This window comes from Phodopus roborovskii, unplaced genomic scaffold, assembly GCF_943737965.1.
Source record: "Phodopus roborovskii unplaced genomic scaffold, PHOROB, whole genome shotgun sequence".
NCBI lineage: Eukaryota > Metazoa > Chordata > Mammalia > Rodentia > Cricetidae > Phodopus > Phodopus roborovskii.
Genome location: NW_026126418.1, coordinates 24,287,454 through 24,421,070, shown reverse-complemented (window position 1 = coordinate 24,421,070; position 133,617 = coordinate 24,287,454). Strand labels below are relative to the sequence as shown.

General features: G+C 38.9%; 2 protein-coding genes across 2 annotated transcripts; both read left to right on the top strand.

Moving 5' to 3' along the window:
• The first annotated feature begins 22,794 nt into the window (after nt 1–22,794).
• Dusp19 (dual specificity phosphatase 19) lies at nt 22,795–34,928 on the top strand. The gene is made up of 4 exons (XM_051184377.1): nt 22,795–23,119; nt 26,381–26,427; nt 29,668–29,820; nt 34,602–34,928. Exons 1-4 carry the CDS (start codon nt 22,897–22,899, stop codon nt 34,839–34,841), a joined length of 663 nt encoding a protein of 220 aa, XP_051040334.1. The 5' UTR covers nt 22,795–22,896; the 3' UTR covers nt 34,842–34,928.
• A 14,474-nt stretch (nt 34,929–49,402) lies between these two features.
• Nup35 (nucleoporin 35) lies at nt 49,403–74,588 on the top strand. The gene is made up of 9 exons (XM_051184376.1): nt 49,403–49,522; nt 52,829–52,999; nt 54,587–54,714; nt 55,595–55,649; nt 68,611–68,752; nt 70,447–70,516; nt 71,610–71,738; nt 72,872–73,036; nt 73,996–74,588. Exons 1-9 carry the CDS (start codon nt 49,483–49,485, stop codon nt 74,071–74,073), a joined length of 978 nt encoding a protein of 325 aa, XP_051040333.1. The 5' UTR covers nt 49,403–49,482; the 3' UTR covers nt 74,074–74,588.
• Nucleotides 74,589–133,617: the final 59,029 nt, after the last annotated feature.

Sequence of the window (133,617 nt, the reverse complement as noted above, 5' to 3'; positions counted from 1 at the left end):
AGGAAATCTACAAAAATGGGTAATAGACTATTTTGGTCCCATTGTTCAGGAACACGTTTATCTTCGAAATGGTTACCATAGAGATGAGCACTCGTTGTGTGACTCTACAGCTGGCAAGTCAGAATCATCTATGCTAAGAAGACATAAATAGCTATATACACACAAATATACAACAACCCGTGCACACTGAAGTTGTGGCTTTCCCATTTTTGTAAAATAATACAATTTAATTCAGTAATGACCTCTGGTGGTAGAAGGGCCAACAAAACCTACACATTTAAAAATGTTTGATGATGCAGTCTGAATCAAATTCTAAGGTTAACAATGTACTTGTAAAATAAGGGTTCAGAGTGGTGGTGCTCATCCATAACACCAGCACTTGGGAGTTGGAGGCAGGCACACCATTCAAGATCATCCTCTGCTACCTAACAGAAGAATAAACAAACAATAAAACACACCATATAAATTAAATACCATGTCATGTTCACTGACTAGATACAATCATGTTGTCTTAGACTTCTGTAGTCTAATAATCTTCTTCAGAAAAGATGTTATCCTAGTCATTTTTAAGCAAGGCACAAGTGTTGACATGTATGATACCCTCATGAGGTTGGCACTGCTTTATGAAGGGAGATGAGAGCACTGTAAGACTCAGGAAGCTCATGAGATCCTCATTTGACCCCCCACTCCCACTCCAAGATTCCAATAATCACTGTTACAGGGACAAAAAGTTGACTAGGATGGACATCTTGGTAGAGTTGCTCAATGAGTTACTATGTCCTGTAAGTAACATTGGTAACTTCACTGATTCACTCAACTGAACTTGGAAAGAATGAATCTTTGTGATCCCTTGGTGCTGTCTCTGTCTATAGTAATAAGGCATTAATGTCTCACCAAAAAAATCCATGTAATGGCATCTGTCTTCAATTCCTATACACATTTTTGTTACTATTTTTTAAATTTAGATTTACTTTTTTTGTGTGTGTATGAGTGTTTTTCCACATGTGTGCTTGATGACCATGGAGGTCAGAAGAGGAAGTCCCAGCCCCAAGAACTGGGGATATGGATGGTCATGAGCTAACCATGTGGGTACAGGGAACTGAACTCAGGTCCTGTCCTCTGCAAGATCAATGAGTGCCTTGGGCCATTTCTTCAGCCTCTAGTAAGTATTTTTTAAACAGTATCTTGTGGGACTGAAAAGATGTACTAGCTACCAGAGGTCCTGAGTTCAATTCCCAGCAACCACATGATAGCTCATAACCATCTGGTGCCCTCTTCTGGCATGTAGACATAAACACTGCATGCATAATAAACATTAAAAAACAAAAACAGTGCCTTGTGAGTCTTCAGTTTTTAAAAGGGTGTTATCAAAATCAAGTTGTTCATGTCCCTTATAACTAAATTAATACTTTAGTTTCTTAGTTGGTCCTCAATACATTTTCTTCAGCTCTTGTAATAATGTTTGATTATGACATTCCCAATGTTCATAAATACTACAAACACAAATAACTGCATGGTTTTGAGGCTTACTCACTCTAGTATGTATATGATTTTAATCTTGACTGTTATCTAAGATACTCATCTGTTGGTGGGTCTGCAAGGGCATTTCCTGGAAGGACGTAGACCTGGTAGCACCCAGCATTTTCTGGCAGTGGTCCAGATGGGAAAGCACTGTTGACTTTTGCTTGCTCACCTCCACTCCTCACTGATGAATGTGTCTAACTTGTTACTATTGCAGTTACCATTACTTCACTGCAGTCAGAACCCAGCTTTCTCATCCTTCAGCATGAACTGAAGACTAATGTCTCTCTAGGAATCTTGCCATTCTTCCTTCAATACCAAAGTGGAACTGCAAGGACATCCTGCCCTGTGAACTGAACAGCTTCCCAAGCATGCAAACAGCTACTGTTAGACAGCCTGTATCCTGTAAGCCAATCTTCCTTTGTAATAATATATGCATCCTTTAAGTTTGTTCTTCTAGGGACCCCTGATTAATACACAATGTAAATATTAATTAAAGCATGTGCCTTTTATACCCAGGATGTGTCCCTGCAAACATGTTTTAAGTTTTACATCTATGATTTTGTTAATAATGGGGATTTTCTTCTCCCATGATTTCTTTTTTATTTTCTGGTTTTCTTTTCCAAAACAAAGTTTATTCTATGTACATGTATGTACATATGCATGAATGTATGTATGTGCAGTACAACTGTTCAGGGACCATGAAGGACACAAAGAAAACATCAGATCTTCTGGAACTGGAGTTACAAAGTGTTGTGAGCTGGTGGTCATATGGGTGCTGGGAATTGAACTCTGCAAGAACAACAAAATGCTCTTAACTTCTGAGCCATTTCTTCAGCTGCTCTGAGTTGGTTTTTATCCCTCTCCTATGGTTGTTGAAAATCAGAATCTCCTTTTCATTTTATCAATTAGAATGTACACTTAAAAATCTTACTAATTTTTCTGAAATTAGAATGCATCTTATAAACAATAATGTCTTAAACATGTGACATTGTTCAACTGGAAATACTTCTTTTATGTCTGTACAAAAAAAATAAGAATATGTCTTAAATTAATGATCTCTAAAGTTCAGTGAAATAAAATTTTCTGTAACTTCCTAGCCTTTGATGAACCACTATGTCACTCCAGAAGTGTACTGGTTGATTTCCAGGTTATAAGAGTTTTGAAGCATAAATGGCTATAATATGGTCCACATAATTAACATATCATTAATTTCAAAAGTAAATTATAAAAATGTCTATTTTTGAGGAAAGAACAGATGAAGAAGAAATTGAAAATTATGCTAAGCCTACTTTTTGTGTATATAAAGTGTATCTCAGAAGACTGGAATTCTGAATTATGTCATAAGCCAAATTTCTCTACATTTTGAAAAGATCTGCTTTTTTAGGCAATGCAAAGTACTTAAATATTATCCCAAATCTCAAATAATTAATATTTGTAGGGAAGACAGAAGGATCTGTTTTATTGCCTCTTTTTACATTATTATGACATAAATAAAGCCATGCAAATAAGACAAAAAAGAAGCACATTGTGGTAATAAAATGTCCCATTAGCAAATTCACTTATGAGGCATTGAATTCACAAAGGCAATTTGCACTCAAACTGGCTTTAATTTAACTAATTTCTAAATGTCTGTGAACAGATCAGGGAGCAGGTGCCAAAACCCTCAGGAGGAGCTTTCCCCCGCGTTCATTTCAGGCTGTGCCTGTGCTTCCCTGGTGCACTGCAGATGGGATCACTAACTTGGGCCAGAAACTGTGATGCAAAGTGAATGGTTCTGACTGCAACATTCATACAAAGATTTTATCCATATAGTCATTCTGAATGAATAAAGATTACATCTTCCCATGGCAGATTTTATTATGCAAAATGTCATGCCAGGGAGTGCAGTAAGATGAAAATTAGTCTTAAAACCTAGCAGACCTTACAGAGAACACAAGATCTGTGGCTTATTAATTCTTTGCATTTTAGTTACTTTGTTGAAATTGAGGTTTTCAGACTGACTAGAGCCAATGCTCAGAAAATGCCCCGTGTACTACTTGGCATAGGCACTCTAAATCTGCCAAGACAGAGAAAGGAAGCCAGACCTGGTGGCACAGGCCTATAATCCCTGGTACCCAGGAGTCTGAGGCACAAGAGCACTAGCTCAAGGCCTTCATGGGCTACATATAATGAGTTTAGAGTCAGCCTGAACAACTTAATGAGACCACTTCTCAAAACAAAACAAAAACCACACTCAAAAATGGGACTGGAATGTGTGGCATGTTCAGGAGTGGAGGAAAGGGGGATCAAGATGGGGAAGAGAATAGAAGAAATTATCTAGAGAGTAGAGAAGTGTTCTTCAGGGTGTGTTCACTTTTCATTTCTTCCTGCTCTTTATTCCCAGGCCCTTGGCCCTCTGTTATGTGACTTCTCCTGAGAAGCTGTAAAGATAGTCATCCAGACAGAGAGGGCACAGGCATGCCACAGAAAGGATTCTATTCATGTCCAGTTCAGTGAGTCATTTAGTTTAGCAGAGTTGCTTACAGGGGGTATGAGTAACGCACAGGCAGTTGCATCCTCAGAACATCCCATCTCATCCACGCCTTATTGATGGCAGCTGCATGCTGGAGATCACCCCACTTCATTGACTCATATATTATTTACTGCTGATATTACTTCAGGGAAATTTTGCCCTGGGAACTCTGACAGCTTTGCAAATCTCCACCCTCCCTTTATGAAAGAATTTTTTTGTTTTGCTTTGGTTTTTGAGACAGGGCCTTTACACAGCCCTGGCTAGTCTGGGACTCACAATATAGATCAGGCTGTCCTTAAACTCACAAAGGTCCTCCTGCCTCTGACTCCTGAGTGCTGGGATTAAAAATGAGTGATACCACACTCAGCTCATGAGGGAAAAGTAATAGGCTTGATCTCATGAGACTTTGATGTAGGTAATTACATTTGGTCTGCTTCAAGATGGGTTTCTTGCCCCTTCTTTTGGCTCTTACATTCTTTCTACTCTTTTCTACAATGGTGTGTGTGTGTGTGTGTGTGTTTGTAATATTTACAGTTATTGTGTATGTCTGAATAGGTATATTGTATAATATTTGCACTTATTGTTTATGTGTGTGTATATTTATGATTTTTTCGGTGCCACAGCACTAGACACTCTGAGCAGTTTGACAACTTGTCTTAGCTATGCTTCCATTGCTGTGAAGAGACACCATGACTAAGGCAACTCTTATAAAAGAAAGTATTTAATTGGGGGTTTTGCTTACAGATTTGGAGTGTTAGTCCATGGTCATCATGGCAGGGATCATGCCAGCACATAGATAGGCAGGGTTCTGGACAAATGGCTGAGAGCTTTACTTACTGATCTGTAGGTAGCAGGAAGAGAGAGACACACATACCTTCTCCAATGAAGCCACACTATTCCAACAAGGCCACACCTCCTAATCCTACCCAAACAGTTCCATTAACCGGGGACCAGGCATTCAAATATATGATCCTATGGTAGCCATTCTCAGGCAAACCACCATACCAGCCCTATGCCTCCATAGTAACCACTGCCCAATACAAAACAGAAACCTCCTTTGACTGGTACTGATAGCAACAGTAACATGCAGATGGCTTTGGGGGCCTATGATTTCCTCAGTCACAGATTTTTGCAGGTCTTATAGTACCAAAGATGAGTTCCTTCCAATGGGGAGGGCCTGTGATCTAATTGGAAGAGTTGTTTTCACTCATAAAAGTTATGTAGTGAACTACAGAGCTATAGTTCTGAAAACAGCCTGGTATTGGCATAAAAATAGACAGGTAGACCAATGGAATTGAATTGAAAACCCTGATATTAACCCACACACCTATGAACACCTGATTTTCAACAAAACAGCTAAAATTATACAATGGGGCAAGGACAGCATCTTCAACAAATGGTGCTGGCACAATTGGATGAGGGTGTGTAGAAGACTGCGGGATAGACCCATGTCTGTAGCTATGCACAATACTTAAGTCCAAATGGATCAAAGACCTCAATACCAATCCAGCCACATTGAACCTCTTAGAAGAGAAAGTAGGAGGTACCCTTAAAGAAATTGGTATAGGAGACCGCTTCCTGAACATAACTCCAGGGGCACAGACACTGAGAGAAACAATTAATAAATGGGACCTCTTCAAACTTAGAAGCTTCTGTAAGGCAAAGGACACAGTCGACAAGACCAAACGGCAGCCCACAGACTGGAAAAAGATTTTCACTAATCCTATATCCGACAAAGGGCTGATCTCCAAAATATACAAAGAACTCAAGAAACTAGTCAACAAAACACCAAATAACCCTATTAAAAAATGGGGTACAGAACTGAAGAAAGAAATCTCAATAGAGGAAATCAAAAAGGCTGAAAGACACTTAAGAAAATGCTCCACATCCCTAGCTATCAGGGAAATGCAAATCAAAACAACTTTGAGATACCATCTTACTCCTGCCAGAATGGCTGAAATTAGAAACAACAATGATGACTCATGTTGGAGAGGATGTGGAGAAAGGGGAACACTCCTCCACTGCTGATGGGAGTGCAAACTCATACAGCCATTTTGGAGATCAGTGGAGCCAGGATGTATCCCTGGTGCACAAAAGGACCTTGCAAACACATCCCCCATGGAGGGATAACTGCTTTAATCTAGAGACAGGAGAGAAGACTACTTCACATGACCTCTCAGACCTACATGACCCCAACTGGATGACATTCCCCTACATATAGAATTCGGGTGGGGAGATGGGAGGGTGGTTAGAGTGCATGTGAGAGGGCAGAGAGGGTAAAAGTGAGGGAAGGAGGGAGGGAGGAAGGGAGGGAGGGAGGGAGGTTGGGAGGGATGGAGGGAGAGGGAACTGGGATCGACATGTAAAATAATAAATTAAATTAAAAAAAATGCTTTGACTCCAAAATTTAAGTTCAAGGACAAGTTACTGGGGAAAAGGATTTCTATTTTTGTTTCAACAGAAAATGAGAAGATGTGGATTCCTTCCAGACTAATGTGGTTTGATCAAGCCAGACCACCTGAAACAGAGTACCAGGTGATCCTACATTCAAAACAGCTGGACAAAGAAGCCTGACAGAGTACAGCCAGGATTTCTGAATCTTCTTCCAATCCGCCATGACAGCGCCCCTTACCAGCAGGAAGTAGTTTGGAAAGAACAATTCCCAAATATTGTCTATAAATGTTTGTTTTAATTTAAATGGACTTGGTTATATAAAATAATAAAAAAAGTTATGTAGTGATTGCACCAGTGAATACATCTTATCTAGCCTATTGTATCATAAAACATAAGCTCCATAGTTGGGAAGAACCACTGGCTTCTCTCAGTTCCTTTTCCTACCCATGCAAGGTGCCTTGTTTTCTCTGTATTCACTATATTCCATATGGCTTTTTTCAATTACATAAGTCACTCAATGGGAAGAATTATATAATGACACCTTTGTACAGAGGGTGGTTAGGACCTCAGAAGGTCTATTGCCATCCATCTCATGAGAGAAAAGCAGGCTTGGGACTTGGCAGTCAAAGTACTTAAATACCAAGGTCCAGTATGCACACCTGAAGCTCCTGGGGAGAGGGAAGAATTCACACCTAGTGTCAAGTCTAGTGATGGGAACTTGGTGATGGTAGATAGCTGGAATGATACAGATCCAGAGCCAAAATTATCTCACAAAGCCTATGAATCCAAATTTCTCACAGTTCTGGCCTCTTGTCTCTACTAATGTCACTAATAATATTTATTAAGTGAAGAAAGCCCAACTCCATTAGAAAAGGAATTAAAGTTATACCATGTTATTATTTGATTTTTTTCTGTTATGTGACTGTCCATTTAATTCCCAAGGTTGGAATCTGGCATAATGCCAAAATAAGAAAGCAAATGAAATTACTAATCACAGACAAAAATTATAATAATTTGGACATTGTCAAGGTTTGCATAAGAATGGGCCCCGTAGGCTCACAAGCAGAGTGGAACTGTTTGAAAGGATTACAAGGATTAGGAGGTGTGGCCTTGTTGGAGAAAGAGTTTCACTTGGGGTGGGCTTTGAGAGTTTATAAGTTCATGTGTGGTAGTTTGAATGTAATTGGCCCCCATAAGCTCGTAGGGAATGGCACTATTGGGAGGGGTGGCCTTTTAAAAGTAGGTGTGGTGCAGGCTTTGAGGTCTCTTTTGCTTAAATTTCACTCAGTGTGACAGTCCACTTCCCCTTGCCTCCAGAATGTAGGAATCTGAGCTACCTTTCCAGCACCATGTCTGCCTGTGCACTGCCATGCTTCTCTGAAACTATGTGTCCCACCCCAGTTAAAAGTTTCCTTGTAAGAGTTGTCATGATCATGGTGTTTCTTCACAGCCCTAGAACCCCTAAGACACTGTACTAGGCCTAGTCTTCTTCCCTCCTGTGTCTATAGGATGTAGCTCCCAGCTACTGTTCCAGTACCTACCTGCATGCTACCATGCTCTCCATCATAATGACAGTGGACACACTTCTGAAACTATAAACAAGCCCCCAATTAAATGTTGTTGTTTTGTTTTTTGTTTTCTGTTTTTTTTTTTTCATACAAGTTGCCTTGGTTCAGAGACCCACAACTAAACATTAGGTGGATCTTGGGGAATACTGCAGTAGTGTGGAAGGAAGGATTGTAGAACCCAGTGGTGTCAAGGGCACCATAAGAAAACCCACAGAACCAACTCACCTGAGTTCATAGGGGTTCCCTGACCATGAACACCAGGGACTAACCTAAGCCCTCTGCATATATGTTACAGTTGTATATCTTGGTCTTCATGGAGGACTCCTAACAGTGAAAGCAGGGGCTATCCCTGACAGTTTTGCTAGCTTTTGTAACCCATTCCTCCTACCAGATTGCCTCATCCAGTCTTAATAGAAGAGGATGTACTGAGTCCCACTGTAAGTTGATATACCATGGCTGGTTCATATCCATGGGAAGCCTGCCTGTATCTGAAGAGAAATGGTGGAGGAACAGTAGGTGCAGTGTGGTGGGGGTGGGAGGGGGTGGGAAGAACTGGGAAGGGGGGAGGGGAAACTTTGATTGGGATGTAAAAACAAACAAAAAAGAGTTGTCTTGGTAATGGTGTGCCTTCACAGCAATAGAACAGTGACTAAAATAGATAAGAAAGACCAATCTTTGTAAAAATCAAAACCTCCACATAAAGATATAGTTACAAAATCATCCCCCAATAAACTTAATTAAAAATAATGAATTATTTTAAATATTCCAAGTACTGAATGAAATATTTCATAGTATACAGCCAAGGGTGACATAAACAGTTAGGAATGATTGCGATAGTTAATCTTATCAACTTGAGAAATTTAGGTTCACCATAGATACAACTTCTAGACATATTTGTGAGGGATTTATTAATTAGGTTAAGTGAAATGGCAAGTCCCATCCTAAATGTGGGTGGTACTATACTAACATTTGTCCTTCATGTGCACAAAATGTGACAATAATACATCAGGGGAGCCTTGAATTGAAGAGAAAAAGCCACCCCTACGTTAAAGGTGACTACAACTCAGAGTGCCTGGTACCCAAAGGGACCAGTAGATGATGAAAGATCTCATGAATCACAGCTACAGATGGTTGTGTGACACCATGTGGGTGCTGAGGATTGAGCCTGGATCCTTTGCAAGAACAGCTAGTGCTCATAATGACTGCACCATCTCTCCAGGCCCGTGGTCTAACATCCTTGTGACTACCAGTTAAAACCTATAGCAGATAACCAGCTCCAACACCCACTAGCTAAGGCTCTTATTAGAAATCATCTAAAGCTGATGGTGGAAAGTCCCCCAGTTGGCTGTAACCCATCTCCTTGATGACCTCACCAATGTGCCTAGGAAATAACTTGACTTATGATTTTCATTTGTTTTATAACTTTAAAGTTTTCAAAAAAACCACTTTAGCATGGCCCATATCATTCAAGATAACTTCAGTCTGTTTGGGGGCCATTGTCACTCACGTCTAAAAATAAACATTCCTTTAACTCCCTTTTTCCCTTTGAGGTGAGTCCTGTGTTTGTATAAAACAAACACACACACACACACACACACACACACACACACACACACACACACAAGTCTAAAAAGATACTCATCACTTGTATCAGTTTCTCTGTCAACAAAAGTAATGGGGCCAGCAATATGGCTCAGTGGGAATGTGCTGCACAAGCCTGGAGATGGATTTCAACCAGGAGAACTAATTTAAAGGTGCAAGGAGAGAACGGATTATACAATGTCTTCTGACTCTCACACATAAGCCATTGCATGAACAGATACCTGCTGATGGGAGATGTCATTCTGTAAATATGTTTCTCTCACACACATAATAATAATGATGATGATGATGATGATGATGATGATTTTTCAATTGATCAGAAAGTGGGAGAAAACAATTTTAAAAACTAATAGTGAGTACAGAAGTGTAGGTTGAGATTTTCTTTGCTTATCTCACTCCCACTGGACCAGTTTTCCTCTGCCCACTGGGTCTCACAGATGCTTAAGGAATAACCACTCTGAAGCTTAGTATCAGTTACAATTGTTTAGCTAATGACTTAGGCTTCTTACTGAGTAGCTCTCTCTTAATTATTTAACCAATTATTATTAATTTGAGCATCTTCATGTGGTCTTATCTTACCAGAGAATGCTCAGGCGTTCTACCTCTCTGGTGGCTATATGCATCACTTTGATACCACCTACTACCTTTCTTTGTCCCTGTTTGGATTTCCCACCTGGATAAATCTTGCCTGTCCATTGGCCAAAACAGCTTTATTCATCAACCAATAAGATAAACACATATCCCCTGCATAGAGAAGGACATCTCCCATCACAGCAGAACAGTGTTGGTCAGGGCATCTGCTTCTTTTAGCCCTTCCTAAACCATGTTGTTTCCTTAAAGCTATCTGGGCTCCTCATTGGCCATACTTTGCCACTGAAATGACCTCACACTGGATAACCATTCTATCAACTTTTTGGCTCCAGTTTTACCCAACCATACTTGACCAACGTTACAACTTGCACCTGCAGACAGAATTTCTCCAAGTGTGATATGCAGTATATTTCCTAGAGGTATATCCATCTTCATAATGCATTCTTACAGGAGACCGTTTGGGTGAATGGTCTACCAACAGATCAAGCTTAACCTTCTTATTTGATCTGCTTTGACTCCTTATAGACCCACAACAGCCCATTGCCCCTGGTGCTTTCAGAGGTCACCATGATTTCATCTCACCCCTGTGTGATCATTGCCTATAAGAAGCCCTTGTTATACCATTAGGAAGTGCCTTGGGTGGTCCTCTCCCTTTGTAACACAGTACAGTGGGAAGCATTGTTCTCTCCTCACGTTCACACCTTCATCAAAACTGCTTACAAGTGCAGCATCTAGCTTTTTGTAAAAATTTCCTCTAAGAAATCTGGCTAGACACAAATCTTACCACCATTACCTTGAATAACTCAAACAGCCCCTTTGTCTGTCCTTTACACCCCCACAGCCAAGAGAGATGGCAAGCCAGTGACTATTCCTATCTTCATTGTTGCCTGCTTTTTCTTCCAAATCAGAACCTAGCATGGAGGATACCTCCTATATGCTTATTTCACATTTTAATCCCCCCATTACATAGGCTCATTACCTCTGAGTAGACAGTTCAGACTCAGCCAAATGTTTTACTTCTCATAGTGGGGCCTGTAAAGTTAGGAGTCACATTATCCCACCACATAGATGAAGATGGCTACATCAGAATTTCCACTATGATGGTCTCTCTCATTTTTGATTCTGGAAGCCCTGTTTGGGGTGTCAAATGTTTCATTTCTTCTCCTGGGGAGACCTAAAAAAATTAAATATCTGATCACTTCAGACAGAAATAGCACTGAGTCTATTTGAGTCCCTTTTGATGAATCAGTGAATTTACTGGGATTAGTTACAGAAGTGTGAGAGACTCTAACAGAAGTGTGAGAGACTCCAACAGTTTAAGTGTGATAGACTGTTGCACCACTGGACTCCCAGTCTTGTGGAAGACTCAGGAAAAGCTGCATAGCTGGGGAGTTCCACCCACAGTCAGTGACCTCATCATACAGTTTCAGGGAAGGGAGGAGCCTCGTGAGTCTCCACCCTACACAAGGGAGTGTTACTATCCTGACCTCATCCTAATCTTCATGTGATTGTGCTCTCATTAAAGTTAGAATGACCACGTGCAACCCAGAGGTTAAATGACACTCCTGAAGGGGAGTTCCCCTCTCCCAGGATGACCCCTTGTTGATCATGGTGGAACACAGGCAATGCCGCCCCATGGGTGAAATGCCTCCTTTTCTCTCTGGCCTGGTTCTCATGACATTTTGTTTCCTTCTCTCCAGCAAGCACTACAGGACCATGAATGGTGCTTCTGCCAGCACCTCTGTTCCCAGGCTAGCTTTGAGAACAGTTTTACCCTTAAAATGCTTTCCATACACTATAATATGCATTATATATATTGAATCGAGGGATCTGAGAACATAAGTAATATGACATTTGGCAAATTGGTTTATTTTTCTAGACCTTAGTTCCTCTCCTGAAAATGATGCATTAAACTTGATAATGTTGAAAGATGAGTGTATTGATGTCTGTCCTTGTTAGACTGATCTGTCAACTTGACAAAAACCTAGATCTTCAGAGAAGGATGTCTCAAATGAGACATCTCCCAGATCAGATTGGCCTGTGAACAGTTCTGTGTATGATACAGTATTACCAAGAATTATTGTAGCTATCAAAATGTAAGAAATAATTCTATATGACTTTACAACTTGCATTCTTAAGTAATTCACTGCTGTTTTAAATCAACCTTGTTACTAAAGCTTAACAAACAAACCCTAACCCTGTAACCAAAGGGGCTCCATTAATTTCCAGGTTAAGTGAGGTTCTTCTATAAGTACATTGTGTCTACCTCACTGAGTTATCTGGCAGCTTACAAGGGATGTGCTGGTACCATGCTGGACATACCTGTTTTATTGAGGGTGGCTCTAAATCTAAATCTAAAAATCTAATCTAAATCTAATAGACTCAGTATTCATCTTAATGGCATTTCTTGGCATATGACAAAACAGACTACACAATTTCAAAAAAACTAATTTGTTTTAGTTTTTTTTTTTTGGTTTGTAGTCTTTTGTCTCTCATTCTCTGACCTCTCCTCACACCTCTCCTTTGCCCAGGCCTCCCCATTTTTCTGATGCCTGAATGTGACCATAATAGGGACTTCTCTGCCAGTCTTCTGCACCAAATCTTCTCATTCAGTTCAGTAGCTTTAATGGTATCTTTAAGTGCCAAAAGGCACATTTTTCAGAAGATACCTTGATACCCATGAATAGTTGCCCACTGGAATCAATACTCAAATGACAGTTTTAATATGTATAGTGTCCCAGTTATAGTTTATATTGCTGTGACAAAACACCATGTCAAAAAAAAAAAAAACTAGTTGGGAAGAAAAGGGTTTATTTGGCTTACCCTGACACATCACTGTTCATAGTTGAAGAAAGCAGGAACACAAACAGGGCAGGAACCTGGAGGCAGGAACTGATGCAGAGGCCATGGAGGAGTGCTGCTTACTGGCTTGCTCCCTTTGCCTGCTTTTGATTGTTTTTTGTTTTCAGGGGTTTTTTTTTTCTTTAATTTTTTAATTTTACATATTGATCCCAGTTCCCTCTCCCTCCCATCCTCCCATGCACTGCCACAGACACCTGAAAGCCCCATCCCATCACCCATCCACTCCACAGGGAGGGTGAGGCCTTTCAGGAGGGATTAACAAAATGTCTTTTGGGGTAGGACCTAGGCTAAGGGAGTATCCCTCGATGGGGAATGGGCTCCCTAAGTCCGTTTGTACACTAGGGATATATCCTGGTTCTATTGTCAGAGGTCCCATAAACTGCCCAGGCCTCCTTACTGAGACCCACATTCAGGGATTCTGGGTCAGTCCTATGCTGATTTCCCAGCTATCAATCTGGGGTCCATGAGCTCTCACTTGTTCAGGTCAGCTGTTTCTGTGGGTTTCCCCAGCCTGGTCTTGACCTCTTTGCTCATTATTTCTCCCTCTCTGCAACTGGATTCCAGGAGTGCAGCTCAGTGTTTAGCTGTGGGTGTCTGCTTCTGCTTCCATCAGCTACTTAATGAAGTCTCTAGAATGGCATATAAGGTAGTCATCAATCTCATTATTGGGGAAAAGCATTTAAGGTAGCCTCTCCACTATTGCTTGGATTGTTAGTTGGGGTTATCCTTCTAGATCTCTGGCATTTCCCTAGTGCCAGATTTCTCTTTAAACCTATAATGACTCCCTCTATTATGGTATCTCTTCTTGTTTTCCTCTATTTTTTCCCCCAACTCAATCTTCTTTCTCCCTCATGTTCTGCTCTTCCCTCCTTTATCTACCTTCTCTTTCTCCTAACTCCTTTCCCCCTCCCAAACTACCCAATTTGCTCAGAAGATCTTGTTCCTTTCCCTTTCTGTGGGGGACCATATATGTCTCTCTTAGGGTCCTCCTTGTTTCCTATCTCCTCTGGCAATGTGGATTATGGACTGGTGATCCTTTGCTCTATGTCTAAAATCCATATATGAGTGAATACATACCATGTTTGTCTTTTTGTGACTGGGTCACCTCATTTAGGATGGTTTCTTCTAGTTCCATCCATTTGCCAGAGAATTTCAAGATTCCATTGTTTTTGGGTTTTTTTGTTTGTTTGTTTGTTTGTTTTTTCCACTGAGTAGTACTCCATTGTGTAAATGTACCACATTTTCTTTTTCCTTTCTTCAGTTGAGGGATATCTAAGTTGCTCCAGGTTCTGGCTATTACAAATAATGCTACTATGAACATAGTTGAACAGATGTCTTTGTTGGATGAATGTGCATCTTTTGGGTATATGGCTAAGAGTGGAACAGCTGGATATTGTGGTAGACTGATTACATTTTCCTGAGGAGCCACCATATTGATTTCCAGAGTGGCTGTACAAGTTTGCACTCAGGGGTGAGTTTGCTTCTCTTTGTTCTAGAACTTTCAGTTGTGCTCTCAATTCTCTAATGTGACTATTCTCCAGTTTCTTCATGTGGTCACTTAGTGCTATGAACTTTCCTCTTAGCACTGCTTTCAAAGTGTCCCATAAGTTTGGTTATGTTGTGTCTTCATTCTCATTGATTTCAAGGAAGTCTTTAATTTTTTTCTTTATTTCTTCCTTGACCCAGGAACGGTGCAATTGCATGTTGTTCAGTTTCCATGAATTTGTTGGGTTTCTGCAATTTGTGTTGTTGTTGTATTCTAGCTTTAAAACATGGTGGTCTGATAAGATACAGGGAGTTATTCCAATTATTTTTGCACCTGTTGAGGTTTGTTATGTTGATGAGTATGTGGTTGATTTTAGAGAAGGATCCATGAGGAACTGATGTTTGGATGGAATGTTCTATAGATATCTGTTAAACCCAACTGGGTCATAACTTCTCTTAGTTCTTTTGTTTCTTTGTTAAGTTTCTGTCTGGTTGTCCTGTCTAGTGGTGAGAGTGAGGTGTTGAAGTCTCCCACTATAAGTGTGTGAAGTTTTATGTGAAATTTGAATTTTAGTAATGTTTCTTTTATGAATGTGAGTACCTTTGTATTTGGGGCATAGATGTTCAGAACTGGGACTTTGTCCTGATGGATTTTTCCTGTGATGAATATAAAATGACCTTCCTCATCTCTTTTGATTGATTTTAGTTTGAAGTCTAATTTGTTTGATATTAGGATATCTACACCTGCTTGTCTCTTGGGTCCAATTGATTGGAAAATCTTTTCCCAACTCTTAACACTGAGGTAACATCTGTCTTTGAAATTGAGGTGTGTTTCTTGTATCCAGCAGAAGGATGGATTCTGTCTTCGTATTCATTTTGTTAGCCTGTGTCTTTTTATAGGTAAGTTAAGATCATTAATATTGAGGGAAATTAAGGACCATTTATTGTTAATTCTTGTCTGTTTTGGATTTGTTGTTGTTGGTGGTATTTTAAGTAGATTTACCCTGATTTTCCTTTTGGCTTCTGGTAAATTGGAAGTATCTATTGCCTATGTTTTTGTGAGGGTAGCTAACTTCCTTGGGTGGGAGTTTTCCTTCCAGAACTTTCTGCATGGCTGGATTTGTGGATATGTATTGTGTAAATCTGGTTTTGTCACAGAATATCTTGTGTTCTCCATCTATAGTGATGGAGAGTTTTGCTGGGTATCTGTGGTCTCTTACTGTTTGTAGAACATTTATCCAGGACCTGCTGGCTTTCAGATTTTCCATGGAAAAGTCAGGTGTAATTCTGATATGTCTGCCTTTATGTTACTTGACCTTTTTCTTTTGCCGCTCTTACTATTCTTTCTTTATTCTGTATGCTCAGTGTTTTGAATATTATGTGGATAGGGGACCTTTTTATGGGGAGGGTACAGTCTGGTGTTCTGTAAGCTTCTGTACTTTCATTGGCATGTCTTTCTTCAGATTGGGAATGTTTTCTTCTTTGATTTTTGTTTGATATGTTTTCTGCACCTTCTGGGCTTCTTCACCTTCTTCTATACCTATTATTTTAGGTTTGGTCTTTTCACAATGTTCCACATTTTCTGGATGTTTTTTGTTAAGGGTTTGTTGGGTTTTAGATTTTCTTTGGCCAATGAATCTATTTCCTCCAGTTTATCTTCAGCACCAGAGAGTCTCTCTTCCATCTCTTGTATTCTGTTGGTTATGCTTGCATCTGTAGTTCCTGATCATTTATCCAGCTTTTATCTTTCCAGCATGCCCTCAGTTTGTGTTTTCTTTATTGTCTCTATTTCAATTTTCAGGTCTTGAACTGTTTGAATTGTTTCCTTTATCTGTTTGATTGTTTTTTCGTGGCTTTCCTTGCTTTCTTAAGAGATTTGTTGAATTCTTGCATTTTTTTTTTTTTTTGGTTCATCTTTTCCTCTATTTCTTCTAACGTTTTGTTTGTTTGGTTTTTTTTTTTTTTCTTCCATCTCTTTAAGGGATTTTCTCATATCCTCTTTGAAGGTCTCTATCATTTTCATGAAGTTGCTGTTAAGGTCATTTTCTTCTGCTTCATCTAAGTTAGTATGTTCTGGTCTTGTTGGTGTGGGTACCTACATTCTGGTGGTGTCATATTGGTCTTTCTACTGTTGAATGTGTTCTTGTACTGCAGTCTTCCCATCCCTTCTTCCAGTGGGTGCAGGTGGGGTCTCTCTCTCTCTTCTCCCCTCACGGTGGTTATAGATGGGTCAGGACTTTGATGTCAATAACTCTAAATGGTCCAAACTTTCTTGGAATTCTCACACAGAATGCCAAGACTCAACCAGAAGATGGGGGGGGCAAAGCTGAGATGGGGCCGGCTCCTGGTAGTCTTGCACCCCAGGGCAGGTCCACTCAAGCAGAGAGTGTAGTCAAGATGCAGAACTGACCCAGGAAGTTCCAAGAAAAGGATGGGGGGAGGTTGGACCTGAGGTGGTTCTAGACTCACCTCAAGTAGAGTTATAGGGGATTCAAGATTGGGGTGAGGGCAGGCTCCGGATAGTCCTGGCAGGGTTGGGCAGGTCCACAAGAGCAGAGCTGACTCAGGAAGTTCCAAGGAGGGGGGGGGGGTGGGTATTGGACCTGAGCTGACCAAACACTCACCTCAAGCAGAGGGCATAGGAGGGCCAAGACTGAGAGGAGGGCGGGCTCCGGATGGTCAGGCATATCAGGGTGGGTCCAGTCAAGCAGATTTGTGGGGGAGTCAAGATGTAGAGCAGACCCAGTAAGTTCCAAGGAAAGGATGGGGTGGAGTTGAACATGATCTGACCCCACACTCACCTCAAGTAGATGTTGTAGGGATGCCAAGCCCTTTGCCTGCTTTAAAAATTTTTTTTTATTTTGTTCTCGTACAATACATCCAAACTGAAATCTCCCTCCTCCCCTCTTTTTGACCCCTCTCCCCAAGATCCACTGCTCCTCCATGTCCCTTCAAAAAGAACACTCAGTCTGCTTTCTTATAGAACCCAGACCCACCAACCCAGGGATGATGCCACCCACAATAGTCTGGGCCCTCCTCCGTCAATCACTAATTAAGAAAATGTGATACAGCTAGATCTTATGAAGGCTTTTCTCAGTTACATTTTCCTGCTTTATAACTCCAGTTTGTATGTCAAATTGACATAAGACTAGACAGAATACCTAATATATCACAAACTGTTTCTTATTTCTTTATTAATAAATGGAAAATGTATTACTCAGTTTCTCATGCTAATGATTTGGAATTATCCTAATATTCTTTGATCCTATTAGCAATTCTTTGTGGCTTGATTCTCATATACCAACTATTCCTAGTTGTAATGTTTTGATTTATGATATTTTTGCCTTATAATGATGCAAAAGTGATAATTGTCTGTGCAAAATGTACTTTGAAGTTTTATCTTTGCCTAGACTAGCAATGTAGTTTACTAGGCTTTCTTGCAATGCTGGGCAGAGGCAGTAAAAACTAACATACCATTGGGAGGAGAGCAAACAAACAACGTTCTACTAAGGGTGTGTGACTATGCTCACATATGCAATAGGTTCAGTGTATCAAATGTATTTCCAACCTAACAATATTTCAACAGAAATGGATTTTTGGGAATATAGTTTAATCTTAAGTTGAAGAACATATGTAGAATATGCCTTATACTTCTGTTTCTGCTACCATTCTAGCCTAAGCAAGTGTCATCTTGCTTTCTGACTATGGCAGTGGCCTCCTCACAAATTTTGTTAATCCTGTCTTTTTTCCTCTACAGAATAAGTAACATATTGCTTGTCAACTCACTTTCATTTGAAGCATATTGAAGCATAGTTTAGTATTCAATTTTTAAAAGTACTTTTGGGGTGGCTGGAGATGGCTCAGTGGTTAAGAGCACTGACTGCTCTACAGGAGAACTAAGGTTCAATTCCCAGCATCCACAGGGCATTGACTTGTAACTACAGTTCCCAGGGATTTGATACCCTATTCAACAGGCACTATAAGCATGCTGTGTACAGATAGATAAAATACCCATGCACATAAAATTAAAAAAAATCTTTTTTTAAAGTACTCTTGGGATCAGTATGCATAGAAGGGGAAAGGAAGCAAGACTGGGCAGACAGAAGTCAAGTGATTATATAGATGTTTTGACAGCCTAGTCCAACCACATCCTGTCCTTTAGAGTTGTGACCTTTTAAAACTATTTATTTATTATGTATACAGTGGTCTTCCTGAATGTATACCTGAATACTAGAAGAGGGACCAGGTCTCACTACAGATGGTTGTGAGCCACCATGTGGTTGCTAGGAATTGAACTCAGGACCTCTGTAAGAGCAGCTAGTGCTCTTAACCTCTGAGCCATCTCTCCAGCCCTTATACTTGTGACCTTTTAGACTTGTACAAAATTAGACAAAGATGAACAGGCCTCTAGGTTCTTACATTAATCATTCATGGATGGCATCCACTCTAGAAGGGTATGACCTCAGATAATAGTGGAATTTTGATAAGGTTAGTCAATGACTTTTGGGGCAACAAACTCTATGGCATGGTCTTTGTCTGCCTACGTGACAATTTATAAGCTGAGAGAAGGGTCTCTCGCTCTCTTCTTCATGAGCTCTCCTTTGGTGATTGGAGCAGAGTAGGTGGCTTGCTGTTGGTGTTCTTGACCCCTGGGCAGAACAACTGGATGAAGGCAGCTGGGTCAGCGGTGGTGTTGAACTTGTTCTGTATCAATGAGTGTTTTTTTTTTTTTTTTTTTTTTTTTTTTATCAATGAGTGTTTACTCCTATTTTATATCTAAATAAATTCTTGAGAACCTTTACCAGACTCTCATGGATTCACTCTACAGATGGTAGCCTTTGGAAGCTGGGGTAGCCCTTGAAGAAATTGTTATCTTATTGGTCAGCAATATCCTCAGCAGTAGAAACAACAGGAATTTGCTCGTGGCATCTGATTAACACAGCATAGGGCCCATTATACCAGTGGTCTCACTAGTGACTTCCCATCTCACTAAGAATACAGCACAAAGTTCTTAATATCTTTCTGTCCTTATCACCTCCAACATTTTTTTTTAAACTAACTCACTAAAGCCATATAAGCCACCTGGTAATATCTTGAACCTCTACACCCATCTCTCCTACTTCTCAGCATTCCCCTCCTGTCTAGACACTTGCTGAAGTACACGACACAGACATTAAATGCATGACATTTCCTGTGACTCTCTTACCCAGATACCTCTAAGGCTGGCTTCTGCACATTACTCAAGTCTCTATTTCAAAGCTTATTTTATTGGATAGGCCTTCTCTCTCCAACCTGTAGCAAACAGCACACAGTTCTTTCACCATGTTGTGCAGCATTTAAATAGTAAATAGTAATCCTCCATGGTACACACACACACACACACACACACACACCCCTACCTGCCTGCTTGCTCGCTCCACTTGAATACATCTCCATGAAACAGCAGAATTTTTTATGCCCCCTAATAATCGTAACAAACATAACAGTACCTTATGGCAATGATTACAATAATCTTTTTCTTACATTCTAAGAGACTGGATATTTTGCTGGACCTCATAGGCAGAGTTAATACACTTTGAGGCCACTTAAGACTTATGACTGCTATCTTACCATGTACTCAGCCTGCTTGTTTAAACTATTTTTAAGAAAACAGTATGAAAAAATCCACCAGCTAATGCATACTTGTAATCTAAAATTATGAACTCTTCTATGCCCCAGTCTATAAAAATGTATGTGTATCATTTGCTGAAAGCAGCTAACACAGAAGTTAAAAAGCAGTATTCTAAAGTGGATATCCACCATAAATGTCGAATAAGCATTTGGATATTGACAGTAAACAATGGTATTTATAGTACTGTTTGTTGCCTGGGTCACTTGGAGCCATGTTTAAACACTTGTAAAACTCTGTTAAAGATTTCTATAAGGTATGTCGTTCTTTCCCCTATGTGCTGCTTTCTGTGGCGTTCAAAAAGATAGACACACAGTTTGAGCACACAGACACACAAACAATAGATACACACACAGATTAGACACACACACACACACACACACACACACACACACACACAGTCAGACAACAGATAGACTCACAGGGACAGACACACAGTCAGACAACACAGATCTAGACACTGGTTCAGGGATATATACAGACACAAATAACAGATACAGATACAGGGGACAGCCTCCAGGCAAGCACAGATTCAGACAGGACAGAACACACAGGAAACAGGAAGCAGAGAATTCAAGTCTGGGCTCACTCTTGGTTAAATGACCCTAAGGGAAAATGCTTTTCATTTCTTCTTTTAATGTGACATGGATGCGTTACTGGTGTTTAATCCATGCCACACCTAGCGCATAGTTGGTGTTCAATTAATGCTTGTTAATTCAGTTACTGCTACTTTGAGGGGCAGAGCAGCATTCTATAGTAAAGAAGAAAGAAGCTGGGTGGTGATAGCACACACCTTTAATTCCAGCACTCAGGAGGCAGAGGGAGGTAGGTCTCTGTGAGTTTGGGGCCAGCCTCATCTACAGAGTGAGTTCCAGGACAGCCAGGGCTGTTACACAGAGAAACACTGTCTCGAAAAACAAAACAAAACAAAAAGAAACAAACAGCAACAACAAAAACCAAACAAAAGAAAAACAAACAAAAAAACCTGAGGCACTGGACTTGAATGCTCTCAGGTATTATTTGTGGTTCAAAATTTAGTTGTGAAATGCTCTCCCTGCATCCAAGTTTCCCCAGTTGTAAACTGTGGGTTTATATAAATATATATTACATAATATATGCATTCATATACATATATGTATATGTCTAAGTAAAATGACATTTCTAAATTATTGTTATGTGTCTATTGCACACTAAGTGTGTGAAAGTTGTTAGCAGAGTGCAGTGTGCAGTGAGTGCTCGTTGTTAGATAAACACATGCATTGACTTATGGTTAGAGTTGTTTTTGATGAGCCTGTGGTTCACTAAATGATACAAAGAATTTACAGTTCACTCTGGAGTTCCCACTAGGTATTGTGAGCAGATAAATCCATTTAAAGGAAAAAAATTGGTTCCTCTCATAGGCTGCCATAACAAAAACTATAAACTGTGCAGTATAAGCATGAGAAATTTACCTGTTGTGGTTTGGAGGTCAAGAAATAGAAAATGGAGGTGGTGGCCTCTGAAAGGTTCCTGGTGTGTTCCCACTTCCAGGTTTCTCGACAGCCACTTCCCCCAACGTCCTTTATCTTCCTTTCCCTGGTACAGGGCAAGGGAAGGAAGAGTTCTCTTCCCTGTTCATGAAGTCATTAATATATTTTAATATAAGACTATTTACCCTTCCAGAAGTCCTATCTCCAAATATAAGCACACTTGAGCCTATAATTGCAACTCATTTTGAAGGGACACAAAACTCAGCCCATAAACTTTCTTTAATGTCAGAAAGTTTCAAAAGCAACAAAAATGTTTGTATGTAATGCTGGTGAATACATTTTCAAAGTCTTAACTTTATACATCGCATTCAAATTATCTGTAAAAAATGCCTTTTAGTAAGAGTTAATAGGAAAATTTCAGTTGAAGAAATCTTGCAGTTTCCTTTGCAAAAAATCATCTTTCCCGGGCATCATTCTGCTCATATGTTTGGCAAATCTGTTTCTATAGTTGATTTTCCCCAACTATGTCTCCAATTGCTGCCATGCTTTCTGTATATAAGGCGTGGAAAGTCAGAATACACAAATTTTAAGCTTTGCTAATCTTTAGGAACATATTTAAAAAGGACCTTTTATTTACACTGAATTTCAGTTGGAGCCACACTAATATGGTTTTTATCTAGTGGTTTTATTTAGTTAATGTTCCTCCCAGGGGGAACAGCAGAGAGAAAAATGGGAAGACAAAAGAGCGGCCGGGGCTGGGCCTGGAGGCGACTGGGGCACCTCTAGGCCAGGTGAGCCACAGGAGGCTCGGGGCAGGGTGGGAGAGTTCGTGCTTTAGCAGCTATCTCCATCGTCATTTCCAGAAAACACTACCCTTGGAGAGCCAGGAGGTACCAGCTCTCTCCAAGTGAATCTCAGAAATGATCACCCCTCGTCGAAAGTAAAGCCAGAATCAAACACCAAAGACAAGCCCCGACAGAGAAACGTCTGAACGGACCCGGAAGACACAGAACTCCCGTCAGCAAATGAGAAGCGGTATTCAATCGGTCCCGTTTCTTAGCCGCCAATCAGATCTCGCCTTACAACGGCGCTGGAGACAGCAGGGCTGGGCTGCTCTCTGTCAGAGGTGCGATTGTCACCCCGCAGGCCAGCTCCTGTAAGTGACTCGCAGTAAGTGCAGTGTTTCTTTGTGTTTGCCGCTTTTCCTCCTCTGCTCATGTAATGCACTCCCTGAACCAAGAAATCAAAGCATTCTCCCGGAATAATCTCAGGAAGCAGTGCACCAGGGTGACCACGCTAACTGGAAAGAAAATTATAGAAAGCTGGAAAGATGCCACTGTTCATGTTGTGGAAGCAGAGCCCAGCGGTGGGGGTGGTTATGGCTATGTGCAGGACCTTAGCTTGGACCTGCAAGTTGGCGTTATTAAGCCCTGGTTGCTTCTGGGTGAGTAGACTGACTTGCCACTGGATTCTTTTGCCATTAGCCTCCTCTGTGCATAATAACCCTTGTGCACAATAATATTGTCAGCTATCCTAATGAAAACTTTCTAAGGTTAGGAACAAAATAGGGACATTCCTGCCACCATGGCATTTATCACTTTGACACCTGATTATTGAATTTTAGAAGAAATGTTCCCTTTATTTGCTAAGTTTCTCAGGAGGATAACAGGGCGTTATGTCTTCTTGTGTTATAAAAAGACTGTGTCCTTAAAAAAAAATAATGCAAAAACGAAGTGATTCCATGGTGGGGTTGAAAGGACATTGAAAGTGTGCTTTCTACATTACTCATGGTGTTTGTCTTTGGTGTGTTGAAAACAAGTCTTCTATTATACAGCTGTGAGACTGATGGTCTCATATCTTGTAATATGGAAATACTGAATTTGTATACAAGCGCCATCCATAAAGAGTAAGAGAAGAAAGCATGTTATCTTGTTGATCTGGTATGGTGTTCTTTAGAAATCAGCATAGGTCTGCATTAATTTACATTTATGAATGAGAAACTAACACTTGGACACAGAACCAGGAGTTACACATACCCACAATAGGAAGTGTTCATAGCATATAATTCTTATAAAGATCTCCAAGAAGGGATTGTTTCCATGTTACAAATGGGGACTGGGCTTTAAGATTGGGTAAGTAATTTGCACAGGTAACAGACTCAATAAATAGCAGAGTTAGGCATCAAGTACAAGTCTGACTGGCTCTTACCCTCTATCATTATATTCTGTTGTTTGCAGTTAGACTTACATTAGGTAGTGCAGTTCTTTTATTCTCTCTAGACCTCCAAAAATAATCTGCTCAAAATATTTTTAGTTGATTTATTTTATGTACATGTATTGTGTGTATGTATACATGTCCACCATGTGCAAATGTGGTAATCTCAGAAACCAGAAGAGGTTATCAGATTCCCTCGAAATGGAGTTATAGATGGTTGTGCTGAGAATCAAAACCAGGTCCCTGGCAAGAACAACAAGTGCTCTCACCCACTGGTCCATCTTGCCAGCCCCCAAACCATCTGCTTTAAATGAAGAAGCATCCTATAAGGTTGTTCTGGTCTTGACAAAACTCAAACAGTGTAAATTATTGTTATACCATGTATCTTAAGAATTGTCATAAACACTATCTTTAAATTGATTGAATGGATAAGGCCAGATAGTTTTTGCAGTTCAGAGAAAAATATTATAACTTAAGTGAATTAATTGGCTGAGTATGATGGTTCAGATCTTGTTTTCAGATCTTGTTCACTGTATCCAAGAATGATAATATTTATATGAGTACTTTTCAGTATTTGACCTCCTGAAGCTTTTTCTGACCTCCATAGTCATTCAGACACTCTGTCTTTGTCCTTTGTCTCTGTCTCTTCCTCCCCCCTTCTCACCCGTTCTCTCTCTCTCTCTTTCTCTCTCTCTCTCTCTTACACACAATAAATAAAAATAAAGTAAAATGTAAGTGGATAAATAAATACATTAAATTAGCTGCAATGATAGCTGTTTCAGAAGCCAAGGCAGGATGATAACTAGTTCAAAGCCTGCCTGGGCTACAGAGTGAGGGCAGCTTGAGCAGCATAATGAGACAGCAATAGAGTACTTGCCTCAACACCATAAACACACAGTGTTTATGTCAATGCTGTTATAATTTGGAAGTCATTTAGAACATACACCAACTGTTTCTAAAATAAAATTAACCTGACCCATCTGTTTCAGGTTTAGAGTTGAGAGGGGAAAAAGAGAAGGAAAGAAAGAGGGAGGGAAGGAGAGAGAGAGAGAGAGAGAGAGAGAGAGAGAGATTGATTACCAAGGCAGTTAGTGTGCTTGCAGTGAAAGTATGAAAAGGGAAGAATTTCATTTAAGCCATGTTGTAGTTTTTACTATTTTAAAATACAAGCAGAAATAACAAAATAACTAGTTAAAAGATGGTGTGTTCACTAAACTATTAAATTAAAATGAACTTATCTGAACACGATCCCCAAACCCAACATGATTATAGTTAAAAACTGAGAATTATGTTTTAGTCATGAAGTATTTCAAACTGGCAGAAAGTTACAGAAAGAAGAGAAAACAGACCATTTCTGAACCCACCATCTATATTTACAAAATGCCCATATTTTGGAAGTCCAGTTTCCAAGTAGGAAGAAGCAGAATGTGTGTTTAGTAAGGAACCTCTCAGCTTGGATCCACTGTGTACTTGTGGGTCCTGCAATCATGTGAGGAAAGCTGACTGAGTCCTCAGATATGGATGGGGAGGGGGAAATGTTGTTTATGGAAATGGAACCACAGGAAAGTAAAATTCTTGAACTCCATTATAAATGTCCTGTTTGATCATTTGTGAAACTTGCTCTGTGCCAACTGGCCATTCTCAGATTAGAATTTGAGTATAAACATTTCCCTGTGTGGGAGAGTAGAGAGCTGTCTTTAGCAGAGAGAGACTGTGAAAGGCACACACCAGTGGTATACAGTGTGTGGGTGGGAGCCCGTGGACCTCAAAGCTACTGAGTGTTCCCTCTCCAGCTGGCCTGAACTTAATGCTGTGGGTGTCTGACTTTCTTAATACCCCCTTTTCTCTTATAAAAGAAAGAGGTGTTTGTTGTAAATAATAAAATTCATATAACAAAAAAATCACCTATAACCCCTGCATTTAATGTTTTGTTCCATGTACTTCCTGTTTTTAAGTATATACATACATTTTTTTAAATTGTATATTTCACACCATGCCTGGATTACATGTGGGTTTTAGGGATCTGACTCAGGTTCTGTGTTAGAAAGTACTTTACCCACTGAGTTATCTTCCAAGCCCTTGTAGCATGGTTTTATTTCCTTACATACTGAGAATATGTGTCCCATGCCTTACCCATTTTATTTCTGGTGGTACATATTGCTGTACAGGTTTCACTATGTAATTGTACCATCTTTTATTTATCTCAGCACCTATGTTGGACTTGGAGTTGTTTGGCTTGCTGGTTTTGTTTTTCTGTGTTATATGTTGAACATCTTTAGAGGTAATCACCAAAACATCTATAATTTAGTATAAATTATTCAAAATAGGGAAGTCCATAGATAGATAGAGGAAAGATAAATTTTCATGGTGAATATTACCAAATTTCCCTTCCAAAAATTGAACTGACATCCTCCCACATTGATTGCCCCCAGTGTTATGAAAATTCAGAGTGATTGTATTTGTGTTGAAAATAGATGATTTATTTCCTCAGGGTCGCAGGATGCTGCTCATGATCTGGAGCTCCTGAGAAAACACAAGGTAAATGAAGTAAGCAGATGTTTCATGTCTGACACTACATACAAGAAGACGTCCATTCTTCCATTACCTGTGAAAAATTGTATTGCCCTAATTTTGCATAATTCAGTTTAATTTGTATCACTTGGGCTGTTGTTTTAACAGTATTGCCAAAATAATTGCACCTGCTTTAAATATACAGATCTGTAGTCCAACTTTACAGTTTCACGTTCTTCTCAGATTCCTTCACTCAACCTCATGAACTTGACCCTGAGAGCACACCTTCCCTACCTCTGCTTAGGCAGTTCTGTATGGGACAGGCTTTCCCTCATGTCTGCTTGTCAAAGTTCCACCCATTCTTGAGTGCCAGTGCATATACCAGCCTCCCCTAGCATTGCTTCTTACTAACTCCCTGACACTTGTGGATCAGATGATGAGCTGTCAGTTACTGCTCTAGCATGGTCCCTGGCTGGCTACTGCCATGCTTCCTGCCATGATAATCATGAACTAACCTTCTGAAACTGCAAGCAAGCCTCCAGTTAAATGCTTTCTTTTAAGAGTTGCCTTGGTCGCTTCAAGGCAGTAGAGCAGCAAATAAGAAATTGGTAAGCCGTATTTCAGAAGGCTGAGAAGTAGAGGGGCAATGAGGAAGTGGTGGCAAGAGAAGAGGCGATGGATGGATGGAGCTTAGAAAGTGTCGAGTATGTTTTAAGGCCAATTTGAGGGTGGGGGTGAACAGAAAATTAAGGAAAGTCACTACAGAAATGTTCAGAAGTAGCAGTGTGGTTCCAGGCACACATACCAGGAAGGAAGCTCTAAAGGATGCAGTAATGTATCGTTTATTGAAATCAGGCAGAAAGAAAGGAGGGTTTCTGGCATAGGTAAAATGGTGAGAGCTGATGGGGAGATGTGCAGGTTGCTATGCGACAGTTTTAGATAAGAGCATCTTCTCTAAAAGAATCAAACAAGGCATCGGGGTAGGGTACCCCGAGTGAGCTGATTTCTCTGAGAGTTCAACATTTCACTGGGGCCTCATGGCAACCAACAATGGCACAGATGTTAGGCCAAGAGAATAGCTACATACAACTGCCCCCACACATGGGGTTGGGGGTGGGGTTGTGGCAAGTGGCACACTGATTAATCTCTTCCTCCCATTGGGGTCTACTTGGTTACTCTCTTAGCTCTCACCACTTATGTTATTACCACCAAGACTTTGAGAAGATAAAGACTTTATTCTTTTTATGTTTGTCATCTACAGCTCTGAGGAAAGAATTGATTGAATTATGAATAAAGAACATTATGTGACAGTGGTAAACAAAAATGTTATGTGATAAATACTTGCAGTTAGTTCCCAAAGGAAAATAACAAATAATGAACTCCTTAGCTAGTCTGACAGCATCGCTTGTTACTTTGCTGATCCATATTTAATCTGGCTTCTGTTAATCCCATATCACTTACCAGGAGCCTTCTCACATCAATAGTTAACAAAGCTAGAGAAAGTTCCAGTCTCATTTCCACTATTAAATTAGTATTATTTAGGGTAAATACAAAGTCCTCAGTGAATGATTCTTACTATCACTTATAAAGAGCAACCTGTCCCAAGACCATCAACGAACAGTTCTCTCACTGAGTGGTAGAGGCAGGCTTTCTTTTTTTTTTTTTTTTTTGGCTGAACCACGTAGATTTTGTTTCAAAATTTTAAAGATGGACTTCAATATTGTCTATATATTATTTAGACCTTTTTTGTATAATATGGTCACATTTAATAAGATTTCTTTACTTTTTTTTAGTTTTTTTAAAATTATTTATTTATTTATTTTATATAACCAAGTCCATTTAAATGAAAACAAACATTTATAGACAATATTTGGGAATTTGGGCATTGTTCTTTCCAAACTACTTCCTGCTGGTAAGGGGCCCTGTCATGGGGGATTGGAAGAAGATTCAGAAATCCTGGCTGTAATCTGTCAGGCTGCTTTGTCCAGCTGTTCTGAATGTAGGATCACCTGGTACTCTGTTTCAGGTGCTCTGGCTTGATCAAACCACATTAGTCTGGAAGGAATCCACATCTTTTCATTTTCTGTTGAAACAAAAATAGAAATCCTTTTCCCCAGTAACTTGTCCTTGAACTTAAATTTTGGAGTCAAAGCATTTTTTTTAATTTAATTTATTATTTTACATGTCGATCCCAGTTCCCTCTCCCTCCATCCCTTCCTCCCTCCCTCCCTCCCTCTTTCCCTCCCTTTTACCCTCTCTGCCCTCTCACATGCACTTTAACCACCCTCCACTCCCATCCCCCCACCCCAATTCCATATATAGGGGAATGCCATCCAGTTGGGGTCATGTAGGTCTGACAGGTCATGTGAAGTAGGGACTAGGGCTTCTCTCCTGTCTCTAGATTAAGGCAGTTATCCCTCCATGGGGGATGTGTTTGCAAAGTCCTTTTGTGCACCAGGGATACATCCTGGCTCCACTGTCTGAGGTCCCTTAGACTGCTCAGTCCTTCTGGCTGAGACCCATATTCAGGAGGGGCTGAGTCAGTCCCATGCTGGGTTCCCAGCTATCATTCTGGTGGCCCTTAGCTCCTTCTTGTTCAGGTAAGCTGTCTGTATGTGTTTCTGCAGCCTGGTCTTGTCCACTCCATCTGCATCTGAGTTCTACTTCGACTCAGTGTTTATGTATGGGTGTTTGATTCTGTTTCCAACAGGCATTAGTTGAGGGCTCCATGGATAAGTCCCAAGGCCATCTACGAACAGTTCTCTCACTGAGTGGTAGAGGCAGGCTTTCTTTAAAAAAAAAAAAAAAAAAAAAAAAAAAAAGCCTTTCCTGGGTCCTTTCATAAGCCACACCACACATAGGCACCTGTGGTTCACTGCAATAGAAAACCAAACTAAACCAAATAAACAAACAAACAAAACCACTGAAGTTTTTGTGTGAGTATTCTGCTAAGTAATTTCTGCTAAGGTCATTATTCACCATTGTTCACTCAGTTCTTATGATAGTAAGTTCAACCTGGCCTGTATTTCCATGGTATTTCTAGTGCAGGGAGGGAGGTGATCTCTAAGGAGTAGGAATACAACAGAAGGGCCATGAATGCATTATAAAAGAGCGTGGTTGTTGTGGGATGAGGCAGAAGAGATGTATCATTCAGTGAGTTGTTAGAATTTTCATTATTCTTATTCCAGAAGTTAACATTGCATTCTGTTTTTAGATCATCTAAATCACAGAACTTAAAAATTATCTTTTTTTTTTCTTTTCTCTAAGGTGACTCATATTCTCAATGTTGCATATGGAGTTGAAAATGCTTTCCTCAGTGAGTTTACATATAAGACCATTTCTATATTGGATGTGCCTGAAACCAATATCCTGACTTATTTTCCAGAATGTTTTGAGTTTATTGAGCAAGCAAAACTGAAGGTGAGTTTTGTTTTGATACAGTTCTTCAGGAGTAGAAATTGGAAAACAGGAAACCATCACCCTCTCTCTGTATATTGTAATGAATTTGTAAAGAACCATTGTGAAAATTTCCATCCACTAATACTCATGAAATCCTTCAGGTTTTTGGTGCTCTGATTGCTTTTTTCCTTAGTGAGGAATTTACTTTTCATACTTATTTAGTTTTGTTTCTTCTGAGTTCTTACCAGGAAACACTAGGAGATAAACTCCCTCCATTACTGAGTTTTCCTGTGCAAATATGTAGCTGACTATTCTCTGAGGCTGTACCAGCTCCTACATCCTGAGTGATTTGTAAGAGACCAGATGGACCAAAGGGTACAGTCTGCTCTAGTCTTGTCAGTGGATTCATGATGATGAATATTCATTCATTTGAATGACTGAGGCAGAGATTTCATAGCTGTGTAATTAAAATTTTACTTATTTCTTCATGACTCAGGGTCTCATGGAGCTTAGGTGAAGCCTCGAACTTGCTATGTAGCCAAGGATGATCTTTAACTTTTTATTTTCCTGCCTCTGCTACCCTTGCTCTGGACTTACAGGTGTGCATTACCATAGAACCTGGGGCTTTGTTTTTGCTAAGCAAGTACTCTCTCAGCTGAGCTATATCTCTGACTTGCATTTTGTACCATAGAATTTTAAGGCAGAATGCAAATTGCTGTACTGAGATTAAATGAAATCCTAATTAGAAACTATCTTCTGGTTTTGAGACTTTAGAATACCAACATAAGATAGTACTTTCTATTTTTTGTTTATTTTGTTTTGTTTTGTTTTGTTTTGGAGACAGGGTTTCTTTATAGCTTTGGAGCCTGGCCTGGGACTCAGTAGACCAGGCTGGCTTTGAACTCACAGAGATCCACCTGTCTCTGCCTCCTGAGTGTTGAGATTAAAGGCATACACCACCACTGCCTGGCTTGCATCACCATGTTCGGTCTACAAGATATTATTTCAACATTAACTTCGATCTATGCCAACATCCTGACAGGCAGGACTTCTGGAATGGCTATTACCTAAAGTTGTATCTTGAAATGGTGGTTTTTGTCAATAAGTAATTCTGTTTTACGTTTTAATTGTAGTTAAGTTTGTAGTTTTCAAATTAATTCCTCTAGTTATTATATATAATGGACTACATATACATTTTTGATACAGAAGCATATCAGAGAATTCACTTATAGACTTGTTTATAGCAGTGATATCAGATCTCCAAGAAGGGTGGTGGGTGTGGCTTATACAATAATCTCTTCCCCCAAGAACTACTCAGGAGTCCCATGGGAACTCTGCAACTAGGAGTATATCCCTTCCAGAGTCCTACCATCTCCTAACCTCACAACATGAATCCAAGCTTCAAAACCATAAGCTTCTAGGGGAACATGCTCAACCTGTGTCCAAACCACAGCACCATGTCTGGGCAGTCATGAGTGCTGTCTCAGTGACCTGGGCTACAGAAGCTTGCTATAAGACATCGGCATGAGGAGGTTACATGTGAATCTTGCTTCACTGATTGTCAGAGTCTGACTATCTCCCCCCCCCAAAAAAAATGGATGCATTTCATTATTTTATTTTACTTTATTTTTAATATTTATTTTTTTTCTTTGAGAATTTTACACATGGATACAATGTATTTTAATCATACACTAATCCCTCCCACATCCCCTTCTCAAATTCATGTTCTCTTTCTTTTTACTTTTTTAAATAACTCACTGAGTTTAATTAGTGCTACCCATATACACATGGGCATGGGGCATCTACTGGAGCGTGGTCAACCTACCAGAGACCACACTTATAAAGAAAACTGACTCTTCCCTACCCTAGCACCTGTTGACTGTCAATAGCTCCTCACTCAGGGGTAAGACATTCGCAAGAATGTTATGGAGGCTGGAAGGTCAGTTTAGTCATTAAGAGTACTTTTTCCTGCAGAGGATTCAGATTCATTTCCCAGTACCCACATGGCAACTCATAACAATCTGTACATCTATAACTAGAGTTCCAGGGAATCTATCTTAGTTAGGATTTCTATTGTTGTGACAAAACAACATGACACCTCCCCCCCCCAAATAAAGCAGATTGGGAAGGAAAGGGTTTATTTGGCTTACACTTCCATATCTGTTCATCAAAGGAAGTCAGAACAAGAACTCAAACAGGGCAGGATCCTAGAGACAGGAGCGGATACAAAGGCTATGGAGGGGTGCTGGGTACTGCTTACTGACTTGCTCATCATGGCTTGCTCAGCCTGCTTTCTTATAGAATTCAGGACCACCATCCCAGGAATGGCACAACCCACAATGGGCTAGGCCCTCCTCCATCAATCACTAATTAAGACAATTCCTTACAGCTGGATATTATGGAGGTATTTTCTCAATTGAGGTTACCTCCTTTCAGACAGTTCAAGTTGACATAAGACTAGCCAGCACACACTCTAATACCTTATTCTGACTTCTGAGGGTACTGCATAGACAAGGCGAACATACATACACATAAAAGGAAAAGCAGTTATACAAAATAGTGAAAGAAAAATATTAACATTTTAAAACAGGTAAAATTAAGATCTGGAGATTTGTTTTGAACTAAGTAATATATATTAGTAGTTTTCAAGTTGTGGTAATATAATTTTTAAACACTTTAAGTCTAAAAAATTTAACTGATAGGTGGTGACTCAAATCTTTAATCCCAGCACTTAGAGACAGAAACAAATGGATCTCTATGAGTTCAAAGTCAGCCTGATTTACAGAGCAAGCTCCAGGATAGCCATGGCTACACAGAAAAAAAGGAAAAAAAAAAAAAAAAAAAAAAACTGTCTCTAAAAGCAAAACAAAACAAGCTGTTGGTACAAAATGAAAAAAAAAAAAAAAAAAAAAAAAGGTTGAGGCAGGAAGACTGAGAAGTACCAGATGAGTTTAGAACCACCCTGGGCTACTTAGTGAGAACCTATCTTAAAACAAAAAGTTAAGGGGGGGTGGAAATAAAGTGCTTCTCTGGTGTGTGAAGAGCTATAGATTTAATTATTTGTACTGCAAAATGCAGAAGAAACAAAATGAGAGAGGCTGGAGAGATGGCCCACCATTTAAGAGCACTCACTCCTGGAGGACCCAAGTTAGTTTCCAGTACCAGGGCAGCTCACACTGTAACTCCAGCTCCAGGGGATGGGACGCCTTCTTCTGGTCTCCATGGGCACCTACACTCATGTGCATAAACCCACACACATACACAACCCTGCCCACATATATACTTTTTAAAAATAAAAATTTTCTTATTTAATTTATTATTTTACATGTCCATCCCAGTTCACTCTCCCTCCCTCCTTCCCTCCCTTCTTCCCTCCCTTTTACCCTCTCTACCCTCTCACATGCACCCTAACCACCCTCCCCTCCCATCCCCCCACCCCAATTCCATATGTAGGGGAATGCCATCCAGTTGGGGTCATGTAGATCTGACAGGTCATGTGAAGTAGGGACTAGGGCTTCTCTCCTGTCTCTAGATTAAGGCAGTTATCCCTCCATGGGGGATGTGTTTGCAAGGTCCTTTTGTGCACCAAGGATACATCCTGGCTCCACTGTCTGAGGTCCCTTAGACTGCTCAGTCCTTCTGGCTGAGACCCACATTCAGGGAGCCCTGAGTTAGTCCCCTGCTGGCTTCCCAGTTTTTTTAAAAAGTGGGAAAATTTCCTCATGTATAGCTGTATATAGTGAATATTATTTTCCTTTCCTTGCGTAGAAACAAAGCTCAAAAATAAATCATAGGCACCTGTAAGAAAGCAGACTTGATGTGAGATATTTCAAAATATTTTTTGTTGCCAATCATTCTTGAAAAGAGATACAATTGCAGATTCGATAGAGTGGATCAAGAGAGTAATTTTATCACAGATACAAAGATATGAAGGAGCTGCCTTGGAAACCTAAAATAGTCAAATGGCCCATAACATCAGTAACATAATGTGTGTTGGGGTGCAGGGGTGGGGGGAAGGGGCTAGGATTTCTAGTAATATGGTCCCCTCCTGACCCTTTCCTGTGTTGCACCAGATGAAGAATGGAGAAAAGAAGTTGCTGAAGTGTTTAATTCTGTGGTGTGTGCTCCATTCAGTACAGACCATTAACTTTTTAAGAGCCTGCAATAGGCCAAGGTGTATCACTGTTGATCCATCTGATCTATTGAATTCATAATTAATGCAATATTGCCCAAACCAGCATCCATGCTGCATTGTGTCCATTTCACTTGTAAAGTATCATTTACGAGTTACCTGAGAAGTTTTTCATGTGTTGACTTCTCTGCTGGTATATCATTACGTTTTCCATTTCAGGATGTTATAAGTTGTTCATTCCATCATTTACTAACTGGTCAGTTAAGAATATTTTTAATCTACTTCCTTACAGAATAATAGTCCCAACAGCATCATTTTTTTCCTTGCCAATGATTTTGTACATAGATATCTTAGCCATGGACACCAGTTATTTATATATATGTGCTGGAAAGTTGCTAAGTTTTTGTGTGTATTTGGCTAGACCACTGGGTCCTGTAAAAAATGCCTTTTGAGAATTCCATCCACATTATCAGAAAGTATTTCAGTCCTGGGGAAGAGCAGGTGTTAGATTATTTTTTTCTCCCTCTTCTTTGGCAGTGATATTTATTCTGTGGAATAAACAGACAAGATGAATTATTCACTTTATAGTTTTGAGTCTGCTAAGAATGTGCAATTGATTTAATTACCTTTCTCAGGTGAATAACGTGAATTTCATTTGCTGTCATTTCAGGATGGTGTGGTTCTCGTGCACTGTAATGCAGGGGTTTCTAGGGCTGCTGCAATTGTCATCGGCTTCCTGATGAGTTCTGAAGAAATTGAATTCACCAATGCTTTGTCACTGGTGAAAGACGCAAGGCCATCCATATGTCCGAATCCTGGCTTCATAGAACAGCTTCGCACCTACCAAGTGGGCAAAGAGAACAATGGAGTTGGCCAAGTGCCCTTAGTGGAAAGGGGCCATGGTCCCTGATCTGTCCTCTGTCAGAGACAGACAGATAGTTTCTGCGTCTGTTCTGTTTTGGAGAGAAAACTTGTAAACCTCCTCTTTCCTTTTTGTCTTTTACCAGTGAAAATGGAAGTTACTTTTATCTCCCTGAATTAGTATATTAATACATTTTTAAGTTTTACCTTCTCTTTGTTATTGCAACCTCTGGTTAAGTATTTATTTGGGTTACTAAGAGACAAGAGTGTATTATCAAATCACTAAATCACTGATATGTGTAGGAGAAATTTTAAACCTAAATATCTTTTTTAGAGATAGAAAAGCAGTCAACGAGGCCTTTTAATTTACTCTTTTCCCACACATGATTTCATGAACAAAAATCTTTTGTTGTGGTAGGTTTACTAAGTGAAGGCTTACCATTTCAAAAGGAAGTAAAAAAAATTTTTACAAAGAATATTTTTAAAGTTAGAACATAATATCTCTAGCCTCCCCCAAAGAGTACCAGAATCAAAAGGCTTATATTAACATCTATGTAATGGTTATAAATTCTTTAAATCCTCTTAAGAAAACCAAATTTTCATTTTGGCTTTTAAATTTGGTCCTATTAGAAGCATTTTTTGTTGTTCTTTAATGGATTGCATAGATGCATTATATTATAATTTTATGATTTTTTAATTAGGTGTTATCACTTACACTCTGTTCTTTTTAACTTGGGTCTAAGTGTTCTATTTATGAGTCACCTGCCATATATTTTTGTCTCCTGGGATCCCTAAAAACTGCCTTATAGTGAGAGATAATTTTTAAAGATGAGATGTAATCTTAAGATTGATTTATTTTATATTTCAGTATTCTGCTAGAAAAATTTTTTTAGGAAAGGTAGAGTTATAAAACTATAAAAATTTTAAATATTGTTAGGATGCTTAACATTATGCAATTTTTCTCCTGGAAGAACACTTTTTTCTTTAATGCTTCCCTGTTAATGAAACTGAAGTATGTTCATTATAAATTTGCTTTATGGCTTTGAGTTTGTGGCAGGAGATTGCAGATCAAGTGGTAGAGTCCACGCTCAATTTGCAAGAAGGCCCTGACTAACATCATAAGCAACACACACACACACACACACACACACACACACACACACACACACACAGAGAGAGAGAGAGAGAGAGAGAGAGATCTTTTAAATTTTTTATGTAAGGACATACTGCAAATTTTAACTTTATCTAGTTATGAGGGAATTCTTTTATGCCTTTTGAGTGGCATTTGTGATAAGTTTTAAAACATAAGTGGGAGTTAACTGAGGGTGAGTGGGTTGTAGCAGATTTTTCAGAATTGAGTCAGGAATATATGTAAAAGCCAAAGACTGAGGAGGAGCATGAAACACTGGAGTAATGGAAGGAAGTGAGAGATGTGGGAGCAGTGAGGAGGAGGGCATGAATGTGGACAGATCAAGTGAGATCAAGATCAAGTGAGACCTGGTAGAGAGCTTTGGGACGTTTGTCTTTCAGAGTAGTGGATTCAAGGTTATAAAGATTAAAAGGTTGAAATCACAACTTGCTTAGAATGTTATGCTATTTTACTTTCATTTTATGTAAATAGGTATTTTATCTGTGTACCATGTGCATGCTATGTGTATAGGTATTTTATCTGTGTCCATGTGCATGCAGTGTTCATGGAGGCCAGAAGAGGGCATTGGATCTGTGGGACTAGAATTTCAAACAGCTGTGAGCTGCTCTATGTGGGTGCTAAGAACTGAACCCAGGTCTTCTGCAAGAGCAGCCAGCTCTTTTAACCACTGAACCATTTCTCTGGCTTTAAAAATGATACTTCATTTATTTGAGACAGGATCTACCAGCTGAGCCATACCCCTGTCTTCAGAATGTTGTTGTAAATGGCCAGTCTGCTTGTATTGCCTAGAGTGAGTTGGAAGCAAAAGCAAGGCAAGTAAGGAGGGTAGGTCCAAGGTTCAAGAAGTGAAACTAGATTTAGTTGATGCAGTCAAGATGGGAAGAAGTGGCAGCTGAAGAGATGGCCCATGGTTAAGAGAACCTACTGCTCTGTCAGAGGACCAGAGTTTGGTTCCCAGAACAAATATCAGGTAACTCACAAAAGTCTGTTAACTGCAGCTCCAGCTCCAAGACACATGACACCTTTGGCTACTGCAGGTGCCTGCATACACATGCACACAGCCACATATAAACACACACCTACATATAATCAAAATAATATAAGTGAATCTTATAAAAAGGAAATAAATGGGTACTTTGAAAATGTATTTAGCAACTAGGTCTTATAAGCCTTGGCATTGAATTTTGTTGAAGAGAGGAGTTTTCAAAAAAAGAAAAGAGGAATTTTCAGAATCATCCTAAGGTTTCCAGCTTTAATAATTAGAGAACTGGAGATGCCATTCTTTGGGATAAATATTCATTCCTAAGTTGCCGTTTTATATTTAATTTGAAGTATCCTCAAGATATCCAAGTCAAATGGGTATGCAAGAGGGTAACTTGATGAGACATTTGGTTACTAGTGTGAATTTGCAGTAGGAATGGATAGCATCACACAATGAGAGTTTAGAGTGAAACTAAGGGTATAAAACGGGTTTGGAAGTACAACCACATTTTAAGACTGGATGAAGGATGAGTCAAGAAAAGAAATATGGTCAGAGAGAGAAGAGAGCAACCAGAGCACACTAACTAAGGAAAGCATCAACGTGCATGGTAAATAAGAACAAATGATGCTAAGAAATTCCATACAATAAATATGTACTGAGGGCAACTGGCCTTAGCATCATGGAAGTTATTGTTGACCTTGGAAAGATCGGTTTGATAGAGTAAGTGAGAGAAGCCAGATTCGTTTATTAAATATTATGTGATATGTTGAATATTTTGGGGTGAATAAACCAGTGTATTCCATAAAAGGTTGACACTATACTTTCTACAATTTAGATGAATAGAATAAATTCTAAAATTACTAGTGCTCCATAATTATTAACTATTTGAAGTCCAGAATTGAACCAGTCTTCAAGAAAATACCTGTTCATTAAATAAAAAGAATTACCAGGCAAAGAATAATTGCTTTAAGCTGGGCACTGGTGGTGCAGGCCCTCAATCCCAGCACTTGGAAGGCAGTGGCAAGTGGATCTCTGTGAGTTCGAAGCCAGCCTTATCTACAGGGCGAGTTCCAGGACAGGATCCAAAAACAGTACAGAGAAACCCTGTCTGCAAAAACCAATAGTAATAATAATAATGATAATAATAATAATAGCAGTAATAATAATAATAATCTTTAAAAATTAAAAAAGAATTAATTGCTTTATTGATTTTTCACATAGGTGGAGACAAAAATGTGTGATTTTTGGATAACTTACTATTTGGGCTTGTTTATCTTGTTTGTTTTTTGTTTTTTTGAAACAAGGTTTCTCCTAGCTGCCCTGAAACTCTGTAGACCAGACTGGCTTCAAACTCACAGGAATTTGCCTGCTTCCTCCTACTAAGTGCTGGGATTAAAGGCATTTGCCACTACTGTCCAGCTGGGTTTGTTTATTTTTTAAAAAAAAATTTTTTAGAGAAAAATCCCAAACACAATTATAGAAACTAGCACACTTGTCACCAGCATTCTTGTTTACTGTCAGTCCTCTACTCCCTCCTGAACATGTCATCTCAAGGTAAATTGCAAACACGATTCTTTCAAGAATCGAGACCACCCTCCATCCCTGAAAATTGTCTCTTTTGCCTGCTGTAACTTCCCTAGATCATTATAATATCTAATTAAACCTAACTAGTATTTGAATACAGGATAAGGAGACAAATTTGCACACGAAAGTTACTTAAGTTTGGAAATTTCTCTTCATTTTCAAAAGACAGAAGGAGACATTTAGCTGGTTAAAAATGAACAGGAAAATCAGCCAAGCTCATGTTGCATTTGATGTCTAGCTGTGTCTTTTCTGTCAGTTTTTCTCTATAATGACTTCATCAGCAAGCCCTCATGTTTCTGTGTGTTGTCATATATTTAAAGACGTTTAGAGATACTGCTGCTGTTACTGTTTGTAGTGCTCAACAAATGCAGGACCTACTGTAGGCGTGTATTTTTGTTGAGATGTTTCTTATACTTTAAATCCTGAAGCTGTTTTGGAGATCATTTGACCTGGCCTCCTGGGAAGTCATGTGGGTCCTTTATGTGACGTCACAGTCTAAGTGAATGACAGCTCATGATATATCTGCTGCTGAAGGCAGAGATGACAAGCACAGGCATGATGTTTCCTCCCTTTGCTCTCTGTCTGAAGAAGATAAATTCCATCTTTTTTCTAAAGTCTTACAAAAGGTGGATATCTTTTTACTTTGACTTTTAACTTTAAAATTATTTTTAATTATGTGCATGTGTGTGGGGCAGGGGTAACTGTAAATGCCTCTGGCCTCAGATTCCCCTGGAGCTTGAACTGTAGGTGGCTGAAATCTGCCTGGTGTGGGTGCTGGGAACTGAACTCTGGTCTTTTAGAAGAGTAGTACATGTTCTTAACCACTGAGCCATCTCTCTAGCCTCTACTTGATTTTTGTTGTTTTGTTTTGTTTTTTGAGACAGGTTTTTCTGTGTAACAGCCCTAGCTGTCTTTGAATTAGCTCTGTAGACCAGGCTGGCCTTAAACTCACAAAGATTCACCTTCCTCTGCCTCCCAAATGCTGGGATTAAAGGCATTTGCCACTGCCTGGCTGTTTGATTTTTAAAAACTACAATTTTACAGAATAGACAAAGTTATCTTAAGAGTGCTCAATTGGTTTTATATTTGTATATAGCTATGTTAATAGAGATTTAACTAAGTTGATGAATTACTAGTATATATGATAGATATACAAATGTTTGTGGCTGTATCAACTGAATAAATGTAAAGTCCAAGATATTATTTATTTCTGAATTTTCAAAATTTGTTTGAGTTTAGAAGAAAAGTTCAAATATATCCAACCATGAATTAATTTTCAGATTGAATTCTCCATAGACCAAGATTCTGACCTGTATTTCCTGTACTGTTAAGTGGGCAAGAGCCTTGAGTTGGTCTAGCTTGAACTTTTCCTTTATTTTTCCATAACTAGATCAGTATTCTTGTGTTACTCAGACTTGTGTACCATGCTTTGAGGAAAGTGTTCTCCATCTAAGCTTAAAAATCAACAGAGTACAAAAGAGCACATTGATGAGATCTCATGTTCTGGGTAAATTAGAAATTCAGAATAGACAAGGGGGAAGCCCACGTGACATTTCATTCAACAGGTTCAGAGGAGAAAATCGAGAGACAGGCTTATCTAGTGAACACAGGCTTGTGGCAAATACAAAACACCTCCAGTGACAAAAAAAAGCATACAAAAACTGAACAGGTGTTTCTCATAGGAGATAATTCAAGTTTTGAAGCTCATTATATAACAAAAACAATGAAAAGAACTAAAAACAAGCCTTTGTTTGTGATAAAAAGCACTTCTGATAGAACTATGAAAAAAATTTCAAACACACAAAATTGCATCTAATGAGCTGTGTCAGATAATTAGTCTTCGTTCAATATTTATCTTAACCTGTAATTAATTTGTTCATATAATTACTAATAAAATAAAAAGAAAGAAAAGAAAATGGTCCTTATGCTCCAGAAAACCCATGTTGTGAGATTAAAAATAAAACCTTTGAACCGAACATCTTCTCTCAATTTGTTGTAGTCGTTGTGCACAGTGGATGTTCTGAAATAGGATGACCAATGCTGGAATGTCAGGGATGTCTCAGATGAAAGGTGTGGGCCTACAGCTGAATGAAGGCCCTGATCCCTGTAGCTTGGGATAGAAAGTGAAGGTATGCTAGGCAGGCAGACTGTTGGAAGCAAGCCTCATAATGTGAAGACCTGTTCAGAAGAGGGTGAGGGTGTGAAAAGTAGACCAGTAAAGAACTCATTGGAAATTAGGGCAAATCTTTGAAACTGGTATTTCTAACCTACTTAATCTTCAGACTGAGCTTTTTGTTCTCCACCCAGGCATGCAGTAAGTAGTGAAAGCTTTGAGTTCATGATTTTGGGGCTGTAACGTGAATAATAAAAACCCAGAGACAGATATTGGGGTTCAAGCTGAGGGTCAGATAAGCAAAGCAGCCAGCCACTAGCTCTTACCTCTAGCTTAGACTGAAAGGGTGACTGAAAGGCTAGCTCCATGATTCCTCAGACTGCAATCCTAGTCTGCCACCTCTCCTCAATGTGACTGGAGGATAAATCTTCATATAAGGCCTTTTCTTTGCCTTTTCCTTTTATAATTCTCTAGTGCTGGGAGTAAAGGTGTGTGATCCTAAGTGCTGAGATCACCTTTGTGTGAGCTGTTTCTCTTTAGGACTAGATGAACTTTTTTTTTGTAGCTCAGTGTGGTCTTGAACTAACAGAGATCCATCTGATTGCCTTTTGAGTCCTGGGATTAAAGGTGTGTGCCACTGCCTGGCTCTGTAGCTAGTTAGTATGGCTGCTGGGATTAAAGGTGTGTATTACTATTGCCTGGTTCTATGGCTTGTAGGTACTTTGCTTTTTGTGCCCTCAGGTAAGATTTAATAAATCATAAATAGCATATTACCACATAGGACAGTATGTTTGTGTGTATGAGTGTAGGTGTACATTCCATGGCACACATGTGGAAGTAAGAGAATAGTCTTGTGTCTTGGTGTTCACCTTCCACCTTGTTTGAGATAAGAATCTCATGTTAAACTTCTGGGGATTTTCTGATCTCTGCTTCCCATCTCACTGTAAGAGTGCTGGGATTCCTGGGTCTGGGAATCCAAACTGAGGTCCCTTGGCTTGCATGACAGGGGCTTTACCCACAGAGTCCATTCCCTCTTCCCAATTAATTGCTTCCAAGGTGCCTACTGAAATATCTAAATATGTACCTCTACTATCCGACTCTGAGATATTCATTCACATTTTCCTTTCCTTGCTACCCAGATGAGAATGTATGTATGTGTGTGTGTGTGTGTGTGTGTGTGTGTGTGTGTGTGTGTGTATATATATATATATATATATATATATATATATATATATATATATATCAAAGGGTATTAGGATATTATTAGTTGTAAAATGTGTTGCACATAGGAGTCTTGTTAAAGCTGAAGAAAGGAGGTTCCTGTTGGTAAAGGAATCCAGGGAGATTTTTGTTTTCTTTGGGTGCTACAGATTAAACCCAGACTGAACTATATTCTTATCCTGCAGAGAAGGTTTTTGAACATCCAGATAGTATGTATAGAGAGGGGAGGTTTGGCTAGTGCAGTGATGGGCTCAGTGAAAGAGTCTGAAGGGGAGGGGGAGAAGACTTGGCTGCAATTGTCTAGAAACTGAGGCAGAAAAAAGACGACTTGATACCCTAACACATGATGGCAGAAAAGGGAGAGATCAGTGAAGCAAAGATGACTGGGCACACATTAGACATCATGATGTTGTTTCTATTTTATAAAAAATGAAATCTAGATATTAAGTACAAATCTGATTTACAAGGACTTTAAGTAGGCACACAGGTTGACAGGTTGTCACACAAGAATCTGGAAAGTGGCATTTGGCTTTGCAGATACTGGGCACATAGTATTGGAAATTATTTACAGAGTATAAAAACTGATATAGACTTCAAGGGGTATGACTGAGAGTTTGAAGGGGAGGAAAAAGGCTTGACCAACAAAAGTATTTCCAGGCTATAAATAAATAGCTGTTGAAAAGAAAGGCAAAGGATAGAAAGTTATGAGACTTAGAAGTATAGCATTAAAAGAACAAAGGGTTGCATCCTTGCCTGCACACCAGTGGAGTGACTTCTAAGATGCAGCACACTGCATCTTCATGTCTTGATCAGGAAAGAGCCAGTTGGAGGGGTAAAGACTGAAACGCACGACGAGAAATAAAACGACTTTTCTCCAAGGAAAACAGTTTAAACTACAATGAAAACCGCAATTAAAATAAAAGGTATATGAACTCATCTATAAGCCATTCTCTTTCTTCCTCTTCTGTTCATTTTGTTTTGTGACAGGATTTTTCTGTGTAACAGCTCTGGTTGTTCTGGAACTCTCTTTGTAGACCAGGGTAGCCTAGAACTCACAGAGATCCTCCTGAATGCTGGGATTTAATGGCATTGGCCACTACCTCTTGGCTTATGAAACCTTCTTAAACCCTTCAGTTTACAACCCTCTTTCCTACTGTCTGCTGCTGAATTTGTTGAATATCTTTTCCAGCTTTTGCCTTTATTTAAGCCTCTCTCCTCTCCACACCCTACTTCTGTATATACAAAATGATGTTGTATAGCTATATCTCACTTTTGCATTATTATTATTGAGACAGGGTTTCTCTATTTAACCCTGGCTTTCCTGGAAATTGCTTTGTAGACCAGGCTGGCCTCCATCAGAGATTTGCTTGCGTCTGCCTCCCAAGTGCTGGGATTAAAGTCTTGGCCCACCAACACCCAACTTTTCTTTTTTTTTTATTTACTTATTTTTATATAAAGTTTTATTTAAATTAGAAACAACCTTATTTTACATATCAATCCCAGTTTCCTCTGCCTCCCATCTCCCATGGCTCCACCAACCCCCTATCCCTTCCCTTCCATCCACTCCCCAAGGAGGGTAAGGCCTTCCATGGGGGATCATCAAAGTCTGTCAAATCATTTGGGGCATGGCCTGTGTATCTAGACTGAGAGAGTTTCCCACCATAGGGAATGGGCTACCAAAGTCCATTTGTGCACTAGGGATAAATACTGGTTCTACTTCTGGAGGCTCCATAGACTCCTCAGGCCTCCTAACTGACACCCATGTTCAGGAGACCTGGTTCAATCCTTTGCTGGTTCCCCAGCTGTCAGAATGGGGTCTGTGGGCTGCTACTTTCTCAGGTCAGCTGTTCCTGTGGGTTTTTCCAGCCTGGTCTTGATACCTTTGCTCATCACTCTTCCCTCTCCACAACTGGATTTCAGTTTGGCTCAGTGCTTAGCTGTGGGTCTCTGCTTCTGCTTCCATCAGCTACTGGATAAAGGCTCTAGGATGAGATTTAAGGTAGTCCTCAATCTCATTATAGGGGAAGGGCATTTAAGTAGCTTCTACACTATGCTTAGATTGTTAGTTGGGGCCATCCTTGTGGATCTCTGAACATTTCTCTAGTGCCAGACTTCTCTTTAAACCTATAATGTCTCCCTCTATTAGGGTGTCTCTTTTCTTGCTCTCCTCTATTCTTTCCCCTGACTGGATCTTCCTGATCCCTCATGTTCTCCTCCCTCTCCTTTCTCCCCTTCCCCCCCCATGCTCCCAATTTGTTCAGGAACTCTTGTCCCTTTCCCCTTTTCTGGGGGACCATATAGATCACTTAAGTGATTCAGGGTCAGTACACACATATCAAATGCATTTCATTTTTTTAATTTTTAATTTTATGTATTATTATATATGTGCACATATACTCTCATGTATCACACTATATATGTGCTGATTAGAAGATAACTTTTGGGAGTTGTTCCTCTACTTCTACTGTAATTCAGGGCTGTCAGGTTTGCATATTGACTCTCTGAGCCATCCTGTTGGACCTCTTCTTTCTATTCTTTGTGTGTGTGCTCCTCTGCATGCAAGTGTGTAGGAAAACCAGAGGAAAACTTAGGTGTTTTTCCTCAGGAGCTGTCTACCTTCTTTTTATGGACAGAATGTCTCACTGGCCTGGAGTAGACAAGCAGGCTAGGTTAACTGACCAGTGGGTTCCAAAGTTCCAAAATTTTCTTTTCTCAAGTGCTGTATTTTTTTTTTTCTTTCCATCTGTGTGGATTTGCTTCTTTCTGGCATTTGTTTTTTTTTTTTTTAAATTTATTTTATATAACAAAATCCATTTAAATGAAAACAAACATTAATAGACAATATTTGGGAATTTGGGCATTGTTCTTTCCAAACTACTTCCTGCTGGTAAGGGGCCCTGTCATGGGGGATTCGACGAAGATTCAAAAAATCCTGGCTGTAGTCGGTGAGGCTGCTTTGTCCAGCTGTTCTGAATGTAGGATCACCTCTTACTCTGTTTCAGGTGGTCTGGTTTAATCAAACCACATTAGTCTGGAAGGAATCCACATCTTTTCATTTTCTGTGGAAACAAAAATAGAAATCCTTTTCCCCAGTAACTTGTCCTTGAACTTAAATTTTGGAGTCAAAGCATTTTTTTTTAAATTTAATTTATTATTTTACATGTCGATCCCAGTTCCCTCACTCCGTCCCTCCCTCCTTCCCTGTCTCCCTCCTTCCCTCTCTCCCTCCTTCCCTCCCTTTTACCCTCTCTGCCCTCTCACATGCACTCTAACCACCCTCCACTCCCATCCCCCCACCCCAATTCCATATGTAGGGGAATGCCATCCAGTTGGGGTCATGTAGATCTGACAGGTCATGTGAAGTAGGGACTAGGGCTTCTCTCCTGTCTCTAGGTTAAGGCAGTATCCCTCCATGGGGGATGTGTTTGCAAAGTCCTTTTGTGCACCAAGGATACATCCTGGCTCCACTGTCTGAGGTCCCTTAGACTGATCAGTCCTTCTGGCTGAGACCCATATTCAGGGGGGCCTGAGTCAGTCCCATGCTGGCTTCCCAGCTCTCAGTCTGGTGGCCCTTAGCTCCTCCTTGTTCAGGTAAGCTGTCTCTATGTGTTTCTGCAGCCTGGTCTTGTCCTCCCCATCTGCATCTGAGTTCTAGTTTGACTCAATGTTTATGTATGGGTGTTTGATTCTGTTTCCAACAGGCATTAGTTGAGGGCTCCATGGATAAGTTAGTTGTTGATCTCACTCTCTGGGAAAGGGCATTTATGATAGCCTTTCTACGGAAGCTCAAATTGTTAGTTGGCGGCAGTCTTGTAGTTCTCTAGACCTTTTTTTGTGTTCAATTTTATCTTCAAACCAATATTGGCTCCCTCTTTTATGTTCTCTCTCTCTCTCTCTCTCTCTCTCTCTCTCTCTCTCTCTCTCTCTCTCTCTCTCTCTTTCCTGTCTTCTATTCCTAACCAGGCTCAATCTTCCCGGTCGCACATGTTTTCCTTTCCTCCCCCTCATTTTCTCCTACTTCTCTCTCCATTCGCTGCCCCCCCCAACTTCCCCTGAGGTCTGGGGGACTTGTCCCTTCCCAGTTCTGTGAGGGACTTTATATGAATCTCTTAGAATACACCTTGTATCCTAGTTCCTCTGGTGGTATGAATTATAGGCTGGTGATCCTTTGATCTAGGTCTAAAATCCATATATGAGTGAGTACATACTATGTTCCTCTTTTTGTGACTGGGTTACCTCATTCAGGATGGTTTCTTCAAGTGCCATCCACTTGCCCGCAAATTTCAAGATACCATTATTTTTTTCTGCAGAGTAGTATTCCATTGTGTAGATGTGCCACATCTTCATTAACCATTCTTCAATTGAGGGACATCTAGGTTGCTTCCAGGTTCTTGCTATTACAAATAGTGCTGCTATGAACATAGTTGAACAGATGTCTTTGTTGCATGGATGTGGATCATTTGGGTATATGCCTAAGAGGGGGATTGCTGGGTCCTGTGGTAAACCAATTCCCATTTTCCTGAGGAACCGCCATACTGATCTCCAAAATGGCTGTATGAGTTTGCACTCCCACCAGCAGTGGAGGAGTGTTCCCCTTTCTCCACATCCTCTCCAACATAAGTCATCATTGGTGTTTCTAATTTCAGCCATTCTGGCAGGAGTAAGATGGTATCTCACAGTTGTTTTGATTTGCATTTCCCTGATAGCTAGGGATGTGGAGCATTTTCTTAAGTGTCTTTCAGCCTTTTTGATTTCCTCTATTGAGATTTCTTTCTTCAGTTCTGTACCCCATTTTTTTAATAGGGTTATTTGGTGTTTTGTTGACTAGTTTCTTGAGTTCTTTGTATATTTTGGAGATCAGCCCTTTGCTGGATATAGGATTGGTGAAAATCTTTTCCCAGTCTGTGGGCTGCTGTTTGGTCTTGTCCACTGTGTCCTTTGCCTTACAGAAGCTTCTAAGTTTGAAGAGGTCCCATTTATTAATTGTTTCTCTCAGTGTCTGTGCCCCTGGAGTTATGTTCAGGAAGTGGTCTCTTATACCAATATGTTCAAGGGTACCTCCTGCTTTCTCTTCTAAGAGGTTTAATGTGGCTGGATTGACGTTGAGGTCTTTGATCCATTTGGACTTGAGTTTTGTGCATGGCGACAGACATGGGTCTATCTGCAGTCTTCTACACACCCTCATCCAATTGTGCCAGCACCATTTGTTGAAGATGCTGTCCTTGCCCCATTGTATAATTTTAGCTGTTTTGTTGAAAATCAGGTGTTCATAGGTGTGTGGGTTAATATCAGGATTTTCAATTCGATTCCATTGGTCTGTCTATTTTTATGCCAATACCAGGCTGTTTTCAGAACTATAGCTCTGTGGTAGAGCTTAAAGTCAGGAATGATGATGCCTCCTGAAGTTCTTTTATTGTATAGGGTTGTTTTGGCTATCCTGGGTCTTTTGTTTTTCCATATAAAGTTGATTATTATCCTTTCAAGGTCAGTGAAGTATTGTGGTGGGATTTTAATGGGGATTGTATTGAATCTGTAGATTGCTTTTGGCAAGATTGCCATTTTTACTATGTGTATCCTACCTATCCAAGAGCATGGGAGATCTTTCCATTTTCTGGCATCTTCTTTAATTTCTTTCTTTAGAGCCACAAAGTTCTTATTATATGAGGTTAAGTTGTAGACCTTTTGATATTTTTATTTCAGCTCATACTCATTTTAAAATTTATATTTATTTATTTATTTCAACTCTTCTTTTTCTCCTCCTCCTCCTTTCTTCTTTTTTTCAGGGTCTATGTAGCCATTGCTGTCCTGGAACTTACTATGTACAGACCATAATAGCTTTTAACTCAGAGATCTACTTGTGTCTACCTCCGGAGAACTAGGATTAAAGGCATGAATCATTACACTGGAGCATTTTTTTTTAATAAATTGAACCTGCAAATAGTTTTAAATTTTGAATTGTAATGCTGGGCAGTGGTGGCCTTTAATTCCAGCATTTAGGAGGCAGAGGCAGGTGGATCTCTGTGAGTTCAAGGCCAGCTTGTTCTACGGAGCAAGTTCCAGGACAACTAGGACTGTTACACAGAGAAACCCTGTCACAAAAACAACAACAAAAAAGATTAATTCAAGGAATCTATCATTTAATGTTGGAATTGCTATTATGGGGATGTGATAGCCAGTCCCAACCTGATCACACTGTGTTATTGCTTGCTCAGGAAGAAACTGTTTTATCCCAGCCATTAGTGACTCTTTGCCCAGGATGGTCAGACCTGGGTAATAATTTATACATGGTTCCCCAGTGATGACTAAGAAACTTCACACAGTATCAGGCACCCTTCAAGGGCCCTTGACCTTTTTCTTGAAATGACTGTGAGTTCCTAGTCATCTGGAGATGCTACTACTGTGAAGTAATTAACTGCTTGCTCTCAATTTTGTAAACCTTCTTGTCACTGTGGGACTGGGATGAGGCAGTTTCTTTATCACTGTTGTAACAGGAAAGAGAAACAACTGAGAGAATAAAGCAGTTTTCTCACCCAGCTGTGGATTCCGTAAAGCACAAAGTAATTGTAATGTCCACCCTTATAAACCCCTCCTTCAGCCCCATTTGGCCATGGTTTTTCACTTTAAAGTTGGCATCCTTCTGCTAACAGTAAGAAGAATAAATCCATTTAATCTAAATGTGAATTAGTCTAAGTCTTTGGTCTTTCCTAGTGGATTTGATCACAATATTATCATTTCATTCCAGTAACAAAAGCCCTCCCAGATTTAGGATTTGAGAAAGTATGGAAAGAAATAGCAAAAGATATGTTATTTTGGAAAGGTTGGGAAATGCTCATTGCATATCACAGATTACAAAACATAAAGCACATTTTTTAAATTAAGTTTGCAAACAGAGAAACTTAACATTTTAACATATACATCCTATGTAGACGTGTGCCATTAATACATGAATGTACCCTAAGGGAAAAAACAACAGGGCGAAGAGGGGAGGGCAGGAATGTCATGGGCACAATGGCCTTCATTTATATATTCCTTATCTATATTCTTTTGTATGTATTAACACACGATAAACTAATTTAATTTAATATTAAATTGTGCCTACATAACACAACATTTGATAGGAATTACATCTAGTTGTGCAGATACTTTGAGAAATGAATGTCCTATATCAAGTGCAGAAATCAAGTTGTTGAGAAAAAAAGGAATATACAGTTTCATTAAGCCTACTTTTCCAGGTGTTAGGAAAGTTGATGGAAGACAGTGACAAAACTTACACCAATTATCAGGTGACATTGGGGAAACTCACACTAATTATCAAGTGAGCAAAGGAAATTGTTTCTATGAAGCACAAACACCAGCCTATCAGGAAGCCTGAGGCGTGACCAAAGCCATTCTCTTGGAAGGAGTGGTCTCCCACTGGCCCATTCACTCATTGGTAGTAAAACCTTTTCCTAGCTAGACTCATAATCCCAGGCAAAGAAGTCTGCCCTCTTCCAAAATGGCGGATGCACCCACAGCCTCCGCAGAGAGCATGGTCGGAAGTTACGCAACCCAGAAGGCTGCGCGGCCTTAACCGTGAGGGGAGTTTCCGCCATTTTTGAAAATTGGGAAGCTTCTTGCCGGAGTGGTGTCGGCCGTTTGCAATGGCAGCGTTTGCTGTGGATCCCCAGGCGCCCACGCTGGGTGAGTGAACCGCAGCCTCCCTAATGGCACAGCTAGCGCTCTGTGGACCCGGAGGCGGCCGTCTAGTACCTCGGAGGGAGAGGGAAGCGCGGTGGCAGGTGACATCGCGGTAGCCCTGCACCGCGCCAGCCCCGGTGTGGTCCCTGCCCCGCACCCCTAAAGCATGCACGTGGGTGGGCGGTGACCCCCCCCCCCCCGGGGCGCTGTGTTCACCCGCTGCCGCCGAGCCGCCTAGGTTTCTGGGTCCTTTGCAAAAGGGATTTGTGTATGAGAGTATGACCTAGAAACAACCTGGCTCCCCTCTCCTCCCACGCCCTTTGCTTGGGAATGTGGATCTCTTCTGTTGGAGGACTAGTGGGTCTTATTTGTTTGGGGGAAATTTCCGAATATGCCGTCTTTGGAAGAAAAAAGAAGCCTAGTACATTAACGTGTTGATTCCCCACCCCCTCCGAGTTTTGTGAGCAATGACAACGGTTATATTTTACAGTAGAAAACAAAAGCAACGAGTCTACAGTTGCGTAGCCTTATCACAGTATTAGTTTGTAACTTTCTGAGCTTGGAAAAGGGAGCGAACATGGCATATGTTGTGCAGAATTAGCTTTGTAGATTCAAATGGTGTGTAATGCTTGCCACGTTTTGGGTAAAAAGTGTCTTTTAAGATTAGCTACGAATTGGATTTCGTTTTCAGAGTGTCATAAAAACTGCACTTATAAAGTTAATGTTGTAGATACACAGTTACATTAAAAACTTGTGCCCAGATGTCGACCTGTGTATTTTTCATAACTTCATTAGCGAGTCCAGGTATTTCTGTTCAACAGTGACATTTTGGAGCGCATGTTTGTTGGGTTAGTAAGTATTGTGAACAAGCACATCCTTGTAAATTGCTTAGCCAAGACTCTTCTTCCATTCCCTGATATTAATTGTTCAGCTTCACATGTTGAACATTTTCCAGGTATCTGCTGGTTTGACATTCTCCCAGGCCCGTCTCACTACACACTGCTCCCTGAGTAAAACAGTGCGGTACTTAATATTTAGTGGCAGAGATTGAGAAGTGGCATTTAAAGCATTCAGGATGTAATCATTAAGCTTTCTTTTTCTTTTCTTCCTTTCTTTTCTTTTTGAGACAGGGTTTCTCAGTATAGCCTTGGCTGTCCTGGAACTCTGTAGACCAGGCTGGCCTTGAACTCACATAGATCTGCCTGCCTCTGCCTTCCGAGTGCTGGAATTAAAGGCGTGGGCCACCACCTCCCGGCATCATTAAGTTTTTAAGTCTAGCCGTGAAGGAAGGGATGGTTAATGACAGTCTAGTTTCTTTATCACGATGTGTTTTTTTCTGACCTAACTAGATTTCTCTGTATATAATGTGCACCTGTATGTATGTTTGTGTGCCCGGGGACTGAGTTTAGGCTTAGTGGCAAGGGCTTTTACCCACTGAACCACCTCACCAGCCCTTGACCTAATAATTACACTTGTCATAATTTCCCTTCCCCTTTGTAGATAGATGATGGAATGTATTTTGTGTTGTTACAGAAAACCTTGTATTTTGTTACTGTAGTCTTCTAAATATCTGTTCAGAATATACCTTTTTTTTGTGACTTCTGGTTTGAGTTTGATGTTCTTTTGAAATATATAGGATCACTGTGTAATTAGTACTTCATAAAAGAATTGCAATATAGCCTTTTTTGATTTTGTTTTTTCAAGACAGGCAGGGTTTCTCTGTGTAGCTTTGAAGCCTGTTCTGGAACTCACTCAGTAGACCAGACTGGCTTCAAACTCACAGAGATCCACCTGCCTCTGCCTCCTGAGTGCTGGGATTAAAGGCATTTGCCATCACCCACAGATCTAGCTATTTTTTACACGTTATTTTGATACTTATTTTACCCTTCTGAATTGCTTTGGGGTTTCCCTCTTTTTTAAACTTTCATTGTTAATGTCTAGGTCTGCAAAAATGAGAAAGGGTGAAGAATAAGTAATTGAAAGCCTTTGAATAGCAGAAAACAAGTATTTAGGAGTTAAACCACATAACTATTAATGTCAAACACTAGACTTGTTTGGTATAATAAATCATACAAATGTTTACTGTCTAAGCCAGAAAATTAAGTGTTCATCAGCAGAAATGCAAATTGTACAAGCTTTACTAAGGTTTTGGTATTGTAAGACACTGGTGGACTAATTAATATGAAGTACTTACTGAATATTAGCTATTGGGTCACATGTTATGCTTATTATTCTAATAAAAATCTATGAGTGGATTCTGCATGACTCATGTCCATTTTGCTAAGAGAACCTGAATCCACATCTCTTTGTAGTCTGTGCTTTTCTTATGGCTTAATTTTACTCTGAAATTCAGTTGTAATTTCCTTATTTTCATAATGGGAATAATCATAGCAGCCATTTGAGAAAGATAATTTTTTTTTAAGATATGTGTTTGCTTTTATTTTATGTGCATGGGTATTTTACCTGCATTTATGTCTATGTACTACCTGTACCTACTATCTAAAGAAGCCACAAGTGGGCATCAGCTTTCATGGAACTGGAATTTTGTGAGCCACCATGTGGGTGGCTGGGAATCAAACATGGGTCCTCTGGAAATAACCAGTGCTTTTAACCAGTGAGGCCTCTGTTCAACCCTAGAAGATTAATTTAAAGTTGATGATTGTGAAGTGTTCTCTTAGAATGGCTCCATGCTAGTGAAACTTTTACTGATTATAGTTCTCCAAATAATTTTTCTAATAAATGGTAAATGATCTGAAAATAAGTTAAAAGGCAAATTATAACATTATTAATGTTGTGATGTGCATGATCTCCTTTTTATCACGGAAATAATTCAATCTTTTATGTTAGGGAAAAAGAGACTAAACCCATTGTTTCTGATTTGTTAAGAGTTGTATATAATTGGTATATACTCCTTGTTTTTGATTACACAGTAGAAACTAGAAAAGATTATTCTGCTTGTATTAGAGATTTCTTTTAAAATAATAAGCCAATGATTTCAAAGAGTGCTTTTATCGTTGAAATAATATAAACAGGAACATCTTCCAGAGGTTAACATTGTGGGTGTAGCATGGGCAAAGCCCTGGGCTAGATCTCTGGCATGAGGGAATGAGGGAAAGGTTAGTATTGTGGATACAAGACTGTTGTACATTTTTGAAAGACTCCTTAGTAGCTTTAAAGATAAATTCAACTATAGTTCATAATTTTTTTGGTTAATTATTCAATTTTATTATAAATTGTTGTATCTATTTGTTAGATATAACAGAAATGGCTTTATTTTATTCTTTGTTTTGTTTTTTTTTTTAAATTTAGGATCTGAACCAATGATGCTGGGTTCACCGACATCTCCAAAGACAGGTGTTAATGCCCAGTTCTTACCTGGATTTTTAATGGGGGATTTGCCAGCTCCTGTGACTCCACAACCTCGATCAATTAGTGGCCCTTCAGTAGGAGTAATGGAAATGAGATCACCTTTGCTAGCAGGTGGGATAATTGCTTATAGTACTGTTATGGTAATCAGTATGCATAGTAGAATTTCAGAGAAGTAATGGTGCAGCATTCTCCCTCCCCAACACATTATTATTTTTTAAATACTTTTATTATAAAGTTATGCCTTAGCCCAGCCTTCTAGCGAACTTCTATAATCCCAGCACCCCCAGGAGGCTGATGCAGGAGGACTGTGAGTTCAAGGCCAATGTGAGTCACACAGGGAATTTCAGTCAAGCTGGGACCTTAAAAGCCTGTCTAAAAAGCCATAAATATAGCCAAGCAAGGTGGAGAAAGCCTATAATCCAGCATTTGGGAACTAGAGGCAGTAGGATTAGTAGTTCAGTCTTCCTCCACATAGTGATTTGGAGGTTAGTTGGAGCCACAGGCCACCTGTATAAAACCAATAAAGCAACTACCACAGAACTCCATGAAAAATGAAGCTATACTTTGTTTTTTCTAGCGTCTTGACTAAGTGGTGAGCTAGGTTGAATGCTAATCATTTTATATTTACATCATTAAAAAAAAATCAGTTTGAGCCTCAGGAGACAGAGGCAAGTGGGTCTCTAAGTTTGAGACTAGCCTGGTTCTACCCAGCTAGTTTCAGGACAGCCAAGTCTACAAATACACAACAAAGAAACCCTGTCTCAAAAACAATAGCAACAACAACAACAAAATACTTTGAAAAACTAGCTAGGAATAGTTCCATTTTTCAAACAATAGTTATTTCAGAAGAAGAATCTGAAGCTAAGTAATAATTGGACAGTACTTGCTCTTTAGTGACAATGTAAAGCTGGACCCAGCTCAGACTCTTTCCGTAGACTGGGCTCTGCATGGCTAGAAGACCGTAGAAGCTTTTGTATTTGTTTAAAGGCCAGGGTTGCTTCATTGTTTACATTGACTATGTCACAAAAGTTGGTTCTTTTCTATGTTATTGTTAAAAATGTTTCTACTATAAGAATTGTAAATAGGGTCTGTTTAATTTGATAGTCAAATTTCTTACTGGGGTGTTTTAATTATTCATATATATATAAATATAAATGGGGTTGTTTAATACATACTTTCAAGGAAGAAATGACATAATATTTTATTTGTTTTGAGATTGGTCTTTAATATATTGTCAGTGCTGGCCTTGGCCTTGTAATCCAGGTGATCTGCCCAACTCATCCTGGATAGGACCAAGGGCATATATCACTACTATATGTAGCTGTGGGATTAATCACACTATATATTAAAATGTTACTCATAGACTAGAGAAAGCAACATTTCATGTATTTTTTAAAAACCAAAATTTCCAGTAGTACTTTACTCTGAAACCGTTTTATTCAAAGAGCAGTCTGCTGCTAACTAACATTGTGACATCACTTGGGAGCTTGTTACCGGTGTAGTCACTGGTTCTATTTGTGCCTTTATAAATTGGAGTCTGACATCAAACAAGAGCCCCAGGTGACTGTTACACATTTAAATGTGGAATAGCTGTAGGAAACAAGAGTTTGTTATTTCACAACCACAGATTAATACTTAGAAGAAAGATGAATGGTTAGTTTGCTTTTTTACTGGACTGTGTTTTTTTGTATATCCTAGGGGGTTCACCACCACAGCCAGTTGTACCTGCTCATAAAGATAAAAGTGGAGCTCCACCTGTTAGAAGTATATATGATGACATTTCCAGTCCAGGACTTGGATCAACACCTTTGACATCAAGAAGACAGGTGATACATGAATTCTCGTGCTCCATAAGTAGTCATTTTGTGTGTTTGTGTGCTTACACAGTGAGGTCAGTTACTAGAAAGTTTTCCCTGATGTCTATTCTGGAGTAAACACGAGCATAGAATAAGCAAGTAGATGTACAAGCTGCCTGACACGAGTGATGGGAACTAAACTCAGGTCCTCTGGAAGAACAGCAAGTGCTTTTAACCACTGAGCCATTTCTCCAGCACCTATAAAAAAGGGTTTTTAAATCCTTAAAATATTCCCTATGTAAGGATGCTTAATGATACATTTCCTCTTTGTAAGATTATACTGATAGTGTTAAATATAAGTTATTATTTGAATATTTTTCTATATGAATTTGGTGATTTGAAGATTTGAAGAAATTCCCATTATACTTATTAGTTTGTGAGTATTGTACATTGGGAAATAAACCCAAATAGTTATCATGTTACTATTAATTCCTAGTTTTTTTAAAATCCAATATAATGTCTTTTAAACTATGTTTTTATTTATTTATTTTGTTTGTGTATGTTTGTTGTGGGCAAGTAAGTGTCAAGGTGTACTGTGGAGGCCAAAAGTAGCCTGTAGGATAGGTCCTCGCTTGTCATCGTGTGGATTCTGGGGCTTGAACTCAGGTGTTAAGCTTGGCAGCAAGAGCATTTAACACCAAGCCATCTCACAGCCCTGTGTCTCTTATTTTAAAATGTATACTAAAAGACCCAAAGAAATTTGATCTTTCCATGTTTGGGTTCATACTGGTCAGACAGATAAAAAGTAAGTACCTTTATAGTAATTTAGTTTCTGTTGAAGGCTTTTTAGTAAATTACTGTGTTTGTGCGTAGTTAGAACTTTTTTTTTAATTTTTATTTTTTCATGTAGACAAACATTTCAGTGATGCAGAGTCCTCTTGTTGGAGTTACAACACCAGTGACTGGTGAGTACTCTTACTCAAACTCTGTTCTCTGGTGATTGCCAACAGTCTGACTCTTTAGATTTGAGATTCTCTGACTTCCTCTAGGAAGTACTTCAATGCTTTGCAGAGGTTGCTTTCTAAATTTATAGATAGAATAGTCTAACAAAAAGGATTAAGAATTTAAGAATGCATACTTAGTATACTTTTGAAATATTTCCTGAGTTATTAAAAACTGTATAAAATAGTTGTTGCAACTGGAAAGAATACTCAGAACAAACAATACAGGTGTTTTGAGGGTATTGGCACCAAGCTGTAATCTAACAGCCCCTGATGATGATAATCCCTAGTTTTTCTTTAACAACATTTTAATTACTATCAGTATCATCCTTAGAACATGGTCCTTTGTACATATTTATTATTCCCACTGAATGTATTTAGCTGCTTAGTAACAAGCTGTGTGAAACAGAACACTGTAGATAATCCTCAAATAGACAACATTGGTTACAGGATTTATGTTTATGAAGTGCATTACAAGCTAATGCATTTTGTATAGAGGAAAGGTATGAGTAGGAACTTTTTTTTCTTTCTTTCTTTTTTTTTTTTTTGAGTAGTTCAGGCTAGTCTTCCTCCTCCAGCCCTCCTGTCTCAGGCTTTTGGGTGTAGGATTATAGGCATACTACCTTTTCTGGCTGGGCTTGGAGTTTTATAGATTAGTGATTTAGTTTTCTATTGTTATTTTACTAGTTACCCTAAACTGAATAATAGCTTGAGCCATACTGTGTGTTGTGGTGCAGTTCTGAAGGTCAAGAGCATGCCATAGTTCTTATTAGATTAAATGAGGGCATTGGAAAAGCTCTGTTCATGTAGAGAGGCTTCTGAGAAAACACTTTTCACCTTTTCTGTTTCTAGAGATCGCTCACATTTCTGACTGATGGTCTCCTTCTTCCATTTTTAATGTTAGGAACTTTATATTTCTGACTATTCTTTTTGTTATTTTGAGACAGGGTCTCACTATGTAGTCCTGGCTGTCCTGAAACTTACTATGTAGACCAGGCTGGCCTCAAACTCATAGAGATCCACCTTTGTCTCCCAAATTATAGTATTAAAGATATATGCCTCCACACTGACCATTCTTGTAGTTACATCTCCAGACATTTATTTAGTATCTTTGTGAATGTATCACCCTCCTGAATAATTCAAAATAATGTTTGTTGTAAAACCAGTGATTAGCAGACTCAATTTTATCTGCAACTGTAATCCCCTTTTGCCAAATACTACAAAAGATAGTCTGAATATTGTGGGGATTAATTTATGGACATCCTTGATTGGGGGCATTATTTTACACAGGTAAGAAAAAATAAAATTTTGTTCAAAAACCTGGAGTGGGCGAGAAAAAGGTGTTTTAGAGAGAGGGAAGGGAACAGCGAATACAGAGTGTATCTGGGGTTTTTGTGGAAGAACAGGAGACAGGTGTGACTGAAGAGGACCCAGTGAAAGAGAGGCTGCTTAAAAGTCTCTGAAATTAGAGAGGCACTCCATGATCAGGGTTACAGGGCTTTGCAGAGCACCATAATAGCGATCTGAGTTCAGTAAGCTTGTAAAACAGTGAGAATTAGACTGGTCCTATGATGAGAATAGTTTCAGGTTTTGAGTAAAGTGGGAACAGGGAGACAGAAATTTTTGGAGACTTCTAGAGTAATCCAAGAGCAAGATGGTTGTGTAGATACATAAGGATAACAAAAGGAAATGGAATATAAGAAGCAAGAATAATGACATGGAGGTATATTTACCATCAGTTGACTTCTGGGATAGATACCCTGCTGCTTTTACTTTGAATTTAAGGAATTTGTTGTGTATTAGAAGCCTTAATGAGGCACAAGTAAAAAGGAATAGTTTTTGAAAAGATCTAGCCGATATACAGACTCAGGCATGACTAATAGTAAGCAAGATGCAGAAAAGAAAGTTGATGAGAAACTTGAAAAAAGGTAGACTTCACTTGGAGCTATTTCTTAGTTCTTATATTAGGGTTAAAGAATGTTGCATTCTTGCTTAACTCCTAAAACTTTTAGTTTCTGAAATTGCAACTTTGATGAAGTGATGTTGTGTGCTATCCTGGCATGAGATTTACTGTGTGCTTGCTTATGCTTCATTATTGTGTCACTTGTGATGATTTGAATGAGAATGGCCCCTAACAGCCCTCGTGTTTGAATACCTAGTGTTCTGTTGGTGGAATTGTATAGGGAGGATTAGGTTTTCAAAAGGCTCATACCATCTCCCTGGGCTCTCTGCCTCTTGCTTTTGGATAGGATGTCAGTTCTCAGCTGCTGCTCCACCTGCCTGCCATCCAGTCTTTATCCCACCACCATAGACTCTAAAACCCCTGTAGCTATAAGCCCAATTGAACTCTTCTAAGTTTCCTTGGTTATGGTGCATATTACAGTAATAAAGTAACCAGTGCACTTCTCTTGCAAAAAATGTTTAGAGTCCTCCTGAATTATGGTGGGTACTCTATCTTTATATTCATAATTGTGTCTTTGGAGTCTCTTTTACTGAATGAGCATCCACAGACTTCAGGTTTTAGGACATAGTTTTCCCAGAGGACTATTACTTAGCTAACCACATGTACTTACATTACTAAGTTTTGAATTTCAGTTTTCAAATTTTGCTGGTTTTTCTTGAGTTAATTTATGATATATCTACACTCTTGTCTGAATGGGTTCATTTCAGTTTAGAGATGATAGTCTTATCATTGAAGAAAGTTGGGGTAGGAAGTCAAGTAGAAACCATGAGAAATGCTGCCTGCTAGCTTGTTTGCAGACCCATGTTCAACCAGCTTTCTTATATATTCCAGGATACCCACATCATTTAATAATCAAGGAAATCCCCTATAGGAATGGCCACAGGCCAATCTGATCTGGTCAGTTCCTCACTTGAGACCTCAGGTGACTCTACATTAAGTTGACAGTTATCACTAACTTGTACAAAATTGCCTTTTTTTTACTCATTAGTCTACTTTTTTTTTTCTTTTCTCTATCTTAATTTTGTTAGTGCTGGAGATTGAACCTGGGGCCTTGAGTATCCTAAGCAAAGTGTTCTACCCGTATTCCATCTGCAGTTCTTGTTAATCTAATTTTCTCTGTGCTACTTGCTCTCTTAAGCAAACATTCTGTTTCTATGATACAAACTTATCTTTTTTTTTTTTTTAAATAAAATAACCAGCTACAAGCACTTTTTTTTTGTTGTTACTTGTTTTAAGCTGAGAACATCACTCTCCTGGCAGTTCACTGGTTTAGAGTGTGGAAAACTATTATCCTAGGATTTGCCTTTTTCTAGTTGTGTATCTTCCTTTTTTTTTTTTTTTTTTGATGAAGCATGTATTTATGTATTTGAGTAGTTTTATCATAAAGCTCGAAGAATACGTAAAACACAAATGCTTCTATGTAATCTTTATATTTGAGATTGGAATTTCAGAGACAGAGTTCTTTTGTCTTCTACCTTCCAGTGTTCTATGGAAGTTATCTGCCATGACAACTCATGACTGTTGGGAGGAAAATTTATGATTTCTACATGGTTTGTGTTCTCAGTTTTACAGTGTGCTTTGCTTTGAGATTTTCTTCTGTTTTTTTTTCTCAGGAGTTGATGGATCCTTTAAATAAGGCGTTCTTGAGGAACTTCCAGTCTGGATCTTAGGTGCTTGCTTTCCTTTGCTTCCTCTTTTTGGGGAATTCCTTTTGTTTGTATTTGGATCCCTTGGAGTAATTCTGTTTTTCTCTTTATTACCATGCACATTTGAATGCCACCTTTTCAGAATTCCTCAATGCGTCTTTCTTTATGACATCTTAATTTCCATGGTTTTTTTTTTTGTTGTTGTTTGTTTTGAATGAACTTAGAAATGTAACATCCTTTTCTTTCTTTATGTCTTAGCAGCTGAGGTTAATAGTACTCTTTTTAATTCCTATACTGTTCCCCCCCCCCTTTTTGTACTTATTTCCTCTTTTGTCATTGTTGATAAAATGTATTTATTGAACATGACATGAAAAAGCTAGCTGCATGGAATCTTTTGCATAGGTAAGGGTCCGTCCACATTTGTTGGAATTTGGGGCAAGATTAACAGAAGCTCTCTTGTTTCTTACTATGCTGCACTGTAAGAGAATTGGATAATATGCTGAATATTTTGGGCAGAGCTAATTGGAGGCTAATGTCAGTGAATGTAGGTTTTTCCCCCCTTTTAATTTTTTTCTCAAAGAAAAGTTAACAGACATCAAAGTTGCCTGGCTGGTGTTCTGAGTACATTTTCATTACATAGATTTTCACTTTACCCTCTTATTATTGTCTCTTTTATGAGGGGGCTCATTGATTTGGTTTTTTGAGACAGTTTTTCTGTGTAACAATCCTGGCAGCCCTGAAACTAGCTCTAGACCAGGTTGACCTCCAACTCATAGAAATCTGCCTGCCTCTGCCTCTGGGATTAAAGGTGTGTGACACCATGCCACCATTGACTGGGTTTAGCTTTTTCTTCAGAGATAAAAATCTTTGGTCTCACAGGATTGGGAGCCAGGGTATTCTGGGAAGACAGAACTTCATTTGAGAAAATTCCTCCATTAGATTGACCTGTAGGTAAGTCTGTGGGGGCATTTTCTTGATTAATGATTGATTGATTTGGGAGGGTCCAACTTACGTAGAGCACACCTGAGCAGGTAGCCCAGGGTTCTCTAAGTAAGCAGGCTGCAGAAGCCAAGGGGAGCAGGAGGAGGCCCAGTACTACATTCCTTGTTATATGTGCCTCAGGTTAGTTTTCCTTGGTTTTAAAAAGGGGCCTTACACAGCTGAGCCATCTCCCCAGCCTCTCACATGTTGTGTTTTAAACATTTTAGAAATCATTTTAGAAATAGATTTTCCCTACTGCATTTATCTGTGACGAGAAAGACTTAACTGTTGTTTTAGTTTCTACCTGTTGCTTGACAGAATACCGTGATAAAGCAAGGTAAGGGAGAAAGGGTTGTTTGATTGACAGTTCAGGTTACAGTCTATCATTGTGGGGGAAGTCAAGGCAGCAGTAGGCCCTTGGCAGCTATACATCCATGCTAAAGAGACTTTCTAGAATGATTGTTATTAGGTCTGAGAGACTCAAAGGAATCGAGGTGTTCCTTTCACTGTTTCATTAGGTATTTTGTCCATTGTCCAGGGTACATCTGGATACAGTGAGTGTGTCAGACCATACACTGTAAGGAAAGCACCCACCATTCATCTTCACTTCACACACAGGCTGTGACTATCATATCCTTAGATGGGTTGGATAGAAATTTGGGGGTTACCAAAATAAGCCTAAGTTTTGATAATTTATGTGAAAGGCTCTCAGAAACCATTGCAAGTGCTATTGTGATCTGTCTGGAATGACCCTGAGTTACCTCATTTGTATAAGCTATCAGGGTCAATCTGAGGTGCCTACCATGACACTTGTATTGTTGGGGAATTTCCTGGGTGTAGGTTATTTTTTCCTAGGAACCAAACAGAGGCTGGCCCTGTGGTACATTGAACTGAGGCAAAACTCTATTACACATCTGTGCTCCTTGTTTTCTTGGTAAGAAGGTGACATGACCAAGAACTCCTCTTCCAATGTTCACTTATCATGTCCTTTTGAAATTTCCTATAATTTTTTTCTTTTATTTTCATTATTTTGAAATAATTGGATCTGTTCTTTACCTGAAAGATAATAAGCACTTTTGCCCTCTCTTTAATCTGATTTTATGAAGGATGTTTGGATAGTGATTTACCAAGGGAGTCCAATCTGATGTGGTTTGATAGGCACATTGTATTTTCATCTTACAAAGCATAGAGCATTGGTACCAGAAGTTTAACTTAAAGGAAGTGAAAGCAGTGGAGCAATTAAATATTAAATTGGTGGGGAGCAATTTTACTAAACTTATGTAAATACTTTTTTATTAGTATAAGTAATTACATTTTTTAGATTAGTTGACAAGGCAAAAATTAGATTGCTTATTCATTTGAGACTTAATTTTGATTTGTCTTTTTAAAGGTCATAATGGTTGTCTCAAGTTGAGCCTTAATTTAATTTCTTGTTTGAAGGTTATTAAGTGATTAAAGCATAACTAAACTGCATCTTAATGGTTATACGGGGCATAAAAAATTGAATTGGCTTCAGGTTTTATACTAATGTACCTTTTATTGTCTTTGACTTACTAAAGGCATATCTTTGTAAAAAATTAATTAGATTTTAAAGGGATGGTTTATTAGGTTTATTTATTTAGGTTTAAGACATTATTGTGTAGCCCTGACTGACCTGTAATTTGCTATTTATACCAGGCTGGCCTTGAACTCAGAGATCCTCTTGCTTTTGACTCCCAAGTGTTGGGATTAACGAGGTGACACTATGCCTGGCAAGATTTATTTTTAATTATGTGTGTCTGTGTGAATGTACATGTAAAGACAGTGCCTATTGAGTTTTGAAAAGGGCGTTGGATCCCCTTAAGCTGCTATTACAGTCAGTTGTGCACTGCCTGACATGGGTGCTAGGAAACTTAGGTCATTGTAAGGAGTAAGGTTTTTTCCTCCCGCTGCCAGTCTTGTCCCACCGCCACGCCAGCCCCAAATAACACACAGAGACTCTATATTTGATATTATGCTGTTGGCCAGTTACTTGTTTCTTATTGGCTAGCTCTGTCTTAAGTATTAACTCATTTCTATGTATATTCACGTGGTCTTACCGAGAGTGGAGGAATGGCGGTTCTGTTCTCTCCAGACTCTCCATCTTGACTCCTCCTTACTCCTTCCTCTTTCCTTCTTATCTCCTAGTCCCTCCTATCTTCCTTTCCTATTGGCCAACAGTGCTTTATTCATTAACCAGTATGAGAAACATATATACATAATGGCACCTCCCATCATCTCCTCTTTTCTGTCTAAATAAAAAGAAGGGTTTTAACCTTAACATAGCAAAATATATAACACAACAGTTATCAAGAATCATAGTTAACAATATTTTAGTCCATTAACATTTAGCAAGATTAAAAGAAACTATTTTATCATCTATCCTATATTTGTGAGTCTAAAGTCCTATATGTAACTTATCTTTAATCCAGTAACTAAGGAAAACTATAACTATCTGTCTTCAACTCCTTCAAAGACCACAGAAGGATAGTATACAAACTCTAGAAATGACAGAGACATCTTGCCTTGTCAGTCACCTGAAGTTCTTCTGTAAACTTCCATCTTCAGCCCATAGGCTATACTGTGTCTGGCAGACTCTTCAGCAAAGCAGAAAACTTTAAAATGTCTTCTTGTATTGGCAATTTGTTAGTCACTTTTCTCTGTGTCTTGCAGACTCTCTGGCAGACTCTTCCATGAAGCAGGAACCTTGTAGCAATGTCCATCTTGTATCAGCAGTCACTTTTCTGTGGGTCCTGCATGTCCAGTTTATACAGTATAAAGTCAGACAGTCCAGACAAGAGCAGTATCTTGTCCAAGTGGCTAGTCTTGCCATATTGGAAGTAAACTCCATAATGCGTTTCTTCGATGTCCATCTTCCTTTCTGATGCAGGTGGTGTTGCCAGGAGCATTTATGTCTCACTGTCAAGAAAAACTCTAAACCATTTTAAATGCCATATTCTGTAGGTCTTTGAAAGATTTGAAGAATGCCTGCCTATCTATCTCAAATACATCTCTGCATATCTGTAAAACCTAACTAATACTATTAATTTTGACTATTATAGGTAACTAGCTATAATTTGTACTAAGTTATACATTATATTTAAATGAGCTATATAAACACAATTCCTAAATAAGAGGAGAAATATACATATCACAAAATTGACCTTAAATTGTACTAATAAATGAAAATCCATTCCAAAACAAAGTATTCATATCTATACCATAACCCCCCTTTTACCTTTGAAAAGAATTAGCTGTGATCATTAACCACTTATAAACCAACCCCATTTAAATGAAAACAAACATTTATACACAATATTTGGGAATTTGGGCGTTGTTCTTTCCAAACTACTTCCTGCTAATAAGGGGGCGCTGTAATGGGGATCCTAAGAAGACGCAGAAATCCTGGCTGTAGTCTGTAAGGCTGCTTTGTCCAGCTGTTTTGAATGTAGGATCACCTGGTATTCTGTTTCAGGGGGTCTGGCTTGATGAAACCACATTAGTCTGGAAGGAATCCACAGCTTTTCATTTTCTGTGGAAACAAAAATAGAAATCCTTTTCCCCAGTAACTTGTCCTTAGACTTAAATTTTTGAGTCAAAACATTTTTAAAATATATAAATTGAATTAATTCAGCAGCATTTGTTTTAACAGTTGTTGTTTCCTCAGCAGTCAAACAATACAAAGACAATATAATACCATATAGTATCCAAATTCTCTCCATCTGTGGCTTTTTTATTATTCTGTTTCTTTTCTATTTTTTGAGACAGGGTTTGTCTGTGTAACTCTTATCTCTCCTGGAATTTACTCTGCATACCAGATTAACTTTGAAATCACAGAGATCTGCTTGCCTCTGTCTCCCAAGTGCTGGGATTAAAGGCGTGTGCCACCACACCCAGCTGTTCTCTGTATTTTTAAAACCATTTTTTCCCTCTCTCTCCCTTTAGCTTTTACTTAATGTGAATCTGTCTTTACTGTAAATCTTTATCTTTTTTTGGCCATGAGTCTTTTATCTGGTAAACAACATTGCTAAAATGGAAGTCATTGTTGTTTCTGCCGAGGTTTATCAAGGATGGCGGTTGCTATTTTACCACCAGCAGTGAGAACTGTGCTTACTGCCTTGGTCTGCACTGCCATCCAGCCCCATGCTGCCGGCTTGGAGATGTGGTTACTGCCATTGCAAGGTCTCGTTCACACCAATAAATTCTTAGCAGTGCTTCTTAAAAGCCTTGCGGTTTTTTGCCGCTTATGCTGAGTCAGGAACCTTCCCTCAAAGGAGCCGTGGAAATAATCTGCTTGTCTCTCACAAAGTAGAGTCCAACCGAGAAAAATGCTGCTACCAAGAAACCTTGCTTGTCTGTGTTCTTTTGTTTCTAAAACCCTTTTTTAAGCTTCTGTTAAATTTTAAGTGGAAGTTCTTATTAGCCACGTGGGTGCCATATGTAAGGAGTAGGGTTTTTCTGCCCACTGTCGCTGGTCTTGTTCCGCCGCCACTCCAGCCCCAATTAACACACAGAGACTCTATTTGATATAAATGCTGTTGGCCAGTTACTAGTTTCTTATCGCCTAGCTCTGTCTTAATTATTAACTCATTTCTGCTGATCTATGTATTTTCATGTGGTCTTACCAGCTAGAGGCGTCTATTGGTTCTGCCTTCTCCAGACTCTCCATCTTGACTCCTACTTACTACTTCCTCTTTCCTCCTTGTCTCCTAGTCCCTCCTATCTTCCTTTCCTATTGGCCAACAGTGCTTTATTCATTAACCAGTATGAGAAACATATATACATAATGACATCTCCCATCAGGTCATCTGTGAGATAACTCTCCAGTCCCTGGGATGTTCTATTTTAAATTTCTCATTTTAAAAATAGATTTTACCTATTAAATCTGCCTGTGATGACAAAGAGACTTGGTGTATTATAAGATATTTTAGTTTCTCTTCCTGTTGTATTGATTAAAAAAAAAATACTCTGACAAAAGCAACTTGGGTTTACAGTTCCATACTACAGCCTGTCATTGTGTAGAAATCAAGGCAGCAGGAACTTGAAGCATCTAGTCACATTATCCACACTAAAGAGCAAAGAACTGTGAATTAATGCATTCATATTTATGCTTAGTCTAATTTCTCCATTTTTATAATCCTGCATCCCAGCCAGGAGATGGCCCCACCCACAGAAGTCAGGTCTTTCCACTTAAGTTATACAGCCAACAACATCCATTGCAAGCATCCCTATAGGCCAAGCTGCTGTAGCCAGTTCCTCATTGAGATTCTCTACCTGATTCTACCTGTGTCAAGTGGACAGTCAAAACTAAGGTTAGCAGCATATATGTAGCTAGTATACTTTTAGTTTGTTTATTTGTATTGTTGCTTTCTCTCCATTTATATTGTGTGTGTGTGTATGTATGTATGTATGTATGTATGTATGTATGTATGTATGTATGTATACATGCATGCATGCCATCCATGGCATACACCTTGAGGTCAGAGGACATACTGTAGAAGTTGAGTCTTCCACTATGAGGATCTCAGGGATGGAATTCTAGTCATCTGTCTAGGTTAAAGTGCCTTTACTTCCTGCTGAGTCATCAGACTGGCCCATTTGAAGAAATTTTTAATAAGCTTAGTGGATCTGGTGTGATCTAACCTTTTCCTAAAGTAAAGGCTACATTAATAGGTTAGATTAAATGGCTTCTTTGGCCCATGTTATATAGCATATTTTATAGAATTGAGATGTTTGAAATTTTAGGTGATCTTTTTTTTTTTTTTTTTTTTTTCAGTTAGAAGAAACTAGTTTTTAAACTAGTTTTAAACTAGTTTTTATTGGATAGTTTTAATTTGCTTTTTTGTTGTTCGGACTTTAGAAGTGTGTTATACTACTAAAACTGTGGGGACTTTTGATGTAGACAAAAAACATTTCATATCACCAGATGACTTGGAAACATTGGGGCAGAGGTGGGATGTTACTGTTTGGATCTGCAACGTCCCCTACAGATTTGTTGTTTTGAATGCTCTTTTCCCAGCTTGTGGTACTGTTTTGAAAGCTATGGAGCCCTTAGGAGGTAGGGTCTACTGGTGAAAGTAGTTGAGTAGATTCATTGCTTGGCCTCCAGTTCCAGCCTGCTCATGTTTCCTGGTCTGCAGCAATGTGAACATTTACTCTACCTCACACTTCCATTGTCATTAACAGCTGTTCCACTTTGTGTTTTCTATTGTGATGGCCTCAAATCCTCTGGAAACCACGAGCCCCAACCCCCTTTCCTCCTATGAGTTGTATCTGTTAGGTACTTGGTCATCAATGTGCATAAGGAAATAATATACATTGAATGTAATTACTGTGGGATAGAGTGGGCTGTGATGGTTAGGAAACAGAGTTACCGATCACTGGGTACAAAGTGTGATGTTAAGACTTAACTCAGTGCAATTTGTTCATTTATTAGCTAAAAGAGTTCTTTGTGTTCTCATTTAAAAATGGAAAGTTAAGGCAAAACTTTTAAATACATGTTCATTTAAAAGTAAACTTTTGGGGCTTGGGATGTGGTATACTTAATAGTAAACCCATTTTATTTAATCAATATTTTTGAAAAGAATTTTTTTTTCTAAAGTAAGTAGTTTTCATGATAAGGACTGGTGAAGTTTTATGTTTTTAACAGTCAGTGTCTGGCTTAATAAGACACAGCTGCATTTTTATAAGCTGCTTCTCATTCCATCCAACACATGACAAAGTCCTGGACAAGTCATGTGTACTCACTGGGGCTAGAATGAAAGGCAAATGAAACTTTGCATTATCTATCATTAGAGGTAATTTGGTCTAGCCTGAGCCTGAGAGGATCTTGCTGGGGCCTAAGGTCTCTGGATTACACTTGTGTACTGTGGTAAATACAAATTTAACTGTATTACTGTGGAAGAGCTATGCTTCTGATTGCCTGTTGGAATGGGAATTCCAACTGCCTTCTACATGGTTTCCTTTCTTGTTAACTTCCTGTTTTCTGCTCTTACAGGGAGTAAAATCACACATTTGAGGAATGACTTGATATGTCCTTAATGGGATTCTATATTCTTATTTCACATATTTCACTCTTGTTTATTGTTGTTACTATTGCTCATAGTTTTCTATTTTATTTTATTTTTTCCAGCTTCTTCTAAGGTACAAGCCAAAGCCCTTATGGTTGCTTCTTATAAGTAAGGGCTTCTTCATGAGCCTGATATTCTCAGTCTTCCTTGCTTTTATTCAACACCAGCCCTGGCCTTCTGGGGGCCCTGCACTAGTCATTGTTTTCTCCTAGTCACCACTCTTGATCATTGCTGTGGTTTGTTTGCATTGTGTTCCTTCTGCCTAATTCTGTCTTCTCCTGTGTCCCCTCTCTTTGCTAATTGTAGTTGATTGTCTAGGATTATATGCATTTTAACATTAAATGTCTGTTTGTCTTTGTTCTACATATTAGACTCCATTAGGGATGCTTGTACTTTGTTTCATATTTTTAAGATTTATACTGCAGTGCCAGTAACATCAAGAGTGTTGTTCCATATGTGTGAAGTGATTTCCTGAATTAAATAAATCACTTCTGTGTTCATTTTTCAGAAGTATGTAGTCTTGACAAGACCTTTGAGATGAAATAAGTTTATATTATAGTAGGTTTGGTGGCAGCCAGGCAGTGGTGGCATACGCCGTTGAGCTTGAGGTCAGCCTGGTCTACAGAGTGAGTTCCAGGACAGCCAGAGCTGTTACACAGAGAAACCCTGTTTCAAAAAACTAAGAAAGAAAAGAGAGAGGGTGGGGAGAGGGACAGAAGGAAGGAAGGAAGGAAGGAAGGAAGGAAGGAAGGAAGGAAGGAAGGAAAGGTTTGGTGGCATACATCTTTAACCCTAGCAGATACAAGAGAATCATGTGATTTAAACAACCAAGGATTGCAGTGTAGCTCAGTGACAGTGCAGTTGCCTCACTTTTGTGACACTCTTGGTTTTATCCCCAAGAGTTTATATGGGGGTTTTATATGGGGTGTTGGGGAGAAGGAGCTTCTGTTGTTTTCTTTTGGGAATTTGCACATGTTTAAGTTGTGTATGATGTGACATTAGTACTTAATTTTAGAATAACCAAATGCAGAATCATTTGTGATGGCGTGTAAGTGTAATCTGAACACAGAAGGCTGATGCAGAAGGATTGCAAGTTTGAAGCCAGACTATATAGTGAAATCCCATCTCAAGGACAAAATGATAAATTATCCCAATTATTTTTGATTGTCATGACAGTATGAAATAGCCACTAGCCACAATTATATTTGTTTATATTGGTAACTAACTTCCTAAATTTATCAATATAGGACAAAGCATGTTTAGTCCAGCAAATATTGGTCAGCCACGAAAGACGACACTATCTCCTGCCCAACTGGATCCTTTTTATACTCAAGGAGATTCTCTGACTTCAGAAGATCACCTCGATGACACTTGGGTGACTGTATTTGGGTAAGAATAGGGACCTTTTAAAAAAATTACCTCACCCCCATATTTGATCATGTTGTTGAACAGTGCAGAAGCTTTGAAAGACTTGATAGCAAACATGGATACACCTACTGCTAGAGTTTACAACTATGAACAGTTGGCAGCATTTACCTTGATTGGCTTATTTATCAGTTCTTTTCTATGGCTGATGTGTTATGAGTTGGAGATGTGTGAATACCCTCCACATCCTGGTTATAATTAGCTAGAACTTAACTTTTATATCATAATGACCATTTGTGTATACTCTTCCCAAATTATTTCCTAGTTGTTGCAGGCAAGGCTGTCCCTTTATATTTAGGATCCCCTTTCCTTCTGTGCTTTAGTCATCTCAGCTTACTAGAGCTGGTAGCTGAGATCCATTTATGTTCTGTGCCACAAAGGTGGCACACTCCAGTCAGTCTCTAGTAGAAAAAAACATGGTGACACTCCTAGATAGAAACGTGATGACATTCCTAGATGCAGCAGAATAACCTTTGTTGGCATAATAGTTTAAGCACCTTAGAGATACCAGTATATCTTTCACTTGCACAGATGAGGAAAATGGACTATAGACAGAAAAGTGTTTTTTTCAGAGGTCACAACTCATTAAATAGTACATACAGATTAGTTCTCAAAGTGTGGTTGCCTTAATTATATTGGACCTTATTATGTTTATTATGGGAGTAAAATATTAAAGGTAACACATAGGTCTCCTTGAAGGAAGAATAAATAGTGGACAATAAATGTTTATTGGGTTTTTGTGCATTTAATTTATTTTAACATTTAAAAATTCAACAGGTGTATAAGAGTTCATGGTGAAAAGTCTTATATCCTGTTTTTGTCCCCAACTGTAATTGGCCTTTCCCTTTAAGACATGGTGATCACTGTTTTGAAGACCTTTTTTGCCTGTTGCTGACTGCTTTACTGGGAAGCAGGACAACTGCATTCCCTTGTTTCAAATTGGAAACCTTGCAAAGCCCCATGGCCCTGGCATTTGAGCTGGCTATTTGATTTTGCTTTTCCAGTGTTTAAAATTTTCGATTTTTTTTTCTTCCCCCTCATAAAGTAGGAGCAGTGTTGAGCATGCATGTCTATCTATTTCTTAGTCTGCTTTTCAGGTTCTGGAGTATTAGTGTGACTTTGAAGATTTCCAGTAGTTAGAAAAGGTATCTGAGTTATTTCCATTGTTTTAAAAAATATTTAAGATTTTTATAATGCTGTATATTATTACATTTATGTTTTAAATATTTCATATGTGTTTAATGAAGCATATTTTTTTTAAAGGAGACATTTTATTTTGATCATTTAAGGGAAGTATTTCTCAGATACATTATATGCTCTCTCTTTGCTTGTTTAACATTTTTGTTAACTTGGGGTCATAATAACAAAAAAATAAAACATCCATTATCTTGGGTGAGCATCTTAGGAGTAGAATATTGGATTTTACTAAAAGTGACCATAGAGCTAACTGTTGAATAGCTCTGGTAATAAGCTATGGTAGTGGGACTTAAGAGATTTTTAGAGATGGGCTCGGAGAATGGAGACTAGCTGAGTCAAAAGTAATTTTAAGGTATGGCCTTTGAGTGACTGATATACTATGGAGGAAGTGTGATTTGCTAGTTTGCTTTTGTATTGATAATGGAAATTGACGGTTTTGTCTGGGCAATTTTTCCCCCCAGGTTTCCACAAGCATCTGCTTCTTATATATTATTACAGTTTGCACAATATGGGAATATCTTAAAGCATGTGGTAAGACTTGCTAATATTTTTTTCCTTCAATTAAGATCTTGTTATGGAAACAAACGTTATAAATTGAAGAACATTACTTCTGAATTTTGTCCTTTTTCTAAATTTAAGTTTAGTTTTTATTTTCAAAGAATATATGCTAGGGAGACTAGAAGACCCAAACTTTTGTAGTGTTTGCTAAGAAGGAATAGAGTCGAGTGAGAGAGAGTTCCAGGGCCCATCCACTCTCCCTTTCTTAAATAGATCACAGCCTCCTATATTAATAATACATCTCATACTATGTTAATGTTTTTCTCTTAAGCTTTATTGGGAACAGAGGAAGCTGGGGTAGAACTGCTGGGGTTGCTTTAAGAGTTCTTTATCCTACAACAGCCTTCAGAGACCATATGTAGGTCATACCCCGTTTGCATTTCTGTTATTTCAGTTCTATACAAAGTCATGTTCACTAGTGTTGTAATTTAAGAAAAACAGTGCATGAGAGAGATGCTATGCAACAGGGTTCAAGCAGAGGGCTTTTTTTATTAGGGGAAGGGATCATAAAAAGGGAAAAGGGAATGGGGGGAGACCAGTCTCTGGAGACAGGAGCAGCAGGAAAAAGGAGAAAGGAAGGAGAGGGAGAAAGAAAGGGAGAGGGAGAGAGTGGAACAGAGAGAGGGAGAGAAAGAAAGAGGAGGATGGGAGGTAGGCGGGGCCATTTTAATAGGGAACATAGTGAATTTGCACAGGTGGTGCTCTTAGTGGCTACAGCTGAGGGTGTATCCTGTCAGAACTCCAAGGACAGGCCAGTACAGATGCCTGAATACTAACACTAAGTATAACTTTTTAGAATTTCATGATAGTTGCTAATACAACTTTCCTATAGGAGAAAATTCTTTTGAGAGTTCCTTTTACTTTTAGGGAATATTTGCCACATGTTCTATTTTACAGAGTTGAGATCTGAATAGGGATTATTGAAGCTGTTTCCATAGGATCTTTCTGAATCCTAATATGCAATTTTTTTACTGGGTACCAAATAAAAAAAATGAAAGTTTTGTCCTTGTGTTTGTATGTTGGGTATGTGTTTTGTTTTCTTAAGAAATAACTTCATTCTTTGCAGATGTCTAACACAGGCAACTGGATGCATATTCGTTACCAGTCTAAATTGCAAGCCCGGAAAGCCTTAAGCAAAGATGGGAGAATATTTGGAGAGTCCATCATGATTGGCGTCAAGCCATGTATAGATAAAGTAAGTTGTGTGATTTAAGGAAAATGACTTAGTCTGTATGAGAGCACAGATACGTATTGACATTAGTGTTTGTTCCCTAGCTTCACTGTACTTCTTTTTGTTAGTTTGTAAAATGGTGTCTGTGGTAGTGTGGTACTGCAGTAGGCCAAAAGTAATTATAAGGTATTAGAGATAATCTGCCTACACACTTATTTTTCAAAAAAAAAAAAAGAAAAAGAAAAGGTCTGAGGAGCTTAAGGAGCCTGTGTAAAGCTATTAAAGTGAGGCCTGGAGTTTAGACTCTGGACTACTAACCTACTCTGCCTCCTGCTCAGAGCTGCATCAGGGTCAGTAAACTCTAATGACTGGTACTGTGTCCTCACAGACACTTGCTTCACATAGATGCTAACTGGTAGTTAGCCATAAATAATAGCTAAAGCTTTCTGATACTCATTTCTGTTTCAGAGTCTTTACAGCTCATTTTATTTGTACTTTTTCAACATTAGTGAGTAGAACTTAAACTTTTCATTGTAGCTTAAAACAATCGTTTGAACATAGTTGAAATAAGGGTATGCAACCTGAATGTACATACTGGGCACTTTGCTACCAGTACACACAGAAAGGGAATAAAGCAGATGGTGTTTCTGTTGTAGACTCCTTAAGGGAAGCCTGAATAGGAAGGGGGACTCAAAGTCCGAAGCTACTTAGTACCCAGGACCCCCACAGTCCTCTCTTCCCTCAGGTTAGCTGATGGCATAACAGTAATTGCACAGTTGCATGAATTAGGGTTTTCTTTTGTTTTGCTCTTGCTGACTGCCATAGGGTCTGCCCTGAGATGCTTCAAAAAAGAGATTTCATGCATGTATATCACATAATTTGGTCCTCTTCATTACCATTCTCTCTGGAACTATGTTTCTTCCCAAACTTCCATTTTGCTCAGATTCTTGTTCATAGGGATTATAATTAGATTGAGGCTGTTTGATGTGGCTGAGGGTTAGGTCTCAAATTCTAGCTCAGAAACATACTGTCTTCTCAAAGCTAAATTTATTTGAAAACTTTATGATCAAATCTGGTAGCCTTTTTTAGTAAGGTTTTCTGTGAAATATTACATAGTATAAGATGATGGTGTATCCTGTGTTTCTTTGTTTTTCCAGAGTGTCATGGAAAACAGTGACAGGGGAGCCTTGCCATCTCCATCTCTAGCCTTTACACCACCAATCAAGACCTTAGGTACTCCAACACAGCCCGGAAGCACTCCTAGGGTTTCTACCATGAGGCCTCTTGCCACAGCATACAAGGCTTCCACTAGTGACTACCAGGTATTTAGGGTTAGGTGGAGGCAGAGTGTGTGTGTGTGTGTGTGTGTATTTACAGTTAAGTATTTTCTGGTGATTGTCTTTGATGAAACTTTCAAACTTCTACATTTCCCATGTTAAAGCTAAAGCCTTCACCAGTTTGAAAGTTGTCTTGAACATTGAATTATTTTCTTTGTTTGGGCTGGGAATATAGCTCAGTGGTAGGGTGCTTATCCAACATGTGCACAGGTGTTGGGATTGATCTCCCATATTGCAAAGCAGAAGAAAACATTTCTTAAAATATCTTGAAAGGAGTCCCTCCCCCCCCCCCCCAGTTACAGTTGGATACACACCAGAACACCTATATTGTACAATTGCTGGCATGAGAAAATATTAAACCTTATTAAGTTGATTATGAAAGTCATTAAATTAACTAACCCCCCCAAAAAAAACCCTTGCTGTGTAATAGTAACAGTTATCAAGAGATGACCAATTTTTAATATCAGAGATGAAAAAGTTGTCATTTAAAAAAAATGTAGAGCAATTCATTCCATTCTCTGAAGAATGGTATGGAATTATGATGCTTACTTTGTTGTACTTGTTAATCAGGGTCCTGGATTTTGGCACAAGTCCTGATTACCTGCATGAGTGCGTGCTAGTCAGATGGGTGGTTCAATTTTGTGTTGGAATTGCCTGAAGTTTGGAGTCATTTAGAATTGGAGTTTTTTGTTATTTAAAAACATAACAAAATATGTATTTTAAATTCCTTGTTTCTGGGAAGCTTTGGCTTTTTAGTCTGTTTTCTAGTTGGAAATGTTTGTTAAAAAATCCAAATTTTAGTGTCAAACTTAATTAGTTAAATGCTGTAAGGTAATTTTGTTGTTCGTATTTTAAATTAGACATCACTGTAGAATTGAATGCCACTAAAGAAATGTAACCTAACACATTTTCCTCTTTCTTCTTTGTTGTGTGTGCTTTAATAGGTCATTTCTGACAGACAAACACCAAAAAAAGATGAAAGTCTTGTGTCCAGAGCGATGGAGTACATGTTCGGCTGGTAGCACAGTGAGAGCTGGACTGAGCCAGTCAGTGAAGGACTGCCTGCTTTCTTGGGTTAGTTATATAACCAAATATGGCAGTGATGGATAGCTGTCCCAGATGTGTCTTTTACAACTTTTTGTTTAGGAAGCAGCCCATCTGTAGCTTGCACTTTAAAAGATGGCTGAGTATACACCTGGAGAAAAGATTGTCCAGACAGCATCTTATGCTCTCTGGTACAGTGCATGCTTAGCACCGTGTTCTCAGCATTGGCTGCAGTAAATTACGTGATTGAGTTTGAAGTGAATCTTGTTAGCTTTCGTGAGAAGATGGATGAATTTCATGGAGAGCCACAACTGCTTCACCAAACACGGTGATTATAATTAGCAATTTGAATTATGGTCTTTAATTCAAATGGTATTTAATATCTTGATTATCTTTGTATATGTCTTGTGGATTGTCATCTTTTATGTTCTTTTTAAAAAACCACCCACTACTAATGTTTCTTAATAAAGTTTGTCAATTTTCATGTGCTGAATATTTGTTTGGGAGGTTGATTTATTGTTATAAAAAGGTTTTTTGTTGTTGTTTGTTCTTCAAGACAGAGTTTCTCTGTCCTGGAACTTACTCTGTAGACCAAGCTGGTCTCAAACTCACAGAGATCCTAATGCCTCTTCTTCCCAAATTCTGGGATTAAAGGCATGCACCACTACGCCTGGCCAAAGTTTTAAGGGTTCACTGAATTAATAGAAAACATGTTATTAACTTATACCTAGAGTCCACTTTTATTACCATTATGTTTTGTTCTACTTGATTTGTCCCTCCTTTTATTTTGTTTGGAGCACTTCTCGGATTTCAGTTAGTTTAATCCACATACTTGGATACATCAAAAAAATTTTTATAGAGTTGTGAAGTTTGTTAATATGCAAAATATAGATCAGTTAAAAATTTTGTATTTTTCTCCAAAATATGTATTCTTGTGCTTTATTCAATAGTGTCTTATACACTGTAGAGTTAAACACTTCCCTCACCACTCAACACAACCGGCCCTGGTGAAGCAGCTATGAGAATTGTGAGTTGTTCTCATAGTATAGTACCTGTATTTGGTCAGTTGCTTTCTGTTGTTGTTGTTCAACTTGTACCTCAGTTTTTCCATGTCTTAGCCATTAGTTCTAGAGAGAGTTAATCACATTTTGCTTGTGATTAGTAATAGGGGTATATTCTATAACTAGAAGAGGCATTTAATTGTAGTTGTCACACTTTGAATGGTGCTTCCCTTGGTCACTGGATACAGCTATAAGCCTCACACCTTTGGAACGTCCCATGAAGTCTTTGGTTAAATATTTAAAATCCATGTATTGCTGATACTATACTGTAGCAGTTGTCTGGAGACAGCTGTCATCACTATTGTATTTACATTTTGGAATTATTTTATGTAGAAGAGCCTTTTCTCCACTAGAGTTTGGTTGCAGTAGTGTACATTCATACAGTAATAACAATCCATGCCTTTTACACTTTTCAGAATAATGTCTTTGTGCCTTGGCAGATGCTAGTGACATCATTAGTGTCTTATGAACTTGTGTAGTACACACACACACACACACACACACACACACACACACACCCCAGAGAGTGGGAGGGAGGGAGGAAAGAAAATCACTGTATGCTTGTAGCTTTGAAAAGAAAAAAGTTTCATTCTACTACTGTCCCTTGTTTTTGTTCAAATTCAGATTACCTTCTTTGGCTGGTAAGGTCTTTAGCAAAGGGCTCTTGTAAGAAAAGAAGTTTTTAATTAAAAAATATAGGACATGCATCAAGCTAATATTTTTCTTTTAATACAATTTAGCTTTCCTTTTTTTTAAAAAAAAATAAAAGACTTAAGTAATTGACAATTTCATAGATACTTATAATGCATTCTAATCATGCTAACCACTGTTCTCTCTACTCCTATCCCCTTCTTCACCCTAATTGTCTTTCCCACCTGTTTCTGTTTTTAAAATTCACTGAGTTTAAAGGGCTTCCCATTTAGGCAAGGTTGTGGGCCTATCTGCTGGAACATAAGGGACTCAGTAGCGGCTATCTGCACCACTGAAGTGAAAAATACCCCTTTCTCCACAGCCATCTATAATCAGTAGTATACTGTGGAGGCACCGGACCCTCTAGGCTTTCTGCCATCTGACTTGAAGGTTGATAGGTCCAGTCCTGAGCAGGCCCAGCTGCTGCGGGTTCATGATTCTCACAGCACTTTCCCGTTATTCAGCTCTTTGTCTTTCCATTTCCTCTTCTGTGATGGCCCCTGAGCCATGGACGGCATGATACACAAGTTCCTTTTAGTGCTGGATGTCTATCAGTTACTCTGCATTCACTGCTGCTGGCTGTAAAAAGGCTCTGTCAAGGCTTAGTGTTCTTTGGGCCATCAGTCTAGCTCCATCTACACACCTCTGCATCTAAGATTCAAGGACATTGCAGAAGAAGGGATAGAGTGATTATAGACTCAGAGGACCATAAAGTCTCCAAGATTGTGTCTTTTAGATATTACAGGGGAGCTTCCTAATCATGGCTGTATTGAGATGTTCACCTGTGGTACAGACCACCCCCATTGGGGGTGGGGACAGGGCCGGACGTTACCTGGGGGAACTAAGTCTGAGGAAGGGGCTCCTGGAGCTCTCTTGCTTGCTGCATGGGGACAGAAGAACATCCGGAGGCATCCTTGGGACCAGGAACCTGCTGGTGTTCATCTGCCTATGTTGTAAGTTATTTCTCCCTGAATAAACGTCTATTTGGTCTATTTGTTTCTCCTGATCCTTATGAAACCTCAATACATGGCTGCTTAACCAATATTTAAACAATGACAACACTAGACATGGCAGTGTGGATGGGTGAAATCTTAAAAGGTCCCACACCTAGTTGGGATGCTTCAGTGCTATATATAAGCAATTAACAACCGCTGAGAGATAGTGTTCCAGAATGAGCTCCCTAATTGATTATGTAATACTAATTAGTGACCCATAAACATACACGTATGTGTAAAACTAAGTGGACTCAGCAGGTTGTACTTGTTTATTTATTTGTAACAATAATAAAGAGGCCATGGATCTGAGAGGGAGTGTGAGAGCATGGGAATAGTTGGACAAAGGAGAGGAAATTACTGAAATAAATTTGATTTTTAAATTTGTGCTGGGCTGTGGTACAACTCTGTTGTCTTAAAATGTTATAAGGAATTCTTTGAAAGTACTAAAAAATAATTTAAAAACCAGATGATTCTGTAAAATAAAAACTTCATGCAGAAGATTGAATATTATCATTGGTCATATTTGTTAGTTGTGAATATTTAGACGTTAAAATTTGTTTAATGCTTCATGTATCTTGGTGTTAATATATATATAGTGGAGGCTGAGGTATGCACATGATTTTAGGATAGTTTCAGTTGCTCAGGGAGCATGAATAGCCTTTTAGATACAGCAAATGGGGAGGAACCAGATAACAGAGTTCCTGGGCAGGGGCACTAAACGTTTCTCTAAGAGAAACAAATTTCTTAGGGACCTTTGGGTCATGTCTTAAATCACTAGGTTATTTGCTGATTAATCTGTGGAACGTGTGTAAATGTAAACTATCTGTCTTTTCTGGCTGCTGCTTAGGCACTAACCACTTCCAGGAATAGCTTTGAAATGCATCCACGTGAAGTTTTAAGTTTTTTTCTTAGAAACACTTCTCAAGTGCAGGTGTGCCTCCACCTTGTGGTGACTAGCTAGAAGTGTCCAGATAGCTGCTGGAGAACGTGAGGTGAAAATGCCTGAGCTTTCGGAAACACTGAAATACTTTTTACATCTGTGTACCTTTTTGCCATTTGTGAGTCTTGGTTTTAATTTTATAATATGTACTTGGTTTTAATATAAAGGATCAAAAATATACTGGTGCAAAAATGAGCAGGATAAATAAATTTTTTTCAAAATTTTCCTTTGATCAGAATAAAAGAATTGAAATACAGAGCCCCTGTTTTAAAAAGCAGAATTAAGGAGGAGTTATAATTTAGTGTTGCAGGAAGATCTGTTGAAGGCCAATACAGCTTCTTCAGTTGTCATAGTTGATTGTTTCAATCCATGATTAGCTGCCCAGTTGCCTTAAATTTGTGGTGAAGCAGGATATCATGGTAGAAAAGTGTGGAGAAGGAAAGCTGCTCAACTAGGTATAATGGCTGGGGAGTGGGAGGCACATGTGGTTGAGGATAAGAGGCATCATACTATGTTGGGATGCCATCAAATTATATGATGAATTAATTCCCTGGAGAGGACAAAAACCCTGATAGTCTAAACCCATCATGTGGCAACCAAGCTTTTAACACATTGACCTTTGGGGCCATATACAGACCATGGTGATGTCCATGGGCATCTGTACTTGGAGCAAACAAACATCATAGGTGTTCCTATTAGCATCACACAGTATACTTTGCAAAGTGAAGACTGTGCATGTTTTTCTTAGACAAGCAGTATATGGAACAAAGCTATTAAGATCAGTCTTCTATATCTGTATGAATTAGGAGTGTAGGAAAAAAAGTGAACATTAACCTATTCATGAAATTATCAAGACTTGGACAAAGGCAGTCAAAAGCATAATGGAACATGATTGGTAGGTATGAAACATCAAATATTCTAAGTTGTCCTGGGAATAATAGAGTTTGATTCAAGTCTGGTTTGCCTAACATTAAAGCCAGGTAGAAGAAATGGGAACTTAAATATAAACAACTGTAATTGTCACACATTCATCACCAATTTGCAAATTGATAAATGTTTTACAAAGTTTATGTGTTCATTATGAAACAAAGTGCAAAATTCTAGTAGAAAAATCCAGCAATGTAGTACAACATAACTGAGATATGGTGAACTAATTAAATTACTCTTGGTATAGAATTAAAAACCCATGTGCCTATTATAAGATGGGAACGTCACTCTTACCATTTTGTCTAACCTCCTGTGTATTTGTAATTTATCCTCAAAGAGCCATGTTCTGATGACTCTAACACATTGCCTTCACAATCATGGTTAAGGAGTTAATTTACTAAACATTGAAAGAGATAATCAATAAACATTTTTGTTGTATTAAGTATGTCAACTTTCAATCTTCCAAGAAGCTATAACTTCATAAAATATCTTAACACGTTTGACACATTCTCAGTAAGATTGCAGAATTAATAAGCTTAACAGTCTTGACTGATAGACCTATGTATGCTAATATGAATTGAGGTTTTCTTCTCCCAAGAGATAAAAGGTTGTTATGGGTTAAATGACAGTGAGCAAAACACAAACCATGCCAGTCTGGCCTTCAGTCTAGAGACATGACCTTTAAGGGAGAATGCATAAATAGCCTAAACATAGTCAGTCGGTAAATATTTTGGATTTGTAGTTTAGATAGCAGTAAAGCATGTTTATTGACTTGTCTATTTGAAAAATTTGTGCCTTTTAAATAATACCTCAATAAAGAATTACAAAGATGGTAATGCCACCCAAACTAGGGGGTGCTAAAACAATCACAATGAAATACTGGCTTGAAAAGTCACCCTTGTAATACCATGCCAGTGGAAGTTATATTTCCAATACATCTCTAAGTACATGGGCAAATAGAAAGCACAGATTACCGTTATTACTATTTGTGTGGAGTGGATCAGATCTTAAGACTCATTCCATTGCAATTCCATTGTAAGTAATCCTCAATTCTAATAATGCAAGTTTATCGTTATTTAGAATCCCACCCAGAGTATCATATATTTTCTTCAACAATATAACGAAGACTCCTCTATCCATTCGGGTTAAGTAGCTGGGTGTAGTAGCTAAATGAAAAAAGTAGGATGCCTTGCTCTGGAAGGCCCTGCCAGGAAAATGAAGCAGCCTGCTTCTTCTGGCTCCTAAATGTGTGTGTGTGTGGGGGGAAATAGTCAGACATAGACTTCTGACTTCTCTGAGGCAGTAAGCAGCCAAGACAACACCACATAGATGAATGAGCTTTGATCCCCATTTTCCATCTGGAATGCTCCTGTGAGGCAGCTGTTTAGGGTATCTCTGTCAATGAGAGGTGATTTTTGTGGCAAAGGTGGGTAAAGGTACTTAAAAAATATGAGCGTTACTGGTTCTCTTGTGTCAGGAAGGGACTGATTTTCTGCAGGATTGAATGGGGCTGAATACTCACTGTGAGTCACTTACTGACTCAGGATAATTCACACAGTAGGTCTGTTAAAGAGTGGAAGCAATGAGGGTTTGGAAGGTAAATGTATCAGGAGCAAGGGTCATGAACTGTGTCCTCAGAAAACATGACTGTTTCTCAGACTAACAATTTGGTACACCCATAAGTCATATCCAGCACCCCACTGTGAGATTAGCACAGAGGTGGCAGGCTACATGACAGGGATCAAACCAACCCTTTAGTTCTTCCAGCTTCCCCTTTGCCCAGAGGCCAGCTTGAGAAGAGGAGGAGAACAGCCACATTTCTGAGTTGGTTGAATATCCCCCAGTTTAGAGGTTGTTCCAGCTGGAACTATTAATTGGCAGTTTTATAGTATTCTTGTCCGCCCACATCTCTCCAAACAGAGTGAAGTGTTAAAAAGAAATTAGGTTATAAAAAGACTTTCTTTGCATATTTCAGAAATAATACAAATTTGAGAATTTGCCAAATTTGCCAGTTTTACTTTTTACTCCCTCTCAGCTTATCAGGGTTTGTTTTCTCCTGAGGGAATTAAGGTAAGCAGAAGAGAACTTCCACAGGTTTCTGGTCTACATCTGCTCACCCACAGCCTTACATGTGTGCTGTAATGATTCCTCTCAGTTGTCAGCATGCTTGGATCAAGACACACTTGGGGCATTAATGTCTGTGAGGGCTTTTTCAGACAAGGCTCACTGAATGGAGAAAGACACACTGTAATATGTTTAGCATGATCCCATGATTTAGTGTCTCAGACTGAATGAAACAAGGAAAAGAAGAAAACTCCAACTGAGCACTGGTATTCCCCTCCCCTGTGGTTTCTATTCTGTCAGCCACATGCCACAGTGCCTTTCCCACCATGATTGTCTGCATCCCATCAGAGTGTGAACCAAAGTAAGTCTCTCCCTTATTGCTCTGTAGAAGGTATCTGTCACAGTGAGAGGGGAAAAAAACCTGTCTTCACTCCTGTGACTGTAGAGGACTTGTCTGCTCTCCCTTCTGGGGCAACTCTTGTAATAGGCACTATTCCTGCCCACTATAATAATCCTTACCTTTATTTTGAGTCATTAGTTTTTTTCCCTCCTAAGGGTGGTCCATCATAAATTGTAAGGTGCTACATCTCAGTGAAAACAAGAACAATATATCCTCTAACATAAATTTATCTTTCTTTAATTAAATATCTATTTAGTGTATATCAAAATCTCACAGAAAATGTCTCCCTCCAGTGCTCATAAAACTCATGACAAGCTCTCACTGCGGTCATTCCACTGATGGTGGTCTTATGAAGGAAGATGAATGATGTCTTCTATGTTGCTGATTGCAAGAGGTAATGCTTTATTTTCCCTAGCTTAGGCCATCATAAGCATTTGCCACAGGAGATGCTCCCTTTCTTATACCTTCCTGCTACCTTGTACACTGATGGCTGTGGATGTGAGGATGCACACCTATAGTCTCAGTGCTTAGGAGCAAATGGCAGGAGCACTTCAGCCCCAGGTTTGAAGACCAGCCTAGATGACACAGAAAGACCCTGTTTCAAAACAGAGAGCAAAACAGTACATGGAATTGAAATAAACATCTTTAAATTATTTCAGAGGACTAAATAATTTCTGTTTTCTTGCCAATCAACTTTTTAAAACATAAAGTGTTCATGAAAATGAGACTACTGGATATTCAAATTCCAGTTTTACATTTAAGGAGAGTCTGTATATTGTTTAGATCCCTAGATTGTTGATTTTGAGGTTCCTGTTATGTTTCTCAGTACCACTCATCTAGCCTTTATGTTTCAATAAAAGTAAACTGACTGCATGTTCCTTTGCATGTAGACTTGAATATACCAATAAACAGCATATAGATACATACTTCAGTAACTTAAGCTGAGGTAGAACTGTCCCTCATGCTGAGAGTTTAATAAGCTATTGATCTCAGATTGCATTTTCTTTATAATTGAATTTTGTTCCCAAATAAAAGATGTTCATTTTCAGGTTGTGTTTAGTGAAATAAAAAATGGAGTATGTCATCAGTTTATTGTGTACTCAGAGGAGTATTAAGCCTCTCATAAAGTTAAGTATGGAATATTAAAAAGGAACTGTATCATCTTGGAGGATATTTATTCCTCAAAGTGTTTAATTGTAAATATCAACTGTTATAAAAATTCTATATTATCATATCCACCAATCAGAATATATATGAAATGGTAGAATTTTTCATTATGAATGACAACTAATCAAAACTATGATGCATTTACACAGATTATCCTATTTCTGGGAACAAAAACCAAGATTAAAGAAAATGGGTCAGAGGACTTAAAACCAGTACAGAAAGGTCTTTAGGAAGCAGTCTGTTGTAACTCTGTGCTTTTCCTTCTTCTGTTAGGCCTTCCTTTCATTCTTTTCATTACAGCAATACAGAAATTTGAGTATGTTAAGAGCAACAGATCACTTTTGCATGATCTTTATTATTGTCCAGTTGCAATACATCTGCAACTCCTTAGATGCCAATCACAGGGCTCTACCAGCAGGAGACAGCCTCACTGTTCAGACGGTCTGGTTTCACACCCAGAAGTATGTGCTGGGTATGAAGTTTCTGTTGCAGGAAAGCAGTTGGTTAATTTCTGATTCTTTTACTATATAGTCCCTCAGTAGAAGAAGAGAGAGATAGGGGGGTACCTGGTGTTGGTTACCTTTGTATGGCTGTGTTCACAATAACTCAGACTACCAGGGGAGGAAAGGCTTAGTTTGGTTCATGGTTTCAGAGGTCAGGTCCATGATTGCTTGTTTGCATATGATTGAGGAAAATACCTCAATGGGAGCTTGTGCCAGAGGACAGATGTTCATGTCACAGTAGACTATGAACCAGACATGACAGATCCAAGCTTAGCCTTCAATGGCCTGTGCCTAGTGGCCTGCAAAACTCCTCCACCTAGTAAAGGTTCTACAACTTCCTGAAACAGTACCACCAGCTGTTAGGCAAGCCTGTATGTGTTACAGGAGGCCTGGGAGGCATTTCAGATTCAAACCATATGCTACAGTGAAATTAAATGCAATGCACTGGTTCCCAATTTGAGGGCTCTGGAAAATGTCCCCCTGTTTCTTGTCCTAACTCTTTGAAATGTAGCACAATTGTATTTGCATGCTGTGAAGGTTGAGTGTTGTGATGTTTACACAGTGAAGGACATTGCTTCAAAATGTGGGTGAATGTAAGCACAGAAGCACTGAGTCTTTCCTTAAGATGACTGTAGTAGACACTACAGTGCCTGGTGCCATTTTCTTGTTTCTCTTTTGGTGTATACTTTTCATTGCTGTGACAGATACTTGATGGGAATGAAGAGGAAAGATTAGTTTTGGCTGATGGTTTCAGAACTTTGCATCTGTTGCTAGCCAGCTTTATAGTTTCTGGGCCATGCTGAGGCAGAGTATTATGTCAGGAACAATATAGAGGAGCCAAGTTGCTCATCACCATGGCCAAGCTACAGACAGAAAGAATGTAGGCAGGAACAAATTACTGTCTCCCGCCCCACTATTGCACACCTTCATTCAACTAGATGCCACCTCCTAAAGGTCTACAAACCTTTCACATGTACCTGGGAATCAAGACACACACACATACACACACACACACACACACACACACACACACACACACACACACACATATATACATACACACACACACACACACCTCTTAAGGGCACACTTTATGTTTTCATCTCAATTTGTTATCATTTACTTTAATTCAACTTTAATTCACTAGGGGTGTGCACAAGTAAAAGTTGTGATTAAACATATTTAGTTAAATTGGAAAACCATGGGCAATCAGTTTTTTAGGCAGTTGCTCCAAAAATGAAGGCCAGAAAATGTACAAAAATGGAAAAATTACAAATACTTTCCTAAGGAATGGAGTAAGGAAAGTGTCACTGCTTCTTTGGAGTAGTGACTTTCAGTTGGCATCGAGGGTATAGACTTGGTTTCTTAAATTCCTTACTCTGGAGAAACAGCCTCACTGTGAGGACATTCATGCAGCCCCCTGGAGACACCTGCTTATGTTGGCAAGGAACTGAGGCCTCTGGTAACAGCTGCACAGCTTAGACACTCTGGCTTGAGATGACCACAGCCCTAGCTGACAGCTGGATTGTAGCCTCCTGAGATACTTGAGTCACAGCCCAGCTTAGTTGCTTCCACACTTTTAGATTAAGAGTCAGAAGTAATGAATGTTTATTGTTCAAAGGTGCCATTGTGTGGGGAACTTAGGTCATTTATATATCCTTTATTCTAACAGCAGCTACATGGATGGTTTAAAAATATCTCACAACATGAGATCTCAGTTTTGACAGCTGTCTGATGGCCCCGCAATTCCTTCAGATCAAGATGAAAAGTCTCCAGTGGCCTCTATGATCTGACCTCCTTTTGTTTCCTTGCTGACCTCATTGGTCCTCTCTGTCCCTCACATACTCAGCTCCAGCCATGCTCTTTGGTGTCCTTCATATATCCCAAGAATGTTCCCATCTTTGTTTGGGTGGCTTCTGCCAGCTGAAAAGTCCAGATACCTACTTACCCAACACCATAACTTCTTTAAAGACTATTCAAATATGTCTGCTTCTATGAGGTAAACTTTGATCACCCTCCTTGTCCTAGCTCTAGGGCTCCTTATGACTTGTATTCTGCTGTAGCACACTAATTGTATCACATAATTTACTTTTAAAAGATCCTCTTATGTAATACTTGTTTAGTTTTCCTCTCCAAAATAGCAGAAATCTTTACCCATTTTTTATTGATATATCACAAGTATCTAAAGTAGTGCATGAATACAGTAGATGTTTACTAAATATTTGTTGTCTGATTTCCTCATTTCTAAAATCTTTAGACGTTTACCTCTCAATTACAGATGCTTACTCTGTTCCAGGGTTGAATCTTAAGGCTTTCCACAATCAACTTGATGCTTTTAAAGAATGTTTACAAACAGCCAAAGACAGATACCGTTTTCTTTTGTTTAAAAAAAATATGTATGTGCATGTGCTTGCATGTGTGTTTATGTTTGTGCCATAAATGTTATGTATGCACATGAAGCCCAGAGCTTAATAACACTGTGAGTCATTTTCAGGAATGTTATCCTCTTTTTTTTGAGACAGGGCTTCTGGGCTTGGAGCTCACTAATTCAGCTATGCTGACTAGCTACTAGTGCTAGTTTTATGCTAACTTGACACAAGTTAGATCCATTTGAGAAACAGGAACCTCAATTGAGAAAATGCCCCTAGAAGATTGGCCTGTGGGACATTTCCTTGATTGTTATAGGAAGTCCCAGGTTACTGTGGATGGTGCCACCCCTGGGCTAGTGGCCCTAGGTGCTGTAAGAAATGAGACTGAGCAAGCCCTGAGCAGCAAGCCATGAGGAGTAAGCCAGTAAACAGCACTTCTCCATGTCCTCTTTATTGGCTCTCAACTTCAGGTTCCTGCCCTGCTGGAATTCCTGTTCTGATTTCTCTCCATGATGAGCTGTTACCTGAAATGTAAGATGAAATAAATTTTTTCCTCTACAAATTGTTGTGTTATGGTGTTTTTTTTCACAGTATAAAATCCTAAGACACTGTGATTATAAGCTAGTGCCACCATATCCAACATTTTCATGATGGTTCTGGGGATCAGACCTAGGTCTTCATACATGAGAGGCAAGTTCTTTACAAACATAGCTGTCTCCCCTGACCAATAGATAGTATTTTCTTTCTTTTAAAAAATCTTTTATTTTATACGTATGGATGTTTTGTTCATTTGTGTGTCTGTCTGTCATGGATGTGCAGGGTCTGTGCAATCCAGAAGAGGGCATTGTGTCCCTTGATGGCTCACTGTGTAAAACATACTTGTTGCTTCAACCTGATGACCTGACTTCTGTCTCTGGAACCCACATACAGGTGGGAGGAGAGAACAGATGCCACAAAGTTGTCCGCTGATTTTCATATGTGAATATACATACAGTAATAATAAATAAACTCTCAAAATGAAAGAAAACCATGTACAATGTAAAGAGAAAGTTAACACTAATTTTTATGAAACATTTACAGCAGAAGGAAGGGATGGAGTTACAGAGGTCATACAGCCATTACTTTCCTTTAGAGTATAGGATAGAATCATATTGTAAACTTGTGTATGGTCTCTAGTTTTTTCCCTAAGGAAAGAGGTAATGAGAGCATAGGTTGTAGCAAAAGGCAGACTTACTGTTGCTCTCTTCTTGTCACCTATATCAGAATCCCAGAAGTTTGGCTTCTGATTGCATAATTGTTTCTAGAAAGTCTTTTGTTTCTGAGTACATTTTGAATTTACTGTTCCTCCATCTTTTATATTCCGGAGACCTTTCTGTACAGTTGACCACAGTGTCCTCCATTTTTTTTTTCAGTAGAATCTTTAGGAAGCTAGTGTCTTCTATGTGCACATCCCTTGCTCTTGCTCTCTCTTCAGCCTATTGCAAATTGACTTTGGATCTTAACATTTTACTGTACTGTTTCATGCTCAGATTTTTCAAAGAAAAAGTGTACATGATTTGTTTTTAAACTTTTCACATAAATATTTTTAATGTTTGATTATTACAGAGTACACAATTTTTGCGTTTTTCATTTAGTACTAGCCAAAGAGAGAAAGTGAGCCTGCCAGTCAAGGTGGATGAAGTAAGACATAATATTATTTAAGTCAATAAAAATTTTCAAAATGAAAGTATTTTTATGTCAGTTGAAATATTACCACCAGTTGCAAGTTTTGAATGTATGCTAGATGTTTTCTCTTTTTTGTTTCAAGGAGAGATTTTGATAGTGGGTGGCCTGTCTTTCTGTCTTTGGCTTTCACTTAGTCCATTGAGTACACACTCAATGAAGTTTTGTTCAGCTAGAGACTTTCCTATAGAAAAAGGTTTTCATGGACACTTTCTCCATTAGTCCTCAAATAGTTTTGGGGCAATATTCATTTTCCCTTCTTTCCATTATACACAAAAACTGAAGCTCGATGAAGAAGATAAATTACTGTATGTATGTGCTCAAATCTAAGCTTCTTGACTCCTGTTTAGGGCAACAGTTATCTGGGCACAATACTTTTTCTTAAGTAACAGTGTAGCTATAGTAGCTCTTCTGTCTTACAGCTGTTTCCCCTTCCTATGTAATAAGGTCCTACACTTCCAATAATTTAAAGTTATTCTTATGCCTTGTCAAAATGTTATTCATTTAATTTTGGTGTTGAATTTATTACTTTATATTGTAAAGTTTTCAAATTAATGTGACAATAAAAGAGGGTTTATTTTGGTTTACAGTTTCAAAAGGTCTAATTCACATTTTCTTGGCTCCAAACACTTGCTTAGAACATTCTGGAGGTGGGAGTCTGTGATAGGGGAGTGATGTTTTTTTAATGGCCAAATAGAAAACAGAAAGCAAGACAGGAAGCAGTCAGAGACAATATGTCTCCAAGTACCCCAATGACTTACTGTTGTAATTTTAAAAAAGTGGCACATGAGAGAAAGACATCATTTGACAGAGTTCAAGTGGAGGGTTTCTTTTTTTTTTTTAATTAAGGGAAAGGGATCATAAAGAGGGGAAAGGTGAGGGGGGAGACCAGTTTCTGGGGACAGGAGCAGCAGGAGACAGGAAACAGAGGCAGAGAGAGGGAGGGAGGGAGAGACAGGGGGGTTGGGAGGTGGGCAGGGTCCTTTTAAAAGGGAACATAGTGAATAGGTACAAGTGGTGCTCTTAGTGGCTGCAGCTGAGGGCACATCCTGTCAGGACTCCAAGGGCAGGTCAGTACAAATCCTAAATACTAACACTTCCTCCAGTTTAGCCTCATTAAGTGTTCAGAATCGTTAAGAATAGCCTATCATCTGAGGGCCTGGATATACCACTCCTCTGCATATTCCCAAAGGACACATCCTACTCCACAGACACTTGCTCAGCTATTTTCATTGACACTGTATTCACAATAGCTAGGAAATGGAAATAACCTAAATGTTCTTCAACTGGTAGATGACTAATGAAAATGTGGTACATATACACCATAGAATACTACTAAGCTGTAAAGAAAAATAAAACCATGACAGTTTTAGGTAAGTGAATGAAAATATTATATTAAGTGAGGTAACTAAGACTTAGAAAGACAAACATTATGTGTTGTTTATCATCTGTGGTTCCTAATTCCAAATCTTTAGATATGAGAATATAACCTGGAGCAACTGTAGAAACAAGAGAAGTAAAAAGGAACCATTGCTGGGCTGGGGGTGGGGGCAATAGGGAAGTAGCAGGATAGAAGTGATTAGAAGGGGGAATTGTTAAAACAGGCAAGGACTTAAATTCAGGAGGTGGAAGGGAGAACAATATAGAATGAGAGGAAGGAAGGAGGGTAAAATGACAGAAAGGATGTCTGAAAAAGTCATTAGGACTTATACTCACTCAGGTGATCTATTCACCTGAAATTACACATAATGCATATAAACCTTTATGTATCATATATAGTTTAAATGAAAACTATCCATTTAGGCTGACAATGCTCTCCCTAAGAGCCATAGAGATTTAACAACCTCCCCCCGCCAGCAAAAGTCATGATAAACTTATTTTCAAGTTGCTTGTCAGGTTTGTCTAAGAGACTCCCAAAACATTATAGGCTATTGCTATTGTCCTTGGTTACCTTCCAGAGGTGAAGAGTATGTCCTTATTTCTGAGGACACTATGTACTTCTGACAAATGGCCTGGAGGTCCCTGAACTAAAACTGAATGCTGAATGCTTTCTCTCTAAGGACAAGCTTTCATGGTACCAGTAGGTGCTATGCAAGCATTCAAGGGAGGGAAGCAACAGAGAGCCCTACTCAGCTATAAGCAATAACAATGACAAATGTGACCCTAAGAGTACAAAAAGTGGCATGTATATTTTGGCAGTAACAAAAGCTTTCTAACTGGAGTTAAGGCTCACTCAAGAGGGGAAACATGTTTAGTGCCAGAAACTTATCTCACTACTCAGGGCTAATGAGGTTGTGAATCTTCAAAGAGAGCCTACAACTACTTTACAAAACTAGTATAATTCTTAACTGCATTCTAAATATTTATCTTTATACACACAGAGAACTGTAGCTCTAACCTTTCAACAACAACAACAACAACAAAAACCCTTTTGGTAACAGAGATTATTACAGGAAACCTCAACTGATCAAAATACAGAGATTATGTGGTAACTAGTGTTAATCCTACTGAATGAGAGGAAAGACCATTACCCAGACTCTTTGGTAAGCTTTATTATTTGACAGCGGCCATCTCCCTAAGGTGGGGTTTGAAAATACAGCCTTAAACATCAGAAAAGGTGGGATTTACCTCAGACTAGGGGGTTTTCAAGGGTTATGGGATTTCCTGAGGAATTTCAGTTAGGTAAGAACTTGGTTGAGTATTTCAAAGTTATTTGGCAGAACATCTTATCAAGGTACATACAAGGTGTGAGTCAAACTCTGGAAGGTGGGGAGCATGTCAGATTCCAGAAACAGGCTAAAGCATGATCAACTTCAATTTTGCAGTCAACAGAAATGAACTTGTTCTGGCCTTATAGCAAAATGGCTTCCATCCTTAAGATAGAGTCATGCTGGTCCTTCACTAGCCCCCAGGTGATACATTTATAACAATTCCTACACCTGAGGCTCAGTGCTCCATGTGGAAGAGGAGCCAGAAAGACTGTAAGAATCAGAGGACCAGGAAGTTTGCTGTGAGATTTTTGTTTCAGCAATGTCAAGGCAGTCTCAACAACATGACTACCTAAACAAGACCTTAACAGGAACAACACCAACAAACATAATAACACGAAAGGAGAATTCTCTGGGGCCCCACTCCCAGACAAGGAACTGGAGACAACTAAGTAATTTTTTCTGGGTGAAATAGACTTCTCCAGGCATGCAATCCTTAGTTAGTTACACAATACCAAGTGATTAACCCTCAGTTAATATACATACAACTAGCATTATGTGTTTTTTTATGTTCTGAGCAAGTTGTATTATATATATGCAGACACACACACAAACACACACACACGTATTTCAACAATTAAAGAAACAGAGGTCATGAATGTGAGAGCTAGAGAAGGATGGGTTAGAGGGAGGAAAAGGAAGGGTGAACATGTTGTAATTATATTTTAATTAAAAATAAGAATTATTAAAAAATAAAACAAAAACAAATTAGAAAATAAACTGGTTCTTTTCTCTGCTAAGTGTTAGCTAGTATTGTCTGTATTGCAGGACATTTAAAAGGACATTTTGAGGTATATTATAAAAAGTTGAGTTCAAACAATAGTTTGAAATGTGAATGTTACAACACAGAAAAACTTCAATAAATGACTATAAGGTATTTGTTGAAATTCACAAGATAAAAGATTTTCAGCTCTGCTTACTATTGGTACATACTTTCTGTACATAAGAAGTCTGTGAGTACTTAAATGACTTAATTATTAAAGGCAAGTGTGATGAAATGCATGGCATTTATGTGAAAATAGAGACTTTTCAACCCACTAATTCTTTGAAATTTCTGTAAGGACAAATTCAAGTACAGAATAGGGCTTAAGATTTAGTAAGAATTACGGACTTTTCAGTCCTTTAATCCCTCTGTAATAACTATATTCATCATTTAACAAGTTTAAAGAGAGTAATAAAAATGTTAATGTTGACTCTTGCCAGAGTTTGTGACTACAAGCTTAATTATATATGGTAAATAATTATGGCTGCAAAGAGCTACTTGATTTAGGGATTGAAATGCAATGAAATGCTTTGACTGAGCTCGTAATCACAAGGGAAGTAATATGAGTCACACTTCAAAAACTAACACTTCCTTTATGACCTTTTCCAAGATATGGTTCAAAACACAAGGCTGCCTTTTCTTCTGTCACATATCTTCTCATCCTGAAGCAGATTATTTTTGGATTGATCCTACTTTTGCAAAGGAGTTATACCTAGAGCCCTAAATATATTAACCCTCAAGCTGTTTGTGCTACTTTATTAAGTGCAGATATCTGAGTAAACTCAATAGAGATCCTCAAAGTGAATGAACAAGGCTTGAGGTAACTGAGTTTGTATAACTATTAAAAACAAATTCAATGTAATTGGACAGGTAAATCATACAAGTGAACTAGATTTATACTGAGAAGATATACATTAGTATAAATGAGTTTTGTCTATGTTCTGACAAAATTCACAGCTGTGAATTTTGAGAACCACCATTCCATGTGCTTCCAAATAACAGCTAAGATAAGGCGGATGCTCCATAGTCAATTCCATTTATAGATGAGGACACTCGGGGAAGTGTGGCTGAGAGCAACAAATGGTGCGCACTGCCTGGCACCTGTGAGATGCTGAGTTGGAGTCCCATCCCTGTGTGAGAGTTACTCATCAGGATTCCTGCTCCTTTCCCACAGTCATTCCGCCACCCTGTGCTGCACTTGACCATTTCCTGGTATTTTCTTCTTTCTCCTTTTGATTGTTTCTATTTATATCTGAATGGCTGTACATTTCATACTCTTACATTTAGTGAATGTCAGGCATGAATCTGAAGTCTTGAGCTGATTTGTGATGGAATTTCAGCATCTATTTCTTTCCTTTGAGCTTTAGTTTTGGGATTTCAGAACACGGTTTATATACAATGGGATTATTATAGACTGCTGCGGGAACCAGTGCTTGCAGCATTTATTAGCACTTACAATAGTTCTTTCTAATCTCCTGAGTGATTTCCTGTGTTCACTCTTGTCCCCTCTATTTTGTTCACAGAACCCCTACTTTGTAATGTAAATTGAATCATCACTTCCTTTCCAAACATTTTTGAAGCTTCCAATTGTACTTAGAGTAAAATCCAAATAAGTCCATCCTGTTCACCTCTTTAGCTGATCCGAGTGTGTGTGTGTGTGTGTGTGTGTGTGTTTACCCCTCGTTCTCATGGCATATGGGCACAGCTACTCGCCTGTTTTATCTTTAACTCCTTGGTTCCTCTGCAAACTTGTGTCTTCTCCAGAGGCATTCTTCACCTTCTTGGCTAATGTTCTTCCTGCTATTCCCTCTTGATGCTCAGTTCTTGTCTTTATAATTCCTAATTCCAGTTCACCACATGTATTCACTTCATTCATTTCTAAATCTTTTCAATCTACAGACACTTAAGTTCATTGAAACTAACAATGCTGCCTGTGTTCACCCAAAGACTCTTATCGCTTAAAGAGTCCTGAATCTTATAGATGTTTAGAAAATATTTCAGTGAGGGAAACTGATACACAAATCTAAATAAGAGATTTACAAAGGACCAGCAGGAAGGCTCAGGGATACAGGCTACTACAACCCAGTCTTGTGATCTGAATTCAATCCCTGAGACACACATGATGGAAGCAAAGACTTGACTCCTGCGAGTTGTTCTCTATCTGCTGTGCACATGTGCTTATCCACATAAAAGAAACAATAACAATATATATATATATATATATATATATATATATATATATATATATATAAAATCTTGTAGGATCTAAATTTGAAGTGTGTGAAGGCAGGTTAAAGGAAGTCTACAATTACCCAGATAAAGAATGAACATTAACAGGTATTTATTTGGGGAGCACTGACACAATGATGGTAAATAACCACCATGGTCTTCCTGTTCCTGGAGATGCAGCATCTGCCCTTCAGGATGCTCTGACCACAACCCAAGAGAGCACAAGCCAGCCCCCTAAAGTGTGGCCACTGACCCAAGTCCACTGGAGGAAGAAAAAAATGCCACCACAGGTGAATGCAAGATCTTAAAGGGAGGAAGCAGAGACTATATATATCCTTAAAGGCTGAACTTTATGTCATTGAAATGAAAATTGTTACAGTAAGCAAATGGTTTCTGCTTGTACAAAAATCACTAGTGATAGTGAAGGGGATTGAAAACTCTCATCTCAAAATATGCCACTTGGATTTAAGGATCACTCAGAGCTGAAGGGCAGAAACAGAAAGCATGGTCTTTGTTGTCCTTCTCCACATTTGGAGAGGGAAATGACCATTTTCACCTTAAGAAAAGGCCAGCACTGAGATGATTTGTCAGCCTTTCATTCATCCCCTTTCCCTTAGAGTTTCTTCTCAACTTCTGCCTCATTTTTAATTTAAATTTGAAACAATTTGTTTTATATGTCAATCCAAGTTTTGTCACCCTCCTATCCTCTCCATTCCCCTCACCAACTAACTCATCCATCCCCTTTCTGCTCCCCAGGGAGAAGACTTCCATGGGGAGTCTTCAAAGTCTGTCATATCATTTGGCGCAGGGCCTAGGCCCTCCCCCATGTGTCTAGGCTGAGGGAATATCCCTCTTTGTGGAATGGGCTCCCAAAGTCCATTTGTGCACTAGGGATAAATACTGATCCATTACCAGAGGCCCCAGTCCTCCTAACTAACACCCACATTCAGGGAGTCTGGGTCAGTCCTATGCTGGTTTCCCACCTATCAGACTGGAGTCCATGAGCTTCCCCTTGTTCAGGTCAGCAGTTTCTTTGGGTTTCTCCAGCTTTGTCTTGACCCCTTTGCTCATCATTCCTTCCTCTATGCAACTGGATTCTAGGAGTTTGGCTCTGTTTAGCTGTGGGTATCTGCTTCTGCTTTCATCGGCTACTAGATGAAGGCTCTAGGATGGCATATAAGGTAGTCATCAATCTCATTATCATGGAAGGGCATTTAAGGTAGTCTCTCCACTATGCTTAGTTGTTAGTTGGGTTCATCCTTGTAGATTCTGGGCATTTCCCTAGTGCCAGATTTCTCTTTAAACCTATAATGGCTCCCTCTATTATGGTATCTCTTTTCTTGCTCTCCTCTATTCTTTCACTGACTCAATCTTCCTGCTCCCTCATACCCACCTCTCCCCTCCTCTGCTCCTAACTCCCTCTCCTCTCTCTCAATTTGCTTGGAAGATCTTGTCTCTTTCCCCTTCTCCAGGGGACCCTGTATGTCTCTGTTAGGGTCCTCCTTGCTTCCTAGCTTTTTTGGCAGTATGGATTGTAGGCTGGGAATCCTTTGCTCTATGACTAAAAGCCATGTATGTTCACTCATCCCTTTAACCCTACCCTATGTTATATACTTTCTATTTGTCATGGCACTTCCTTAATATAGTATTGGCTTTTGCTAACATGGCATGTAGTCACTGGGCCTAACTACTTGTTCATTTCTTATGGAGTTTCATCTACACAAAATATTAAAATATTTGTATCAAATAAAGCATCTTTTTCCTGTTACTCTCTTTTGTCAGTTTAGTTCATATATCTTAGCTACTGAATGAATGTAATGAGTTTTTACTTCTGAATAATGACATGGAGACTTTTTATTAATTATGGAAGCTCAGCTTATTAGTTAGGCTTATTGCTAACTAGTTCTTATAGCTTAAATTAACCCATTCATATTAATTTACGTCCTATCACATGGTGTTGCCTCTCTTTCATCTTGTACCTCCTGTTTCCTCTGTGTCTCCTGGCATAACTCCCATGCTCCTAGATTTCTCCTCCTCTTCCTTTTTCTCCCTAGAAATCTCACCTAAAGTTCCTGTTTAGCTAGTGGCCATTCGGCTTTTCATTACACCAATCACAGCAATACATCTTCACACACTATACAAACATCCCACTACAGTGGAACCTGAAAGGGTAGAAGAAGCATTTTATTCTTCCTTGCTTTCATTCACAGTCTTAGCCAAGAGACTGCTTATGAACTATCTCAATGAGCAAATAAGGACTTGTCAGAGCCATAACTGAGGCTTTTGTCTAGAAGGTGCTAAGAGCTAATCAATTTATTTCTTCTGTGTTACTTAGACTTATTTTCCAGGACCTCCAAGATTTTTACTTTTTACCTTTGCCTAATGGGCACATTTCTAACAATTTCTAACAATCTAATTTAAATTTAAATGAACAGAAATCACCTAATGGCTCACACACTAAATAAGCCAGATTACAACACATGTATCATTCATTATAGGAAGTCTATTGCACAGCACTGTCTTCAGTTGTTCAAAAAAGATTTTATTTGAATCATGATTACATAATTTTTTCTTTTTGAGCTCAGGGGCAATAGGCTTTATAGTCACCCGAGATCAATTACTGTAGCAACACTCTGCACTTCACTGTCACTTACTTTTGAAGACAATGAAAACAGTAAACTACTGACTCTCTTATAAACCCTGTGAAGCAGGAGTTGCTTAGCCAGAAGTTCTCAACTTGTGGGTTGGGTCACCTTTGGGGTGGTTGAATGACCTTTTCATAGGAGGCAAATATCAGATATCATGCATATCAGATATTTTATGTTATGACAACAGCAGCAAGATTACAATTATGAAGTAGCAACAAAATAATATTATGGTTGGGGGTCACCACAACATGAGGAACTGTATTAAAGGGGCAAAGCATTGTGAAGGCTGAGAACCATTGGGCTAAATAGAAACGGGAGGCAGCATTAACACAGTGTTCAGGGGAAGGGCAGTCAGTGCTGTTGTACCAGGGCTGAACTGAAGGGTCCTCTTTAATGCAAGGTTACTACTTTTATTTCCTCCATGCCATCCTTGACCTCCAGGGAAAAGGTGGTCTCCTCTATGAGACAGGAAAATTATTTTGGCAAGACTGTACATTTTATGAGATGGACCTAGAAATTGTGTGAGTGATGATGGTAGTTACCACAGTGCTGTTCTTAGCAATGTGTCTAAATTATATCAAAATGGCAACATTTTTGCTTTTGCCAGGCTCTCCTAAAGAAAAAACATAGTCGATGTTAAAGTCTGTAAGTCCATGGTATTTTGTCTATCAAAACCTCAATAAACGACAAGCTAGGTAGTTGAGCAATTTCAAGGGTTAAATGACACAAACAGTTCAATGATTTAGGGAACGTTTAAACAGTTCAATAGTACTTTTCCTCTTGCAACTTCTAAAATGACTATTTAAGGGAATGCATTTTACCATAATGATTTTTGCAAAGTGGTGCCATTTTGGACATTGGCTTATTTTCCTTTTTGTAAAACAACTTGGTCACACAAAAAAAATGCTATTAAAAATGACATTTCAATGTTACACTTACAGGCAATGTCAATGACACATTTGACAATTTTCTTGACATAACAATTTTAGGGCAGAGGCTATCATGTGACTTGCATTTGACTAACTGGGTTATTTCAAAAGACATGTCTCCAAATTTAGAATTATTTTTTCTTTGATTTAGTATGTTACTGAATTTCTTAGTTATGTTTAACATTTTCATTCAATTAATCTTTAAGGACACAAAAGAAACAAACAGTATTTATTTTTTAAACATAACCATTTTATATATTAATTCTTTGAGAATTTCATGTATGCTTTCAATGTAGTTTGATCATATTTATTCCTATTTCCCAATTCTAACTTCTCCTAGATCACTCTCACATCTTCTTTGCAACTTCAGGTCCATTTTTTAAAAAACAAAACAAAATAAAACAGACCGAGTCTAATTAGTGCTACCAGCAACATTTCTATATTATCAATAATGAACTATATAAAAGACAAATCAAGAAAATAATATTATTGACAATAGTCACATTAATCTCCAAAAATGTATCCAACCATGGATGTGAAAATGTATACTAGAAGCCCGGGGAGAGAAATGAAAGAGGACCAACCACATGAGAACAGATACAATTCTTGTAGGCTAGAAGAACTAACACTGTATAAAGGTTCACACCACCCAGTAAACCTAAAATTTATTGTAAGACTATCAAAACTTGAATGGCATTCCTCATGGAAACAAACAATATCCCAAAATATTTATGCACCTGTAAAAGGCTATGGATTTCAAGGCAAGACAACCTTGAAATGAAGATAGAATATAGGAACATCACATCAGCTGACCTTAATTATATCACAAAGCCACATCACTCCAAACAACATGACACTGGTAAAAGAAAAAAAAAAAATCAGACAAGGAATGCCAGTGGAGGTTCCAGACAGAAACCCATCCATTCAGTCAAATGACTTTCAAACAAAAATGGCCAGAACACTTAGGGAAAGAATGGTTGCTTCAAAAAAGAAATGCATAACCAATCAAAATGCAGAGTTGTGAGGCCCAGTCCCAATGGATACATCTACAAAATACTCCCACACCCAAGGTTTAGGGAGCATTGCAGAAGAGGGGTAGAAAGATTCTAAGAGACAGTGGACCAGAGAGTTTGCTGTGATATGGTGTCTCCTAGTAACAACAGAATAGATACCCATAACATCACCACAACATGACTGCCAAAACATGAGCCAAACAAGGACAACAGCAATAGACATGGTAATGTGGATGCGGTAAAGCCCAAGAGGTCTCAGCCCTACCCAAAGAATTCCAGGCAGCTAAGGAAAGCTGAGAGAGAGAGAGACAGAGAGAGAGAGGTCTTTTGTAAGCAAGAGCACACCAACCAGCCACCCAATAACAAATGGTCAGCCATGAAAACATCACATGCAGGCAATATCATACAGACTGAGCAGGTTATATTAAGAAATGTGTGTGTGTGTGTGTGTGTGTGTGTGTGTGTGTGTGTACATAACAATGATTCATGAAAAGAGGCCACAAGTTTGAAAGAGAATTAAGTGAGGGTATATGAGAGGGTTTGGAGGGAAGAAAGGGGAAAATGGCGTAATTATATTATAATCTCAAAAAATAAAAGGAATAATTTGAAAATGTATTGGGAAACAGTTCATTCACAAGAGTGAAACTAGGCCTCATTCCTCTCCATAGACAAAGACCAATTGAAAAGCAAAAGGTGGAATGTAACAAGTTTGAACTGAGTCTTGTGAGTCTCCACCTTGCCTCCACCTTCTTCAAGACCATCTTTGGTGTTCTAGTTCTCTCAGATTTCCATGTACATTTTAAAGTCATTTTTTTCTAGTTGCTATAAATAATCAAGCCGAGGAACTCTTTAATGAAGATTTCACAGTAAAAGGTCAAATTTAATTGAGAAATCCAAGTTTACAGTTTTGCATAGGACACTTTCTCAACTTGACAGCTGCCTTTTGTGTTAGATACACTTGGATACTCTGATGACTCTACTCAAGACTGAGAAGACCAATTGATGCAAGGGTGTGGAAGAGGAGCTTAGCTCAGTTGTAAGGAAAGAAACTGTTTGCTTCCCTCTATCTCACTACATCACTGACCTCACCACCATAGCAATTTGTACTTTACAGACAATAATATTGAGGTTAATGGTGTTAGCTCCTGAGTTCCCTATCACTGGAGACATTCAAGCAACAAGTTAAACTCTTGTTGGGTCCTCAAGAAAGGATGTGGAAATAGACCCAGGCTAGAAGATTTCTATGTGCTTTTCCTGACTCCACATGTATACAGATTCAAGTATCAATCTTTTCTGTTACAAAGACATGAATATCATTGTATTTGTGGGAAGCTGTCTTTGCGGAGCCAGCCGACTTGCCCACGGTTCGTACCTGAGAAGGGGGGTGTGGACTCAATCCAATGACAGGGCCTTGAAAGAGTTCTGTATTGTTATTTTATTTATTTATTATTTGTTATTATTTCCCAAGATGCCACAGAGTTGAACTTGGTAATTGCTCAACCTTATGAATGCACCAGTTAAGGCACATATACCTATTAAGAGTCAAAAGTCAAATTCTGAGGTTCATTCTGTCATTTAGTTTTTCTACCTAAAAATCTTTATTATTTCAACAGTTGTTGATTTCTCATTTAGAATTATTCTCACAAACCAATTCTACTGAATCCTGTCACATTTCACTGAGTTTTCTTAGAGTCATTGTTTCATTCCTTCTCAGGCATTTCATAGATATTTGGTTGGGGTTAGTCTATTCCTGGATAAATTCAATTATACTTTGGAGGTGTTATGTTTCCTTGATTTTTTTTTCATGTTTCCAGAGTCCTTACCCTGACTTCCACATGTATGAGAGAATGGTAACCTCTTCCACTTTTATGACTGGCTTTTACATGGGGAGTTTACTGTAGGTAGATCATAGGATGCTCTAGAGTTCTGAAAAGGTTCACGACAATGGTTCTGGATGGATTGACAGGGTAGTGTCACTGGTAATCATTATCAGTGGTGTATGCAAACATCTCTGTGGCCTAAACAGATGGTAGTTTGTGAGTCAAGTCATGGTTTTGGTGAGGCTGGGATCACTGAGTGAGCTGATTCTCAGGCCTTGATGAGAATGCAGCAAATGCACGAAGCCTACTTGGGACATGTCCCTAGGTGTTGGAGGTCATGCAGCAAGTGTGGCAGGGCAATTGGAGCAGTATTTCTAGGATGGATGTGCTGATGACCTCTTGTGGAGGTGAGGACAAAGCTTCTTGTTTGTGTACATAGTCTAAATAAGAAAGAGGACTACTCAGTATCTCCTGAGGCTTCAGCCTGTCCCACCCTCCCTCACTATGCCTGTATCTTGCTGAGAAGGTGTTTTCTGTGATATGATTTTTATTTTCAAGTGTAGTCTAATTGAAAAATAGTCAAAAGCCCTCAAATTTCAAAGATTAGTTAAAAGGTTCCAACAATAGTATGGGTGTTATTAAGTATGGGTGGTATTTGTTTGCTTTCTAAATAATTGCTGTTTATTGCTAATAGAAACTGACACTTTTTTTTCTGCCTGTGAAAATTGAGTGTCTTGTATTGAGATGAAACACATCACAATTTTTCTATTAAATTTAATGGAAATTCTTTTTCTTTTCATTTAAAAGCTCTTTATTTAACAGCAGGGTTTTCAGGTACTAATAAAGTCGTTCAACAAAGAAGAAATATACTTTAAAAAAACAAACATTGAGTCAAATAATGACTAGCAAGTTCCATCTAGAAGATCTCACAGTTCTGAGAGTTTCAACAATTTTCCTGTTGTTTCTTGTCTAACTTTCATGCAGGTGACATTAACCTTTCCCTTCTGTTCTATCTGCCACTACCCATCAGCTTCAACAAGAAGGACAAGGAAGGGCTAATAGTACACTTTGACCCTTAATGGTTTGTCTCCAGTTCAGTCCTGTTTCTGAAAAACTCAGGTGGTTGAGGTTCTGTTCTTTTCCCATTTTAAACTAGTCATCACATAGCTTTATTTTCTGCTGTAGAATATGTATTTAGTTAGTACCAAGGTTGGCCTTGAAGTTATTTATTTTATTTATTTATTTTGGGTTTTTCGAGACAGGGCTTCTCTGTCTCTGGAACTAGCTCTGCAGACTAGGCTGGTCTCAAACTCACGGAGACCCACCTACCTCTGCCTCCCCAGTGCTGGGATTAAAGGTGTGTGCCACCAATACCTGGCGAAGCTATTTATTTTTATTTTTTATTGTTTTATGTTTAATATTTATTATATTTATTTTATTATTGTATTTGTATTTTTCCTGCATGTATGCTTAAGTACCATGTATATGAAGTACCCTTGGGGGTCAGAAGTCTGTGGGCCTTTATGTGTGTTCTACAATTAAGCCTATATCCTCTGGAAGATCAGCTAATGTTCTTAATTGCAAAAACATTACTCCAATCCCTTGAAGCTATATTTAAAACCAATCTTTAATAATTGAATGAGACTCAAATTCTTTAGAAAAAATAAATGCTTTTTCTCATCTCATTTATTTCTTAACATTTTATATTTTTTAAGGAACATAAATCAATAGTATAAAACACTATGTAAGTATATAGGTATATATCATTTATAAAACAAATATTAAAAGTCATAACTAAATATGCATGTATATACTTTTCTTTCTAAATTTTTTTGGACATTAAATATTGCGCTTAAAAATTCTATTTAATACCTCTGTTATATTGGGCCTAGCTCTGTATATCTGAGTTTCTTTGGGAACTAAATGATGTAGATGATCTTTATTTGTGTATGAAATGTGGTTTGTTTCTTCATATGTATCTTTACTTGTATGTTCAAGAAAATTGTTTTGATTATTCTTGATAGTTAAAGCTAGCTCAAACTTATTGCCATTCCTGCCTCTGCCTTCCTAGTAATGTGATTATAGGTTCATACTGCCATGTGCAACAAGGAATAGAAATTTATTAACCAGTCCTAATGGCCATTTTTTTGTGGCTATTTATTGCCATCTATAATGCAGTACTCAAGGAGAGGAGGAAAAAAATAAGATTATCTCATATATATATATATATATATATATATGTATGTATATAATGTGTATACACACACACACGTGCATGGATGTGTGTATTAATGTATAACAAGATACACTTTGGCTTGGTGGGGGATGTCCTATATGCTGTGAATATATTTTTCTTTTATTGGTTGATGAATAAAGCTGTTTCAGCCAATAAACAGGCAGGACATAGCCATGCAGGAAGTATAGGTAGGCCTACCAGATTAGGAGAATTCTGGGAAGAGGAGTGGAGAGAGGAGCGGCCAGGGAGATACCATGTAGCTACTTGGAAGGTAGGACAGTCCAGCATTCTCTAGTAAGATAAGGCCATGTAGGAATACATATATTAATAGTTATGGGTTAATAATTTAGAGAGAGCTAGCCAGTAAGAAGCCTAAGCCATTGGCCAAACAGTTTATAATTAGTATAAGCCTCAGTGTGTTTATTTGGGGCTAAACAGCTGTGGGACCAGGCAGAACAGAACCCCTGTCTACAGCGGTTTCCTGGCTGAATTGCAGTTCCTTGGTAAAATGTGAATTATTATTAATTTCATCCAAAATTACTTTAATCAACAATCCTAACCCATAATGCTATAGGAAATTGGCCTATATGGTGATTTAGAGAGTTATATCATCTTCCTTCTACCTGGATATCACACACACACACACATACACACATCTGTATATCATCTTTATATAGTGATATAATAGGCATTAATGATATCACATGATTAACTCACATTAAAATATGAATGGGCTTATTTGAACATTTGGTGATTTGCAAATCCAGTGGTAAAATATTCACCAATTCATATCATAATATATGTGCCACCACCAGGCTTAGTATCATCTATGGAATACAGACGGAGTGGATTTATTATAATGCTAAAGGACTCTAGAACCTTTTGACTGGCAAATGAGCAATGACTTCCGGTTAGAGTCACCTTAATAAAAGAGTCCTTTGAAGTTTGGAATCCAGTCATTTGCTTATCCACCTTAGCTATGAGATCCTAACTGACATCCTTTCTTCATATGAAGTTGCTTCATCTATACTATGGTGTAGTGTGGCCACTGTTGGTCATCAAGGCCAAATCCCTTAGGTAACTTTTTGCAGCATTTATACAGGCACATGGTACTTCATTTTGCACTTGCGTGTTGTGGAGATGCCTTTTTACTAAACTTCACTAACAACCTCTGCTAGCATTACCTATCTTCCTTACCTTTCTCAGCTTTCACACAACTGAAGAGAGTAGAGTCTTGCTCTAGATTAGGTTTTGGTTTGAGGGAATGTTGTGTCAGATTTTATTTTCTACCCAGAGCACTAAAGCTTTCTCTGTGTTAACACAAGGTTGTTATGTGTTCGTCTCATTCATTTGTTTACTGGACTAGAACTCTTAATTCCCTTCAAGAACTTTTCCTTTACGTTCATCATTTGCTAGCTTGTATAGAGGCCAAGCTTTCAGCCTACCACAGCTTTTCACATGCTTGCCTCACGGTGCTCAATCATTTTTAGCTTTTGATTTTAATTGAGGAATAAGTTATTTTCCTTTTCACTTGAACACTTAGAGGTTGTTGTAGTGTTATTAATTGGCTTAATTTCAATGTCATCATGTATTCAAGAACAGAGAGGCCCAAGGGGAGGGAAAGACATGGAGAAATGATCCATTGGATGAGTAGTCAAATCACACACATTTTCCAATTGAACACACAGCATTATGTATGTACAGTTCATGGTTCCCTAAAACAACTATAATGTTAGTATCAAAGACCACTAATCACAGACCACCAAAAAGATAGAATTGGAAATGAATCAAAATATTCCAAGTGTTAGAAAAATATGACATAAAACCATGAATTTGGAAACATGGTGCCAATAGACTTCCTTGACACAGGGTTGCCACAAACCTTCAATTTCTAAACAAAATATCAAAATACCTTATACTACCTGTGTGGTGCAATATAATGAGGGACTGCAGAACCAAGTGTACCTGAAATTATTATTTCCACTTTACACATTAGAAAACTAAAGTTCAGTGTGTTACTGACTTGCTCAAGGTCACAAAATAATTGGCAGGGTCAGCTGTCAATACATATCTGTCTGATACATTAATTTTTTATTTTAATATTTTCCACTTATTTTGGAATTTCATGTGTGCATACAATGTATTTCTGATTTTTTTTCCCCCCGAGGCAGGGTTTCTCTATGGTTTTTGAGGATTCTGATTTTTTTTGTAAAAACACCTTACCATTTCCATTTTTTATAGATTATTGAAAAGGTACCTTTAAAAAAAGATTTATTTTCATTTTATGTGTTTGTGGTACATGCTTCCTTGTCTCTATGTGCACTATGTCTATACATGTGCCTATGGTGGCCAGAAGAGGGAGCCCTTGGAGCTAAGTTACAGGTGATTGTGAGCCCTATTTTGAGCCAATATGGGTGCAGGATCCCATACCCAGTCCTCTGCCTGAGTAGATATTGTCCTTAACCACTGAGCCATTTCTTCAGCCCCTGAAAAGAAATCTTTAAACCAGCTTTTAATGCATCATATATTTTTGTATGACACAATATACAGTTCACTTTATAAGGCACTAATCTAAAACTGCAGCCTGGAAAGGCTTGGCCTTGTTTTTGTGACTGCTTGGATCCACACTAATTCACCTAAACGATCTTCCACACCAAGTGCAGAATGATGAAAAGAGATGTGGAAAGAGATGAAATGGCTTCCCCAGAGACATGTGATGAGGACTCTGAGTTTGTTGTCCTTGCTTCCAATAGATGTCCTGTCCCTGCAAGAAAATACTGGAGATGCTGAAGAACTGCAAAAGCTGATACAAGTTCTAGATAATTTAGTAGAGCAACCACAAGACATACACTGTTACATGCCTCCTGTATTCAGCCTTCATGGACCTTCTTGGCCACTCCATCAAGCTTTCCTAATGGCACAGTCCCTTGAAACTTACACAAATGATGCTAGGTTTATATTTTCTTTTATTTAATATATATTCAATAATATTTAATAAATATTAAAAAATAATAATTTATGTAGTCTGTTTCCCAGGGTAGACATTAAACTTGTAAAGGATCTGAGTCAGAGAAGTCTTTTTGGACTTAATCACATGTCACTGAGATACCCAGTAACTGCTGTGTAATTTTCAGATGTACAGGAGTTCACTCATCCTCTTTGAGTGTATATATATATACATATACATACATACACACACACACACAAACAAACAGAATATGACTGGATTGAGGAAATTAAAAAAAAGGCTTGACAGAAGCTTAAGGGGATTCTTTCTAAAATGCTATTGCATTTGTTCCGACAGTCCTGTTAATTGAAAAATCTAGAGTGGTGATAAGGAAAGCCTTCTAAATGCTTTTTGATTCAGGCGAAGTCAGTGAGGGGAACCTTTTGTAAAAACTCCTGGGAAGGTTAAAACAAGATGGATGGCTAAAATGAAGAACAATCTAAAACCTCTCTAATTTGACTTTAGCAATGCTTTAAACTGTGTTTAATGGCTTTTGGTCGCTCAAGGGATGATGAACAGGGTCCTTATCAGGATAGCAGGTTTATGCATTGCATAGTCTCCTCCTGAATACTCGCTGTTTTCTGCCCTCGAAACACCCGTTTACTGAAGCGTGATCCTAATTAGTTTTATCAATAAAAAAATCCCAGAGGCAGATTTTGGGGTTAAAGAGGAAAGGTCAGAGAAGCAGAGCCGCAGCCACCAGACTTCTTAACTCTCGTGATCCTCAGACTGGAAAAACAAAACAAAACGAGATCCTCTCTCGTCTAGTCTTCGCACTTCCTCTCTCCGCCCAGTCTTCTCACTTCCTGTCTGTACAGATCTCCAGACCTAACTAGGGTTAGCTTAGCACTCTAATCTCCAGACAAGTTTTATTTGTCAGAACACACACACACACACACACACACACACACACACACACACACACACACACACACACACACACACACAAAACAAAAACAAAAACAACAAAAAACAAAACAAAACAAAAAAAAAACACACCATCACACACTATTCTTTTTTTTTTTTACTCCCCCCCCCCCCTTGAGGAAAGGGTTTATTTCATCTTGCAACTTGTAAAACACATTTATCACTAAGGGACAACAGGGCTGGAACTCAAGGCAGGAACAGAAGCAGAACTGGCTTGCTCCTCATAGCTTCCTCAGCCTGCTTTCTTTTGTAATTCTGGACTACCTGCCCAGGGATGCCACTGCCAGCAGTGACTATGCCCCTTCTCTCAGTCAGAGATCAAGGGAATTGGCAAACTTGTCTATGGACTAATCTCATGGAGGGATTTTCTCAATTTAGAAATTTAAAGATTTTAGCTTATGTCAAGTTGATATGAAATTAACTAAAAACACAAGCACTCCCAAACAGGAGATTTTCTTTATAGCTTCTGGGTTTTTTTCCCCCTTTAATTTAAATTAGGAACAAGCTTGTTTTACATGTCAATCCCAGTTTCCTCTCCTCCCTTCCCCTGTCTCTCTCCCAAACCCCATCCCCATCCCCTTTCTGCTCCCCAGGGAGGGTGAGGCCTTCCATGGGGAGTCTTCAAAGTCTGTCATATCATTTGGAGCAGGACCTAGGCCTCCCCATGTGTCTAGGCTGAGGGAGTATCCCTCTTTGTGGAATGGGCTTCTACAGTCCATTCATACATTAGGGATAAATACTGATCCACTACCAGAGGCCCCATAGATTGTCCAGTCCTCCCAACTAACACCCACGTTCAGGAGGTCTGGGTCAGTCCTATCAGATTGGGGTCAGGTCAGCAGTTTCTGTGGGTTTTTCTAGCCTGGTCTTGACCCCTTTGCTTATCACTTCTCCCTCTGTTTGGCTCAGTGTTTAACTATGGGTATCTACTTCTGCTTCCATCAGCTACTGAATAAAGGCCCTAGGATGGCATATAAAGTAGACATCAATCTCATTATCAGGGAAGGGCATTTAAGGTAGCCTCTCCAGTATTGCTTAGATTGTTAGTTGGGGTCATCCTTGTAGATCTCTGGGCATTTACCTAGTGCTGGATTTCTCTTTAAACCCATAATGGCTCCCTCTATTGTGGTATCTCTTTTCTTGTTCTCCTCTATCTTTCTTTTCCCTCATGTCCTCTTCTCTCCTCCTCTTCTCCCTTTCTCTTTCTCCTAACTCCCTCTCCTCTCCCTCCATGCTCCCAATTTGTTCAGGAGATCTTATCCCTTTCCCCTTCTTCGGGGGACCATGTATGTCTCTTTTAGGGTCCTCCTTGTTTTCTAGCTTTTCCGGCAGTGTGAATTGTAGGCTGGTGATCCCTTGCTCTATGTCTAAAATCCATATGAGTGAGTACAACACCATGCTTGTCTTTTTGTGACTGGCACTCATTATTCTTCTACCACAAAGTTAGGTATATTCTATTTCCTCTCTCTGAATGCAACCTGATATTCCTTATGAATGAAAGTCACATTTTAAGCATTATAAATATTATTAGATGACTGCTTTGGTTCAGTGAAATACAGGGCACAGCATGGTAGACCTTGTCTCAAGTTACTTATTATTTAGTTGTGGAAAAGTATCTTAAAAACTAATGAAAGAGGGAGTGGAGAGATGATGTAGCAGTTAAGAGCACTGGCAGTTATCCCAAAAGACCCAGGTTCAATTCCCCGCACCCACATGACAGCTCACAGCTGCCTGTAACTCCAATTTTAGGAGTTATGATACCTTCATGCACATAAAATAAAATAAAATTTTAAAAACTAATGAGATGAAAAATAACAATTATGGTACTAATAAAAAAGGTGTCACAAGGCACTGTATAATAGACATCAGGTGATGAGCACAAGGCATGTCATCTTACTGTAGTCTCAAGTTTCTTGAACTTGCTCAGTGATGCAAAATGTCTTTGTAGCCTACCCCACAGTAATGCATATTTGGAATAATACAATTTAGGATTGGCCTTTATTCTTCTTATCTGCAGGTAGGAGCTGGGGAGATAGGATAGGGAAGATTAGTAGGCAATTTTGTGTACAGGGGTGTCTCCATGTCTCCTGATCTGACTTTCCTATGTTTAGCTAGTGAAGTGGACATAAACCACCCAACTAGTAGACTAGAGTTTGCTGTCACTGTTCTGGAGGTTCAAGATAGAATTAGTTGTTTCAATATCGATAGTGAATTTTGTGCCTGCCTCATAGCTGGTATAAAGCTTGTTAGATTTTGGAAGGAGACTAATATAATACCTGGCTAGCTTCTTTTATCAGTGTGCACACCTAACCTAGTTATTTCACTCTAGTGGGGTTTTTACCCTATCGTTCTTATAAGACAGTAGCATACCAGAGATACCTTCTCTGCCTTGCCATTCTTTTCAATTATATCTTGGAAACCATTCATAGCAATTTGCACAGATCTTCTTTCATCTGTTTTATAGCTGCATAATATTTTATTATGTGTTAGCTTATTGCACTATTATCTTGTATATGGGAATTATGTAGTTTCTAATTATGTATCTTCCATTAGACAGTAACTCTAGGAAAAAAATAACATTTGAACTTTCTTAAAACCCAACCTGTAGAATTTTCTGATGTTCCTATATTGTTACATAAAGATACATAAACATGATATCAAGTAGACTTTTCATCAAGTGGCTATAATATAACCACGGAATTATAGCAAATTTACACAGTAAACATCTGATATCAAGCAAACACAATTGACATCAGTGATATTTATATAATAGAGGATGGCATTTATCTGAAATGAAATCATGTTTTATGACAAGAGTTTAGGTAACAATGGCAATGGTGTGATATCACCTGATAGTTTGTTTTTCTTCCTGCATATATCTGTGAGCTGTGGTCAGAGAAGATTATCTTTTTCTGCAGTGGGCAATGTAAGTGCAGAGACCTGTTACCTGACCAAAATGCCAGGAATATGCAACCATTGGGTGCTGAACACTAAATGGGACATCTAGATTATACCTTCCAAGGTTCATGGAATATTGTAGAAGAGATGTCAGAAAAAAAATAACTAGAGGATGGGATAGGATGTTATGAAAGCTATATTCCAGGCATGGCATGACCATTGTTCTCTTAAACTCACAGTGGCTATAGCTACCTGCACAATCCCTACCTGCAAAAGATTGGTCCTGTCAACATCCTGTGCTGTAACAGGGAAGAATTCATAGGGTTGCACCCCACCCTGTGCATCTATCTCTAGGCATTAATCATTGCTGTTGTTGAGAAAGACACTTTCTTCAGAGATATAAGCCTGTGGCAAGGTCACCAGGTTCCTGTACATAACCTCTCATTTAAGCATCTCAAGGAATTGTTAATGAAACTCACTTGATCACCTCTTCCCCCCCTAAAGATGTGAAATAGATGGGGGACTGGCTAGGAAGATTAAAGGGATGAACAGGAGAGGAAAGGGACCAGCAGCCGTAATGGGTGAATATGATCGGAGCACATTTTACCTGTGTATGAAAATGTCATAACTAGCATATGTAATTAATAAACACATCACATGTGGGGGTGAAGTTAAAGTTGGCCTTAAGAAGGAATTTATATCTTAACAACATAATGGAAAACAATAAAGTGATAAATAACCAAGTGTCTAACTTGAGAAGTTAGAAAAAGACTGTGGAGCAAGCATAAAGAGAAAAGGAAGCAGATGAAGCCACTGGGTTGATGAATTTTGCCTAAGGCCACATTGTTCCAAATGCAAATTATACAAAGAAAATGTAGAGCAATGCAAAGAGCCAGAAGGCGATTATGTTATAAGAATTATAGACAATCCCAGCTGAGTAAAAAGAGAGCAGGTGTATATATGATAAGAACAAAATTGGAACATAACTCCAGATACAACAGGGTCCACCTTTCTAGCACGTAGAAATATATGTTGATGAATTAGAAACTTAGATTGGACAATTTCCTAGGAAATTAATTTGTAAAGACAGAGCAAACTTAAATACCATACCTACATAAAATACAGCTATACGGCTACAATCAAGACAGGGAATTTGGGAGAACTTTGGAGGTAGAATTGAGCAGATTTCGGTGGGTTGAGGCCAGCCTAGTCTATATATCTACATAGTGAGTGAGCCAGGGTTTGTAGAGAGACCCTGTCTCAGAAAACAAAATAAAACAAACAAACAAACAAAGCAAAACCAAAAATTAAAAAAAAAAAAAGAGGAATTGAATAAGTAGTTAGAAATCTTTTTTTGTTGTTGTTTTTGTTTTTGTTTGTTTTAAATGTTTGGCCTAGTTTAGGCTAGCTCTTTTTTTAACTTAAATTAACCTGTTTCTCCTTGTCTACCTTTTGCTTCTGGGCTTGTTACCTTTCTTCCTTCTGCATTTCTTACTTTCACTGCTTCTCTGTTTGCTGGCTGGAGCGGCTGCCTGGCTTATTGCCCCAGGTGTCTCCCTCATTCTCTCCTCCTTCTTCTTTCTTTTCCTTTTTTTTTTTCTCCTAGTATTCTCCTAGTATTTATTGCTCTGCCTGGCAACCACACCTATCCTTGCTCCTGCCTAGCTATTGGCCATTCAGCTCCTTATTAGACCAATCAGGCACCTTAGATAGGCAAGGTGAAACAAATGCAGCATTTCCTTACATAATTAAGCACACATCCTTACATTGTTAAACAAATGCATCATAAACAAAAGCAACACATCTCTACACAGGTAAAGAAATATTTTGAAGCAAAAACAAATGTAATGCATCTTTCCTTGTCCTCACCACCAGGATGGGCTCTCCTGCATTGCCTTGGCTAGTACAGCCCTTGCAGCAACAAGCAAGGGGCAGGGCAGTCCTCCTGCTTTCATATCCTCAGGGTTGGATGTCCCACACCTACACCTTCAGAGCCAGCTCTTCCGTGCTGCTCAGGCATGGTGTAGGGGCCATTCTTCTGAGTGCTGCAGCTGATGAGGGGAAGGACCAGTTCTCCAGCTCTTATGACCTCAGAGCCAGCTCTCCCACCTGCTTCAGGCATTGATGGGTGGTGTGGGGGGGTTATCTATCCCCTACCCTTGCTGCCACATGACAGATGGATAATAGGGCCAGCTCTCCCATGCTCATAATTTCAGGGCTGGCTCACCCACACCTCCTCCACTGAGGGGTTTGGCTCTATTGTGCTGCCCGTATGAGGTGCAGGACTTGCTCTCCTGAGTTTAGTAGATGCCTCAAGCATTGATGGGGGCAGGACAGGGGATAAAGGGCATCCCTCTTCTGCCTATGTGGCCACTTGTCAGTTGAGTAGTGGGAACAGCATAATTAAAAATCTTAGCACAACATTATGATACACACAATTACACCCTCATTCAGAACAAGAATGGTTTTATAAGGCTATAAAAACAGTTCCTAGATGGAGAGTTCTATTTAACATGGGAGATTAGAAAATGCCTTAATGTGACAGAGTTGAAGAACATATAATAAGAAAAACCACCCTTTTTCAAGAAAGAAAAAAAAGCTTCAGAACTTAAAAATAGTAGTTACACAATACCTAAAAAGTGCCTAGCAAAAAGCAGGTGGTGCATAGAAAAGAAACCAGGCTGGACACAGCCCCAGCTGCATGGCCTCATCCAAAGAGAAGAGAGAAAAAACCTGGCAATCCTTCCCTGCTGGCCAAGCCGCCTTAAGCCTCAAAACCAGTTGCAAGACATTGATTTCTCCAGCAGGTGGGTCAGCAGTTGAGAGAGATCTTATTTGTCACTCTACCTAATGCAAAGATAGGGGCCAGGCACCGTTATGAATGAGACTGTTGTTTGAAACTGAGCTACCCATGGGCAGGGCCTGAGAATGAGGAGCAATCAGAAGAAAGAGGCACTGAATTTATCCTGCCTCAGCCCCATGGTGAGGGACAGCCCTGAGAGGCAGTTGTGGTAAGAGGACCAGATGCTGACAGACTCAAGTGTAGAAGGCGGGAAGTTTGATCCAGGCTGTGAAGTATTAAAGAAAAATACCCTGCCTTGTACTGCCAAAAGCCAATATGGTCAGTGGAAGCTAACATCCAAGTCTGATAACTCTGAACCCAAGTTCACACAGGACCCAAATATCAGAACCTCTAGAGGCCTGTGACACTATAGCTATATCACTGCAGTGGGTGATAAATACTGAGGAAGTCTTAAACCATGAATGCGGGCTTTCTACCCATACAGATCTCAGTGCTATGGTTGCTTCTACTGCCAACACAGTTTGGAGACAGCCCTTCCCCAGCCAGAATATGAACCTTACCAGTCTACTCCAAAGCTAGCTGTGGCCAGCAGAAGTCCTTGGCAGGCAAAGAGAAGACTCTGCTAAGTGAAGACAGCTCTGGCGGTCACTGAGTAGCTCTGAACACCAGCACAAACCATGAGACAGTCAGATGCCCGAAGACTCAACTGAGCACTCTCCTCACAGTCTTCTAGAACCAGAATGAAAAAGAAGCAGCTACAACATTTTATGTCCCTTGTCTCCCCCTTTTCTCTTTCTAAAAATAGTTCTTTATTTTATCATGTTTTTAAAAAATTTTCCTCTATGCATCCACTTAATGTTTTCACTATTAAGCAATCTTTGAATTTTAGGCCTATTTTTTCACCCCCCATGTTTCCCCCTCCCCATATGTACTTTTTTTTCAAATATTATTTTCATATTATCTCTCTCATCCATTAAAAAACCTCATGTTTTAAATTTTCATTACTTTCTTACATTTTTTAATTTTTAAAAACTTTTTTTATTGATTCTTTGGGAATTTCACATCATGCACCCCAATTATACTCATTTCCTAGTCCTTCTATGTCTGCTCTCCACCCTTATTGACCCCCCAAAATAAAATAAAATAAAATAAAAATTATGATGCTAAAAAAAATCCCACTTCGCTCCTCCACCTTGCCCACTCCATCACATATTCATTGGTCCTTGTGGCATGGGGAGCTGCAGTGTGTTACATAGTAGACATTTTTGTCTAAATTGCTTTGCTTGTAAAAGTTCATTGCAATGAGCTTTTGGTCTGGTTCAAGGCCCTCAAAACTTCTCTCATATATCCTGCTGTTTTCCAGAGTCATGGAGATCCATAGTTCCTCAGGACCAACCTCTTCACATGCTCCAGGAGGTCATAGATAGGGTTGATTTTGGGGTGGGCCAACTCAAAATCCTGGATGTGGGCCACGGTGACAGCTGGGCTGGTTAGTCCCAGCCTCCACCAGAATACCCCCTCCTTCAGGCAAGGGGCAGAACCAGCTCTCCCATAGCCATACCCCCTGTGGCACACCCTCTTTATCAGAGGAAACTTTCCCAAGCCCATGCCACCACTGCTGCCACCAGCAAGGGACAGAGTCAGCTTCCCCAGCTAGGGGTGGGGCCAGATCTCTTGCAGGCGTGGCTGGTGAAGGGGCAGGGCCTGCTTAGCATGGTCCTTGTTTTAGGCCCAGTCGAGAACACGTACATCTGCATGGCCTTTGGTGGTAACATGGGTCATGGACATCAACCCTGGCTGTGGTAGGGCTATGGACCCAGACATGACCTTCTGCAGGAAAACACACTCACACATCACATGGCCTCAGGTAATGGCACAGACCATGACATCTGCCTGTTCCTTATACCATTGCATCTTCAGTTCAACATCTCTCCACAACACATGAACTGCTCATCTTTAGTTGATTATCTAAACTACAAATTGACAAAGAAAATTTGCAATTAAATTATGCTAATTGATGATATAAATTTGTAGAATATTCCATCCAATAAAAACATATATAAACTCTTCTCACCAACCCATGGAATTGTCTCTGAAATAGATCAAGTTCTAGATCAAAAAGCAAGTTGTAACAAAGACAAAATAATTGTCAGATCATAGAAAAATAAAACCAGAAAAAAAAGTAGGAAGAGAACCTACACAAATACATAAGACTGAACAATATTATTTTTTTTCTTATTTTATATATCGATCCCAGTTCCCTCTCCCTCCCTCCCTTCCTTCCTCCTCTCTCCCTCCCAAGTTCCCGACCACCCTCCCATCCCATCCCTCCCCCACCCACTCCACAGGGAGGGTGATGCCTTCCAGGAGGGATCAACAATATCTGTCAAGTCATTTGGAGTAGGAACTAGGCCCTCCCTCCTGCCTCTAGGTTAGGGGAGTATCCCTCCATGGGGAATGTGCTCCCAAAGTCCTTTTGTGCAACAGGGATACATCCTGGTTCCTCTGTCAGAGGTCCCTTAGACTGCCCAGGCCTTCTAACTGAGACCCATGTTCAGGGGGTCTGAATCAGTCCAATGCTGGTTTCCCAGCTATAAGTCTGGGAAACCCCCTTGTGAACAATACACTTTTGAATGACAGGGAGTCATTAAAGAAATCAGGAGAAAAATTTTAAGTTCTCCAACTCAAATAAAAATTAAAGTACAGTTTAACAGACCCTTTGGGATGTAGCTAAGGAAAAATTGGAAGAAAAATATATCAAGCAAACAACTTAATGATGCAACTTGAGGTGTCAGAAAATCAAGAAAAAATAAACCTAATGAAAACTGTGGCAAAAATTATAAGGATCAGGACATAAAGTAAATAGATGGAGACCAAAACAACAATATGTACAATCAATCAAACAAATGTTGGTTCTTTGAAAAGACAAAACAAGATTGACAAAGGACTAGCCAAGCTAACAAAAGAGAAGACTAAAATTGATAAAATTAGATAAAGAGATATTACAACAAATGGCAATAAAACAAAGAGGACTAGTAGTGAACACTTTGAAATTTTTTACTTCAAAAAATTGGAAACATTTTAATAAATGGATAAGTTCCTACACAAATATGACCTACCAAAATCAAGATGATATAGAGAACATAAATGGATCTATATCAAGAAACAAAATTGAAATGAAAATTCAATCTTTCTACAATGAAATGCATAAGACTGGAAAGATTCTTGCCAATTTCTTCCCAACCTTTAGAGAAGAGAGAGGACCCAAACTCCTCAAACTGTTCCATAAAGCAGGAAAGAAAGGAGTATATTATTTTGTGAAGCCAGTATTACCCAGATACTAAACCAACAACAACAGCAAGCAAACTATATACTAACTTATCTGGTGAATATAGTCATAAAGATTCTTGCAAATCATATTAAAGAAACCATACATTACAACCAAATTGGTTTTGCACCTGGTATACAAGACTGGTTTATAATACGCAGACTAATATAATACAACAGATAGATCACACGATCATCTGAATGATGGAAAAAAGTCCTTGAAGGAACTCCAGCATCCTTTTCTAGTAAAAACCCTAAAGAGACTAGAAATAGAAGGAACATATCTCAAAATCATAAATGATATCCACAGCACTGTGTACTAAATGGAGGAAAACCCAAAGCATTTTCTCTAAAAATAGGAGTGAAATGAGAAGTATTTCTTTCACTGCTGCCATTCAACATGTGCTTAATATCTTAGGGTAATAAAGCAAGAAAATGAAATAAAAAAGACAGAAACAGGAAAGGAAGAGATAAAAGAATTCAGGTTTGCAGATGATGCAAACTATTCATAAAAGGCCTCAAGGATACCATAGAACTCCTAGATCTGTTAAACAATGACTTTAAAGTAGCTGAACAGAAAATTAACACACAGAACTCTCACCTTTCTACAAGAGAGAAACCAGAGGAAAAATTCCATTTTATAATAGCCAAGAAAAAAAAATCACTCTAGGAATGAAGCCAATAAAGGAGGCAGAAGATACCGGAAATGAAAACTATAAGATGTTGAAAAATGACTTTGACAAAAACAAAACAACAACAAAAACAAAAACAAAACAAAACGAAAGCACAAAGAACATTAGGAGATGAGATGTCCTATGCTAACAGATTGTTAGAATTAATATAAAATTTCTGTGTTAATTAAAATAAATAAATTTACAGACTAAAGCACAATTTGAACCAAAGTCTAGAACTAGAAAAACATTGATAAAATTAATATGCACGAAGATCTTGAACACTGAAGCAACACTAATTACAAATTCCGATTCTGAAGGCACTTTATTACCAAACATAGCCATAGTTACAAAAACAAAGCAAAATGAATATAACAACCAAAACCAACTGCTCCCTCTAAATAGGATAAAATAAAACCAAAACAACTGTGTACCCTAAACCAGACCTGTAGTGTAAAGAAATAGAATTGAGAGCCCAGAAATAAACCTGCATAGTTATAGGCACCTGTTTTTTTTTTTTTTTCTTGGTGTGTATGGATGAGGAGTGCATGTGTGTGTGTGTGTGTGTGTGTGTGTGTGTGTTGACACAGGGAATGTGTTTGAGTCTCTCTCTCTCTTTCTCTCTCTGTCTCTCTCTGTTTAATCTAGAATTTAGTCTTGTTTTTTGGGTGTTGCCAATTAGGGGGAGCTGCTTGTGTTTGCCTCTCCAGTACTCAATTCTAAGCATGTGCCACCATGCCTCAGTTTATTTTTTTTTTAAACTCAGCTCCTGGAGCTTGAACTCAAATTCTTATGCTTACATAGCTAGCATTTCACCAACAGGTATCTCCTCAGGTCCAGCCACCTAGTTTTTTGTCAAAGATGTCAAAAATATACCTTGGAAACACGGCAACATTTTCAATAAATGATACCGTGGTAACAGGATATCCACCCAATGCAAGAAGAAAACGGGATTCGTATCTTTAACCTTGCACAAAATGTATTCAAAGCTGATCAAAGACCTAATATATAAGGCTTGAATCTTTGAAAGGTCTGGAAAAAAACAAAAATGAAAAACAAACAGGTAAAGCAATTCTAGATGTAGACGCCCACAAGGACTTCTATGTATGCCTGTAAATCACATGTGTGTTTGGTGACCATAGAGACCAGAAGAGTGTCTCAGATTCCCTGAAACTGCAGTTATAGACAGTTGTGAGCTACCATGTGGGCGCTGGGATTCAATCATGAGTCCTCTGGAAGAGCAGCCTGTGCTCTTAGCCACTGAGCCATCTCTTCAGTTCCACAAGGACTTTCTAAAAGAAACTTTAATAGCATTAGAAGCAATCTCAAGAATTAACAAATATGTTTACATGAAATTACAGAATATTCTGCATGAAAAAGAATCAGCCACTACAATGAAGAATAATCTTTTCCAACGATATCTCAGATGGGATATCTAAAATGTATAAAAATGCAAAAGTTACAAACAAAAATCTTATCAGGAACAAATGGCGAATGAAATGAATAGTTTTTTAAAGAAGAAATACAGATGCTCAATAAATATTTATAAACATGTTAACAATAATTATTAGGGAAATGCAGATGAAATCTGCTCTTAGATTCTATCTCACTCCAATCAGAATGGCTATTTTCAAGAAAAGAACAATTCTGGCATAGATGTTGGGGAAGAGGAATACTTACAAACAATTTAGGAACACACATGCAGCTACTATGAAAGTCAGTGTAGAGGTTCCTCAAAAACTGCAGATAGAACTTCCGTATGCCTTCCCATCAGTGCCTGGGGCAGGTGGGAGAGCTGCCCCTGACCACCCCCCCCCACCAGCTGCAGCACTGGAGAGGGCAGGTCCTGATCCCCACCAGGGAATCATAATAGAGCCAACCCTGTTGGTGGAGGTGTGGGAGAGCTAGCCCCAAAGTACCCAGTACAGAAGACCCAGCCCGGCCCCTCATCTGACATATGGTGGCATGTGTGGGGGAGAGTTGCCCTGTCCTCCTGCACATCAATGCCTGGGTCATAAAAATGGGAGCCGTGTCCCTGATCCCCACCAGCTGCATCACTTGGGAGAGCTCAATGGAGCCAATCCTGTTGGCACAGTGAGTCAGCCCCGAAGTAGTGAGCAAGGTAGAGCTGTCCCCATCACCCATCTGTCCTGTGGCAACATGGGCAGGGGAGAGTTGCCCTTCCCCACCATGCCCCTCTGCCATGCCTATCAATGCCTGAGACAGGTGTGAGAACTGGCCCCTGAGGTCACAAGAGCAGGAGTAGGAGGCCGCCTCTGTCCCCCACTAGCTGCAACTCTTGGGAGAGCAGGCCCTGTAAGTCACCTGGGTAGCACAATAGAGCCAACCTTGTTGGCAGAAGTGTGGGTGAGCCAGCCCCGAAGTCGTAAGTATGGAAGGGTTGTTCCCTACTACTTGTCTGTTATGTGATGGTGTGGGAGGGTGAGAAATGCCCCTTACCCCTTCCTCTTGCTGCCTCAACAGATGAGAGAGCTGACCCTCCCCCTTACCAGCTGTAGTAGCTTCAGGAGGGACCCTGCCCCTCGCCTAGGCAGCACAGTAGAGCTACTGGTGGTTGGTGGTTAAAGGTCAGGGTACCCAACCCCGATATTATGAGCAAAGGAATGCTATCCCCATTACTCATCTGACACGCGGTAGCATGGGTGGAGATAGATGCGCTTCCTCTTTCTTCCTGCCCATCAACACCTAAGGTAGGTAGAAGAGCTGGCCCTGGGGTCATAGACTAAGAGAGATCCCTACCCCTCACCAGCTGCAGCACTAAGGAGAGTGACCCCTGTACCTCACCTGGGAAACACAATAGAGCTTGCCCTAATGGTGCAAGTGAAGGTGAGCCAACCCTGAGGGCATGAAAGGAAGAGAACTGGCCCCAACTGCGAGGAATGCTGGAGAGCTCAGGTGGTGAAGACTGGGAGAACCAGCAGGCGAACCAACCCTACAGCTGCCCAGGCCCAGAACTAGGGTTGTGACTTGCTCTGCCTCGACTCCCACCACATCTATGATCTGCTAGAGCACCTGAAGAGGCCTGACCTGTACACCCAAAGATGCAGGATCTCCACAACACAAGGCAACAACAGGATATCCAAGAAGAGTCTCAGTGAGGGCCCAGCATCGATGGTGTAGTAGAAACCAGAGGCCTCGAACCAGACCAATGACTGCAATGTACACTTGCAAGATTATGAACAAAGGGGTTTACTGTGTTACTTGCTGTGTCACACTGCAGCTTCTACGATGAAATTTAAAATTCTTTTCACTTTTCTCTTAAATTTTGTTTTATTAGGGGGTGATGGGGGTGGTGCAGTGAAGGGAATGCAGAAATGAATAGGATCAAGATACATGATGTAAAAGATACATAGAATAAATAATAAAAAAGAACTTCCATATGATGTAGCTATATGGCTGTATATCCAGTGGACTTGAAGACAACACCCCACAGAAATACTTGCATTTCTATCATTTTTCATGTTCCTTGGTTATTCTTTAAAAATTACAGCAGTGATTTTCAATGGTCTTTTATAAGCATATGGAATTTCAGAGTTGTTAAAAAATTTACAGGCATTTAATTTTGTGTGAATCCATATGTAGTTGGATGCATGGTTCTACTAAAAAACCTAAATTGAAGAATGTTATCTGTATGTGTAGCTGGTATATAATATGAATTGAAATAAGTATTGAATAGTTCTTTAATTTTCTCATATTTTATTTCTTTTATTTATCAAGCACTGATAGAACATACATTTCATAAATAGTTAATGAAAGTTGTCATCTATAAATGCATTGTGTTTTATACCTGCAGTGAACCATGAATATATGACAGCTTATTTCTTTCACTGTATTTTCAATAGCTGTATATTTTCCTTTTAATTGCCTTTTGCTAATATCATTTTCCTAGAAAGGACATTTTCATACAAATTGCCTAATGAAGTTCTGATCAATGAGTATTAAAAGTATTATGAAAACTTCCAAATATGGAAAATTAGTTCATCAGGCTCATTGGGGTTTCTCTATATTTTCTACAGCTCCTCCCCTTTTTATTGCTGATAAATTTTAAGACAAATTTCACACAATACTAATTTTCAGTCCACGTGCATAAAGCCTCCATGATTGCTTTCTTAATCAAGATTTAAATAATTATTTGGTGTTATCAAATATGTATTTTATAAATTCCTGAAAAATTTAATCTCTTATCAGAGGTTGTGCTACAGTACAAGATTTTCACAGCTGGTGGTTGTCCTGGTTAGTTTTTCTGTCAACTTGACACAAGCTAGAGTCATTAGAGAAGAAGAAATTTTAGCTGGGGGAATGCTTTACTTAATTGGCTTTTGGGAAAGTCTGAGGGGCATTTTCTTTTTTCCTTTTTTAATTTAAATTTGAAACAACTTGTTTTATATGTCAATCCCAGTTCCCTCATCCTCCACTCCTCCCCTATCACCCCTACCAAATCCCATCCCATCCCATTCTGCTCCCCAGGGAGGGTGAGGTCTTCCATGGAGAGTCTTCAGAGTCTGTCATATCATTTGGAGCATGGCCTAGGCCCTCCTCCATGTGTCTAGGCTGAGGGAGTGTCCCTCCATGTGGGATGGGCTCCCAAAGTTCATTCGTATACTAGGGATAAATACTGATCCATTACAAGAGGTTCCATAGACTGCCCAGTGCTCCTAACTAACACCCACATTGAGGGGGTCTTGGTGGGTCCTATTCTGATTTCCCAGCTATCAGACTGGGGTGCATGAGCTGTCCCTTGTTCAGGTCAGCTGATTCTGTGGGTTTCTCCATCCTGGTCCTGACCTTTTGCTCATCATTCTTTCCTTTCTGTAACTGGATTCCAGGAGTTTGGCTAATGTTTAGCTGTGGGTGTCTGCTTCTGCTTCCATCAGCTACTAGATGAAGGCTCTAAGATGGCATATAAGGTAGTCATCAATTTCATTATGGAAGGGCATCAAAGGTAGCCTCTCTATTGTTTAGATTGTTATTTGGGGTCATCTTTGTAGATCTTTGGGCATTTCCCTAGTACCAGATTTCTCCTTAACTCTATGCCTCCCTCTATTATGGTATCTCTTTTCTGGTTCTTCTCTATTCTTTCCCTGTCTCAATCTTCCTGTTCCCTCATGCCCACCTCTCCTCTCCTCTTCTCTCCTTCTCTTTTTCCTAACTCCCTGTCCCCTCTCCTCATGCTCCCAATTGCTCGGGAGATCTTGTCTCTTTCTCCTTCTCCAGGGGATCATGTATGTCTCTCTTAGGGTCCTCCTTGTTTCTCTGGTGGTGTGAATTGTAGGCTGGTGATCCTTTACTCTATGTCTAAAATCAATATATGAGTGAGTACATACTGTGTTTGTCTTTTTGTGACTGGGTTACCTCACTCAGGATAGTTTCTTCTAGTTCCATCCATTTCCCTGAGAATTTTAGGATCCCATTGTGTTTTTCTGATGAGTAGTACTCCATTGTGTAAATGTACCACATTTTCTCCATCCATTCTTTAGCTGAGGGGCATTTAGGTTGCTTCAGGTTCTGGCTATTACAAATAATGCTGCTATGAACATAGTTGAACAAATGTGCTTGTTGTATGAATGTCTTTTGGGTATATGCCAAAGAGTGTAATTACTGCATCTTGAGGTAGACTGGTTCCTCAAGATGAGAAACTGCCATATTGATTTCCAAAGTGGCTGTATGAGTTTGCACTCCCACCAGCAGTGGAGGAGTGTGCTCCGAGGGTCATTTTCTTGATTTTTGGTTGATGAAAAAGGGTTCAACCCACTGTTGGGTATCCAACTCTGGATTGGTGGTCCTGAGTCCTATAAGAAAGCAGGTTGAATAAGCTATGAGGAGCCAGCCAATAAGTAGCACTCCTCCATAGCCTCTTGCATCAGCTCCTGCCTTCAGTTTCTTGCCTTGAGTTTCTGCCCTGTCTTCATGATGGATTGTGATGTGGCTAAAATAAACCCTTTGCTCCCCAAGCTGCATTTGTTCATGATGTCTGTCACAGCAATAGGAACCCTAATTTAGATGGCACAGTCTGCTCCTCATCTTTTTACCTGTGCTTTGTCTTACAGAAGGACCACATTCTAGATTTGTCTCTTTGCTTTGTTTTGATGTTTCTCTCTCTTTCTGTTCTCTCTCTCACTCTCATTTATTATTCTTTCATATATTACACCCTGATCCCAGTTTCTCTTCCCTCCTAACCTCCCAGTCCTTCCCACTATCTCCCTACCTCCCATTTCCCCCACCTACTTATTTTCTGTTTTCTTTCAGAACAGATCAGGCCTCCCAGGGATGTCAACCAAACATGGCATATCAAATTTCGATAAGACTAGGCAACTCACCTCATATTAAGGCTGGACAAAGCATCCCAGTAGGAGAAAAGGGTCCCAAAAGGAGACAAAAGAGTCTGAGACAGCCTGTACTCCTACTGTTAGGAGTCCCATAAACAGATTAAGCTACACACCATGGCATATATGCAGAGGAACTGGGTCAGACCTATGTGGGCTCCCTGATTGCTGGTTCAATCTCTGTGAGCCCCTCTCAGCCCAGGTTAGTTGATTCTGTGGGATTTCTCAGATTCAGTTTGAATATTGTATTGAGTGTTTTTGCATTAGTGTTCATGAGAGAAATTTGCCTGTAATTCTCTTTCTTTGTTGAGTCTTAGTGTGGTTTGGGTGTCAGGGTAACTATAGTCTCATAAAAAGAATTCCTTCTGTTCCTATTTTGTGGAATAATTTGAGGAGTACTGGTATTAGGCCTTCTTTGAAAGTCTGGTAGAATTTCTTCCCTGAAATCATCTGGCCCTAGGCTTTTTTGGTTGGGAGACTTTTAATAACTGCTTCTATTTCTCTCTAGGTCTCTTTAAATTGTTTACCTGAAATTGAGAAGCTTCTGTAAGGCAAAGGACACAGTCAATAAGACAAAATGGCAGCCAACAGAATGGGAAAAGATATTCACCAACCCCACATCTGACAGAGAGCTGATTTCAAAAATATACAAAGAACTCGAGAAGGTAGTTACCAAAATACCAAATAATCCAATTAAAAAGTGGGGTACAGAACTAAATCGAGAATTATCAATAGAGGAATCTAAAATGGCTGAAAGACATTTAAGAAAGTGCTCATAATCCTTAGCCATCAGGGAAATGCAAATCAAAACAACTGTGAGATACCATCTTACTCCTGCCAGAGTGGCTAAAATCAAAAACACCAAAGACAGTTTATGCTGGAGAGGATGTGGACAAAGGGATGCATACTTCCTCTGCTGGTGGGAGTGCAAACTCATACAGCCACTTTGGAAATCAGTATGGCAGTTCCTCAGGAAAATGGGACCAGTCTACCTCAAGATCCAGTATATCTACACTTCAGCATATACCCAAAAGATGCACATTCATACAACAAAGACATATGTTCAACTATGTTCATAGCAGCATTACTTGTAATAGCCAGAACCTGGAAGCAATCTAGATGCCTCTCAACTGACGAATGGATGGAGAAAATGTGGTACATTTACACAATGGAGTACTACTCAGTGTGTGTGTGTGTGTGTGTGGGGGGAATGGAATCTTGGAATTTGCAGGGAAATGGATGGAACTAGAAGAAACCATCCCGAGTGAGGTAATCCAGTCACAAAAATACAAACACAGTATGTATTCACTCATATATGGTTTTTAGACATACAGCAAAGGACTACCAGAGAAGCTAGGAAACAAGGAGGAGACTAAGAGAGATATACATGGTCCTCTGGAGAAGGGGAAAGGGACAAGATCTCTCAAGCAAATTGAGAGCATGAAGGGAGGGGAGAGGTGGGCATGAGACAGGGAAAAAATAGAGGAGAGCCAGAAAAGAGATACTATAATAGAGAGAGCCATTATACGTTTTAAGAGAAATCTGGCAGTAGGGAAATGTCCAGAGATCTGCAAGGATGAACCCAACTAACAATCTAAACAATAGTGGAGAGGCTACCTTTAATGCCCTTCCATGATAATGAAATTGATGACTCCCTTATATGCTTGATATAGTAGGATGCTGGCCTATGGTGGTGCCTGGTTGTTGTTGTTTTGTTCTTACATTGGGATAAACATAGGTCTGGGACTGATTTCAGTGTTTGTTTTTGTTGGATGGGTGTTTTGTTTTATTTTTTTTCCCTTTGTTTCTGTTTCCTCTTTGGTGTTCTGGTCTTTGTGGTCTGTGTTTCTGGAGGCTGGACCTCTGGTCCAGTAGGGAGTATGTCAGAGTTGAGGGCTGGAGTTCTGGTAGTTAATGTGGCCTTTGCTCCAGGAGGGCATTTCTGTTCTTCTGACTGGCATGGCCTATACCAGAGCAGGGATGTCCTCCTGTTTATGGGTGGGGACACAGCCCTGGGGGGTAGTGGTGGTGGTGAGGATGGTGTCAGCTGCGTGGGTCACTGGGCTCCCAACCCAGGAAGTGGTGGGTTCAGATGGCAGGTAGGGCTCTTACCTGTTCTGACTGTCATAACCTGCACCTGGACAGTAGATATCTGCCAGAGGTTGGAATACAACAACAAAGGCCAATGGTGGGGCATGGAAAGAAGTGTTTGCAGGATGGGTCTTTGGGACCTGAACAAAGATCATGGGAAGATTTCAAGTGTAGGTGGGACTCTTAGCAGTTCTGGATGATGTGGACTCTACTCGAACAAGGGATGTCTGGCCACTGATGTCTTAATTATTTCTTTTAATCACCCATTTGTAAATAAAAGTTCTAGAAGTTTGAATAGAAGAACTTTCAAGTTTTAGGGTCAGAATATTTATTTCATAATTGGTTCTGTGTGCTTTTTACCTTATTACATCAGGAAGTTCAGTGACACGGTGTCCCATTTGTTGTGGTACTAAGCTTCATCCGTAGTTTGTGGTGACCGCAGTCTGGTGTTTCTCACTGAGTAGTTGAACACCAGTTACCTAATATTTTATTTACTGATAATAATCTGGATGGATGACTTTATTTGGGCTGCAAGTAATGTTATATTTTCCCACCTCTTTAATATTTTTAACTTCAAATTTATTTATTCTTCTCTCATCCAATATACCCCAACTGAAGCCTCCTCTCCCTTCATTCTTCTCAGTCCCCCTCAATGTCTCCTCTCTTTTGGATCTATCCCTCCTCCAATTCCTTTCAGAAAATAACAGGTCTCCCTGTTATATCAACTGAACATGGCATAACAAGATGCAGTATAAGACTGTGAACAAAATCAAGGCTGTAAATGCAACCCAATAGGAGGAAAAGAGTCCCAAGAGCAGGCAAAAGTGTTAGAGACACCTTTATTAGGGGGTGTCTCCCCCACTCCCACTATTAGGAGTTCCACAGAAACCTCAAGCTAAATAGCTATAATATATTTAGAAAGGACCTATTGCTAACTTCAATCTTATAATGAAAATATTTTTCTTGTGCTCAAATAGACCTTTGGTAGATATTTAAATCCATTGCAAAGGAAAACAGTATATTGGCTATTTTAATGACTGTGTCTGTGTTTATGTTCTAATCCAACCTTTAGACTCATGATTATTTTCATCTACACTGATATTATATTTCAATAAAACATTGAAAGTGAATCCAGTCTTGCCACTTTTTTATTATTGTCTTCTGATTTTATTTTTAGAACTCTATAAATCTATCACACATTCCCTCTTAGATGCAAGGTGAAAAGCAGTCATCCTTAGCTTATTGCCCTGATGCTTATACAAAAGGATATGGAAAAGAGATTAGCTGGTTATATTAGCATCTATCATTCTCCTGTTTCACCCACCAGCTGTTTCTTCATGGAGGGAAGTATCCAACATTTTTGCACCACTGCTCCTAAAGCTGCCTGCTAACAGATGGTGACTTGAAGGAATTCCATAGTTCATCATTAAATGTGGGTGTCAAAATTTCTGAACATGTTGTGAGGAAATTGTTTAATTTTTTCCATTCTTTGGTGCTAACTCAGTTAAAAGAGAAAATTCTGTAGATTCATGTTGAGAATATTTTAGTAAATGCTTGAAAAAAATATGCCAAACCTCTGTTCAGAGAGCTAAATTTATAACCCCAGAATACCATAGCTTATCCCTTCTCCCTCTGCAGTCAACCTTTGAAGATACCCTGATACTTGCACCATCCTTGTCTTTAGAATAGAGTGTGTATTTGTTTGAAATTAGTTCAAGCTTGCCATTGATAAATTATATTTGAGACAGAATAGTGTCCTAAAATGTTTTAGTGAAAGACAGCAAATTGTCCAAAGTCAAGCATATAGCTTTCAAGAAGTCAAATGGTGCTGACTAAATAAAAAGTTTTAAAATCAAACACATGGATGTTAGCTGAGTTGTTTGCTTTCCTGGCAGTATTGTTCATAATTCACTGGGCTTTGGCCATATCGATCACCTGTGCACTTTTGAATACATATGACATTTTCTTTTCTCCTAGCTCTTGTGTATTATATTTACTTAACTTGTGGTATTTTTTCCAAGGGATGATTGTATCTCATATTTATTTGGGCCAAAGATTATTTCATACAGAAATTTTCTTTGAAAAGGACATCTGTCATGAGAGGTAGATGAGGTGGTTGCTGTTCCTATAGAATAACATGGGGAAGCTTTCTCTATGTTTGGCTCTCACTCTGTTGTTCTCTGCCCTACTTTATTGCTTTTTTTTTTAAATAGCTCTGGAAAATCTTTACTTTTGGCTGTAGAATGTATTTTCTCTGAGGATATGAACTTCACAAGAATATTTGTCATATTCTGTGAAACATAATATCCACACACATAAATTAGAGATGATGTTTTGTTTCTGGAATACAGAAGATGTAGCTAAGAGAGCTTGTAGCAATAGGATATTTACTGACACTTTACAAGAATCCTAAGTGTCAAATGTAATAGAGGTGGAAAGGCATCATGATACTTCTCTGTCTGAGCTGACAACTTTGGTGTATACTTCTTTTGTCTCTTGTGTTTTGCTTCAAGGATAATAAGATGGATGCTAAATATCATACTTATGAGCTAAGCAGAAAGGGGAGGAAAAAGTGGCATTAGTATGCTAGTACTCTGTGTCATTTTTGTCATCAGAGAGGTGGAGACTTATATATCTCATTGAATAGACTTGAGTCATGTAACTACTCCTAGAAAAAGCATCCCAAAGGTCAGTACTCAAAATACTCAAACTTTAAAGCGGAAATGAGGAAAGGCGGGGGCTCTTCCCTGAGGAAGATTACTTCTCCCACTCTCAGAATTCCTTAGCTGTCTGTAGTTCTTCATCTTGGCTTGAGATTTAGCCTTTTAATTATAGCATGTTTATGATGCCTATGAACTAAAACAATGACCAACATGACACGAGATCCTTAAGGAACATCATGCCTGGTATGGGAAACCTATCCAAGTTATCAAAGGGGTTGTAAAATCATGGGTCATGGAGGAGAGCTTACTAAACTGGAATAATCCCTAACTACCCTAAATATTTATCCTTATACCACAGATAAATATCAGTCTTGTCTCTCATAAAAGTGAGAAAGTTCTAAGGATATGAAGTAATAGAAATTTACATTTATACTGCAATTATTTCAATACCAGTTTAGATTTCAAAATGAGTAATTCCAACCATAAATACAATGGAATAATTTTATAATCAAAGAAAAAACAGATCAAATTCAAAGTTTATAGAAAATAAGATGAATAAAGTTCTGGAAAGTGCCAATTTTTATGACTCTGGGTTATATGATTGAACTACCAGAGCTATTGGAAATGTTCTAATACTTTTTAAAATCTAATTTAATTAGATCACACTGCCAAGGAGTGCATCAAGTTAAAATGAAAATGTTGTGCAGTGTGTCCTTCAGCAGAAGCCACCGAGTGTTCTCTGTTATTAACAACAGACAACCTTTTTTTTCCAAAGAGAACTTAGTCTGACTGCATTGTAAAGAAAAGGGGTCAAGTCAGTGAACAGTGCCTTCCATTTATTGCTGACTATTTCTAAAGCCCTGGATATTTGAGCTGACGAATACAGGCCCAGTTTTCATTTTCCGAAAAAACATTAGTTTGCTGCACCATTGGGTGAAATCCAAGCATTTAGTCAGGCTTGTTTCCCTTGCTGCCTGGCTTAGCACATGTAATGAGAATTATGTCTTTCACGTCCATGCCAACTTGAATACATTAAATGCAAGAATAACAGAGTCAGCACTCTATCAAGATAGACAAGCCTACAGAAAATAATCTAGTGCAGCCTTACCCAGGTGGCATTTGGCTTCGAAGCACTGTAGCTAATGAACCACAGAAAACTAATGATGGACTACAGTTTTATATTAGTCTCATAAAATTTTATAATTCAAACTACTCAATCCATTTGTTCTACTTAAAACCCATTTGTTCCCTTAAGCAGTGTTGCTTTAGGACTATCTGATGATATATTCAAGTATTCTTTTCATCTTAAAAATAAAAATTTGAGAAACATCGAAATATTGATAGATTTTATTTTGGTTTTAGTTTGTTTTGGTTTGGTGGTTTTCTTTTTCTTTTTCTTTTCTTCTTTTCTTTTCATTTTTTTTGAGACAGGGTCATTCTACAAAGCCCTGAATGATCTCAAATTCAGAGATCTGCCTACCTCTGCCACAACACCCAGGTATGATTACATTTTATTTTGTCATTTAAAAGGTTAACTATCAGATTTATCAGAGCATTTTTCTTTAGGAAAAGATCAAGAAATGTAAATCCAGACCACTTATTTATTTACACATATGTATATTTTAGACTTGCTTGTTTAGTAAAGTGCTGTATTGTGTTTAGTAAAGTGCTGTATTGTGTTATTTTGCATGCATTTTTTTCTTTTTTATTATATATATGTATATATATTTATTATTTTTTCTTATTTTACATATTGATCCCAGTTCCAACCCCTTCCCTCCCATGCCCCTCAACTCCCGCTCATTCCATTCCCCATCCCCACTCCACAGGGAGGGTGATGCCTTTCAGGAGGGATCATCAAAATCTGTCAAGTCATTTGGAGTAGGGTCTAGGCCCTTTCCTCTGTCTCTAAGCTAAGGGAGTATCCCTCCATGGGGAATGGGCACCTAAAGTCCTTTTGTGCACCAGCGATATACCCTGGTTCCACTGTCAGAGGTCTCTTAGACTGCCCAGGCCTTCTAACTGAGACCCATGTTCAGCGGGTCTGAGTCAGTCCTATGCTGGTTTCCCAGCTATCAGTCTGGGGGTCCATGAGCTTCCCCTTGTAGGGAGGCTTTTGATAACTGCTTCTATTTCATTAGGGGTTATAGGTCTATTTAAGTTGCTTATCTGTCCTTGATTTAATTGTGGTAATAGTTATCAAGAAATTTGTCTACTTTCTTTGAGGTTTTGTATTTTGTGGAGTACAGATTTTCAAAGTATGTCCTGAAAATTGTCTGGATTTCCTTAGTGTCGGTTGTAATATTCCCTTTTTCATTTCTGATTTTTTTAATTTGCATATTCTCTCTGCTTTTTGGTTAGTTTGAATAAAGAAAGTTATGTCTACCTTGTTGATTTTCTCGAGAAACCAACTCTCTGTTACATTGATTTTTTTTTTTTGTAGTTTTCCTAGTTTCTACTTTATTGATTTCAGTCCTCAAATTGATTATTTCCTAGCATCTACTCCTCCGGGGTGAATTTGCTTCTTTTTGTTCTAAGGCTTTTAGTTGTGTCCTGTAAATTCGGGTATGTTTTGTCTCTATCTCATTGAATTCTAGGAAATCTTTAATTTCTTTCTTTATTTCTTCCTTGATCCAGGGATTGTGCAATTGCACATTGTTAAATTTACATGAGTTTGTAGAGTGTCTGCAATTTGTGTTGCTTTAAGGCATGGTGATTTGATAAGATACAGGGGGCTAGTCCATTTTTTTTTTTTTTTTTATCTGTTGAGGTTTGTTATATTGTCTAGTATGTGGTTGATTTTAGAGAAGGTTCCATGTGGAGCTGAGAAGAAGGTATATTCTTTTTTTGTTTGGATGGAATGTTGTATAGATGTTGGTCAAACCCAATTGGGACATAACTTCTCTTAGTTCTTTTGTTTCTTTGTTAAGTTTCTGTCTGGTGGTCCTGTCTAGTAGTGAGATGTTGATGTCTCCCACTATGAATGTGTGAGGTTTTATGTGAGCTTTGAGTTTTAGTAGCATTTCTTTTACGAATGTGGGTGTCTTTATATTTGGGGTGTAGATGTTCAGAATTGAGACTTTGTACTGATGGCTTTCTCCTGTGATGAGTGACTGTCTTCATCTCTTTTGATTGATTTTGGTTTGAAGTCTAACTTGTTAGATATTAGAATAGCTACACCTGCTTGCTTCTTGGGTCCATTTGATTGGAAGATCTTTTCCCAACCCTTTACCCTGAGGTAATGTCTGTCTTTGAAGCTTAGGTGTGTTTCTTGTATGTAGCAGACAGATGGATTCTATCTTCATATCCATTCTGTTAGCCTATGTCTTTTTATAGGTGAGTTAAGACCATTAATGTTCAAGAAAAGTAAGGACCATTGATAGTTAATTCTTTTTTGTTTTAGATTTCTTGTTGGAGGTGGTATTGTGAGTATATTTGCCCTGCTTTTTCTTTTGGGTTCTGGTGAAGTGGGATTATCTATTGCCTATGAGTGTAGTTAACTTCCTTTGGTTGGAGTTTTCCTCCCAGAACTTTCTGTAGGGCTGGATTTGTGGATATGGATTGTGAAAAAATGGCTTTGTCATTGAATATCTTGTTTTCTCTGTCTATAGTGATTGAAAGTTTTTCTGGGTATAGTAGCCTGGACTGGCATAAGTGGACTCTGAGTATTTGTAGAACATCTATCCAGGACCTTCTTTATTGTCTCTATTTCAGTTTTCAGGTCTTGAACTGTTTGAATTGCTTTTTTTTTAATCTGTTTGATTATTTTTTCTTTTCTTTCCTTACTTTTTTAAAGAGATTTGTTCATTTTTGCTTGGTCTTACCCTCTATTTTTTCCATTTTTTTGGTTTTTTTTTCTTCCATGTCTTTATGCATTATCTCATATCATCTTTGAGTGCCTCTATCATTTTTATGAAGTTATTTTTTAAGTCATTCTCTTCTGCTCCATCTGCTTTGGTGTGTTCAGGTCTAGTTGTTATAGAGTGGCTAGATTCTGGTGCTGTTATGCTTGTCTTTCTATTGTTGGATGTTTTCTTGTATTGCCATCTTCCCATCGCTTTCCCAGTGAATGCAGGTAGAGTTCTCTCTCTCTTTCTCTCTCTCTCTCTCTCCTATTGGTGGGTCATGAGTTCGATGTCTGTAATTCTGGATCATTCAAGCTCTCTTGGAGTTCTGTCCTCTGGCAGAGGGCTGGTGATGGGGTTCAAAGATCAGGCAAGTGTGGCCTCAGGATGGTCCCGGGTGGATATGCGGGTCCAGTGTGCTCAGAGCAGACCCAGGAAGTTCCACAGAGGTGGAAGGGTTTTTGAACCCCCACTCTGGCTCAATGCTCACCTGGAACAGCAGAGCAGCGGGCCTGGTAGGACAAAGGGTGAGGGGAGGGCAGGCTCTGGTGGTGTATGGAGCAGAGTACTAGGACTGTATTATCCAGGGTCAGGATATAGTGGAGAGAGAGATGTGGAGCTAACCCAGGGAGTTCCCAGGGAAGGGTGTCGAGGGGATTTGGCCTGAACTGGTTCCAGACTCAACTCAGGCAGTGGGCCGGTGGTGGGGTTCAAAGATCAGGCAAGTCTATATGAGTATTTTTAAGTAAGTTTATAAAATAATCTTTTCCTATGCCTTTTCCTACCATCCTACTTTACTCTTCTTATTAATCTACTTACCTCCCATTTTTTCTCTTTCCCTTTTCATGGCTTCTGGCCTTACTTTCCCCATTCCTAGAGTTCCTTCTTTCTCATCCTTTGATCCTGACTTTTTTTTTTTTTTTTTTTTTTTTTTTTGCTTCTCACACTACTTGAGATTATTTATTTGAATCTAGAGATTCCAAGCTAGGATCCACAAATCAGTGGGAACATGCTATGTGAGTCTTTCGTGTCTGGATCACCTCACTCAGAACATTTTCCAGTTACACTCATTTACCTGTGAATTTGATATTTCTTTTTCTTTCTTTCTGTGTTTTTTTTTTTTCAGTTGAATAGAACTCTGTCATGTGTATGTACCACATCTTTATTATCAATTTGTCGATAGAAGGACAGTTGGGCTGTTTCCATTTCCTAGCTATGGTGAATAGAGCAGAAATGAACATGGTCGAGTAAGTATTTCTGTAGTAGGATATCAAATCCTTTGGACACATTCCAAGGGGTAACATAACTAACTTTAGTTTGTTTGAGAGTTCTCTACACTGATTTTCACAGTGGTCTCATGGTTTGCAATTTCATCAACAGTAAATGAGGGTTCTTGCCCCACAACCTTACTAGCATTTGTTGTCAGCTGTTTTATTGATATCAGCTATTCTGGCAGAGGTCAGATGAAATCTCAAAGCAGTTTTAGTTTGGATTTCCATAATTTCTAATTATGTTGATTACTTTAAAGGTTGTTCCTTAGCCATTTTTTTTTATTTCTTCTTCTCCCTGTTCAGACCCTGTAATCCATTTTTAATCGTGTTATTAGTTTTTGTCATTTTTTTAGTTCTTTTTGTATTCTGAATACTAATTCTCTATTGGATGTAAGACACTGCAGGGGGGTACTATACATTTAGGACACAGGACTTTGAGGGATGAGCTGGAACGAAGTAGGAAGCTTCCTTTCACAGGACTGGCCTTCATAGCACTGCTGTACAAACTACCAAGGGAGAAAAGCAATAAATATTCTTATACAGCTGTTCAATAATAATTGAACAATAATCATTGGCCTGATAAGACATTCTCTATGGTTCAATAGTGGCACTTTTATCTTTGGGGCAATCAAAGCTGTCTAATTGAACTTAAGACCCACTCAATGGGAAGAAACTAGTGTAGTACTTTCAACCTGGCCAACTGCTTGTGTATGAAGAGGTCACAGGCCCCAGGAAATCTACTATTGCCATTTTCCTACACCAACACAGTTTTAAACTGCATTCTAAATATGTACCCTTATGTACATAGATCAAGATAGATGGAGATTATTACAGTGATCCACAAGTGGTCAAAATGCAGATACTAAGTGACCATAGGATGATCAACACCAACTAGTACATATGAAATGTAAATGTAACCCCTATACATAAGATTCAGAAAAGATGATGAAAAAGCGGGCAGAGGGCCAGGAGTCCTGCTTCATGACAGTATCTTCTAGACATGAAAAGGAAGTGGTGTAAATGAAATGTCTATATTATTATGGTTTCCTAAAGAAGATATGTATAAGGACATCATCAGTTGACATCTGATCATACATGGGGGAGATCTCACTAGGTCCCACCCCTAGAGGAAGAGCTTTAGGAGATCACTGGATGCTCAGAGAAAGATGATCTATCTTATCCAGGGTTGACAGGTTATCCAGTCCAAGTGGTCATCCTTAAAGGCATGTACATAAAAGCAACACTAAATGGATGTAGTGTATTGTGTGTGATAATAATAATATCATGGCAACAATAATATTATAGGAAAAGAAGTCTTAAATTTGGGAGGGGATGAGGGAGGCAGGAGAAATAGGATGAGAAAAGGTGGAAATGGTGTCAATATAGTACTTGTATAGAACTGTTCAAAAAAGAAAACATTTAAATAAAATTCAAATAAAGCAAAAAGGCAAAGAAGAAAAAAGGAGCTCCAGAACTTAATATTTAAAAGAGCCAAGATCATTCCATAGCTACCAATTCTGTAATGAGGACTCTTTGAGGAAATGATCTACCTGTAGTTTGCCTGTGTGTGCCAAAGTCTGTTACAATTCTATCAGGAAGACAAGTTAAGAGCCAAGCTTCCAAGGGCTTGTTGTTGTTGTATACTATGAGCCAAAACACAGGTTTTTAAAATGAAGCAGATTTGTTTAATAATAGAATGAACAGAACAATAGGAGTCACAGCAAGGGATAAGTGGGGAACAGGTGGCAATATACTATAATCATTCTGCCAAATGGAGGTTGTTGATATGAGTAATTCAAAAGTATCAATCAATACAGCGGCCTCATACTGTCATCTTCTTGGTGATAAAAATACCTACGCATTGCATTTCTGTAAGGACTGTGGTTTACTTACTGCATATAGTCTGACCACAAAATATTGACTGTAGTTCTTAGCAGGAAATGCTGGATGCAAGTCCGTGTTTGTTTCTGTTTGTTTGTAGTGATGGGTAAACCTAGAGACTTATGCATGCAAGACAAGGATGATTTCCCTTGTCCTATTTGTTTGTTTTATAACAAATTTACTCAGAAATAATTTAAGTAGCATTGAATTTACCTACTTGGCTTTATATGTATTTGCAGAATCATGCAACCATCAGCATAATACATTTTTGTATGTTTCAGCACTCCATAATCAAAACTCTGTGTCCCTTTAGCAAATATTTTTTGTGGCTTCCCTGTCAATTTTCCCAGCCCTAGGCAACGCTCTTCTGCTTTCTAATTTTGCAGATTTGTCTATTCTGGATGTTGCATATAAATGGAATTACAGAACATGTGGCCTTCTGGAGATAGTTTTTAAGCCTTCATGATATAATGTTCTGCTATTTTTAAGTGCTTATTCATTTTATTACAGAAAAGACATTTTCTTGTATTGTTACATTACATTTTATTAT

Coding starts and splice junctions, on each gene's coding strand:
- Dusp19 (XM_051184377.1), top strand. CDS start 22,897: ATGCACTCCCTGAACCAAGAAATCAAAGCATTCTCCCGGAATAATCTC. Junction 23,120..26,380: donor TAAGCCCTGGTTGCTTCTGG/GTGAGTAGACTG, acceptor TTATTTCCTCAG/GGTCGCAGGATGCTGCTCAT. Junction 29,821..34,601: donor TTGAGCAAGCAAAACTGAAG/GTGAGTTTTGTT, acceptor CTGTCATTTCAG/GATGGTGTGGTTCTCGTGCA.
- Nup35 (XM_051184376.1), top strand. CDS start 49,483: ATGGCAGCGTTTGCTGTGGATCCCCAGGCGCCCACGCTGG. Junction 54,715..55,594: donor CTTTGACATCAAGAAGACAG/GTGATACATGAA, acceptor TTTTTCATGTAG/ACAAACATTTCAGTGATGCA. Junction 70,517..71,609: donor GGAATATCTTAAAGCATGTG/GTAAGACTTGCT, acceptor CATTCTTTGCAG/ATGTCTAACACAGGCAACTG.